Here is a 124,121-nt window from a genome sequence, read left to right on the forward strand (position 1 = left end):
ATTCAACCAACCCTCAACAGAATGACTAGGAGTAAGAGCTCTCAACAAAGAAAAGAAACAGAGACAATGTCCTCTGCCACAGAACTAATGGATATTAGCAAGATGTCAGAGATAGAATTCAGAACAGCAATCATAATCAAGCTAGGCTTGAAAAAACATTAATGACAGTACTGAATCTCTAAGGGCATAAATTAGATCTAATCCGACCATATTAAAAAACACTGTGAATGAGACGCAGTCTAAAATAGATACTCTAACATCCATGGTAAAGGAGGCAGAAAAGAGAATTAGTGATCTAGAAGATAAGCTGATTGATAGGAAGGAAGTCAAGGAAAACAGACATAGACTACTAGTAGCACATGAGAAAAGGATTGGAGAGATTAATGATACCATGAAACATTCCAATGTCAGAATTATTGGGATCCCTGAGGAGCTAGAGAGAGTAAGAATGTATATTTCAGCAAAACATAGCCCAGAACTTTCCTAATCTGGAGAATGAGTATTTGAGTCCATGAGGCAGTGAGGACAACTCCCATATTAATAAAAATACATCAACACCCAAGCATATAACAATAAAATTTGCAAATTTTATAGACAAAGGAGGTATCCTGAGAATTGCCAAGGAGAGGAAGTTCCTTAAGGAAGTTCCTTACATATGGAAGGAGGAATATCAGAATAACATCAGACTTGTCCACAGAAACCTGCCAAACCAGAAAGGGCTGTCAAGACATATTCAGGGTGTTAAATGAAAAGAACATGCAGCCAAGAATACTTTATCCAACAAGGCTTTCATTCAGAATGGATAGAGAGATAAAGAGCTTTCAGAATGGGCAGAAACTGAAAGAATATGCAATCACTAAGCCAGCCCTGCAAGAAATATTAAGGGGAATTCTGCAAGTGAAGAGAGAACCCAAGAGTCACATAGATCAGAAAGGAACAAAGAAAATCTACAGAAGCAAGGACTTTATAGGCAACACAATGGCACTAAATTCATTTCTTTCAATAGTTACTCTGAATGTAAATCAGCTGAGTGCTCCCATGAAAAGACACAGGGTTTCAGACTGGATAAAAAAAACAGGAACCATCCATATGCTATCTACAAGAGACTCATTTTGAATCTAAAGACACCCCCAGATTGAAAATGAGAGGATGGAGAACAATTTTCCATACTAATGGACCTCAAAAGAAAGCTGGGGTTGCAATCCTCATATCAGACAAATTAGATTTCAAACCAAAGAGCTGTAGAGGGACACTATATCATATTTAAAGAATCTATCCAACAAAAAGATCTAACAATTGTATGTATCTATGCCCCTACCCAGAAGCAGCCAATTATATAAACCAATTAATAAAGAAACATATTAAAAATAAAGAAACATATTAATAATAGTGCATTAATAGTAGGAGACCTCAACACTCCACTTGCATTGGACAGGTCATCTAAGCAGAAGATCAACAAAGGAACAAGAGCTTTGAAGGACACATTAGACCAGACAGACTTTGAAGATATATACAGAATATTACATCCTAAAACAACAGAATATTCATTCTTCTTAAGTGCACACAGAACTTTCTCCAGAATACACCACATACTGGGTCACAAATCAGGTCTCAACCAATACTAAAAGACTGAGATTGTTCCCTATTTTCAGATCACAATGCTATGAAACTGGAACCCAACCTCAAGAAGAAATTTGGTAGGAACTCAAACACATGGAAGTTAAAGAGCACCCTGCTAAAGAATGATTGGGTCAACCAGGAACTTAAGAATTTAAACAATTCATTGAAATTAATGAGAACAAAAACACATCAGTCCAAAACCTATGGGATACTATAAAGGCAGTCCTAAGAGGGAAATAGATAGCCATCCACACCGCTCTCAAAAAATTAGAAAAATTCCAAATGCACAAGCTAACTTTACACCTAAATGACCTGGAGAAAGAACAGCAAATAAAATCTAAATCAAGTGGGAGAAAAGAAATAATAAGATTAGAGCAGAAATTAATGAAATAGAGACCAGAAAAACAGTAGAACAGACTGATAAAACTAGAATCTGGTTCTTTCAAAGAATTAATAAGATCAATGTTTTTCTGTCCAAACTTATCCAAAAGAAAAGGGAAAGGACTCAAATTAATAAAATCATGAATGAAAGGGGAAAGATCACAACAAGCACCAAGGAAATAGAAACAATTATCAGAAATTATTACCAGTAACTTTATGCCAACAAATAAAGAAATCTAGAAGAAATGGATGCATTCCTGGAAACTTATAAACCACCAAGACTGAAACAGGAATAAATAGACAATCTGAAGACCCATAAGCAGTAAGGAAATTGAAGCAGTGATCAAAAACCTCCCAAAAACACACGAGTCCAGAGCCAGGAGAATTCTACCAAACATTTAAAGAAGAAATAATACCTATTATACTGAAGCCATTTCCAAAAAAATAGAAATAGAAGGAAAACTTCCCAACCCATTCTATGAAGCCAGGATTACCTTGATCCCAAAATGAGACAAAGACTCTATAAAAAGGAGAATTACAGACCAATATCCCTTATGAGCATAGAAGCCAAAATACTCACCAAGGTACTAGCAAATGGGATCCAACAGTACATTAGGATTATCCACCATGGCCAGGTGGGATTTATTCCTGGGATACAGGGTGGTTCAACATTCAGAAATCTATCAATGAAAGAGAGCACATTAATTTAAAAAAAAAAAGATCCATACAATCTTCTCAATTGATTCAGAAAGAGCATTTGACAAAATACATCATTTCCTAATTCAAACTCTTCAAAGTATAGGGATAGAGGAAACATACCTCAATATCATAAAAGCCATTTATGAAAAGTCCAAGGTGAATATCATTCTCAATGGGGAAAAACTAAGAGCTTTTCCCCTAAGGTCAGGAACACAACAGGGATGCCCACTCTCACCATTATTTTCCACCCAGTGCTAGAACTTCTAGCCTCAACATCAGAAAACAAAAAGAAACAAAGGCATTCAAATTGGCAAAGGAGAAGTCAAACTCTCTCTCCACAGGTTAATTGATACTTTGTGTGGAAACCCCAAAAGACTCCACCTCCAAATTGGGAAAATTCATCAAGCAATTCAGCAACGTGGCAGGATACAAAATCAATGCACAGTGATCAGTTGGATTTCTATACACCAACAAGCTAACTGAAGAAAGAGAAATTAATGACTCAATTCCATTTACAATAGCACCAAAAACCACAACCTAACCAAATAGGTAATAAACTAGGAATAAACCTAACCAAAGAGGTAAAGGAACTGTACTCTAGAAACTATACAACCTTTATGAAAGAAATTGAAGAAAACACAAAGAGATGGGAAAACATTCCATGCTCATGGGCTGGAAGAATAAACATTGCTAAAATGTCTGTGCTGCCCAGAGCAATCTACACATTCAATGAGATCCTTGTCAAAATACCATGGACATTTTTCACAAACTGGAACCACAAAAGGCCCTGAGTCACGAGGGGAATGTTGAACAAGAAAACCAAAGCTGGGGACATCATGATGCCTGACTTCAAGCTTTATTACAAAGCTACACTCATCAAGACAACATAGTATTGGCATAAAAACAGACATATTAATCAATGGAAGAGAATAGAGAGCCCAGAAATGGACCCTCAGCTCTATGGTCAAGTAATCTTTGACAAAGCAGGAAAGATATCCAACAAAAACAATACAGTCTCTTCAGTAAATGGTGCTGGAAAAATTGGCAACCCACATGCAGAAAAATGAAACTGGACCATTCTCTTACACCATACACCAATATAAACTCAAAATGCATGAAAGACCTCAACTTGAGACAGGAATCCATCAAAATCCTAGAGGAGAACATAAGCAGTAACGTCTTCAACATCTGCCACAGCAACTTCTTTCAAGACGTATCTCCAAAGGTAAGGGAAATACAAGCAAAAATGAACTTTGGGGACTTCATCAAGATCAAAAGCTTCTGCACAGCAAAGGAAACAGTCAACAAAACAAAGAGGCAACCTACAGAATGGAGAAGAGATTTACAAATGATGTATCAGATAAAGGGCTGGTATCCAAGACCTATAAAGAACTTCTCAAACTCAACACCCAAAAAACAAAAAATCAAGTAAAAAAGAGGGCAGAAGACATGAACAGACATTTTCCAAAGAAAACATACAAATGGCTAACAGACACATGAGAAAATGTTCAACATCACTAGCCATCAGGGAAACTCAACTCAAACCCCCAATGAGATACCATGTTACACCAGTTAGAATGGCCAAAAGTAACAAGACAGAAAGCAACAAATTCTAGCAAAATTTGTTCGCTAAAGGGGAACTCTTTTACACTGTTGGTAGGGATGCAAGCTGGTGCAGCCACTCTAGAGAACAATGTGGAGGTTCCTCAAAAAGTTGAAAATAGAGCTACCCTATGACCCAGCAATTGCCCTACTGGGTATTTATCCCAAAAGTGTAGTGAAAAGAAAGGGCACATGCACCCTACAACTCATCGCAGCAATGCCCAAAATAGCCACACTGTAGAAGAAATGATTTATCCTACAACAAATGAAGAGATAAAGAAGATGTGGTCCATTCATACAATGAAAAACTATTCACCCGTCAGAAAGGATGAATACCCACCATTTGAATCAACATGGATGGAACTGGAAGGGATTATGCTGAGTGAAGTAAGTGAAGCAGAGAAAGAAAATTATCATACGGTTTTGCACATATGGAGCATAACAAATATCAGGGAGGACCACAGGGAAAACTGAATTGGAAGAAATCAGAGAGGGAGACAAACCATGAGACACTCTGGACTCCAGGAAACAAACCGAGGGTTACGGGGGCGGGGGGATGGGTAGCCGGACGATGGGTATCAAAGACGGCTTGTGATGTGGTGACCCCTGGGTCTTATACACAACTGATGAATCCCTGAACACTGCATCAGAAACTAATGATGTACTATACGCTGGCTAACTGAACGTAGTAAAAAAAATAATAAAAACAACCCAAAGATATTGGGATATTACCAAGTGGACTAAAAATTACCCGAACATTGTATAATGAAAAAACTTTCCTATGAATTTTTAACTATTTCTCTATATAAACTTGATGATAGTAATATGCTAACTTAGAGTGGCTCATTTCGCTCTCCTTCCTTACCCCCTTGGAAGTTGTTAAAAATACATTTAAAAAAATAAAATATGACCCAAGTTAAAAAAAAAAAAAAAAAAAAAAAAAGGAAGCTGAACCCGGAGCCCAGCCTTACCCTGTGAGGCCCCCACCGGCCTGCAGTGGGTCCTGTGTCTGAGCCCATTGGGGCAGGGGTGAGGCAGGTGCTCACTGGGGTCGGTGGGGGGTGGGGGCAGGCAGCCTTCTCTGGCAGGACCTCTGGGAACCAGGCAGTGGGAGGCCGAGGAGCAGAGCTCAAGTAGGCAGGGCTCTAAGCTGGGACTGCGTCTAGATCACCTTCCCGTGATGAGACCAGACAGGCGTGAGGCCCTTTGTCTGCGGTGATGCCCGTGGGAGGAATCCTAGGTTGCTTCAGGTGCAGTCAGTTACCCACATTGGGGATTAGTGTCCAGAGGAGAGTTGTCCCAGGTCCACCCCAAAGCTTCTGGAAGCAGAGTCGTCCCCCCATCCAGGAAATGTCCTTCTGCACCCACGCCCTGAAGACCCCGTGTGACAGCTGAGGACACAAGAGGGAACGTGTGTGCTTGGCCTCAGGGGCATGCATTTCCTACGAGGCCCCAGAATGCCCCCCAGTGTTGGTCCTGCAGGTGATGTCCATGTTCATGATGCCCACGGGGACTGGGACACATGCTCCGTGAAGACATGAGCTTCAGCACCCTGCACACAGCAGGCACTCAATAAAGGTGCATGGCCTGAAAGAAGCCAGGAGCACCTGCTTGGGGAATCATGGAGACTGGATGTCCCAGGCCCACAGGGTGTGTTCAGACCCACAGAGAGAATTGTTACAACAGCAGAGTGTGACCTCTGCTTTAGGATACTAAATTTCAAGGTCAAAATTCAGCAACACCCCACACAGCTGTAAGGGGTTGATTTTCCCCAGGTCAGGGTGGGGGCCCTGCTCTGTGGCTCAGATCCTAGGAAGCAGGTCCCCCGAGATCTGTCCACCCTGCAGAGTGGGGACCGGGACCTGCCTCCCCTCTTCACTTGATCCACAGGCAAGGAGCCCAGGAAGAGAAAGGGGGGACAAGCTGTGGGATCCTTACCGTGGTGGGGTGGGCCAAGGCCAGCTCTCATGGAGTCTAGAGAATCAGGGGCAGATTTTGACCCCAGGATAGCATCTCAGGGAGGGAGGAGTCCTTCTACCCCCGTGTCAGAAGGGCTTGGGGGTCTGGGCACAAATGACAGCATCCGGTGGCTCTGAGTGTCATGGAAAGGAGAACCGTAGGCCCAATCCAGGACAGAGCTGCTATCCTAAATGGTGATGGTGGCAAGGGCAGGGCTCTGCTCCCACACCAACCCCAGGAGAGACGCCTCCTCCCTGGTCCAGATGTTCTCAGCATGCTGTGTCTGACGCCAGGGCAGTGGGGAGCCTTCGGGCTCTACGGACTCCCCACCATGGCTGCAAGCTGAGGACACATGTCCCTCAGTCATTCCATAGTTGCTCCAGTGCCTGCAGGAAGTAGTACATTTCTTTTCTTTCTTTTTTTTTTTATTTTTTAACATATAGTGTATTATTTGCTTCAGGGGTACAGGTCTGTGAATCCTCAGTCTTACACAATTCACAGCACTCACCATAGCACACACCCTCCCCAATGTCCATCACCCAGGCACCCTATCCCTCCCCCTCCACACCCCAGCCACCCTCAGTTTGCTTCCTGAGATTACGAGTCCCTTATGGTTTGTCTCCCTTTCTGGATTTGTCTTGTTTCATTTTTCTCTCCCTTCCCCCGTGATCCTCTGTCTTGTTTCTCAAATTCTTCATATCAGGGAGATCATATGATAATTGTCTTTCTCTGATTGACTTATTTCATTTAGCATAATACCCTCTAGTTCCACCCATGTCATTAAATGGCAAGATCTCAGTGGTTTGATGGCTGCATGGTATGTATGTATGTGCGTGTGTGCACATACATCACATCTTCTTTATCCATTCATCTGTTGATGGTTCTTTCTGTAGTTTGGCTATTGTGGACATTGCCGATATAAACATTGGGGTGCACGTGCCCCTTTGGTTCACTACATTTGTATCTTTAAGGTAAATACCCAGTAGTGCGATTGCTGGGTCATAGGGTAGCTCTATTTTCAGTTTTTTGAGGAACCTCCATGCTGTTTTCCAGAGTGGCTGCACCAGCTTGCGGTCCCACCAACGGTGCAGGAGGGTCCCCCTTTCTCCGAATGCTATTCAACATCAGTCGTTTTGTGACTTGTTAATTTTGGTCATTCTGATTGGCGTGAAGTGGTATCTCATTGTGGTTTTGATTTGGATTTCCCTGATACCGAGTGATGTGGAAAACTCATGAACGTGGAATGTTTTTCCATTTCTTCCTGTCTTCCTCAATGTCTTTCATGGGTGTTCTATAGTTTTCTGAGTACAGATTCTTTGCCTCTTTGGTCAGGTTTATTCCTAGGTTTCTTATGGTTTGGGGGTACAATTGTAAATGGGACTGACTCCTTACTTTCTCTTTCTTCTGTCTTATTATTGGTGCATGGAAATGCAGCTGATTTCTGTGCATTGAGTTTATATCCTGACACTTTACTGAATTCCTGTATGAGTTCTAGCAGTTTTGGGGTTTTCCACATGTTTTCATGTGTCTGTTGGCCATCTGGATGTCTTCTTTGCAGAAATGTCTCTTCATATCCTCTGCCCATTTCTTGATTGGATTATTTGTTCTGTGGGTATTGAGTTTGATAACTTCTTTATAGATTTTGGATACTAGCCCTTTAGCTGACATGTCATTTGCAAATATCTTCTCCCATTCTGTCGGCTGTCTTTTGGTTTTGCTGACTATTTCCTTGTCTGTCCAAAAGCCTTTAATCCTGATGAAGTCCCAATAGTTCATTTTTGCCCTTGCCTCCCTTGCTTTTGGCGATGTTTCTGAGAAGCAGTTGCTGTGGCTGAGGGCAAAGAGGTTGCTGCCTGTGTTCTCCTCAAGAATTTTGATGGATTCCTATCTCACATTCAGGTCTTTCATCCATTTTGAGTCTATTTTTGTGTGTGGTGTAAGGAAATGGTCCAGTTTCATTCTGCATGTGGCTGTCCAATTTTCCCTAGACCATTTGTTGAAGAGACTGTCTTTCTTCCACTGGACATTCTTTCTTTCTTTGTCGAAAGAGAGTTGACCATGAAGTTCAGGAACATTTCTGGGTTCCCTCTTCCATTTTATTGATCTATGTGTCTGTTTTGGTGCCAGCACAATACTGTCTTGATGACAGCTTTGTAATAGAGCTTGAAGTCTGGAATTGTGATGCTCTGATTTCTTGTTCAACATTCCTCTGGCAGTTCAGGGTTTTTCTGGGTCCACATAAATTTTAGGATTATTTGTCCCATTTCTTTGAGAAAGTTGATGGTATTTTGATAGGGATGACATTAAATGTGTAGATTGCTTTAGGTAGTTAGATATTTTCACAATATATGTTCTTCCAATTCATGAGCATGGAATGTCTTTCCATTTCTTTCTGTCTTCCTCAATGTCTATCATGAGTGATCTATAGTTTGCCGAGTACAGATTCTTTGCCTCTTTGGTTAGGTTTATATAGGTACCTTATGGTTTTTTGATACAATTGTAAATAGGACTGACTCCTTAATTTCCCTTTCTTCTATCTTATTATTTGTGTGTAGAAATGCAGCTGATTTCTGTGCATTGAGTTTATATCCTGACACTTGACTGAATTCCTATATGAGTTCTAGTAGTTTTGGGGTTTTCCACATAAAGTATCATTTCCACATAAAGTATCCTTTGGGTTTTCGACATCTGCAAAAAGTGAGAGTTTGACTTCTTTGCTGATTCGGATCCCTTTTATTTCTTTTTGCTGTCTGATCACTGACACAAGGACTTCTACTATGTTGAACGGCAGTGTTGATAGTGGATATCCCTGTCGTGTTCCTGCCCTTAGGGGGAAAGCCCTGTTTTTTTTCCATTGAGAATCATATCCACTGAGGGGTTTTTGGAGATGGTTTTGATAATACTGAGGTATGTACCCTCTGTCCCTACACTGTGAAGAGTTTGATCGGGAAGGGATGCTGTACTTTGTCGAGTGCTTTTTCGGCATCTACTGAGAGGATCTAGGGGTGAATTTCTGGTTCCTCACCCGTCCCTTCCCATCGGACGACCACCCGAGACCACTGATGCCCTGGGGGTCATGGTATTGCTCTCTGGTGGGGGAAGAATCCAGTGTCCATTCCAGGGAGGACGTTCTGATTCACACTGATGTGTCCCTACTGGGTTTCAGACTCTGGTGTGGAAATTCTCCCTCAGGGGCTGCCTATCCCCAAGGTCACTCCTGCTTCTCTGATAGAAAATGAGGGAAGGGGGTATGGGGCTGCTTCTAGGAATCTGGAAAGGAAAGGAAGCACGTTCCTGATGCACGACATCTCTCCCCTAAGGGCATTCTGGAGTCTCCTGGAGCACGGGTGAGCTCACCAGCCCCACACAGGCCAAGGGACTCACGCAGCGACTCCGCAGCAGCTCCCCATCTCCAAAGTGCTGAGAGCTTGGGACTCAGGGCTGACCAGCCCTGTGCCAGGGACACGCAGGGAAGGCGTGCGAAAAACAGAGTCAGCCTCGCCATGTCTGGTCCGAGAGTCTGCGCCTCTCCGGACGCGGACGAGTCCCTGCATCTCCAGGAGGGTGTCCAGCTGGAAGCCCAAGGTCAGGACAGAAGCCACACTGACCAGCACGTGTCCTCCGGCTCAAGGTCATCAGCTCTCTGTCAACCAGGGAGTTGTGTCCAGGCAGGTTGGAAGTTTCCAGAAGAGCCCGAGTGTGGGAAAAACAATCCCACCTTGAGCTGGACTGGAGGTCTGTCCTCTGTGTGACTCAGCCAGTGCAGGCAGCGGCTGTGGTCTGCAAAGGCCCACCGTGGATCTCAGAGCCTGCAAGATGCAACCACAGGCTTATTTCCTCTGCCTGCGGGTGTGAGAAAGTAGGAGGCCGCTGGGGGCTCCCACCTGAGCTCCCTCCCAAGCTGGGGTTTGCACAAGCAAACAGTTCTTACACTGACAGGGCTCGCTCAGGTCTGTAATGACGGGGACAGGGGCACAGGCTTGGTCCCCATCACCCTGAAGGGACCAGGGATGAGCTGCCCAGATCTGGACTCTATCTGAGGAGTCTCTGCCCACAAGGCTCAGGGACGGCCCAGGGAAGGGCTCTCCCATCACAGGGTGGGAGCGGCGGAACAGGCAGTGCCGAGGGCTCTCTGGGCTGAGGGGCGCAGAGCAGTTCTGGGGAGCCCAGACTGGATGCGGTGATCGCTGGAGGCCACACACTGGGATGGGACAGCGGCGGTGACACGGGCTTTCTCAGAGTTCCTTGTTGGGAGTCAAGACCCTGCCTCTTGCTCTGCTGGGTGACCTCTGGAGGGAGGACCACACACTTAGGACTCGGGTCTCACATCCATAAAATGGGTTCAACAGCCAACAGGCTGACCACCTAGAGTGCGGGGCCCTGGGCCAGTCCTGGGGATCCAGCCGGAGGATATGAGAGTCTGAGCAGCAGAGGGGGAGCCCAGTGAACAGTGAAAGAGGCACCAGCCGGGGGTTAGTGATGGAACTGCTCCCCGAGGGTCCACAGGAGGCCACGGTTCTCAGACTTTATAGGAACCCATACAAGAGAAGGCCAGACCTGACCCTCCATATTGCCATGGGTCTGGGCCGCTGAGCCTGTGGCCAGAGGTGTGTGTCCCTCTCCATCCCTGCCTGTGTGTGAGCCCGGCCGAGGCCTGGCAGAGCCTCACAGGGAAGGGGAGCTGTGGGGCCGCTCCTGTGGGGGTGGGCTTGGTCCTATGTGGGGCGCAGGGCCCGCCCTAGGCTGCAGACAGAGCCCTGAGGACCAGCAGTGGGGACATGCCTTGTGTGCCCTGGGGTTTGGGGGTGACACTTCCCAGGAGGCTTTGTTCTCGGGCTCCTAGCTTCTCACTGTGACACCTGACAGTGAGGTTCCCAGAACATCAGACAGGAGATGTGACTCGTGAGATGGTGTAAAGACAGAGGACAGGCCCAAAGCAGGAGAGGCCCCGTGTCCTTGGCTCTAGGAGGGGACTCTGTGCCTGGCCACAGCTGACACTGGCAGCAGAGAGCTCCAGGCTGAGTAGGAGCCCAGGGACAGAGGTCAGGGGTCCTAGGGGTGCAGGCTGGGGACGGGAGACCACCAGGCTGGTTGTGAGCACAGGAACGGGGTCTCTCCGGCACCGAGCCTCCTAGAGGGAAACTGTTCCCACACTTACTCTGCAGTTATCTCCTGAGGCCCCCCTGCAGGTGCTGAGCTAACAGGAGTGATGAGAGTGGGTTACTCTAGGCTGGACTGTGAGGTCCCAGAACTGACAGTCAGCCCCGCCCCTGGGGTGCGGAGAGCCTAAGGGCTCTTGTGAGTGAAGAAGCTTTCTTCCTCCTCTTACATCTGTATTCTGGATGTTTCCTTGAAGCAGAATCGGTCTATACTGAGCCACCAGGGAGGCGGCCGGCCATGGGCGCCTGCTCAGAAGACCCCCACCTGTGCGGGGCCTCCTGGCTCCTGCGATTCACCAGCCTCCTCCTCAGTGAGTGGCCCGGGCCCCCCGGGAGGGAGGCCACCGGGCGGGCAGGGAGGCAGGAGCTCCCGGGCTGGCTGGGGTCTGTGCTGAAGAACCAGACGGAGCAGCTCCGTGAGGACGGAGCACACGCGGTGCGCTGGGTCAGAGCCCCGGGGTGGACAGAGGGAACAAAGGGAGCTTTGGGCTGAGGCCAGGCTGGGAACCCCGACCCGGCTGCCTGGCAGCATGAAGGGAACCCCCTCCCCCAGCGCAGAGCTTTGAGGCCCAGAGACACCGGAGCCTCGTGGGGGAGAGGATGGAGGAGACACAGGAGCGGCTCTGGGGGACCCGGGGTGGGGACGGACATCCCCTCCTGCCGTGCACAGGGGACCAGCAGCCTCTGCCAGCTGCTGTGTGCGGGAGGCGCCAACCCAGAGCCCCTGTCTGAGCTGGAGGGGCGGCGCTAGTCTGGCTCCTTGGGCAAGATGAGGCCCCGAATCCAGTGACATTCTGTTTGCAAGGGAAGGACAGGAGCCCCCAGCATTGAAGGGTCCGCGCCCACCTGCCGTGTGTAGGGGTGAGCCCGGAACAGGAGACTGCTGACCTGGGCTCCGAGTCGGGGTGTCCTGGGGGTCAGGACAGAAGCAGAAGCAGTCCCAAAAGGGAACTGAATGACTGTTATAAGGAGAGCCCGATTTTCCAGTTCTTACTTCATCTGAGACTATCTGCTTCTGTGTAGTAAATTAAGAAAGAACCAAGGAGAAAATATTAAGTTCTTGATGTTCTGAATTCTGCAGACCCCATGGAAAGCTGTTACTGTCTGTAGTGTTTGCTGTGAACACACCAGCCTGTCCGTGCCTGCAGGATTCTAGGGAATTTCTGGGATCCCAGGACGTTTGCAAACAGGGAGATAAATCATTAGCAAATGAGTTTTGTAAGGCTTGGAGACTATTTCAACAGGGTAACTTTCTATCAACCATTGTGGGCTTTCCACTCTTTTCAATGTTATTTAAATGGAGACACACGGGACATTACATAGTTTCCTCCGTTAACGTCTAGGCTGGAAGATTAGATAAGAGAGAAAGGAACTACGGGAGAACTGGAGGGAGGAAAGAGAAAGACAAAATGTTCTGTTGATGGTTGAAAGTCAAATTTCATCTAATTTAAATAAACTCGGACTCTCTAGCTCACAGCCCCTTCTGCCCCTCCTTGGGGTCAGCACCTTCTGCAGATCTGAGCACTGTCGGGTCTTCCTCCTGTCCTGAGTGGGCTTCCAGCTTCTGGGCCGCTCCTCCCCCGCAGCCTGGGGGCTGAGCCTCCTCTGTCCCGGGTTCCCCCCTTTCCAGCAGGGGCCGGTTAACCCTCAGGTAGCCCCACATCCCCGCCCTGCCAAAGCCCACTGAGTACTTGAGTCCCCTCTCCCGGGACAATAGCTGGGGGGTGAGACCCCAGATCTGCTCAGACCCCACTGACCAGACAGCAGTGCTGGGAGGAGGGAGCCCTGCGCAGGGCAGGGGAGAGCAGGACCGCCGGGGGAGGGTGCATGGCAGGTTTCTACAGGGGAGCCACTGAGTTAGGAAAGAGCGGAGCCAACTCTAGGTCTGTCTCTGCCCTGGGTGACTCAGGACAAGTTCTCCCCAAGGAAGCCCCTCCTCTGTGAAAGGTCCCCTCAAAGCCCCTCCGGTGTGACATCCTGGGATTGGGGTCTCCCCCTGGACAGGACTGACCTGTAGCTTCTCTGAGGCCTCTGCTCTGTGTCTTCCTCCTGACCTGTCCTCCTCCTGTGTCCTGCCGGGGACGGACAGTCGGGGAGCCTGCTTGACCCCTTCAGAACCCAGAGCCCAGGACCACCTGTGGTCACTTCCTTCGGCCTCCAAGGAGGCGGGGATGCATCTTGAGGCTTCCTGTAGTCCTCGGGCCTCCGCTGCCTCTGTCTCTGCTGCTGAGTGGGGTCTGCCGTGCTCCAGCCCTGGTGTGGACCACAGTGTGCGGACCCCAGTGTGCATGGCCCGCTCCGGACAGCGAGCTGCCGCCGGATGGGGGAGAGGCTCGGAGTAGCTGCTCAGGAACAGCCTGGCTAGAGCTGCAGGTGCTGCCCGTGGTCAGCAGAAACACCAGTGTCCGTGTTTTTGTCCCCTAGGGTAGACCACTCTGACACACACAGGGGCACTGAGAGCAACAATGTGAGCTCAGAATTCCCGGGGAACAGCAAAAAGGCAGGTGCCGCCCTGGGGACGGCTCTGCTGTCCCTCGGGGAGCCCCTGTTGGAACAAGGGGTTGGCGTCCTGTGTGCACCACACTCTGCGTATTTGCACACAAGATGGGCCATGGCCGTGGACTGGGTGGGGACGCGGGTGTGACGGACACTGTCGTTCTGTGCATTTATTCATGAGGAACCGCCAGGCTCATTCACAGGAGGAATGTTCCTTAGATATAATGTGACATAATGTTCTCATCAGTCTGGCGAAGGGCAGAAAGCTTGATCACCGTGTGCCGGTGGGAACCTCAGCATTATTGGGGGGAGAGCAGCGGGGGTCACTCTCAGGAGGCGATGAGCAGGGTCTGTCAGAGGCTGAGATGGAGCTACTTTGGTCTAAAACCCACTAGTGGGTTATCCCAGTGTCTGCACGCCCAAGGGGAATGTCTACACCACCAAGTGTGATGTACGCACACCCACGTGTGGCGCATATGCAGCTGCCTGTGGTGTGTACACTCATGTGTGGTGGATACGCGGTCACATGCAACCTGTACACACACAAGTGTGGCATGTATAGCCCAGCGTGTGCTGTAGACACACCTGTGTGTGACGCATATGCCCCATGTGTGACACATACGTCCCCATGTATAACATGTGTGCTCTGTGTGTGCAACATGCATGCTCCCATGTGTGGCTTGTATGTCCCCATGTATAACACATAGGCCCCATGATGATGCACATGTACCTGTGTGACTCATGGGCACGGAACAGGACAGATATGCCCCTGCGTGTGACTCCGTACGTCCCTGTGTGCAGAGCCTCCAATCCCAGGCTTCTCATGGGACCTGATGGCAGGAACCCAGAGCCACCTGACCGCCCATCACACGTGGAGGGAACTAGAGCCCCACGTGCAGCCGGACAGCTGTTCATGAGACGTCCCCATGTGCAGACGCAGGCTAGAGGCTACGCTAGAATCCCTTCTGGTCCTGAGCCGTGCAGAGAAGGGGGGAGCAGAGCGGTGCAGGTGGTGTGGGGTCGTGCAAGTGGAGACACACGTAGGCACCTGTCAGTGCAGAGACCCCCGAAGGAGGGACACACGGGAACCTGGAACAGCAGCAGCTTGTGGGAAGGGCAACACGGCAGTGGGGCTCAGAGGTCGGGGAGAAGCTGCATTTCCATGTCTAGTGCCCACCTTTACTGGAATGTGGAATCTGCTTAATATTTAAGACAAAAGCTGCTGAGTGTGGCAGAAATGCAACCTTCTCACCTTGGAAAGGGCATGACACTCCGCACCCGCCTGCGTCAGGGGGTGTCCTGGGATCCCGAGATGCTCAGAATCAGACGAAGCAGTAAACGTAGGGAAACGGCCTCACGTTCATGGGGAGCCTGTGGTCTCCGGTGAGCGAGCGGCAGGTGGCCCAGGTACCTGTAAACTCCCCACAGCCCTAACACACTGGTGAGATGACAAGGAAGCAGTCACTGTGGGGCTTTCTCATGTGTCGTCACATTTAATCCTTGCAGGAGCCCCGGGGACACACTCACATCCCGTCCTGGTGGTTCCCATGTGGGAGCTCCAGGCTTAGACACCTTAGGAAATAGCCTGCGTCCGCTCACCCAGTGAAGGGAAGATCTAGAATGTGACCCCAGGTGTGTCTCACCCCAGAGCTCACACCCTGTGACCTGCTGTCCAGGAGCCCAGGCAAGGCCCCAGGAGCCCTCACTGGGGCTACGTGGGGTGAGGGCTGCATTCCTGGGCTCCTGCCTCAGGTTCCTGGGCTGCCGAAACAGGACAGTGTAAACCCTTAAACAACACAATCCTTTTCTCTCCTGGTTCTGGAGGCTGAGAGCCCAAAATCAAGGTTTTGACCAATTCGCTTTCTGAAGAGAGGGCTGGAGCACTGGGCTGTGGGACGCGTGGCACTTGTGTCCTGACGTGCTAGCGGGACTGGAGGGGTGCAGTGTGGCTGCGCCCGACTCAGTGGAGCCTGTGGGAGCCATGTCAGGACCTCACCCCTCCCTGGCTGTTGGCCAGAGGCTGCCCTCCGTCCCTCCTCATGGGGGTCTCTCCACGGGGCTGCCCACAACACAGCGGCAGATGTTATCACATCAAGCGGGACACAGGGTAAAAACAAGATGGGGTCACACTCCTGTCGGACCCGCTGTTCCTGAGAGCCGTCCACCACGTTAGCGACACTCTGCTCCTTAGAGGGGAGCCCTGGGGGCGGACCCCCACCAAGGGCAGAGCTCACATGGCCTGTGGGCACGAGGGGTCTCTGCAGCCCCGTGAGAACCTGCCTCCTGCAGAAATGCACTCGCTGTGGCCCCAAACGGTGCTCGTGCTTCGGACCTGAGATCTCCTGACATTCGTCGTCTCGCTGTCAGGGGTCAGGACACTGCAGGAGAGCAAATTCCCGAGACCTGCTCAAGGGGACGCTCCCCTGGGACCGGGAGGGATTCCAGCCTCGCCTCAAATTCATGGCATCTCCTGCCTTCCCAGTAAAGGGGGCACACGGGATGGATTTCAGGAAGATGGGCTCTAGGGTTTCCTCCTTTTTTCCCAATGAAAACTCCTGACAGTTTCTGTATCTTATGCCTTAGGTGTCTGCAGCGCTGTGACCCGGAGTCCTGGAGCCCCTGAGTCTGCAGTGGAGGATTCTGGAATCCTTGTTACTCTGAAGGGGATTCAAGGAGCTTCTGTGTTGTTTCGCATGAACAGAAATCCAGAAATACCTCCAGGAGCCAAGCTGGAGAGTATTACTTGGGGCATTATAAATCAAAAAATGTACACACCCGTACTCCAAGTCAGTCCCGGGTTAGATGGTCCACGATGGGTCAACTTCCAGGACAAGTTCAAGAAGAGGGTCCATGTGGTCAACACAACGACCCTGAGGATTGACAACCTGACCCTTGAGGACAGTGGGCTGTACCGGGCTCAAGAGTCCTATATGAGAGGAAGACAGTATGACCAGGATTTCCACCTGACGGTCTACGGTACGTGGCGGCCCCTCCCCCAGCCCCACAGCTGACCCCCTTCCTCTGTCCCCGGGAGTGTCCGAGCGCCCCACTTGCAGGATTCCTTCCAGACCGCAGCCTTCGGACTCGATCTTCTCCCCAGAAATCCGATGCTGTGAGGTCAGCACAAGTGCAGGCAGAGCTGAGACTCACACCAGGGACGAGTCACGTCTGTGCTTCAGGAGGGAACACGGAATGGGGAGAAAAGGGGATTTAGCCGGAACACTCGTTGTCCCCGTAGGACTCAGGGTCCTTGGTGAGACTCTTATTATCTAGTGTTCCTGTAACAGGTGACAGCACCTCAGTGGCTGACCACACCACCCCCTGGGGTCCTCCTGGGCTGTAGGGCCGGAGTCAGACCCCAGAGCCTCTGCCATGAGGTCCGGTGTCGGCGGGGCTGTGCTCCTCTCTGCAGGCTCCGGGGAGAATCCACTTCTGTTCTTCTCCCTCCTTCTAGGGGCACCGACATTCCCTGGCTTCTGGCCCCTTCTTCCCCCTTCCCAGGTGGCACTGGTGGGGTGAGTCCCTCTGGCACCGTGTCCCTCCCACCTCCTCTCCTGCCTCCTCCGACTTGTGAGGACCCTGTGATCACGTGGGACTTCTCTGGGGAATCCAGACCATCTCTAGTCCAGGGCCCGCTGGTTCTCAACCTCAGTTCCCTTTTGCCCTGGAACCTAAGACACCTGCTGGCTCTGAGGGTCAGCACATGGCCAGAGTTGGGGGACACTCGTCACCTAGCAGGATCCGGAATCGCATGTGTGGTTCGCCTCACACCAGTCCCTCGTCCTCAGCCCCAGCCCGAGTCACTCACAGACTCCACGGTCCAGCTCTGAACCTTGACAGATGGGGAAGTTCACAGGGTAACTCCTCCTCAGACCCTCAGGGAGCAGCTCTCTCTCCCTGCACCCTCCACCTGCCCCCAAGCAGGAAGACGTCCTGCCCCAGAGAGAGAGTGAGTGGCCTTTGCAGCCTCACGACCAGAGATTTCCAACTGACTATCAGTCTGTCCCTTGTCTTCCCATGTGGGCCCCAAGCTCAGGGTATAATCCAACCACAACTCAGGGAGGCCATTCCTAGTGACCTCCACTGCGGTCAGTCCTGGGGGAGCCTGGGGCTGCTCTCTGGGCTCCCAGAGCTGGCCAGTGGCCGTCGGCACCACGGGCTGTGCCGTCCCGGAAACCATCCAAGCAGGAACAGTAGGGCTGGGTCTTGGAACTGAAAATCTTTCTGTCCCTGATTTCTTCTTCTAAGGGACACCCCATCTTCCTCAAGTTATGGGGTTTGGGTAGGTGGGGTCCACATTATATCTCAGGGAGATGTGTAAGGCAGGCTCAGTCTGGCGGAGTCACATAGAGCTGAACGCACTGGCTCCTTCTGTTCTAGCTCCTGCTGTGTATTTGGGTCACTTCTCGGTGATCTGTCAAATGCAATCCCTGTCCTCAGTGGGAGGAAGCCAGAGCGCCAAGGAGAACCCACAGGAGGAAGCAGGAGCTGTGATGTTCTACACTCACCTCAGACTGTCCTCTTGTCCCTCCCAACCCAGAGCCTGTGCCCCGTCCCCAGATCCAGGCCATGGATCTGTCCCTCACACCAGGCTGGTGCAACCTCACCTTGGAGTGTGACCTCCCGAGAACCAGGGAGGACCTGATGGTGTCCTGGGAGAGCGAGTGTCTCCCCAGGGAGCTGGAGCAGAGACCGGCCCCAGGACCAGCCCCCAACCCCTGGACCCTGGCTGTGACCCTGCCCCTGAGCCGGCCCAGCCCCAGCCTCACCTGTGTGGTCAGCAACCAGGCGGACAAGAAAGCTGCCTCCCAGGACCTTGGGGACGTCTGTGGCCACGGTGAGTGCACCTGCCAGAGGGGAGGGACTCTCCTGGAACTCAGAGAGCCCTGGGCGAGGGTTCTCGGCTTCTGCCCCCATGTTTATGTCACCCCCGGCCACCTGGTCACCCCATCCAGGACTCTGGCAGGCACACCCAACCTGCGTTTGCCCTTCGGTGTTGCTCCCGTGCTGCTCTCCAGCCCTCACCCCTGCTGGTCTGGGCAGCACGCAGCAGGTACCTCTCCCCGCCCTCGTCCATCATCCCAAGTGTGTCCACGGTGGTTTTCAGGAAAAGCGAGTTGGGGGTGTCCGTGGTCTGTGCCATCGGAGGGGTCTGGCCGGTGACTCCCTGTATGATTCCGGGCTCGTGCTCCTCTGCCCGATTCTGGTCTCAGGGACACATGTCACCCACCTGCTGGCTTGCATTCCCGATGTGTCCCGCTCTCTTCGGCTGCCAGCCTCCGCTCAGGCCCTTCCCTCTGCCCTCAGCCCTTCCAAGTCAGGAGTCCCCCACTCCCCACTTACTCCCATCCAGGGACCCCCTCCCTGCAGCTGGCTCTGGGGGCCTGTGACCGGGGCAGTCCCAGAGGGCCGCGTGCTGAGGGCAGTCCCAGCATGAACAGAGTTTGCACAGGGCTCCGCAGCCTCGATGGCTCAGGGCCCTGCAGGAGCTGCTGCTGTCCTGCCCTCACACCTCGTCTCCTCTAAGGAGTGGTCAGTGGCCCCACCCTGGGAGCTGATGCGCTGGCCCAGGATTAGTGTCCTGTGCAGCCTGAACCCCTGGAGGGCAGTGGCCATGTCTGCTGCTCCTTGGAATGCCTGTCCCGGCCTCGGCCTCAGGCCCTTTGCTCACAGTCAGCATGTCCCTGAGTGAGTAAATGACCTGGTTCCCTGTGATTCCCCTCACCCCTACAACTACTCCTCTACCAGCCCCTGGGTGACCTGCTACTTCAGTATCCATGATCCCAGAGGAAGCTCATGGCTCAGGGACACACTGGTCCCTCTGGAAACAGGCTCCTGCCTCCCTCTCATCCTCCCACCTGGCTCCCCTTACATGGTCCCTCTCTGGCCTGCCCCAGTGGGTGCCAGCAGAGCTTAAGGCTGGGGAGTCGTCACAGCCATTCCTGGTCATGGCTCTGCACCCTGGTTGCCTCACCCACCCTGAATATTGGGAAATCTCCTACTCTTCCCTCAAGACCAGGCTTGCCCATCACCTCCCCCAGGAGGCCCTCCCTGATGACCTGGGTACAAGCTGTAACTCTATTGCCCTGGGATGGCTTTGGCTGGCTGCCTCTGGCATGTGTCAGCCCTCCCCCCGCTGAGGGACTCTTCAAGGGCGGGCACCATGTCCTGCTGCTCTCAGCACCGCAGCCCCAAGCAGGAGCTCAGGAACGGACTGAGTGAGAGCCTCTGCCATGCTCCTCCCTCTCAAGCTTTTGATCAGGTCCCTTCAGAGTCTCCATGTGCCTGGCAATGGGCGCCCTCAGTTCCCTGTCGCCTTAACCTTCTTCACACTTTGTGCGACAAAAACAGAACCACATGGACAGACCAGTGCTGCCCACTTGCCCGGTATCCTGGTGTCTGTTGTGGTTCTGCTGCTGATCCTCGGAGCTGAACTCAACCTTTGGAAGAGACGTGGAATGAAGAACGTGAAGCCTGGGACAGGCAGGTTGCACTTCTCTTTCCCATGCCCAGACACCTCCCTCCCCTGCATGAACTGGGTTCCCTTTCTCCTACAGTTTTCTGCTCAGGGAACGTCCCTGCAGGAGGCTGTCAGGTGTGGCCACGGCCATGGGGTGATGGAAGGGGAGGGAGGGGACAGGCTTCCAGGCTGAGACTCAAGCTCCATCTGTGTGTGACTCAGGGTCAGGATCGCAGGAAGAGCATGGGAACATGATCGTTGCATCCACTCTGCAGAGCTGATCCAGCAGGAGTCTGGAGACCACAGGGACAAGGTGAGGCCGGGGAGGAGGCATCTGGGTTGTCCCAAGTTCCTCTGTGCCTGGGTGTGTGTCTGTAGATCCCAGTCATCTGCTGGCTTTTGTCTCCATGTATCTGTAACCTTTTCCAGACAACATAGTATTAACTTAAGAACATTCTCCTGGGGTCCACGCAGTGCTGGGCATTGGGGGAGGTCATGTCAGCAGCCCTGGGTGTGTGGGGGTCCCTCTGCGTCCCTCAGCTGTTCCAGGAACCCTCCGTGTGCATTCCAGGGTAGGGGAGAAGCACATCTAGAAGAGGAGAAATCTCTCACTGCTGTCTACGGTGAGGTCCGCAGCCCTGGCCAGGCCATGACCATGATTTAACGGGAAGAAGCAGGAGCATCCCGCCGCGGGGACACCTGTCTTGTGAGCATGACACCTGCAGCTCTGGTCCTGCCTCTTCCCCCCTCCGACGGCTCTGAGCAGGAACTTGATGGGTCCAGCAGTTCTTTCTGTGCTAAATCCGTGTGCACAAGCTCCCCGTGAGACACACACAGTGGTAGATCAGGGGAAACTGAATAAATAAATTGGTCCAAACCTGTTCCAGGAATACTCAGCCTCTGTTACGTGACAAAACTTTACAGCCCCCACTGTCCCCTCATCTGTACGACATCAAACTGGCTTTCAGACCCTCAGCCTCTGGGGCAAACCGTGGAGAATCCCAACATCCCCCTGGGCCCGTCATGAGCACCCCCAGCCGTCAGTCCTGCACTGAGAGCTCTTTACAGACAACGTGAATTCGTAGTTGTCCCTGCTTGCTGAGGGCGGGCTCTGTGACCCGCACTGTTCGGACATTCTGCTCGCTGCTAACTCACTGGGTCCTGCTGGACTCTCTGTGGAGTGGGGATCCTTGTGCCCACTTTACAGATCAGTAGAAGGAGCCAGAAAGGCTGACTCTCCAGGCCGCACAGCTTGGAGCACCGGAGTCAGGACTCAGCCCAGGGAAGGGAGCCCCAGGCCCGTCTCTCCGGGGCTCGGCTGGCTGTCCCACGTCCTGGCCAGCCTCCTTCTGTCCTGTCCTGCTGGACAATGGTCCGGCCTCCTATTGCTCAGCACAGACAGAAGTTTCTAGTTCCTGACAGTGAGCTTTAACTGACTGCACACAGTGACAGCCACGTTCCCTCTCTGCTGTCCCCACACAGGACGCTGAGATCCTTGGGGCTCAGTGAGGACTTTCCCTGGACTTCAGGCCCTTCTCTGGGGACGTGTCGTCTCCTGCAGGCCTCTCTCTGGCTCGTCCCCTGACCCTGCCGGCTCCTCCCCTGCAGTCCTCACCCGGTCCCCGTGCTGCCCCTGCTCCACACCTGAGCCTGCACCTTGGCCTCACCTCACGGGGACCCCTGGACTTCCAGGAGGTGACCCCCATGTGACACCATTGATGCTCCTTTCCTACTCCAACCCCCCCATCTCGGGTCCCCTGACGGCCACTCCCCTGGACCCGGGCCCACCTGCCAGACTCTCCGCCGTCCCTCCAGGGCTGCTCTTCGCTCACAGGGCGGTGCTTCCCAGGGTTTGGGCAGGACCCTTCCCATCCCCCGTGTCCTCCTGTCTCTGGGGCCCCGGCTCCTGGGGTTCAGGGGCCAGTCACACTGCTGATGCCCAGGGAAGCCTCCCCACCCACGCCCTCTGCTGAGCCCCATTGCTGCCCGCCAGACCCATGGGCTACAACCGTGCCCCTATGTCTTCCTCTGGCCTCTCCTCGCAGGGTCACGTCCCCCACGTCCCTTTCTGTAATACCGGGGACCTGGTGAGAAAGAGCAGGAGCTCCTCTCCCGCAGGACGGAAATCAGAAGCTGTGATCACGTGTGTAATCAGACAATGAATGTGCAGGAGTGGGGGGGGGGGCGTGGGAGCTGCTCACCCGATCCCAGGGAAATACTGTAAGTTCTCCCCTTGGTAAGGGACACGTTTTCTCTCCTCCCATGCTCTACCGTCATTCCCCCAGGTGACAGCGCCGCCTGCTATTAGACCAAATTAGTAATTTGAGCAGGAAAACTGGGTCTCAAATGTCCCTTGCTCTCCGTCTCGCAGCTGACCCAGAGCTCCACGGGAAGCAGGTAGGTCCCCTCAGATCAGAGGAAAGGAGAGACAGTTCTCATCCCAAAACCTCAGTGTCTGCACAGGAGCGCGCGCACACACACACACACACACACGTGCGCACACACACACACGCGTGTGCGCGCACACACACACACACACACGCACACACACACACACCAGCCTCCAGCCGTGCAGCTGTCGGGTCAGAACTAGGGCTGTCCCACACACACGCAGATCCCAGTAGAAAGGAGGAGTCGGTGTCCGAGAACACTGTCCCATCGGGGTAGCTGCCAGAGCACGGCTGTGTCCCTGAGTCGTGTGGTCCGTTTCTGAGCTCAGCTCTGCTCCCTTCGGGGTCCCTACAGCTCACTTGCTGGTGGGCGGGGGGCAGGGAGAAACCACGTCCCGGGCACTGGGAAGCAGGAACTCCGGCAGGTGGTGACGCTGTCATTAGCCACACCGCACACGGTGGGTGACAGACGTTTGACGTGATTCCTATCCTCAGTGCAGCCCGGACAGTGCGGGGGTGAGGACTGGAGGTGAGGGCACGAGGCCACGGTACCCCCCAGAGCCACGCGGGGCTCCCTGCCCCCCGTCCCACCCTCTCACCCATGCCGTGGGCCTGAACTAAATCCGCGTTAGTCCCCCTCCTGCCCCTGGCATTCCCCCTGGGCCCCTGAGCTTTGGGCATGAGGAGCCGTGTGCATGGACAGATGGGCACCTGCTGCGGCCCTTCTGGGGAACCTCTCGCTTCCCTGTCACCAGGTCCCCGCAGAGGAAGGAGGACAAGGAGCGGCTGTTCCTGTGCCCCTTCTCCAGCTGCCCCTGCTGGCCTGAGGCTTCCTGGTACCTCGAGGCTCGGCCAGGCCTGGCTCTGCCCACAGCCTGCTTGGAGCTGGACCAGAGCGGTCTGAGACGACCAGCCCTGGAGGACGTCAAAGACATTCGGGTCTAGACGATGTACAGAAAATTGTTTAAACCCACGCTGATCTTGCCTGGATACTTAAAGGACTTTTCCTTTTCCTTTTTAAATCTGAGCAAAGAGATTTTAAAAACCCAGGTCAGGTGTGGCTCGGGGTACATTGCTGGGGGGCTGCAGGTGCGACCCCAAGATGAAAAGGATGTGCAACCAGTAGCCGTGAGAAGCTAGGGGTGCTTCTCTGGGTGTCCAACAATGAGGGTCTTATTTTCAGAGGCTCAGTGTGTCCCTTGGAGCCCAATTCGAGGCTTGAACTCACGACCTGAGATCAGGACCTGACCTGACATCAAGAGTCAGACACTCAACCGACTGAGACACCCAGGGGCCCGACTGTCCTTTTCTTGAGTGGTGGAGGATTGCACTGGTTCTGTGTGTCTGGGGTTGTTGGGGGCCCCATGCCCGGTGTGGGGCTTGAACACATGACCCTGGGATTGAGACTCACATGGTCCATGGACTAAGGCAGCCAGGCACCCCCACTAGTTACTTCCAATTTTATCCAGATGTGGGGGTTTATCGTGAGACTCTGGGCCTTATCAACACCACCTGGGGATGGAGCTGATTTGTCTCTGTGTCGCCACCCCACCCCCCCGTCTGGCCAGTCCTGCCTCACCCTCTGTGGGTGCTGGTCCCCTGTCAGTGACATCATAGCCTGCATTACGGCGCTCGGGTCCACGGCGCACGGGTGTCATTCAGCACATAGCCTGGGACTCGGGTGGTGGATTAAGTCCCAGGGCAGGTGTCAACGTCTCTGCAGCTGTCCCTCAGCTCTGTCCTCCGCGGTGCCGTTCGGAGGCGGACTTAGGACTTGTGATGGGGATCCTTTTCTTGCTCTTTCCTTTCTGAGATTTCCCCGAATCTTTCGGCTACGTGGGGCCCTAGCTAGAAACCCGGGGCTCTCCGGATGTGATAGCTACACGACTTCCCACCGACCCCTCCTCCCCCGTCCTCCCCGCGTGCTGGGAGAGACCGGACCAGACTCCCCCGAGTGAGAGGAGAGACAGGAAACAGGAAGACACGAGGATTCTTCTCGCGCGCTGCTGGCCACGGGGCTCCGTTCTTACGTCCCACTTCTCTCCGGGGCCGCAGACGCTCTGCAGGCGTCGCTCAGGCTTCGTGGGACGCTGAACTCGGAGGCTAGCCGCGGGGCCAGGCAGGCGGTAAGGAGCAGGATTTGCTCCCCACACTCTCTGGCTCACCGGGACCCTCTTTCTTGGTTCTCTCTGAGGTTATGCTCCGTGCTCTGGCCACGTAGGTTGGGGACTTGGCCCATCAAGGGGTCAAACCAGAAAGAAAAAGAAGAAAGGAAAAGCCCCTGAAACTCACGTCCATCCTGGGTCTCACTGGTTTTGACTTCCTCCTTCCCCAATCCGAAGGCCGGGCACTTTTCAGAGCCCTCACATACTTCCTTTTTGTTTTGCCCAAGGTTTTGGGTTGTAATCATTGGGAGAAATGGGCTGTACTAAGTCATGTAGTTGACTTGCCCCAAACCTTAAATTTATATTCTGAGAATCACAAAATTCATTTGTTTCAGAAACCTGGGGGAAAAAAAAAAAAAACAGAAAAGCTTAGCGAAGTTTTTAGAGAAATTATCTAAAATTGCACTATCTAGTAATAAGCCGTTTTAACTTTTTCCTCTAGTTTTTTTCTCCGTGTATTTTAACACGATGAACACCATAATGGAGATGATCTTCTTTTTTTTTTTTTAAGATTTTTATTTATTTATTTGAGAGACAGTGAGAGAGCACGAGCGGGGAGAAGGTCAGAGGGAGAAGCCGACTCCCCGTGGAGCTGGGAGCCTGATGCGGGACTCGATCCCAGGACTGCGGGAACGTGACCTGAGCCAAAGGCGGTTGCTTAACCAACTGAGCCACCCAGGTTCCCTGGAGATGATCTTTTCTTGTACCTGGTATTTCTGTTGAACTGTATCTGCATCACAGTATGTCTACACTGAGCACCTTCATAAAACCTGCATCTCTCTCACGTGCACCCGTCACACACTGAATCATACCCTTGGTATCAGACATACAGTTTACATCACGTGACCATCTTTGTGTACACCTTTTGTCTGACAACATTTTACAAACTCTTGACGTCACAATTCCTATCAGTGGAAATTAGTGTCTCCTTATCTGTTTGAAATAATAGTTAATTAGTTTTGGAACTGTGAACCAAGGTGCTTGTATATAATTATCTTCTTATAACTATTTTAGAAATGATACCATATTTGATGGAGGACCTAGTGGATTTGGTTGTGTTGAACATTAGAGTTCATACTCGGAAAACCTGATTAAAGAGAATGTTGTCAGTTTTCAATCCTTGGAGGAATGAATGAGTAGGTTAGTAAATTTGGATTTTTATCCTTGAAGACAAAATGGAATGGTGATGAAAAATGATGTTCATATATGGCCGGCATGGTTTGTATCTGCTCAAGTGTGTGTTTACAAAGAAATAAGGTCAGTGTAAAATAGGAATGACTGAGAAAATAAATAAACAAACCTGTACTACATCCTGACTAGTGTTCGATGGGTGTCTTCCCTCCCTGTTGGTCTTATATCCTGTAGTCTTGGCAAACCCACTTAAGAGCCCCAGGAATTTTCTGTAAATTCCCCAGGATATTCTATGCAGACAAACCTATAAAGAGGGTCCATGATGATCTTTGAGTAGAGCAGACTGCCCTCCACAGTGTGGGTGGGCCTCACTCCATCAGTTGAAGGCCTCAGCAAGAGCAAAGACTGACCTCCCGTGAGCAAGGAAGAATTCGACAGCATACGGCCATCGGACTGGGAACTGGGGTATTGTCTCGTCCTTGTGTCTCCTCTGACGACCTTGGACTTGAACCCCAGCAGCAGATCTTCCCTGCATCTCAGCCTGGCTCACCCTCCCCGCAGACCTGACTCACCAGCCTCTATAACAGTGTGAGCCTTTCCTTACAGCGCATCTCTCTGGATCTATAAGCGTCCTATACTGCTGGTTCCTGCAGAATCCTGACTACTACCCACAGCACGTCTCTTCCTATCTCCTTCCTGCTAACCCAGCTCCCTCAGCACAGACTAGGAACACTGATTCCAGAGTGACCTGGGCCTTCAGTCCTGCGTCCAGTCTCCTGTCTGAGCAGCACCCATCTGAGTGCTCCCTGACCTTCCTCTGCCTGCTCCTATTCCTACCCCATCCCAGCACACACACTGAATGGCCCCACAGAAACCACACCACCTGCTGTCCACACCGGGCTTCAGTTTCCCCATCGGCTGATTTTCCTGAGATCGTCTCTCTCACCCTCACTTCTTCCTACCCCTTCTCCCACGGTCAGTGACTGTCCCAGTGAGTGTCACATTTCCCTTCTTGTCATAGGGTCCACACAGCCTGAGGAGACTCCCAGGGCATCTTCTGTCCCAGGGGGACCTCAGCAGGTGCATGGACACCACACCCAGACCTGGATGCAGAGGGAGGACAGGCGTGGGGAGGAGCCGAGCTGTGATGCCTGGACAGGCCTGTCCTTCCAGATCCTCTGAGCTTCTCGGGACAGAATAAGGTAACGCAGGATATCAGCGCTGCTCATCAGAACAGATTTTCTGTGTAGAAGTTTTTTAGTAAAATGTTGTGTCCAACAGTAAAGGGCCAGCCGGGAAGGAGAGAAATGTTGACAGACACTGACACGCACGTGCCCAGTGGCCGTGGTCCAGCTACGGCATGACTCTTCATTGGCCGCACAGCCAGAGGTTGGAGGAAGGCTTGAGGACACAGAGGTGACGAGTCCCTGAGAAGGCACTGGACACGTGGTCTCCGAGTGGTTCAGTCCTGCCCGTCCATGTTAGAGGGTTGTGGGAGGGGAAACTGTATATCCCCATGATGCAGAAGATATAATCTGGGTGGATGGGACTTGAGATGTCCATAAATCTCTCAGTGCATCTTGTTCCTTCTACTGCGTCCCCATCCAGGTGGAGCGGAGAGGGACCCAGATGTTTCTGGCCACTCCCTGTCATCTCACTCCCTTCCAAACCTCCACAATCATGGGCATTAGTGGGATAGACCAGATCTTGGGTCCTGTTCGACTCTCCTCCAGGGGAGACTCTCCAAGACTCTAGAGCTCCTGCTTTCCTGATTTCTTTGGCAAAAGTGACCAGATAGAGTCTGTGTGAGGAACAGTCTCTCCGCTCCCTCTTCCCTTTCTCAGCTGCTCCCTGTGCAGCTCACAAATGCAGCTCAAGCTCATGGGGGTCCTTCGTTTCCGTGTAATTTCTCCCTCACGAGCCTGCAGGCAGCCTGAGGGCAGAAGCTTCCCCTTGTTCTCTGTCCCATCACCTGTGACGTGGACAGAGCTGCTTCCTGGCACCTGTTCAATACTTGGTGGTGGGAGATGAGGAACATCTGCTCAGAAATCATTTGTCCCTCGTCTGGGCTGCTAGGGAAGCCACCCAAGCCCCCACATCAACCAGGTGAAGTTGAATGTCATTGTCCCTGCAGATGACCTACCCTGAGATGCCCACATGGTTCTGCCAAGACAAGCTCCAGGGTCTCCTATGTTTGGACCCACTCACTGTGCCTCCAGCCACGGACCTCAGCTGTCCTGGGATCATAGCTGCTGGGATCATGTCTCAGTCCATCTGCCCTCATGCTGACCTCCCATGGGGATTCCATCACCATGATATGACCAATGAGAAGGAAGTAGCAGACATACTACATGTCCTGGTATGCAGAAGAGGTTCAGAAAATTGATTATAAATCCCATGATAATCAAGGTCTGGACATTACAGTAAAGGTTCTAGAGGTTCATTGCTTTGGGGAAGCATCAGCATGTAACTTCAAAATTATCTCATGTCTAGTGAGTAGATGTGACCTGGGTCTGGATAGTCTTGGGCTCCTTGTGGGGCAGCCGGTTCCCCTCCCAGACCCTGATGCTCCAGGTCAACCACTTCTGGGAGGGGGCCAGATCAGAGGGGCAGCTTCGGGGTGGGCTTTGCTGGGGGCTCAGGAGGCAGGAGTGAAGGAGGGAGGTGGGCAGCAGGGGGCTATCTAGTATCCACATCTTAATTTCTCCAGACTCTTGAGGGTTGAGGGGGAGAAAGGGGTACTAGGTCCTGTCTGGGATGCCCTCACATCCCCAGGACGGGCAAACCACCCTCAAACCTCTCTTAGGGACAGCAGGCTTTCTCCTGCTTGGGAGCCGAGGCTGAGATCACCGGCAGATCAGAGTCTCACTTTCCAGAGTCCTGCTTTGTCGGGAGAGCTCTGTCTACAATCTCAGGCCCTGGTGTGCACCCCGCCCCACTCCCCAGTGTGCTTGTGTCCTGGCTAAGGAGAGTGTGTGTGTGAGTGAGGGGCCAGGACAGCCTCCCAAGGCCCCTGCACTGACCAGCTGGGCTGTGACACTGTCTGCGGGAGTTTGGGGACAGGGTAAGGGAACCTTCCCTTCCTATCTGGGGGTGACCTTTCCTATAGCTCTTTCCAGGCTCTTGTGGTGGGAGGGGGTCTCCTGCAGGACGCCTCATGTGAACCAGGCCCTGACTTGGGGTCCACAGCTCTTCACAGTGCAGACAGGGGCTGAACTCTGCAGTCAGAATCACTGGGTCACTCATTCTGCTTCTGCCTCACATTGATGGGCAGATTCCGGGTGTGGCCACAGAGAGCTCGCTCACTCCCCTGTGCTCCCACCGCCCCCACGCCCCGGCTCTCCACACAGACGCGGACACTGAGGGAACCTTTATAACAGCTCAGGTCCCCTTTGTGCATCAGTGAGAGAAATCACACCACCACGGTCGCTACCCAAGCCAAGGTCGCTACCCAAGCCAAGGGCGCGAGCACAGGGCGCGCAGAGACGGGACGGATCAGGTGCAGGAGCCCGAGAGATGGTCGTCCTCGCAGGTCAACGCACAAATGCAAATCGAACATTCTGGCTACCCTGTTTGCCTGTCAAATGAACGCATTTGTGTCTGTGGTGTTGAGTCCAGAGTGCAGTGACAGGGCAAGAACAGGCTCTCTCCTGTCTTATGGGCCAATGTCCCCTACCTAAGTGTTCAGCCCTGGGGCAGCCTTAGGAAAGACCTGACCCCAGCCCTGAGCTCTCCAGGTGTCTGCGGGGGAAGCTGTGCGAGCAGCGCCCCCTGGTGGAAGGGGCCGCAGCGACAGCCGCCTGCACCCAGGGCTCCCAGCCTCCCCTTCCTGGACCACGGGGAGCAGGTCTGTCCTGGACACGTGAAGAGAAGACAACGCAGCCCTGCCCCAGCCCAGGCCAGCTCTGCTCCGGCCAGAGCCAGGTCTGAAAAAGACTGTTCAGAAGCCAAGTTCTGTCCCAGTGCCTCCCCTGTCCCCTGGTTCTCTCAGCTGTCCAGCACGGGGTGGGTTATGGGGCCGACTCTGAGGCCCCTCTGGCTCAGGCATCCTGGGATTCTCGGTCAGGATGGACCCGATTGGCCCTGTTACCTTCTGACCTCCATCTCCTACCCGTCTTGCCTGGGCTCATAGATGCTCCAGCCACTCTGACTTCCTGCTCCTGGAACAGAGCAGGCAGGTCCCACCTAAGGACCACTCCATGGGCTGTCACCTGCGCCATGAAAGTGATTCCCCAGATGTCCACAGTCACTCCTCACCTCCTTCCAGTCTTTTCTCAGAAGTCTCCTTCTTGGGGAACCTGTTCTGACCTCCTGGTGTAACCTGGAAACCACACTGCCGGGTGCTGAGCCTCCCGCTCTTCCATGCAGAGCCCTGCTCGCCATATGGACTGTGGTTCCCGCGCATGGCTTTCCCCATGGAGGAGGGGAGGAAGGCAGGGGGGAAGGCAGAGGGATCGCTGGGTGCACTCGTACATGTGTGTGCGTGTGCGTGTGCGTGTGTGTGTGTGTGTGTGTGCGTGTGTGTGAGCACCTGGAGTGGGGTGGCGCACAGTAGGAGCTCTTGCACTGTTTGTGGAAGGATCGAGTGAACCATCGGGGCGGGTCTGGGTCGGGAGCTGACAGGTCCCCCCTAAACAGCTCACACTCGGTACCTGGATGGGGTCATGCTACTGTGACCATACAGGGGTTGAGGGAAAGGAGCTCGTGGCCCAGGAGCTCCCCCATGGGGACAGCAAGAAGGGGCAGACGGCTCATGGGGAGAACTTGTCAAAGCTCAGCCACTGTCACTCAGCATGTGCACACACAGGCCCCCGATTGACCCTCATCAGTGATTCTGGTGGATCCAGGGACGTCAGCTGTGAGAGACACTCCTCAACACGGGGTGGGGGGCCGAGGTCAGATGAATATGGAAACGCGACAACCACATCCCTCCTGTGATGTTCACCACCCCGACTCCAGGGCAACATCAGTTATATCCTTTCGTTGAGATTCACAACATGTATGACCAGGGGTTCAGGTTCCTCTTCCTTTTTTGGAGCAAAGTTCCTTTGGAGCTCCTGCTCCGTCAGCATGAGCCATCACCTACTCTGGGAAATGTCCACTAGAAGAGGAAGCTGAACCCCTAACCCAGCACCCACCCTTTGAGGTCCCCGCCAGCAGCAGCGGGTCCTGGGTCTGGGCCTGCTGGGGCAGGGGTGAGGCAGGTGCTCACTGGGGTAGCCAGTGTGGGTGGGAGCAGCAGCCTTTTCTAGAAGGACCTCTGGAAAGCAGGCGGTGGGAGACCAAGGAGCAGAGCTCAAGCAGGCAGGGCTCTGAGCCGGGACTGGATCTAGATCACCTTCCCGGGATGAGACCAGACAGGCCTGAGGCCCTTTGTCTGCGGTGATGCCCGTGGGAGGAATCCTAGGTTGCTTCGGGTGTGGTCAGTTACCCACATCGGGGCTTAGTGTCCAGAGGAGAGTTGTCCCAGGTCCACCCCAAAGCTTCTGGAAGCAGAATTGCCCCCCCATCCAGCAAACGTCCTTCTGCACCCACGCCCTGAAGGGCCCGTGGGACGCCTGAGGACACAAGAGGGAACGTGTGTCCTTGGTCTCAGGGGCCTGGATTTCCTACGGAGACCCCAGAATGCCCCCCAGCAGGACTGGGACGCACAGTCAGGGAGGAGGAGGTGTTGGTCCTGCGCGTGCTGTCCACGTTCATGATGCCCACAGGACAGAGACACGTGCTCCGTGAAGTCATGAGCCTCTGCACACAGCAGGTGCTCAATAAATGTGCATGGCCTGAAAGATGCCGGGAGCACCTGCTTGGGGAATCATGGAGACTGGATGTCCCAGGCCCACAGGGTGTGTTCAGACCCACAGAGAGAATTGTTTCAACAGCAGAGTGTGACCTCTGCTTTAGGATACTAAATTTCAAGGTCCAAATTCAGCGACACCCCACACAGCTGTCAGGGGTCGATTTTCCCCAGGTCAGGGTGGGGGCCCTGCTCTGTGGCTCAGATCCTGGGAAGCAGGTCCCCCGAGATCTGTCCACCCTGCAGAGTGGGGACCGGGACCTGCCTCCCCTCTTCACTTGATCCACAGGCAAAGAGCCCAGGAAGAGAAAGGGGGGATGAGCTGTGGGATCATTACCGTGCTGGGGTGAGCCGAGGCCAGCTCTCATGGGGTCTGGAAATCAGGGGCAGATTCTGACCCCAGGACAGCATCTCAGGGAGGGAGGAGTCCTTCTACCCCCATGTCAGAAGGGCTTGGAGGGTTGGGCACAAATGACAGCATCCGGTGGCTCTGAGTGTCATGGAAAGGAGAACCCTAGGCCCAAGCCAGGACAGAGCCTGCTGGCCTGAATGGTGATGGTGGCAAGGGCAGGGCTCTGCTCCCACACCAACCCCAGGTGGGACGCCTCCTCCCTGGTCCAGATGTTCTCAGCATGCTGTGTCTGATGCCTGGCAGTGGGGAGCCTTCGGGTTCTACGGACTCCCCACCATGGCTGCAAGCTGGGAACACATGTCCCTCAGTCATCTCATATTTGTTGCAGCACCTGCGGGAAGTAGTACTTTTCTTTTAAAAAAGATACAGATATAGATATAGATATAGATATAGATATAGATATATAATGTATTATTTGCTTCAGGGGTACAGGTCTGTGAATCCTCAGTCTTACACAATTCACAGCACTCACCATAGCACACACCCTCCCCAATGTCCATCACCCAGGCACCCTATCCCTCCCCCTCCACGCCCCAGCCACCCTCAGTTTGCTTACTGAGATTACGAGTCCCTTATGGTTTATCTCCCTTTCTGGTTTTGTCTTGTTTCATTTTTCTCTCCCTTCCCCCGTGATCCTCTGTCTTATTTCTCAAATTCTTCATATCAGGGAGATCATATGATAATTGTCTTTCTCTGATTAACTTATTTCATTTAGCATAATACCCTCTAGTTCTACCCATGTCATTAAATGGCAAGATTTCGGTGTTTTGATGGCTGCATGGTATTCTGTTGTATATAAACACCAAATGTTCTGTATCCATTCATCTGTTGATGGACATCTAGGCTCTTTCCATAGTTCGGCTGTTGTGGACGTTGCTGCTATAAACATTCGGGTGCACGTGCCCCTTCAGATAACTACATTTGTATCTTTAGGGTAAATACCCAGTAGTGCGATAGCTGGGTCTTAGAGTAGCTTTATTTTCAACTTTTTGAGGAACCTCCATGCTGTTTTCCAGAGTGGTTGCACCAGCTTGCATTTTCACCGACTGTGTAGGAGGGTTCCCCTTTCTCTGCATCCTCGCCAACATCTGTCATTTCCTGACTTGTTAATTTTAGCCATTTCGGCTGGTGTGGTGGTATCTCATTGTGGTTTTGATTTGTATTTCCCTGATGTTGAGTGATGTGGAGCACGTTTTCATGCGTCTGTTGGCCATCTGGATGTCTGCTTTGCAGAAATGTCTGTTCATGTCTTCTGCCCATTTCTTGATTGGATTATTTGTTCTATAGACGTTGAGTTTAATAACTTCTTTATAGATTTTGGATACTAGCCCTTTAGCTGACATGTCATTTGCAAATATCTTCTCCCATTCTGTCAGTTGTCTTTGGGTTTGGCTGTTTCCTTGGCTGTCCAAAATCTTTTGATCCTGATGAAGTCCCAATAGTTCATTTTTGCCCTTGCCTCCCTTGCTTTTGGCGATGTTTCTGGGAAGCAGTTGTTGTGGCTGAGGGCAAAGAGGTTGCTGCCTGTATTCTCCTTAAGGATTTTGATGGATTCCTGTTTCACATTGAGGTCTTTCATCCATTTGAAGTCTATTTTTGTGTGTGGTGTAAGCAGTGGTCCAGTTTCGTTTTAATGCATGTGGCTCTCCAATTTTCTCAAAACCATTTGTTGAAGAGACTGTCTTTTTTCCACTGGACATTCTTTCCTTCTTTGTTGAAGGAGAGTTGACCGTGGAGTTCAGGAACATTTCTGGGCTCTCTATTCCATTTCATTGATCTGTTTATCTGTTTTGGTGCCAGTACCATACTGTCTTGATGATGACAGCTTTATAATAGAGCTTGAAGTCTGGAATTGTGATGCCCTGATTTCTTGTTCAACATTCCTCTGGCTATTCAGGGTTTTTCCTGGGTTCACATAAATTTTAGGATTATATGTTCCATTTCTTTGAAAAAACTTGATGGTATTTTGATAAGGATGGCATTAAAATGTAGATCGCTTTAGGTAGCTAAATGTTTTCATAATATTTGTTCTTCCAATCCATGAGCATGGAATGTTTTTCCATTTCTTTCTGTCTTCCTCAATGTATTTCATGAGTGATCTATAGTTTTCTGAGTACAGATTCTTTGCCTCTTTGGCTAGGCTTATTCCTAAGTATCTTATGGTTCTTGGGTGCAATTGTAAATGGGATCAACTCCTTAATTTCTCTTTCTTTTGTCTTATTATTGGCGTATGGAAATGCAGCTGATTTCTGTGCATTGTGTTTATATCCTGACATTTTATTGGATTCCCTGTATGAGTTCTAGCAATTTGGGGGTAAAGTCCTTTGGGTTTTCCACATAAAGCATCATATCATCTACAAAAGTGAAATTTTGACTTCTTCTTTGCTGATTCGGATGCCTTTTATTTCTTTTTGTTGTCTGATTGCTGAGGCTAGGACTTCTACTATGTTGAATGGCAGTGGTGATAACGGACATCCCTGTCATGTTCCTGCCTCAGGGGGGAAGTTCTCAGATTTTCCTCATTGAGAATGGTATTTGCTGTGGGTTTTTCATAGATGGCTTTGATGATATTAAGGTATGTACCCTCTATCCCTAAACTGTGAAGAGTTTGATCAGGAAGGGATGCTGTACTTTGTCAAGTGCTTTTTCGGCATCTACTGAGAGGATTTAGTAGTGAATTTCTTTTTCCTCACCCACCCCTTCCCATCCGACAGCCACTCAAGATCACTGATGCCCTGGGGTTCATGGCTTTGTTCTCTGGTCGGGGAAGAATCCAGTGTCCATGTCGAGAAGGACGATCTGATTCACACTAATGTGTCTTCACTGGGGGTGGGCTCCAGGCTCCTGTGTGGAAATGCAGGCAGGCACTAGCTGAGACAGGGAGTTTCCCCCTCAGGGGCTGCCTATCCCCAAGGTCATTCCTGCATCTCTGAAAGGAAATGAGAGGAAGGGAGAGGCACGGGGGTGCTCCTGGGAACCTGGAAAGGAAAGCAAGCCCATTCTTGATGCTCGACATCTCGCACCCAAGGGCATTCTGGAGCACACCAGAGTCTCCTGGAGCATGGGTGAGCTCACCAGCCCTGCACGGACCCAGGGACTCACCCAGTGACTCCTGTAGCAGCTCCCCACCCCCACTGTGTTGAGAGCTTGGGACTCAGGGTGGTCCAGCCCTGTGTCCAGGGACATGCAGGGAAGGTGTGGGGAAGAGAGATTCAGCCTCACTATGTCTGGTCCGAGAGTCCGTGCCTCTCCGGGCCACAGACAGAGTCCCTGCATCTCCAGGAGGGTGCCCAGCCCGAAGCCTAAGCTGAGTATAGGAGCCATGCTGCCCAGCATGTGTCCTCCAGCTCAAGGTCATCAGCTCTATGTCCATGAAGGTGTTGTGTCCAGGCGGGATGGAAGTTTCCAGAAGAGCTCGAGTGTGGGAAAAGCAATCCCACCCTGAGCTGGACTGGAGGTCTGTCCTCTGTGTGACTCAGCCAGTGCAGGCGGAGGCTGTGGTCTGCAAAGGCTCACCGTGGACCTCAAAGCTTGCAAGAGACAACCACAGGCTTATTTCCTCTGCCTGCGGGTGTGAGAAAGTAGGAGGCCGCTGGGGGCTCCATCCTGAGCTCCCTCCCAAGCTGGGGTTTGCACAAGCAAACAGTTCTTACACTGACAGGGCTCACTCAGGGCTGTAATGACGGGGACAGGGGCACAGGCTTGGTCCCCATCACCCTGAAGGGACCAGGGATGAGCTGCCCAGATCTGGACTCTATCTGAGGAGCCTCTGCCCACAAGGCTCAGGGACAGCCCAGGGAAGGGCTCTCCCATCACAGGGTGGGAGCGGGGGAACAGGCAGTGCCGAGGGCTCTCTGGGCTGAGGGGCACAGAGCAGTTCCGGGGGAGCCCAGACTGGATGCGGTGATCACTGGAGGCCACACACTGGGATAGGAGAGCAGCGGTGACACGGGCTTTCTCAGAGTTCACTGTTGGGAGTCAAGATCCTGCCTCTTGCTCTGCTGGGTCACCTCTGGCGGGGGGACCAAACCCTTAGGACTCGGGTCTCACATCCATAAAATGGGTTCAACAGCCAACAGGCTGACCACCTAGAGTGCGGGGCCCTGGGCCAGTCCTGGGGATTCAGCCTGAGGATCTGAGGGTCTGGGCAGCTAAGGGAGAACCCATTGGGCAGGGAAAGGGGCACCGGCCAGGGGTTAGTGATGGAGCTGCGCCCCTGGGGTCCACGGGAGGCCACAGTTCTCAGAGGTTATAGGAACTCATGGAAGAAGAGGCCAGACCTGACCCTCCATACATGCCCATGGCCCTGGGTTGCTGAGCTTGAGGCCACAAGGCGTGTGTCCCTCTGCAGTCCTGCCTGTGTGTCAGCATGGGCCCAGACCTAGCAAAGCCTCACAGGGAAGGGGGGCTGTGGGGCTGCTCCTGTGGATGTGGGCTTGGTCCTGGGGGATGGGCAGGGTCATCCCTAGGCTCCATCTGGAGCCCTGGGGACCAGGAGTGGGGACATGCCTGTGTGCCCTGGGGTGTGTGGGGATGACTCTTCCCAGGAGTGCTTTGTTCTCGGGCTCCTAGCTTCTCACTGTGACACCCAACAGTGAGGTTCCTAGAACATCAGAAAGGAGATGTGACTCGTGAGATGGTGTAAAGACAGAGGACAGGCCCAAAGCAGGAGAGGCCCCGTGTCCTTGGCTCTAGGAGGGGACTCTGTGCCTGGCCACGCTGACACTGGTGAGCAGGGAGCTCCAGGCTGAGTGGGAGCTCAGGGACAGAGGTCAGGGGTCCTAGGGGTGCAGGTTGGGGACGGGAGACCACCAGGCTGGTTGTGAGCACAGGGACAGGGTCTCTCCGGCACCGGGCCTCTGAGAGGGGGGCTGTTCCCACCTTTATTCTACAGTTATCTCCTAAGGACACCCTGCGGGTGCTTAGCTAACATGAGAGATGGGAATGGGTTACTCTAGGCTGGTCAGTGAGGTCCCAGAACTGACAGTCAGCCCCGCCCCTGGGGTGCGGAGAAGCCTAAGGGCTCTTGTGAGTGAAGAAGCTTTCCTCCTCCTCTGACGTCTATATTCTGGATGTTTCCTTGAAGCAGAATCAGTCCACGCTGAGCCAGCAGGGAGGCAGCTGGCCATGCGCACCTGCTCAGAAGACCCCCACCTGTGCGGGGCCTCCTGGCTCCTGCGATTCACCAGCCTCCTCCTCAGTGAGTGGCCCGGGCCCCCCGGGAGGGAGGCCGCCGGGCGGGCAGGGAGGCAGGAGCTCCCGGGCTGGCTGGGGTCTGTGCTGAAGAACCAGACGGAGCAGCTCCGTGAGGACGGAGCACACGCGGTGCACTGGGTCAGAGCCCCGGGGTGGACAGAGGGAACAAAGGGAGCTTTGGGCTGAGGCCAGGCTGGGAACCCCGACCCAGCTGCCTGGAAGGGAATCTGCTCTCACTGCAGACCCTGGAGCCTCCTGCAGTGAGGGATGGAGGAGACACGGGAGGGGCTGCGGCTGCGAGGGACCCGGGGTGGGGACGGACATCCCCCCCTGCCGTGCACAGGGGACCGGCAGCCTCTGCCAGCTGCTGTGTGCGGGAGGCGCCAACCCAGAGCCCCTGTCTGAGCTGGAGGGGCGGCGCTAGTCTGGCTCCTTGGGCAAGATGAGGCCCCGAATCCAGTGACATTCTGTTTGCAAGGGAAGGACAGGAGCCCCCAGCATTGAAGGGTCCGCACCCACCTGCCGTGTGTAGGGGTGAGCCCGGAACAGGAGACTGCTGACCTGGGCTCCAGTCGGGGTGTCCTGGGGGTCAGGACAGAAGCAGAAGCAGTCCCAAAAGGGAACTGAATGACTGTTATAAGGAGAGCCCGATTTTCCAGTTCTTACTTCATCTGAGACCATCTGCTTCTGTGTAGTAAATTAAGTAAGAACCAAGGAGAAAATACTAAGTTCTTGATGTTCTGAATTCTGCAGACCCCATGGAAAGCTGTTATTGTCTGTAATGTTTGCTGTGAACACACCAGCCTGTCCGTGCCTGCAGGATTCTAAGGAATTTCTGGGATCCCAGGACGTTTGCAAACAGGGAGATAAATCATTAGCAAATGAGTTTTGTAAGGCTTGGAGACTATTTCAACAGGGTAACTTTCTATCAACAATTGTGGGCTTTCCACTCTTTTCAATGTTATTTAAATGGAGACACACAGGAAATTACATCGTTTCCTCCATTAACGGCTAGGCTGGAAGATTAGATAAGAGAGAAAGGAACTACGGGAGGACTGGAGGGAAGAAAGAGAAAGACAAAATGTTCTGTTGATGGTTGAAAGTCAAATTTCCTCTAATTTAAATAAACTCGGACTCTCTAGCTCACAGCCACCCGCCCCTGACCTTCTGCCCCTCCTTGGGGTCAGCACCTTCTGCAGATCTGAGCACTGTCGGGTCTTCCTCCTGTCCTGAGTGGGCTTCCAGCTTCTGGGCCGCTCCTCCCCTGCAGCCTGAGGGCTGAGCCTCCTCTGTCCCGGGTTCCCCCCTTTCCAGCAGGGGCCGGTTAACCCTCAGGCAGCCCCACGTCCCTTCCCTGCCAAAGCCCACTGAGTGCTTGAGTCCCCTCTCCCGGGACAATAGCTGGGAGGTGAGACCCCAGATCTGCTCAGACCCCACTGACCAGACAGCAGTGCTGGGAGGGAGCCCTGCGCAGGGCAGGGGAGAGCAGGACCGCCGGGGGAGGGTGCATGGCAGGTTTCTACACGGGAGCCACTGAGCTAGGGAAGAGCGGAGCCAACTCTAGGTCTGGCTCTGCCCTGAATGACTCAGGACAAGTTCTCCCCAAGGAAGCCCCTCCTCTGTGAAAGGTCCCCTCAAAGCCCCTCCGGCTGTGACATCCTGGGTTTGGGGTCTCCCCCTGGACAGGACTGACCTGTAGCTTCTCTGAGGCCTCTGCTCTGTGTCTTCCTCCTGACCTGTCCTCCTCCTGTGTCCTGCCGGGGACGGACAGTCGGGGAGCCTGCTTGACCCCTTCAGAACCCAGAGCCCAGGACCACCTGTGGTCACCTCCTCCGGCCTCCAAGGAGGAATGGGCAGATGCATCTTGAGGCTTCCTGCAGTCCTCGGGCCTCCGCTGCCTCTGTCTCTGTCTCTGTCTCTGTCTCTGCTGCTGAGTGGGGTCTGCCACGCTCCAGCCCCGGTGTGTGGACCCCGGTGTGTGGACCCTGGTGTGCCCAGCCCGCTCAGGACAGCGAGCTGTCGCAGGGCGGGGAGGAGGTACGGAGCAGCCGCTCAGGAACAGCCTGGCTAGAGCCACAGGTGCTGCCCGTGGTCGGCAGAAACACTAGCGTCCGTGTCCATGTCCCCTGGGGCAGACCACTCTGACACACACGGGGGAACTGAGAGCGACAGTGTGGGCTCAGAATTCCTGGGAGGCAGCCCACGGGCAGGTGCTGTCCTGGGGGCAGATCTGCTGTCCCTCGGGGAGCCCCAGGCACCATCCCCTGTTGGAACAAGGGCGGCTTCTCTGACTCGGGGTTGGCGTCCTGTGTGCACCACACTCTGCATATCTGCACATGAGATGGGCCGTGGCCGTGGACTGGGTGGGGACGCGGGTGTGACGGGACACTGTCATTCTGTGCATTAATTCATGAGGAACCGCCAGGCTCATTCACAGGAGGAATGTTCCTTAGATATAATGGGACATAATGTTCTCATCAGTCTGGCGAAGGGCAAAAAGCTTGATCACCGTGTGCCGGTGGGAACCTCAGCATTATTGCGGGGAGAGCTGCCGGGATCGCTCTCAGGAGGCGATGAGCAGGGTCTGTCCGAGGCTGAGATGGAGCTGCCTTTGGTCTAAGACCCACTAGTGGGTTATCCCAGTGTCTGCACACCCACAGGGACTGTCTACACAACCAAGTGTGATGTTCGCACACCCACGTGTGGCGCATATGCAGCTGCCTGTGGTGTGTACACTCATGTGTGGTGGATACGCAGTCATGTGCGACCTGTACACACACAAGTGTGGCATGTATAGCCCAGCGTGTGCTGTAGACACACCTGTGTGTGACGCGTGCACACCTGAGAGCGAGGTGTGTGCCCCCGCATGTGAGGTGCATGTGCCCACATGTTGTGTGCTCCATAGCGTGTTGTACATACACCTGTGCGTGACTTGTGTGCCCCGTGTAGCATGTATGCTCTCTGCTGTGGCACATATGTCCCCGTGTATAACACGTATGCCCCATGATGATGCACATGTACCTGTGTGACTTATGGGCATGGAACAGGACAGATACACCCCTGCGTGTGACTCCGTACGTCCCTGTGTGCAGAGCCTCCAATCCCAGGCTGCTCATGGGACCTGATGGCAGGAACCAGAGCCACCTGACCGCCCATCACACGTGGAGGGAACTAGAGCCCCACGTGCGGCCGGACAGCTGTTCATGAGACGTCCCCGTGTGCAGACACAGGCTAGAGGCTATGCTAGAATCCCTTCTGGTCCCAAACCGTGCAGAGAAGGGGGGAGCAGAGCAGCGCAGGTGGTGTGGGGTCGTGCAGGTGGAGACACACAGGGAGACAGGGGTCTGTGCAGAGACCCCCGAAGGAGGGACACACGGGAACCTGGAACAGAAACAGCCTGTGGAAAGGGTAACATGGCAGTGGGGCTCAGAGGTCGGGGAGAAGCTGCATTTCCATGTCTAGTGCCCACCTTTACTGGAATGTGGAATCTGCTTAATATTTAAGACAAAAGTGCTGAATGTGGCTGAAATGCAACCTTCTCACCTTGGAAAGGGCATGACACTCCACACCTGCCTGCGTCAGGGGGTTGTCCTGGGATTCCGAGATGCTCAGAATCAGACGAAGCAGTAAACGTAGGGAAACGGCCTCACGTTCATGGGGAGCCTGTGGTCTCCGGTGAGCGAGCGGCAGGTGGCCCAGGTACCTGTAAACTCCCCACAGCCCTAACACACTGGTGAGACGACAAGGAAGCAGTCACTGTGGGGCTTTCTCATGTGTCGTCACATTTAATCCTTGCAGGAGCCCCGGGGACACACTCACATCCCGTCCTGGTGGTTCCCATGTGGGAGCTCCAGGCTTAGACACTTTAGGAAATAGCCCGGGTCCGCTCACCCAGTGAAGGGAAGATCTAGAATGTGACCCCAGGTGTGTCTCACCCCAGAGCTCACACCCTGTGACCTGCTGTCCAGGAGCCCAGGCAACCCCAGGAGCCCTCACTGGGCCACATGGGGTGAGGGCTGCATTCCTGGGCTCCTGCCTCAGGTTCCTGGGCTGCCGAAACAGGACAGTGTAAACCCTTAAACAACACAATCTTTTTATCTCCTGGTTCTGGAGGCTGAGAGCCCAAAATCAAGGTTTTGGCCAATTCGCTTTCTGAAGAGAGGACTGGAGCACTGGGCTGTGGGACGCGTGGCACTTGTGTCCCGACGTGCTAGCGGGACTGGAGGGGTGCAGTGTGGCTGCGCCCGACTCAGTGGAGCCTGTGGGAGCCATGTCAGGACCTCACCCCTCCCTGGCTGTTGGCCAGAGGCTGCCCTCCGTCCCTCCCCATGGGGGTCTCTCCACGGGGCTGCCCACAACACAGCGACAGATGTTATCACAGCGAGCGGGACACAGGGTGAAAACAAGATGGGGTCACACTCCTGTCAGACCCGCTGTCCCTGAGGGCCGTCCACGATGTTAGCAAAACTCTGCTCCTTAGAGGGGAGCCCTGGGGGCGGACCCCCACCAAGGACAGAGCTCACACGGCCTGTGGCCACGAGGGGTCTCTGCAGCCCCGTGAGAAACTGCCTCCGGCAGAAATGCACTCGCTGTGGCCCCAAAAGGTGCTCGTGCTTCGGACCTGAGATCTCCTGACATTTGTCCTATCGCTGTCAGGGGTCAGGACACTGCAGGTGAGCAAGTTCCCATGACCTGTTCACGGGGACACTCCCCTGGGACCGGGAGGGATTCCAGCCTCGCCTCAAATTCATGGCATCTCCTGTCTTCCCAGTAAAGGGGGCACACGGGATGGATTTCAGGAAGATGGCTTCTAGGGTTTTGGCCTTTTTTCCCAATGAAAACTACTGACAGTTTTTGTATCCTATGCCCTAGGTGTCTGCAGTGCTGTGACCCAGAGTCCTGGAGCCCGTGGGTCTGCCGTGGACGATTCTGGAAACCCTGTTCCTCTGAAGGGGACTCTGGGAGCTTCTGTGCTGTTTCACATGATCAAAAATCCAGATTTACCTCCAGGAGCCAAGCTGGAGAGTATTACTTGGGGCATTATAAATCAAAAAGTGTACACACCCATACTCCAAGTCAGTCCCGGGGGAGATGGTCCACGATGGGTCAACTTCCAGGACAAGTACGAGAAGAGGGTCCATGTGGTCAACACAACGACCCTGAGGATTGACAACCTGACCCTTGAGGACAGTGGGCTGTACCGGGCTCAAGAGTCCTATATGAGAGGAAGACAGTATGACCAGGATTTCCACCTGACGGTCTACGGTACGTGGCGGCCCCTCCCCCAGCCCCACAGCTGACCCCCTTCCTCTGTCCCCGGGAGTGTCCGAGCGCCCCGCTTGCAGGATTCCTTCCAGACCGCAGCCTTCGGACTCGATCTTCTCCCCAGAAATCCGATGCTGTGAGGTCAGCACAAGTGCAGGCAGAGCTGAGACTCACACCAGGGACAAGCCACGTCTGTGCTTCAGGACGGAACACAGAATGGGGAGAAACGGGGATTTTGCCGGAACACTCATTGTCCCCGTAGGACTCAGGGTCCTTGGTGGGACTCTTACTGTCTTGTGCTGCTGTAACAGGTGACAGCACATCGGTGGCTGACCACACCACCCCCTGGGGTCCTCCTGGGCTGTAGGGCGGGAGTCAGACCCCAGAGCCTCTGCCATGAGGTCCAGGTGTCAGCAGGGCTGTGCTCCTCTCTGCAGGATCCGGGGAGAATCCACTTCTGCTCCTGTCCCCCCTTCTAGGGGCATCCCTCGATCGAGGCCAATTCCTCCCCCTTCCCAGGTGGCACTGGTGGGGTGAGTCCCTGACACCGTGTCCCTCCCACCTCCTCTCCTGCCTCCTCCGACTTGTGAGGACCCTGTGATCACGTGGGACTTCTCTGGGGAATCCAGACCATCTCTAGTCCAGGGTCCGCTGGTTCTCAACCTCAGTTCCCATTTGCCCTGGAACCTAAGACACCTGTGGGCTCTGAGGGTCAGAACATGGCCAGAGTTGGGGGACAATCGTCACCTAGCAGGATCCGGAATCCCATGTGTGGTTCTCCCCACCACAGCCGCTCGTCCTTCTCAGCCCCAGCCCGAGTCAGCTCATTCACAGACTCCACGGTCCAGCTCTGAACCTTGATAGATGGAGGAGAATTCACAGGGTAACTCCTCCTCAGACCCTCAGGGAGCAGCTCTCTCTCCCTGCACCCTCCACCTGCCCCCAAACAGGGAGTCGTCCTGCCCCAGAGAGACAATGGCCTTTGCAGCCTCACGACCAGAGATTTCCAACTGACTATCAGTCTGTCCCTTGTCTTCCCATGTGGGCCCCAAGCTCAGGGTATAATCGAACCACAACTCAGGGAGGCCATTCCTAGTGACCTCCACTGTGGTCAGTCCTCAAATTATGGGGTTTGGGTAGGTGGGGTCCACATTATATCTCGGGGAGATGTGTAAGGCAGGCTCAGTCTGGCGGAGTCACAAAGAGCTGAACGCACTGGCTCCTTCCGTTCTAGCTCCTGCTGTGTATTTGGGTCACTTCTCGGTGATCTGTCAAATGCAATCCCTGTCCTCAGTGGGAGGAAGCCAGAGCGCCAAGGAGAATCCGCAGGAGGAAGCAGGAGCTGTGATGTTCTACACTCACCTCAGACTGTCCTCTTGTCCCTCCCGCCCCAGAGCCTGTGCCCCGTCCCCAGATCCAGGCCATGGATCTGTCCCTCACACCAGGCTGGTGCAACCTCACCTTGGAGTGTGACCTCCCGAGAACCAGGGAGGACCTGATGGTGTCCTGGGAGAGCGAGTGTCTCCCCAGGGAGCTGGAGCAGAGACCGGCCCCAGGACCAGCCCCCAACCCCTGGACCCTGGCTGTGACCCTGCCCCTGAGCCGGCCCAGCCCCAGCCTCACCTGTGTGGTCAGCAACCAGGTGGACCAGAAAAATGTCACCCTGGACCTTGGGGACGTCTGTGGCCGTGGTGAGTGCACCTGCCAGAGGGGAGGGACTCTCCTGGAACTCAGAGAGCCCTGGGCGAGGGTTCTCGGCTTCTGCCCCCATGTTTATGTCACCCCCGGCCACCTGGTCACCCCATCCAGGACTCTGGCAGGCACACCCAACCTGCGTTTGCCCTTCGGTGTTGCTCCCGTGCTGCTCTCCAGCCCTCACCCCTGCTGGTCTGGGCAGCACGCAGCAGGTACCTCTCCCCGCCCTCGTCCATCATCCCAAGTGTGTCCACGGTGGTTTTCAGGAAAAGCGAGTTGGGGGTGTCCGTGGTCTGTGCCATCGGAGGGGTCTGGCCGGTGACTCCCTGTATGATTCCGGGCTCGTGCTCCTCTGCCCGATTCTGGTCTCAGGGACACATGTCACCCACCTGCTGGCTTGCATTCCCGATGTGTCCCGCTCTCTTCGGCTGCCAGCCTCCGCTCAGGCCCTTCCCTCTGCCCTCAGCCCTTCCAAGTCAGGAGTCCCCCACTCCCCACTTACTCCCATCCAGGGACCCCCTCCCTGCAGCTGGCTCTGGGGGCCTGTGACCGGGGCAGTCCCAGAGGGCCGCGTGCTGAGGGCAGTCCCAGCATGAACAGACTTTGCACAGGGCTCCGCAGCCTCGATGGCTCAGGGCCCTGCAGGAGCTGCTGCTGTCCTGCCCTCACACCTCGTCTCCTCTAAGGAGTGGTCAGTGGCCCCACCCTGGGAGCTGATGCGCTGGCCCAGGATTAGTGTCCTGTGCAGGCTGAACCCCATGGCAGTGGCCATGTCTGCTGCTCCTTGGAATGCCTGTCCCGGCCTCGGCCTCAGGCCCTTTGCTCACAGTCAGCGTGTCCCTGAGTGAATGAATGACTTGGTTCCCCCTGTGCCCCATCGCTCCTCCACCCCTTCCCCCCTTGTGCTGCTGGGGGACCTGCTGCCTCAATATCCTTGATCCCAGAGGAAGCTCATGGCTCAGGGACCCACAGGACCCTCTGGAAACAGGCTCCTGCCTCCCTCTCATCCTCCCACCAGGCTCCACCAACCTGGTCCCTCTCTGGCCTGCCCCAGTGGGTGCCAGCAGCTCCAAGGACTGGAGAGCTGTCACAGCCATTCATGGTCATGAGTCTCCATCCTGGGATGCCTCACCCTGAATATCGGGCAATCTCCTACTCCTCCCTCAAGACCAGGCTTGCCCATCACCTCCTCCAGGAGGCCCTCCCTGATGACCTTGGGACAGGCTGTAGCTCTAGTGCCCTGAGATGGCTCTGGCTGGCATCCCCTGGCGTGTGTCAGCCCTCCCCCTGCTGAGGGGCTCCTCAAGGGCAGGCACCATGTCCTGCTGCTCTCAGCACCGCGGCCCCAAGCAGGAGCTCAGGAACAGGCTGAGTGAGAGCCTCTGCCATGCTCCTCCCTCTCGAGCTTCTGACCAGGTCCCTTCAGAGTCTCCATGTGCCTGGCAGTGGGCGTCCTCAGTTCCCTGTCGCCTTAATCTTCTTCACTCTCTCTCTGCGATGGAAACAGATCCACAAGGACAGACCGGTGCTGCCCACTTGCCTGGTATCCTGGCGTCTGTTATGGTCGGGCTGCTGATCCTCGGAGCTGGAGCTGGGCTGTACCTTTGGAAGAGACGTGGGATGAAGAAGCACGTGGAGCCTGGGACAGGCAGGTTGCACTTCTCCTTCCCATGTCCAGACACCACCACCCCACCACCACTCCCCCGTTGAACTCTGGGCTCCTTTTCTCCTGCATTTTGCTGCTCAGGGAATGTCCCTGCAGGAGGCTGGCAGGTGTGGCTATGGCCCTGGGGGTCATGGAGGGGGAAGGTACAGGCTTCCAGGCTGAGACTCAAGCTCCATCTGTGTGTGACTCAGAGGCAGGATCGAAGGAGGAGCCCAGGGACCCGGATGGTGGCATCCACTATGCAGAGCTGAGCCAGCAGGGGTCCAGAGGCCACAGGGACAAGGTGAGGCCGGGGAGGAGGCAGCCTGGATTGTCCCAAGTCCCTCTATGCCTGGGTGTGTGCCTGTCGATCCCAGTCACGTGCAGGCTTTTGTCTCCATGTATCCGTAACCCTTTCCAGACAACACAGTATTAACTAAGAAAATTCTCCTGGGGTCCATACAGGGCAGAGTGCTGGGGGAGGTCGTGTCAGCAGCAATGTGTCTGTGTGGGTCCCTCTGGGGCATCAGCGGTCCTCAGGTGTCCCTGGAACCCTCTGTCTGCACTGCAGGGTAGGGGAGAACCACATCTAGAAGAGGAGAAATCTCTCACTACTGTCTACAGTGAGGTCCGCAGGCCAGGCCACGCCATGACCGCGTTTTAATGGGAAGAAGCAGGAGAATCCCACCCCGGGGACACCTGTGTCGTGAGCATGACGCCCGCAGCTCTGTGCCTGCCTCTTCCACCTGTGACGGCTCTGAGGAGGACTAGATGGGTCCAGCAGTTCTTTCTGTGCTAAATCCTCCCCGTGAGACACACACAGTGGTAGATCAGGAGAAACTAAGTAAATAAATTGGTCCAAACCTGTTACAGGAATGCTCAGCCTTTGCTACATGACAACCCAAGATGGCCCCACCTTCCCCTTTATCTGTACGACATCAAACTGGCTTCCAGACCCTCAGCCTCTGGGACAAACCATGGAAAATCAAACCAACCCCCTGGGCCCGTCGTGAGCACCCCAGCCGTCAGTCCTGCACTGAGAACTCTTTACAGACAACGTGAATTCATAGTTGTCCCTGCTTGCTGAGGGCGGGCTCTGTGACCCGCACTGTTTGGACATTCTGCTCGCTGCTAACTCATTGAGTCCTCATGGACTCTCTGTGCGGTGGGGATCCTTGTGTCCACTTTACAGATCAGTAGAAGGAGCCAGAAAGGCTGACTCTCCAGGCCGCACGGTTGGGAGCGACAGAGTCAGGACTCAGCCCAGGGAACGGAGCTCCAGGCCCGTCTCTCCGGGACTCGGCTGGCTGTCCCACGTCCTGGCCAGCCTCCTTCTGTCCTGTCCTGCTGGACAACGGTCCGGCTCCTACTGCTCAGCACAGGCAGAAGTTTCTAGTTCCTGACAGTGAGCTTTAACTGACTGCACACAGTGACAGTCACGTCCCCCTCTCTGCTGTCCCCACACAGGATGCTGAGCTCCTCGGGGCTCAGTGAGGACTTTCCCTGCAATTCAGGGCACTTCTCTGGGGACGTGTCGTCTCCTGCAGGCCTCTCTCTGGCTCGTCCCCCTGACCCTGCCGGCTCCTCCCCTGCAGTCCTCACCCGGTCCCCGTGCTGCCCCTGCTCCACACCTGAGCCCACACCTTGGTCTCACCTCAAGGGGACCCTTAGAGCACCAGGAGGTGACCCCCATGTGACACCTTTGATGCCCCTTTCCTGATCTAACCCCCTCTCCTCGTGTTCCCTGAAGGTCACTCCCCTGGACCCGGGCCCTCCTGCCGTCCTGCCAGACTCTCCGCCTTCCCCCCCAAAGACTCTTCGCTCATAGGGCGGTGCTTCCCAGGGTTTGGGCAGGACCCTTCCCATCCCCCGTGTCCTCCTCTCTCTGGGGCCCCGGCTCCTGGGGTTCAGGGACCAGTCACACTGCTGATGCCCAGGGAAGCCTCCCCACCCACGCCCTCTGCTGAGCCCCATTGCTGCCCGCCAGACCCATGGGCTACAACCGTGCCCCTATGTCTTCCTCTGGCCTCTCCTCGCAGGGTCACGTCCCCCACGTCCCTTTCTGTAATACCGGGGACCTGGTGAGAAAGAGCAGGAGCTCCTCTCCCGCAGGACGGAAATCAGAAGCTGTGATCACGTGTGTAATCAGACAATGAATGTGCAGGAGTGGGGGGGGGGGGCGTGGGAGCTGCTCACCCGATCCCAGGGAAATACTGTAAGTTCTCCCCTTGGTAAGGGACATTTTCTCTCCTTCTATGCCTTACCACCATTCCCACCGTGACAAAGAGACCTGCTGTTGGCCCGAATTAGTAATTCAAATAAGACAAAGTGTGTCTCAAATGCCCCTTCCTCTTCATCTCGCAGCTGAGCCTGGAGATCCACTGGAAGCAGGTAGATCCCCTCAGATCAGAGGAAATCAGAGATGCTTCTCATCCCCAAACCTCAGTGTCCATACAGGAGGGTGCTTGCGCGCGTGCGCGCGCACACACACACACACACACACCAGCCTCCAGCCGTGCAGCTGTCTGGTCAGAACTAGGGCTGTCCCGCAAACACGTAGATCCCAGTAGAAAGGAGGACTCGAGGTGTCCGAGAACACTGTCCCATCGGGGTAGCTGGCAGAGCACGGCTGTGTCCCTGAGTCGTGTGGTCCGTTTCTGAGCTCAGCTCTGTTCCCTTCCGGGTCCCTACAACTCACTTGCTGGTGGGCGGGGAGCAGGGAGAAACCACGTCCCGGGCACTGGGAAGCAGGAACTCCGGCAGGTGGTGACGCTGTCATTAGCCACACCGCACACGGTGGGTGACACGTTTGACGTGATTCCTATCCTCAGTGCAGCCCGGACAGTGCGGGGGTGAGGACTGGAGGTGAGGGCACGAGGCCACGGTACCCCCCAGAGCCACGCGGGGCTCCCTGCCCCCCCACCCTGTCCCACCCTCTCACCCACGCCGTGGGCCTGGACTGGATGACTGTCCGCGTCTGCAGACCACTCGGGAGCCTGAGTGCACTCCGGGACCCAGAGCACCAACTTCCAAATCCATGTTAGCACCCCCTCCTGCCCCTGGCAGCACCCCCTGAGCCCCTGAGCTTTAAGCCTGAGGAGCCGTGTGCATGGACAGATGTGCACCTGCTACGGGCCTTCAGAGGAAACCCTTACGTCCCTGTCACCAGGTCCCCGCAGAGGAAGGAGAAGGACAAGGAGCAGCTTTTCTCCTGCCCCTTCTCTGGAGGAACTTGCTGGCCTGAGGCTTCCTGGCACCTCAAGGCTCAGCCAGGTCTGGCTCTGCCCACAGCCTGCTTGGAGCTGGACCTGAGCGGTTTGGGGAAACCAGCCCAGGAGGACACCAAAGACATTCGGTTCTAGATGACATATAGAAAATTTTTTAAACCCAAGCTGATCCATTCTGGATATTTAAAGGACTTTTCCTTTTCCTTTTAAATCTAAGCAAAGAGGCTTAAATACCCATGTCAGGTGTGGCTCGGGGTACATTGCTGGGGGGGCTGCAGATGCGACCCCGAGATGAAAAGGATGTGCAACCAGTAGCCGTGAGAAGCTAGGGGTGCTTCTCTGGGTGTCCGACAACGAGGGTCTTGTTTTCAGAGGCTCAGTGTGTCCTTTGGAGCCCAATTCGAGGCTTGAACTCACAACCTGAGATCAGGACCTGACCTGACATCAAGAGTCAGACACTCAACCGACTGAGCCACCCAGGGGCCCGACTGTCCTTTTCTTGAGTTGTGGAGGTCAGATTGCACCAATTCTGTGTTTCAGGTTGTTGTGGGCCCCATGCCCAGTGTGGGGCTTGAACTCATGACCCTGGGATTGAGACTCACATGGCCCATGGACTGAGACAGCCAGGGACCCTTCTAGTTACTTTGGACTTTATCCAGATGTGGGGGTTTATCGTGAGACTCTGGGCCTTATCAACACCACCTGGGGATGGAGCTGATTTGTCTCTGTGTCGCCACCCCACCCCCCCGTCTGGCCAGTCCTGCCTCACCCTCTGTGGGTGCTGGTCCCCTGTCAGTGACATCATAGCCTGCATTACGGCGCTCGGGTCCACGGCGCACGGGTGTCATTCAGCACATAGCCTGGGACTCGGGTGGTGGATTAAGTCCCAGGGCAGGTGTCAACGTCTCTGCAGCTGTCCCTCAGCTCTGTCCTCCGCGGTGCCGTTCGGAGGCGGACTTAGGACTTGTGATGGGGATCCTTTTCTTGCTCTTTCCTTTCTGAGATTTCCCCGAATCTTTCGGCTACGTGGGGCCCTAGCTAGAAACCCGGGGCTCTCCGGATGTGATAGCTACACGACTTCCCACCGACCCCTCCTCCCCCGTCCTCCCCGCGTGCTGGGAGAGACCGGACCAGACTCCCCCGAGTGAGAGGAGAGACAGGAAACAGGAAGACACGAGGATTCTTCTCGCGCGCTGCTGGCCACGGGGCTCCGTTCTTACGTCCCACTTCTCTCCGGGGCCGCAGACGCTCTGCAGGCGTCGCTCAGGCTTCGTGGGACGCTGAACTCGGAGGCTAGCCGCGGGGCCAGGCAGGCGGTAAGGAGCAGGATTTGCTCCCCACACTCTCTGGCTCACCGGGACCCTCTTTCTTGGTTCTCTCTGAGGTTATGCTCCGTGCTCTGGCCACGTAGGTTGGGGACTTGGCCCATCAAGGGGTCAAACCAGAAAGAAAAAGAAGAAAGGAAAAGCCCCTGAAACTCACGTCCATCCTGGGTCTCACTGGTTTTGACTTCCTCCTTCCCCAATCCGAAGGCCGGGCACTTTTCAGAGCCCTCACGTACTTGCTTTTGTTTTGCCCAAGGTTTGGGGTTGTAATCATTGGGAGAAATGGGCTGTACTAAGTCATGTAGTTGACTTGCCCCAAACCTTAAATTTATATTCTGAGAATCACAAAATTCATTTGTTTCAGAAACCTGGGGGAAAAAAAAAAAAAAAAAAAAAAAACAGAAAAGCTTAGCGAAGTTTTTAGAGAAATTATCTAAAATTGCACTATCTAGTAATAAGCCGTTTTAACTTTTTCCTCTAGTTTTTTTCTCCGTGTATTTTAACACGATGAACACCATAATGGAGATGATCTTCTTTTTTTTTTTTAAGATTTTTATTTATTTATTTGAGAGACAGTGAGAGAGCACGAGCGGGGAGAAGGTCAGAGGGAGAAGCCGACTCCCCGTGGAGCTGGGAGCCTGATGCGGGACTCGATCCCAGGACTGCGGGAACGTGACCTGAGCCAAAGGCGGTTGCTTAACCAACTGAGCCACCCAGGTTCCCTGGAGATGATCTTTTCTTGTACCTGGTATTTCTGTTGAACTGTATCTGCATCACAGTATGTCTACACTGAGCACCTTCATAAAACCTGCATCTCTCTCACGTGCACCCGTCACACACTGAATCATACCCTTGGTATCAGACATACAGTTTACATCACGTGACCATCTTTGTGTACACCTTTTGTCTGACAACATTTTACAAACTCTTGACGTCACAATTCCTATCAGTGGAAATTAGTGTCTCCTTATCTGTTTGAAATAATAGTTAATTAGTTTTGGAACTGTGAACCAAGGTGCTTGTATATAATTATCTTCTTATAACTATTTTAGAAATGATACCATATTTGATGGAGGACCTAGTGGGTTTGGTTGTGTTGAACATTAGAGTTCATACTCGGAAAACCTGATTAAAGAGAATGTTGTCAGTTTTCAATCCTTGGAGGAATGAATGAGTAGGTTAGTAAATTTGGATTTTTATCCTTGAAGACAAAATGGAATGGTGATGAAAAATGATGTTCATATATGGCCGGCATGGTTTGTATCTGCTCAAGTGTGTGTTTACAAAGAAATAAGGTCAGTGTAAAATAGGAATGACTGAGAAAATAAATAAACAAACCTGTACTACATCCTGACTAGTGTTCGATGGGTGTCTTCCCTCCCTGTTGGTCTTATATCCTGTAGTCTTGGCAAACCCACTTAAGAGCCCCAGGAATTTTCTGTAAATTCCCCAGGATATTCTATGCAGACAAACCTATAAAGAGGGTCCATGATGATCTTTGAGTAGAGCAGACTGCCCTCCACAGTGTGGGTGGGCCTCACTCCATCAGTTGAAGGCCTCAGCAAGAGCAAAGACTGACCTCCCGTGAGCAAGGAAGAATTCGACAGCATACGGCCATCGGACTGGGAACTGGGGTATTGTCTCGTCCTTGTGTCTCCTCTGACGACCTTGGACTTGAACCCCAGCAGCAGATCTTCCCTGCATCTCAGCCTGGCTCACCCTCCCCGCAGACCTGACTCACCAGCCTCTATAACAGTGTGAGCCTTTCCTTACAGCGCATCTCTCTGGATCTATAAGCGTCCTATACTGCTGGTTCCTGCAGAATCCTGACTACTACCCACAGCACGTCTCTTCCTATCTCCTTCCTGCTAACCCAGCTCCCTCAGCACAGACTAGGAACACTGATTCCAGAGTGACCTGGGCCTTCAGTCCTGCGTCCAGTCTCCTGTCTGAGCAGCACCCATCTGAGTGCTCCCTGACCTTCCTCTGCCTGCTCCTATTCCTACCCCATCCCAGCACACACACTGAATGGCCCCACAGAAACCACACCACCTGCTGTCCACACCGGGCTTCAGTTTCCCCATCGGCTGATTTTCCTGAGATCGTCTCTCTCACCCTCACTTCTTCCTACCCCTTCTCCCACTGTCAGTGACTGTCCCAGTGAGTGTCACATTTCCCTTCTTGTCATAGGGTCCACACAGCCTGAGGAGACTCCCAGGGCATCTTCTGTCCCAGGGGGACCTCAGCAGGTGCATGGACACCACACCCAGACCTGGATGCAGAGGGAGGACAGGCGTGGGGAGGAGCCGAGCTGTGATGCCTGGACAGGCCTGTCCTTCCAGATCCTCTGAGCTTCTCGGGACAGAATAAGGTAACGCAGGATATCAGCGCTGCTCATCAGAACAGATTTTCTGTGTAGAAGTTTTTTAGTAAAATGTTGTGTCCAACAGTAAAGGGCCAGCCGGGAAGGAGAGAAATGTTGACAGACACTGACACGCACGTGCCCAGTGGCCGTGGTCCAGCTACGGCATGACTCTTCATTGGCCGCACAGCCAGAGGTTGGAGGAAGGCTTGAGGACACAGAGGTGACGAGTCCCTGAGAAGGCACTGGACACGTGGTCTCCGAGTGGTTCAGTCCTGCCCGTCCATGTTAGAGGGTTGTGGGAGGGGAAACTGTATATCCCCATGATGCAGAAGATATAATCTGGGTGGATGGGACTTGAGATGTCCATAAATCTCTCAGTGCATCTTGTTCCTTCTACTGCGTCCCCATCCAGGTGGAGCGGAGAGGGACCCAGATGTTTCTGGCCACTCCCTGTCATCTCACTCCCTTCCAAACCTCCACAATCATGGGCATTAGTGGGATAGACCAGATCTTGGGTCCTGTTCGACTCTCCTCCAGGGGAGACTCTCCAAGACTCTAGAGCTCCTGCTTTCCTGATTTCTTTGGCAAAAGTGACCAGATAGAGTCTGTGTGAGGAACAGTCTCTCCGCTCCCTCTTCCCTTTCTCAGCTGCTCCCTGTGCAGCTCACAAATGCAGCTCAAGCTCATGGGGGTCCTTCGTTTCCGTGTAATTTCTCCCTCACGAGCCTGCAGGCAGCCTGAGGGCAGAAGCTTCCCCTTGTTCTCTGTCCCATCACCTGTGACGTGGACAGAGCTGCTTCCTGGCACCTGTTCAATACTTGGTGGTGGGAGATGAGGAACATCTGCTCAGAAATCATTTGTCCCTCGTCTGGGCTGCTAGGGAAGCCACCCAAGCCCCCACATCAACCAGGTGAAGTTGAATGTCATTGTCCCTGCAGATGACCTACCCTGAGATGCCCACATGGTTCTGCCAAGACAAGCTCCAGGGTCTCCTATGTTTGGACCCACTCACTGTGCCTCCAGCCACGGACCTCAGCTGTCCTGGGATCATAGCTGCTGGGATCATGTCTCAGTCCATCTGCCCTCATGCTGACCTCCCATGGGGATTCCATCACCATGATATGACCAATGAGAAGGAAGTAGCAGACATACTACATGTCCTGGTATGCAGAAGAGGTTCAGAAAATTGATTATAAATCCCATGATAATCAAGGTCTGGACATTACAGTAAAGGTTCTAGAGGTTCATTGCTTTGGGGAAGCATCAGCATGTAACTTCAAAATTATCTCATGTCTAGTGAGTAGATGTGACCTGGGTCTGGATAGTCTTGGGCTCCTTGTGGGGCAGCCGGTTCCCCTCCCAGACCCTGATGCTCCAGGTCAACCACTTCTGGGAGGGGGCCAGATCAGAGGGGCAGCTTCGGGGTGGGCTTTGCTGGGGGCTCAGGAGGCAGGAGTGAAGGAGGGAGGTGGGCAGCAGGGGGCTATCTAGTATCCACATCTTAATTTCTCCAGACTCTTGAGGGTTGAGGGGGAGAAAGGGGTACTAGGTCCTGTCTGGGATGCCCTCACATCCCCAGGACGGGCAAACCACCCTCAAACCTCTCTTAGGGACAGCAGGCTTTCTCCTGCTTGGGAGCCGAGGCTGAGATCACCGGCAGATCAGAGTCTCACTTTCCAGAGTCCTGCTTTGTCGGGAGAGCTCTGTCTACAATCTCAGGCCCTGGTGTGCACCCCGCCCCACTCCCCAGTGTGCTTGTGTCCCGGCTAAGGAGAGTGTGTGTGTGAGTGAGGGGCCAGGACAGCCTCCCAAGGCCTCTGCACTGACCAGCTGGGCTGTGACACTGTCTGCGGGGGCTTGGGGACAGGGTAAGGGAACCTTCCCTTCCTATCTGGGGGTGACCTTTCCTATAGCTCTTTCCAGGCTCTTGTGGTGGGAGGGGGTCTCCTGCAGGACGCCTCATGTGAACCAGGCCCTAACTTGGGGTCTACAGCTCTTCACAGTGCAGACAGGGGCTGAGCTCTGCAGTCAGAATCACTGGGTCACTCATTCTGCTTCTGCCTCACATTGATGGGCAGATTCCGGGTGTGGCCACAGAGAGCTCGCTCACTCCCCTGTGCTCCCACCGCCCCCACGCCCCGGCTCTCCACACAGACGCGGACACTGAGGGAACCTTTATAAAAGCTCAGGTCCCCTTTGTGCATCAATGAGAGAAATCACACCACCACGGTCGCTACCCAAGCCAAGGTCGCTACCCAAGCCAAGGGCGCGAGCACAGGGCGCGCAGAGACGGGACGGATCAGGTGCAGGAGCCCGAGAGATGGTCGTCCTCGCAGGTCAACGCACAAATGCAAATCGAACATTCTGGCCACCCTGTTTGCCTGTCAAATGAACGCATTTGTGTCTGTGGTGTTGAGTCCAGAGTGCAGTGACAGGGCAAGAACAGGCTCTCTCCTGTCTTATGGGCCAATGTCCCCTACCTAAGTGTTCAGCCCTGGGGCAGCCTTAGGAATGACCTGACCCCAGCCCTGAGCTCTCCAGGTGTCTGCGGGGGAAGCTGTGCGAGCGGCGCCCCCTGGTGGAAGGGGCCGCAGCGACAGCCGCCTGCACCCAGGGCTCCCAGCCTCCCCTTCCTGGGCCACGGGGAGCAGGTCTGTCCTGGACACGTGAAGAGAAGACAACGCAGCCCTGCCCCAGCCCAGGCCAGCTCTGCTCCGGCCAGAGCCAGGTCTGAAAAAGACTGTTCAGAAGCCAAGTTCTGTCCCAGTGCCTCCCCTGTCCCCTGGTTCTCTCAGCTGTCCAGCACGGGGTGGGTTATGGGGCCGACTCTGAGGCCCCTCTGGCTCAGGCATCCTGGGATTCTCGGTCAGGATGGACCCGATGGGGCCCTGTTACCTTCTGACCTCCATCTCCTACCCGTCTTGCCTGGGCTCATAGATGCTCCAGCCACTCTGACTTCCTGCTCCTGGAACAGAGCAGGCAGGTCCCACCTAAGGACCACTCCATGGGCTGTCACCTGCGCCACGAAAGTGATTCCCCAGATGTCCACAGTCACTCCTCACCTCCTTCCAGTCTTTTCTCAGAAGTCTCCTTCTTGGGGAACCTGTTCTGACCTCCTGGTGTAACCTGGAAACCACACTGCCGGGTGCTGAGCCCCCCACCCTGCTTTTCCATGCAGAGCCCTGCTCGCCATATGGACTGTGGTTCCCGCACATGGCTTTCCCCATGGAGGAACGGGAGGAAGGCAGGGGGGAAGGCAGAGGGTTCGCTGGGTGCACTCGTACGTACATACGTGTGTGTGTGTGAGAGAGAGAGAGAGAGAGCACCTGGAGAGGAGCTGGTGCACAGTAGGAGCTCATGAACTGTTGGCAGAAAGATGAGTCCACCATTGAGGAAGGTCTGGGTCGTGGGCTGACGTGTCCCCCCTAAACAGCTCACGCTCAGTGTATGGATAGGGTCATGCTACTGTAACCATACAGGGGTTCAGGGAAAGGAGCTTGTGGCCCAGGAGCTGCCCTGTGGGGACAGCAAGAAGGGACAAAGGACACGTGAGGAGAACTCAGCACAGCTCTGCCGCTGTCACTCAGTGTGTCCACACTCGGGCCCCCGATTGACCCTCATTAGTGATTCTCGTGGGATCCAGGGACATGAGCTGTGAGAGACGCTCCTCAACACGGGATGGGGGGCCGAGGTCAGATGAATATGGAAACGCGACAACCACATCCCTCCTGAGATGTTCACCGCCCCGACTCCAGGGCAACGTCAGTTTTATCCTTTACTCTGAGATTCACAACATGTATGATCACGGGGTTCAGGTTCCTTCTTCCTTTTTTGGAGCAAAGTTCCTTTGGAGCTCCTGCTCTGTCATCACGAGCCATCACCTACTCTGGGAAATGTCCACTAGAAGAGGAAGCTGAACCCTGAGCCCAGCACCCACCCTTTGAGGCCCCCACAAGCAGCAGCAGGTCCTGGGTCTGGGCCTGCTGGGGCAGGGGTGAGGCAGGTGCTCACTAGGGTCGGTGGGGGGTGGGAGCAGCAGCCTTCTCTGGCAGGACCTCTGGAACCAGGCGGTGGGAGATCGGGGAGCAGAGCTCAAGCAGGCAGGGCTCTGAGCCGGGACTGGGTCTAGATCACCTTCCCGGGATGAGACCAGACAGGCCTGAGGCCCTTTGTCTGCGGTGATGCCCGTGGGAGGAATCTTAGGTTGCTTCGGGTGCGGTCAGTTACCCACATCGGGGCTTAGTGTCCAGAGGAGAGTTGTCCCAGGTCCACCCCAAAGCTTCTGGAAGCAGAGTCGTCCCCCCATCCAGCAAACATCCTTCTGCACCCACGCCCTGAAGGGCCCGTGTGACAGCTGAGGACACAAGAGGGAACGTGTGTCCTTGGTCTCAGGGGCCTGGATTTCCTACGGAGACCCCAGAATGTCCCCCAGCGGGACTGGGACGCACAGTCAGGGAGGAGGAGGTGTTGGTCCTGCACGTGCTGTCCACGTTCATGATGCCACGGGTCTGGGACACGGACCTGCCCACGGTCCTGGCATCTCAGGGCTGAGCCCTCTGGCCGTCACCCCGGGCAGCGTGGCCTGGCTCTGCCTCCCACATGTGGGCTGTCCTGGCTTCTCCCCTCTCCCCTCTGGGATTGTTCTCAGTGAGTAGCAGACCAGATCTGTCTGCTGCGGGATCCTGCGGTCACCGGGTCTGCAGGCGCCTGTCCTCAGAGGCCCTCAGTTAGGGCTTGGCCATGTGACCCGCCCTCCCCCAACTCACAGGGACCCCCTGGCCTGAATCAGAGAGCTGGAGGGGCCGTGAGGGACTGGGGTCTCTCTCTCCACCTGTTTGCTCCCCTCCCCCATGCCGAGGTCCCCCTCTTCACTAACCTCCCTGGAAGCCCATGAGGGGAGACCTGGACACAACAAGGATCCCCAGGCTACCCCCTCCCGATCTGTCCTTCCACCAGGCCGTCACTGCTATAAAGTCTCCTGCACGAGGAGCCCGTTTTCTCAACGCAGATGAACTTCAAGGCCACTCCAGACCAGCTGCTGGGCCCCCTTGGAACTCGCTCCTGCAGACTCAGGACAGGACCCCCGAGCACAGGGAGCGGTATCCTCTGGTTACGGCTGCAGGCCCTCTGTCAGGAGCAGAGACCCGGCCACAGGGCCAAGGTGCCTGTCTGCCCCTGCCTGCGGCTCCTCCTGGACCTGCTGGCCGCGTGCACCCAGCCGCCCCCTGACGGGGCATCCTGCTTCCCTCCTCCCAGGCCCCTTCCTGCCCTGTTTCCCTGTCCCTGGGCTGCTCCAGCTCCCGGGATGACAGACAATGCTCAGGAGCCTCTTCGGGGTGTGGGGGGGTAATCCTCCCCCTGCCCTGCCCTGCCCTGCCCTGGAAGGGTCTGTGCTTCTGCCTCCGGATAGCCTGTGCGTGCCCCTAGAACAGCGACTCAGCTTCCCCATGTGTTGCATACAGTAGGCGCTCATGACCTGTGTGTGCAGGTGAGCTGAGGTGGGAGGGCTCCTCTGCAGGAGTCTCTAGCGGCAATTCGAACCTTGGCCGCCAGGTGGCGTGGGTGCCTGCGCTCAGGGCAGGCTTGGGGCGCACAGGGGCTGCCCATGGGGGGGCTGCGGAGCCTCTCCCTTTGCTCCCAGACCCACCACAGGGCCAGGTCGGGGTAGGGGCGCCAGAAAAACGCAGGGGCTGGCAGGTCGACAGGGGCCCTCATACAGACATGAAGCTGTGACCAGGAATCAGGGATTAGGAGCCCAAACTGGGAGATCCTCTGGTTGGGGGGAGTGGGGAGAAAGGAGACAACACGGTGGAGACATCTGAGAGGAAGGATGGGGTGCCAGGGACCCTGAGGGCACTTCCTGTCTGATCCCCACCTGGAGCGCTCACAGCAGAGGCTCCTGTCTGTCTTCCCCCTCCCAGTTGTGTGACCCTGGGCAAGTCACCCGTCCTCTCTGTGCCTCTGATTTCTGCTGAGCGCAGTGAGGGTGCTGATGGGACTGACCTCTTCAAGCTGTTCACAGGATTAAATGAAAAACCACATGAACTGGTGATTAGCATTATGTACTCAGCAAGTAATATCTAATTTAAAAGGTTGTCTAAGAGTCTGGCTAACTCAGTCAGAAGAGCACGCAATTCTAAATCTGGGGGTGGCGAGTTCGAGCCCCACATTGGGCTTAGAGTCTAATTCAAGAAAATCAGTCTGAAGTTTGTTAGCTTAAATATTGAAAATTAATGACACAGAGGAAATAAATTGTTCTATGTTCTCTCGGGCAGAGAGCTCCTAATGATGAAGTTCATGTTGTACAAATATGATTGAAAATTGATGCAAATGTTTCCAGAATGAGAGTCTCCCTCCCACCTATGTGTCCCACAGCCCCTCTGCTCCAGGGCAGCCAGTCCTACCTTCTGTGTTTCTCCAAGTTACACTGTATCTATAACCTATAACCGTTACCTTGTTGAAATGGCTACATTGTATCTATGCTGTATCTACATTATCCAACTCGGATCCATCAGTACTTTATGTCCCACCAAGTAACATCAGTGCGAACATGTATCCTGATCTCAGAGATGTCCACAGTGAGGACTCCTGAGCCCAAGTATCCTTGATGAGCAGGAGCCATCAGTCCCCTGCCGTGAGCCCCCCTGGCACTGCTTGTCCACGATGTGTCATTAGTGCTTTGAGTCCTTACCCCCACTTTTAAGGGAATGGCCTCACGTTCACAGGCTTTCTTTCTGTTTTGTTTGGCAAATGTGAGCCATCAGTCCCTCCCGTGAGCCTCCTTCCCAGTCATGCCTGCGACTCTCTCCTGGTCTCACTTTATTGACTCTGTGGCCTTTGTCCCCTCCCCTTCCTGCTCCTGGTTTAAAGCCTAAGTCAGTCTTTACTTGTCCCTCAGATTCCCAGACTGTTCCCTTGACCACTACCTAGTTAAGAGTGCCAGTCCCCGGAAGTGTCCTGTCCCCTCCTTCCCCTGCTGGAAGTTGACCCCCCCCCCAAAGGCAGGGCTTCTGTCTCCCTCACCGGTGACCCCCATGGGGCCTCAGTCCATAGCAGGGAGTAGGGACTGAGCTGCAAGGGACCTTGGGGGCTCCTGGCTGGCCTGGTTAGGGTCCTGACACCTCCATTTGGGGCCACAGACCTTCTGGAGAATCTGAGGAGAGCTCGAGAGCCCCTTCCTAGAGAAACACTCACATTTGCCAAACCAAACAGGAAGAAAGCCTGTGAACGTGAGGCCATTCCCTTAGAAGTGGACTCAAAGTACTAATGACACATCGCGGACAAGCAGTGCCGGGGGCAGACGGTCAAGGTCACCATCCACAGTGTCAGGTGATCTCTCCCTGGGACAGGTGCTGGCTTCCTCTGAGGAGACCCCTGCAGATGCTCCCACTGGCTGTTTCCTGTCAGTTTCTTGATTTTGTTCTGGAAGCTGGGATATCGTCGGGGTGCAGCGGTGGGGCACCGAGCAGTATCTTCTCCATGACCGGGGGAAATTGCACCTGACACAACCCTGCTGGGACGCGGTCGGACCTCTTGTCTGGGTGTCGAGCTGGGGGCTCCGAGTTCGGCTAGATGGGGCCTCCAACCTTCTCCGGGTTTTGCAGTTTCTCCAGGTTGGTGACACTTCACAGGTCAGGAGGGCCAAGCCCCTTCCTTAGGCATGAGGCCAGCAGACAGCCGCCCTGCAGAGATGCCAGGAAAATGCAGAGCACCGTGATGCCCCTACAACAACATTTCCAATTCTGTAAGCATCACCTGGAAGGCTCACCTTCCAGAAATTAAGAACACCAGAGGCACAGATGGAGATGGACTCTGGGGTGGAGGCGGGGGGGTGTCCCCAGATGGCCAAGGCAAGAGCTGACCCACAGCTTGAGTCCTTTCTGGGGAGCCCAGGGAATAGGATTCTGTGTTTATTTGAGGCAAGAGTGCCACACATACAAGGACTCCTCATTGCCATGCTGTGGAACCCATCCTATGTCATGAACTGCTGGAGGCAACCCAGAAGGACTGGCCATGGTTTCTTTTGACTGTGGGGTCAGTAGGGCCCATGGTCTCCTCCTGCCCATTGGTTCTCAGTGTTCTTCTGCTCTGGGGTTTGGGACAGTCCCCATTCTCCATAAAGTTCCAGCTTCTTCCCGAGAGCGTTTCCTCCTGTCCAGGCTGTCCCTGTCCTGTGGGGTGCAGACTGGGGTGATTGGACTGGCCAGGGAAGTGGTCTGCATGAGAGATGCCAGAGTCTGGAGAAGGATTGACTCAGGAGCTGGGCAGCCATTGGAGGCTCCCGAGAGCTGTGTGGTCAGAGTTCTGATGCCAGGCTATGGAACCTCGTCTCCTGGAAGCTGCCATGCTGGCCTCCTCCTGTGGGGCTGCACACTCTCCGCCTCACCTCCGCGGAAACTCTCCCCACCATTCCCTGCAGAGCAAGGCACTCCGCACAACCAGGGCTTCCCTTCCAATCTTTCTCCTGCACAGCAGAGCATCATGGAAACCACATGGACCACTAGTGAGCTGGGGACTGTGGATGCTTGAAACGGAGACGCTCTCCTACCAGATGGACATCCTTCCGGCAAATCCTGACCCCGGATCCCTTCCCTAAACTCTGATGGCTTGTGAGCCACACAAGGCCCTGATGGGGAACTGACAAGGAAACAATCAAGGAAAAGGGACATATTGAAGAACCATCCATGCAGAGTAGACTGAGAGCTAATGTCCACAGTGCAGCTAGAGCTCTTCCAAACATGAGCAGAAGACCATCAGCCCAATGGAAAAGTCTAGAGAAACTAGGAAAAGTCAGAGAAGAGACACAAATGATCACTTAACAAATCAGAGAATTTTTAAATTTGCTAATATTTAAGATATGTAAATGAAACACTGAGTTAATGTCACATAGACTGGTCATCACGGAAATGCAAAGCAAAGCAACTAAACTCCACTGCATACCTGTTAGAATGACTGAAATCTGGACCCCTGACAGCCCCGGATGCTGGTGAGGACGAGCAGCAGCAGGAGCTCTCCATCACGGCTGCTGGGAATGCGAGATGCTGCAGTCACATTGGAAGACAGTTTTGTGGTGTCCTAGAAAGTAAACATACTTCTGCATATGATCCAGCAGTCGTGCTCCTTGCTAATTACTCAAGGGCTGAAAACTTAGTTCATACTAGAACCTACATGCCGATGCTTTTAGCAACTTGGACCGTAATTGCCAAAATCTGGAAACAGCTACGATTTTTTTAATTTAAAAAATATTAATAATCCTGGGGGTTGATTGGGTTTCAGAGATGGGCCCTCTCATACGCTGCTGGTGAGCTTCAGTTCACACAATTTAGGGAAAATGTGACAGCACCTGTGAAAATATATAGGGACATATCCTGTGCCCCAGAAATTTATCCTTCTGGATAACTCAGAGTAGCAAACAGTCATATATACACAAATAAGTTCCATCCAGCCGTTTTTGAGGTAACAAACAGTCCAAGTGACCACTGATGATCTCGTGCACCAGACACTGATCAAAGGAAACCTGCAGACCTGTGCACTCCCCGAGCTCAGTTTTGCAAAAATATTAGACAGACAGATGTGTGCACAGGAATGATCTAGACTCAACTACATATGACTCAGGGATTTTTGCAGAGTCGATCAGGGTGACCCTTCCTCACTGTCTACAACGTATGCTTCTACATTATACACATCTTGCACGGTGCTCAGATCCTCCCTTTAAAAAGCAGACTTTATTTTCAAAGAGTACTTTTAGCTTCTCAGGAGCACCAGGCAGAAGGGACAGGGATTTCCTATAAGCCCTGTGCCAGCACGCATGCACAGACTCCCCATTATGAACATCCACCCGCAGACTGGGACATTTGTCACAGTGAAGTCACCTCCCTCCACGTCATCATCACCCAGAGCCCGGAGTTTACCTCAGGGATCACTCTTGGTGTTGTTGAGTTTATGAGTTTGGACAAAGGTACAAAGACATGCGTCTGCCATTATAGAATCCTGCAGAATGTGTTCTTTGGCCTAATATCAAATGATCCACCTCTTCATGACTCTCCCCCCCACACACCCCTTGCAAACACAGAGGCTTTTACTGTCTCCATCATTTTGTCCTTCAGAGACAGTCAAGTAGTTGGAATCATACAGTGTATGCACTTTTCAGATTGGCTCCATTCATGGGCTAATATGCACTTGCATTACCTGCAGCTCTTTCCCTGGTTTGATAGCTCACTTCCGTTTCATGCTGAGTGATAGTCCATCGATGGACCCACTGATTTCTTTCTTCATCTAGTACAAGACATCTTAGCTGTTTCCAGATTTTGGCAATTACGGTCCAAGTTGCTAAAAACATCAGCATGTAGGTTCTAGTATGAACTAAGTTTTCAGCCCTTGGGTAATTAGCAAGGAGCACGACTGCTGGATCATATGCAGAAGTATGTTTACTTTCTAGGACACCACAAAACTGTCTTCCAATGTGACTGCAGCATCTCGCATTTCCAGCAGCTGTGACGGAGAGCTCCTGCTGCTGCTCGTCCTCACCAGCACCCAGTGCTGTCAGGGGTCCAGATTTCAGTCATTCTAACAGGTATGCAGTGGAGTTTAGTTGCTTTGCTTTGCATTTCCCTGATGACATATGGTGGGGAGATCTTTCCAGATGCTTAGCTCCCATCTGTCTGTTTTGGGGAAGGAGTTTGTGAGTGCCTTTGGCCTAGTATATAATTGGGTTGTTTTCTTATTGAGTCTTCAGAGTTCTTTATATATGTTAGATAAGAGTTTTTTATCAGACTTGTCTTCTGCAGACATTTTCCCCCAGTCTGTGGTCTGTCTTTTCCTTCTTATGACATTGTCTTTTGCAGAACAGGTGTTTCATTTTACTAAGTCCAACTCACCTCATCTTTCTTCCATCAACTGTGACTTTGGTATTTTTTCTGAACATCATCACCAACCCAAGGAAACCTAGATTTCTCCTGTGTTATCTTGTGGGAGTTGCATAATTCTCCATTTCATGCGGGGGTCATTAATCCACTCAGTTAATTTTTGTGAAAGGTGTAATGTCTGTGTCTCGGTTCCTTCTCTTGTCTTTCTTTCATCCTTCCTTCCTTTCTTCCTTCTTTTCTCTCTCTCTCTTTCTTTCTTTCTTTTCTTTTCTTTTCTTTCTCTTGTGGAAGTCTGGTTGTTCCAACGCCATTTGTTAGAGAGATGGTCTTTCTTCCATGGTGTTGTCTTTGCTCCTTTACTAAGGTCAGTTGACTTCTCTATGTGGCCCCGTGCCTGGGCTCCCATTCTGGTCCATTGCTCCACTTGACTCTTCTCTTGCTGATAGTGTGCTGTCATGATTACTGATGGTTTATAGTAGGTTTTGAAGTTCAGTGCTGTCAGTCGTCCACGTTTGTTTTTCTGCAGTGCAGTGTTGGCTACTCTGAGCCTTTTTCTCCCCATACATACGTTGGAATCTCTTCATCCACATCCACAAAGTAACTTGCAGGGATTCAGATTGCAATTGCACTGAATCTATGGATCAACTGGGGAACAACTGATATCTGGACAATAGTGAGTCTTATTATCCATGAACATGGACTATCTCTCAGTGTATTTAGTTCTCTGGTTTTATCTACCAGAGTCTTGTCATTTTGCTCATAAAGATCTTGTGCAAATTTTGTTAGATTTAGATTTACATAGTTTATTTTTGGAGTGTCAGTGTAAACAGTCCTGTTTTCATTTTGAAATTCTTTGGAATTTCTTGGAAATTTTGAAATTTCTTTGTAATATAAGTGAGGTATATAAGTGAGGTATATAAGTGAGCAGGTGACTTCGGTACAGTGACCTCATGGGTCCTGCAACTGTGCAACCATCACTCGTCAGATCTAAGGCTTGTTCTCCTCCTCCTGTTCTTCCTCTTCCTCCTCCTCTACCTTTTCTTCTTCTTCTTGTTCCTCTTTTTTTGTTGATTCTTTTGGATTTTCTAACCATATCACCTGTGCCCAAACATAATTTTTAATTCTTCCTCCTCAGTGCATATTCCTATTTAATTTCCTTGTCTTGCTGTCTTAGCTGGGACTTCCAGTCCAACCCTAAAAGTGGTGGTAGGGGTCCTCCTGCCTCATTCCTTGCCTTAGAAGGAGTGCTTCCTATATCTCACCATTAAGTATGCTGGGAGCTGTGGTGTTTTTGGAGATGATCATTATCAAGTTGATAAACTATTCCTAGTTTACTACGAGCTTATTATCCTGAGTGGGCCTTGGGGCTCGCCACTTTTGGAGTCTAAGAAAACAATGCAGAATATGTACTCGGTAAAGGAACACCACTTAGGCAAGTAAGACACATGGGCACAGGTGGACCCAGTGTCCCCTGCTCTCTGGGACACAGAGTAAACACCAGAATCTAGTCTACCTACACAAATATCATATATAACTTCCAAGCTTCCAAGAACAATTTAGAACAAACTAGTTTAAAGCAAAAGGATTCATATCTCTTTTCTACACATATGGGAGTCAGAGCAGCTCTGGGGAAGACCATCTCTCACAACCAGACAAAGGTATAGCTTCCTAAAGGATAAGCCACAGAGTTCTGGGAGGAAAAATGGCTGCTCAGCTGAAATGAATGCTTGACTTGTCCAAGAACACTGACTAGTTGTCTGGACCCCAGGGTGAGCTACTGCTGAGCCCCGGGCACCACTATGAGGTCAGATGGTTGTGTTCTCCTTCTTCAGCAGGCCGTCACCATTGTTAATATAGTTAATGGCTGTCACTAATTCCTGGAGATGCGGATGCTCTGGTTCCCTGTCAGCCCCACCCCCTCCCAGTAGCCCCCCCCCCCGAGACCCAGTCCTCAGCAGCAGGCACATCTCCAGCCTCAGGGAAAACTTCTTTTACGAGCTCAAGTATGTGTTGCCTACACCCCCCTCTGCACCATGGCTCCCACTCTTCCCTGCTTCTGGAACACATGTCCCCTTCCCTCCATTTTGAAATTAGGGGACAGTTAGGTAACACACCTGCAGTACAGGGGGTGTCATTCTTCCTAAAACACAACCTAAGACGTTTTGTGTCTTTTTTCCATTTTCAGTGTGTTACTGTTGTAGGAAAAGCACAAGTAAAACGATGCGCAAGAGTCATCTCCTGTCCCGCCCTCTCTGTCATCCAGACCCCTCTGCAAAACCATCACGTCCAGTTCTCAACTATTGATTTTGTCATTCACCTCTGTGCTTCCAGAAAATGTTCTTTTTTAAAAATAATGTTCTTATGTTGCTGTTCTTGGGTCAGTTTCAGGCATCATGTACTTTCTAGTACGAAAGATGAGGATTTTCCTCTCTTCCGTGGCTTTCCCTCAACTTACTCCTTCCCACTAACACACATGACATGTTTTTGGTTAAACCAATTGTATTTGTGATCTATATTTCTGTAAATAGCTCAACTATTTAGCATTTGTTATGAGCTAGTCACCTTCCTTATATGTGAACATGAAACTATTAATTAATCCAATAGATACTATAGTTATAATATAGTATAGTTTAGTTAGAGTATATTACAGTATTGGATTTATAGGTGATGACAACAAAGTGCCTCTTGCTAGGGTTTGTGAGATCGTGCAACCAATAAAGGGCAGAGCTGGGATCTGAGGCCAGACAACAGGTCTGCTTCTGGAATCCGAGCTTTGACCGCCGGACGATCCCACCTCCATAGCCTGTTCATGGAATGCTGACTATTGTGCTCAGTGCTGGGGCACGCGAATGCACAAAATTAATCCCCAGCCTCCGAGAACTTGTATTTTGGGGGACACTGGAAATAAACAAGTGGCCGAGTAGACATGAGGTCAGGGGTGCCCAGTGGGAGGAACACAAGAAGCAGAGTCAGACCGGGGAGCTGCTGTTCAAATGAGTCTCCCTGGGGAGGTGACAGAGGCTGAGCAGGGGTGAGTGGGAACCTCGGACAGAGGTGGGTGGAAGGACATTGCAGGCAGAGGTGAGGTGAGCCAAGGTCCGGAGCCCAGAACCTGCCCACAGTGCTGGAGGAGCAGCCAGTGGCTGGGGGCTGCAGGGGAGGAAGGGGAGCAGCAGGGAGGGGCCAGGGGAGGCAGCCTGAGCCCCTGGGAGCGCTGGGATCTTTCTAGGTGGGATGGGGGCTCAGCAGAGTATGTTGAGTGGTTGCAGAGGCTGGGTGTGAGGCTGACAGAGAGGCCCCAGTGACCATACATGGAGAGCACAGTACAGGGCCACATGGTGAGGGGGGAGCCTGGGAGAGGACCCGGCGGAGGGGCTGCTGGTGACTTAGCATCAGTTCAGAAGCGGGAGATCTGGCGCCAACGCCCCAGGCTTCCAATGCAGCTCTGCCCCCTCCTGGCTTCGCGGCCCTGGACAGTTTAGCAAGAGGAGCCCCAGGTTCTTCATGGGTAGAATGGAGACAGGGGTGGACATGGGGGATTCGTGAAATACTTGGGAAGCAACAGGCCTTCCTGATGGGTCGGATGTGGGGATGTGAGGAGGGGAGGTCTGAGGTGGCCCCAGGACCTGGGCTTGGGCACCGTGGATTGTGGTGGTGCCTCCAAGGGCATTCTGGAGCATACCAGAGTCTCCTGGAGCATGGGTGAGCTCACCAGCCTTGCACAGGCCCAAAGACTTGCCCAGTGACTCCTGCAGCAGCTCCCCGTCCCCACTGTGCTGAGAGCTCGGGGCTCAGGGCCATCCAGTCCTGTGTCCAGGGAAGGTATGGGGAAGAGAGACTCAGCCTCACTGTGACTGGTCCAAGAGCCCCCGCCTCCCCCGGCTGCAGATGGAGTCCCTGCATCTCCAGGAGGGTGTCCAGCCTGAAGCCCAAGGTCAGCACAGAAACAACGCTGCCCAGCATGTGTCCTCGGGCTCAAGGTCATGAGCTCCCTGCCCACCAGGGAGCTGTGTCCAGGCAGGATGGAAGTTTCCGGAAGAGCCTGAATGTGGGAGAAGCCACTCCCATCCTAAGCTGGGCTGGAGGTTCTGACCTGGGAGTGATGTAGCTAGTGCAGGGGAGCGGATGTGGCCAGCAAATGCCTGCTGTGGACCTCAGAGGCTGCAGAGACACAACCACAGGCTTATGTCCTCTGCTTGTGGGTGTGAGAGAGAAGAGAGCCTCGCTTCCCTCCCCCTCAGTGTGGCTTCTCAAGGTCCGGGAGGGACTCGAATCTAGAAAGACCAGTGGCCTAGGAGGCCTGAGACCTGGGCCTGGCTCTGCCCCTTCCTGGCGTCCAGACCAGGGGCTCATCAAATCACCTATGGGTCCTGACTGCCCATCTGTGACATGGACGGTAACCCTGAGCCCCACTGCCCCTCACAGGGAATGAGCTTAGGAACCACAGAGGCCTGGACACATGGAAGCCTGGTGACCTGAGCTGTTCTGCTGCACAGGATGGCGGGAGGGGACAGAGATCAGTGTCTGCAGGTATAGAAAGTCGCGGGGCTACCCCAGCATAGAGTGTTCCAGGCTGACCCTCCGGGGTCCCGGCCTGCAGCTACTGGGGTCTCCCTCCTAGGCCCTACACCCAACCCCAAGCTGGGGTTTGCACAAGCAAACAGTTCTCACCCTGAAAGGGCTCACTCAGGGCTGTAACGATGGGGACAGGGGCACAGTCGATTTGGTCCCCATCTCCCTGTGATGGGACGAGCTGCCCAGATCTGGACTCAGTCCAAGGACTTTCCGCCCATAAGGCTCAGGGACGGTCCCGGGAAGGGCTCTCCCATCACAGGGTGGGAGCGGGGGAACAGGCAGTGCCGAGGGCTCTCTGGGCTGAGGGGCACAGAGCAGTTCCGGGGGAGCCCAGACTGGATGCGGTGATCACTGGAGGCCACACACTGGGATAGGATAGCGGCGGTGACACGGGCTTTCTCAGAGTTCCTTGTTGGGAGTCAAGACCTTGACTCTTGCTCTGCTGGGTGACCTCTGGCAGGAGGACCAAACTCTTAGGACTCGGGTCTCACAACCATATAATGGGTTTAAGAGGCTGAGGATCTGAGGGTCTGAGAAGGTGAGGGGGAGTCAGAGAATGGGGGGAGGGGCACCGGCCAGGGGTTAGTGATGGAGCTGCTCCCCTGGGGTCCACGGGAGGCCAGGGTTCTCAGAGGATATAGGAAACCCTCTGGGAAGAGGAGGCCGGGCCTGAGTCGAGGCCACTGAGCCTGTGGCCAGAGGCACGTGTCCCTCTCCAGCCCTGCCTGTGCGTGAGCAGGCACCTGGGGCTGGCAGAGCCTCACAGGGAAGGGGGGCTGTGGGGCCGTTCTGTGGGGGGTGGGCTTGGTCCTGTGGTGGGGGGCAGGGCTGGTCCTAGGCTGCAGAAAGAGCCCTGGGGACCAGCAGTGGGGACGTGCCCGTGTGTGCATTGGGGTGTGGGGGTCACAGTTCCCAGGAGTGCTTTGTTCTCGGGCTCCTAGCTTCTCACTGTGACACCTGACAGTGAGGTTCCCAGAACATCAGACAGGAGATGTGACTCGTGAGATGGTGTAAAGACAGTGGACAGGCCCAAAGCAGGAGAGGCCCCGTGTCCTTGGCTCTAGGAGGGGACTCTGTGCCTGGCCATTGGCTGACACTGGCGAGCAGGGTGGCCCGGGCTGAATGGGAGCCCAGGGACACAGATCAGGGGTCCTGGGGGTGCAGGCTGGGGACGGGGGACCACCAGGCTGGTTGTGAGCACAGGGACGGGGTCTCTTCAGCACCGGGACTCCGAGAGGAGGCCGTCTCTACATTTATTCTGCTATTGCCTCCTTTTTTTTTTTTTTTTTTTCTTTAACATATAATGTATTATTTGTTTCAGGGGTACAGGTCTGTGAATCATCAGTCTTACACATTCGCAGCACCCTCCACAGCCCACACCCTCCCCCGTGTCCATGACCAGCCACCCCATCCCTCCCCCTCCCCCTCTCCAGCAACCCTCACTTTGTTCCTGAGATTAAAAGAGTCCCATGGTCTGTCTCCCTCCCTGGCCCCATCTTATTTCATTTTTTTCCCTTCCTTCCCCCTACAACCCCCTGCCCTTCCTCTTAAATTCCTCATATCACAGAGATCCTATGATAATTGTCTTTCTCTGTGCAGTTGTGCCTGAGGCCCCCCTGCAGGTGCTGAGCTAACCTTGAGAGATCAGAGTGGGTTACTCTAGGCTGGACCGTGAGGTCCCAGAATGAGCAGTCGGCCCCACCCCTGGGGTGTGGAAGACCCTAAGGGCTCTTCTCAGTGATGCTTTTCCTCTTTTCTAGATTCTGCGCTCTGGTATTTCCTCTGCAACCTCACAGGCCCAGGCAGAGTCAGCAGGGAGGCGGCCGGCCATGGGCGCCTGCTCAGAAGACCCCCACCTGTGCGGGGCCTCCTGGCTCCTGCGATTCACCAGCCTCCTCCTCAGTGAGTGGCCCGGGCCCCCTGGGAGGGAGGCCACTGGGCGGGCAGGGAGGCAGGAGCTCCCGGGCTGGCTGGGGTCTGTGCTGAAGAACCAGACGGAGCAGCTCCGTGAGGACGGAGCACACGCGGTGCGCTGGGTCAGAGCCCCAGGGTGGACAGAGGGAGCAAAGGGAGCTTTGGGCTGAGGCCAGGCTGGGAACCCCGACCCGGCTGCCTGGAAGGAATCCGTTCCCCCTCCCAGGGGGGTGAGGCCGGGAGAGCCTGGAGCCTCCTGTGGAGAGGGATGGAGGAGACACAGGAGTGGCTCTGGGGGACCCGGGGTGCGGATGGGCACCCTGCCTGCCATGCTCGGGGACCGTAGCCTCAGCAGCTGCCGTGTGCAGGAGGCGCCAACCCAGAGCCCCTGTCTGAGCTGGAGGGGCCGCGCTAGTCTGGCTCCTTGGGCAAGATGAGGCCCCGAATCCAGTGACATTCTGTTTGCAAGGGAAGGACAGGAGCCCCCAGAATTCAAGGGTCTGCGCCCACCTGCCGTGTGTAGGGGTGAGCCCGGAACGGGAGACTGCTGACTGGGCTCTCAGTGGGGGTGACCTGGGGGTAAGGGAGGGAAGCAGACATGGCTCCAAAAAGGGAACTGAAAGACTGTTTTACGGAGAGCCCGGTTTTCTGGTTCTTACCTCATCTAAGACCATCTGCTTCTGCGTAACATTTTAAATAAGAACAAAGGAGAAAATACTGTGCTCTTGGGATTTTTGAATTCTGCAGACACCTGGAACGCTTTTATTGTCTGTAATGTTTGCTGTGAACACATCAGCCCCTCCGTGCCTGTAGGATTCTAGGAAATTTTTGGATATCAGAGCATTTGTAAATAGAGAGATAAATCATTAGAAAAAGAGCTTTGCAAGACCCTTTTAGTAGGGTAACTTCCCGTCAGCAACTGGTGGGCTTTCTCTTTTCACTTTCATTGAACTGGGGAAATATGAGATATTACCTTGAACGTCCTCCATAAACATCTGGATTGTAAAATGAAAAATGATAGAAAAAAGGAGGAAGGAATGAAGAAAGAAGGGGAAAGGAGGGAAGGAAAAGAGGCAGAAATGGACAAAATGTTACATTGATGGTTGAAAGTCAAGTTGCACGGAGCACTGGGTGTGGTGCAAAAATAATGAATACTGTTACGCTGAAAATAAATTTTAAAAAATTTTTTAAAAATAGGAAAAAAAAATGAAAGTTAAGTTTCATCTTATTTAAATAAACTCCGACTCTCTTGCTCACAGCCACCCCGTCCCTGACCTTCAGTCCCTCTTTGGGGTCAGCACGGTTTGCAGATCTGAGCACTGTCGCGCTTTCCTCCTGTCCTGCGTCCTGCGTGGGCTTCCAGCTTCCTCAAGCTGATGTTCACCGTCCAGCCTCTGGGCCGCTCCTCCCCTGCAGCCTGGGGGCTGAGCCTCCTCTCTCCCAGGTTCCCCCCTTTCCAGCAGGTGCAGGTTAACCCTCAGGTAGCCCCAGTCCCTTCCCTGCTAAAGCCCGCCAAGTACTTGAGTCTCCTCTCCCGGGGCAATATTTGGGGATGAGACTTCAGATCTGCTCGGAGGCCCACTGACCAGACAGCAGTGCTGGGAGGGAGGAACCCTGGGCAGGGCAGAGGAAGCTGGGGGAGGGCAGGAAGAGGGCCCGGGGAGGGCTGTAGGGCAGTTTCCTACAGGGGAGGCACTGGTCTGACAAAGTGGGAAGTCCCCAGGACTGATTCTGCAGTGGGTGAATCCAGAACAGTTTTCTCCTGAGGGAACCCCACCTCTCCGAAAGGTTCCCTCAATTTCCCTCCAGCTGTGACATCCTGGGATTGCGGGTCTCCCCCTGGACAGGACTGTCCTGTGGTTTCTCCGAGGCCTCTCCTCCATGTCTCCCTCCTGTCTGTCCTCATCGTGTGTCCTGACCGGGACGGACAGCCGGGGAGTCTGCTTGGGCCCCATCAGAACCCAGAGCCCAGGACCACCCGTGGTCACCTCCTCCGCCCTCCACGGGGGGAGGGATGCATCTTCGAGGCTCCCTGCAGTCCTCGGGCCTCCGCTGTCTCTGTCTCTGCTCCTGAGCAGGTGTGCACCCCGGTGTGCACGGCCCACTCCGAACAGTGAGCTGCCTCGGCCGAGGTTGTGGGGGTGGGGGGATGGAGCAGCCGCTCAGGAACAGCCTGACCGGAGCCATGCAGCAGCTGCCCATGGTCCGTAGAAACGCCGACCTCCATGAACCTGTCCCCTGGGGCAGACCACTCTGACACACACAGGGGCACTGAGAGCGACAGTGTGGGCTCAGAATTCCTGGGGAGCAGCAAACAGGCAGGTGCAGACCTGGGGGAAGATCTGCTGTCCCTCAGGGAGCCCCAGGCACCGTCCCCTTTTGGAACAAGGGCGGCTTCTCAGACTCGGGGCGGGCGTCCTGTGTGCACCACACTCTGCGTATTTGTACACGAGATGGGCCGTGGCCGTGGACTGGGTGGGGACGCGGGTGTGACCGGACACTGTCGTTCTGTGCATTAATTCTTGAGGAGCCGCCAGGCTCATTCACAGGAGAAATGTTCCTTAGATATAATGGGACATAATGTTCTCATCAGTCTGGCGAAGGGCAGAAAGCTTGATCACCGTGTGCCGGTGGGAACCTCAGCATTATTGGGGGGAGAGCGGTTGGGGTCACTCTCAGGAGGCGATGAGCAGGGTCTGTCCGAGGCTGAGATGGAGCTGCCTTTGGTCTAAGACCCACTAGTGGGTTATCCCAGTGTCTGCACACCCACAGGGACTGTCTACACCACCAAGTGTGATGTTCGCACACCCACGTGTGGCACATATGCAGCTGCCTGTGGTGTGTACACTCGTGTGCTGGATACGCGGTCATGTGCGACCTGTACACACACAAGTGTGGCATGTGTAGCCCAGCGAGTGCTGTAGACACACCTGTGTGTGATGCGTGCACACCTGAGAGCGATGTGTGTGTCCCCGTATGTGAGGTGCATGTGCCCACATGTTGTGTGCTCCATAACATGTTGTACATGCACCTGTGCGTGACACATATGCCCCGTGTATGACACATAGTCCCCGTGTATAACATGTGTGCTCTGTGGGTGACGTGTGTGTCTGTGTGTGCAACATGCATGATTCATGTGTGACACATGTGCCCCGTGTATAACACGTATGCCCCATGATGATGCACATGTACCTGTGTGACTTATGGGCATGGAACAGGACAGATATGCCCCTGCGTGTGACTCCGTACGTCCCTGTGTGCAGAGCCTCCAATCCCAGGCTGCTCATGGGACCTGATGGCAGGAACCAGAGCCACCTGACCTCCCGTCACACGTGGAGGGAACTAGAGCCCCACGTGCAGCCGGACAGCTGTTCATGAGACGTCCCCGTGTGCAGACGCAGGCTAGAGACTATGCTAGAATCCCTTCTGGTCCCAAGCCGTGCAGAGAAGGGGGGAGCAGAGCAGCGCAGGCGGTGTGGGGTCGTGCAGGTGGAGACATACATAGGCACCTGTCAGTGCAGAGACCCCCAAAGGAGGGACACACAGGAACCTGGAACAGCAGCAGCCTGTGGGAAGGGCAACACGGCAGTGGGGCTCAGAGGTCGGGGAGAAGCTGCATTTCCATGTCTAGTGCCCACCTTTACTAGAATGTGGAATCTGCTTAAAATCTAAGACAAAAGCTGCTGAGTGTGGCTGAAATGCAACTTTCTCACCTTGGAAAGGGCACGACACTCCACACCTGCCTGCGTCAGGGGGTATCCTGGGATCCCGAGATGCTCAGAATCAGACGAAGCAGTAAACGTAGGGAAACGGCCTCACGTTCATGGGGAGCCTGTGGTCTCCGGTGAGCGAGCGGCAGGTGGCCCAGGTACCTGTAAACTCCCCACAGCCCTAACACACTGGTGAGACGACAAGGAAGCAGTCACTGTGGGGCTTTCTCATGTGTCGTCACATTTAATCCTTGCAGGAGCCCCGGGGACACACTCACATCCCGTCCTGGTGGTTCCCATGTGGGAGCTCCAGGCTTAGACACTTTAGGAAATAGCCCGGGCCCGCTCACCCAGTGAAGGGAAGATCTAGAATGTGACCCCAGGTGTGTCTCACCCCAGAGCTCACACCCTGTGACCTGCTGTCCAGGAGCCCAGGCAAGGCCCCAGGAGCCCTCACTGGGGCTACGTGGGGTGGGGGCTGCATTCCTGGGCTCCTGCCTCAGTTTCCTGGGCTGCCGAAACAGGACAGTGTAAACCCTTAAACAACACAATCTTTTTGTCTCCTGGTTCTGGAGGCTGAGCCTAAAATCAAGGTTTTGGCCAATTCGCTTTCTGAAGAGATGGCTGGAGCACTGGGCTGTGGGACGCGTGGCACTTGTGTCCCGACGTGCTAGTGGGACTGGAGGGGTGCAGTATGGCTGCGCCCGACTCAGTGGAGCCTGTGGGAGCCGTGTCAGGACCCCACCCCTCCCTGGCTGTTGGCCAGAGCCTGCCCTCCGTCCCTCCCCATGGGGGTCTCTCCACGGGGCTGCCCACAAGATGGCAGTGGGCTTCGTCACAATGAGCAGGACACAGGGTGAAAACAAGATGGGGTCACACTCCTCTCGGACCCGCTGTCCCTGAGGGCCATCCACGATGTTAGCGACACTCTGCTCCTTAGAGGGGAGTCCTGGGGCAGACCCCCTCCAAGGGCAGAGCTCACACAGCCTGTGGGCACGAGGGGTATCTGCAGCCCCGTGAGAACCTGCCTCCTGCACAAATGCACTCGCTGTGGCGCCAAAAGGTGCTCGTGCTTCAGATTCGAGATCTCCTGACATTCGTCCTCTCGCTGTCAGGGGTCAGGACACTGCAGGAGAGCAAGTTCCCGTGACCTGTTCACGGGGACACTCCCCTGGGACCAGGAGGGATTCCAGCCTCGCCTCAAATTCATGGCATCTCCTGTCTTCCCAGTAAAGGGGGCACACGGGATGGAATTCAGGAAGATGGGCTCTAGGGTTTCCTCCTTTATTCCTAATGAAAACCACCATTGTTTTCTGTGTCCTATGGCCTAGGTGTCTGCAGCGCTGTGACCCAGAGTCCTGGAGCCCGTGGGTCTGCCGTGGAGGATTCTGGAAACCCTGTTCCTCTGAAGGGGACTCTGGGAGCTTCTGTGTTGTTTCACATGATCAAAAATCCGTATTTACCTCCAGGAGCCAAGCTGGAGAGTATTACTTGGGGCATTATAAATCAAAAAATGTACACACCCGTACTCCAAGTCAGTCCCGGGTTAGATGGTCCACGATGGCTCAACTGCCAGGAGAAGTTCAAGAAGAGGGTCCATGTGGTCAACACAACGACCCTGAGGATTGACAACCTGACCCTTGAGGACAGTGGGCTGTACCGGGCTCAAGAGTCCTATTCGAGAGGAAGACAGTATGACCAGGATTTCCACCTGACGGTCTACGGTACGTGGCGGCCCCTCCCCCAGCCCCACAGCTGACCCCCTTCCTCTGTCCCCGGGAGCGTCCGAGCGCCCCGCTTGCAGGATTCCTTCCAGACCGCAGCCTTCGGACTCGATCTTCTCCCCAGAAATTCGATGCTGTGAGGTCAGCACAAGTGCAGGCAGAGCTGAGACTCACACCAGGGACGAGTCACGTCTGTGCTTCAGGAGGGAACACGGAATGGGGAGAAACGGGGATTTAGCCGGAACACTCGTTGTCCCCGTAGGACTCAGGGTCCTTGGTGAGACTCTTATTATCTAGTGTTCCTGTAACAGGTGACAGCACCTCAGTGGCTGACCACACCACCCCCTGGGGTCCTCCTGGGCTGTAGGGCAGGAGTCAGACCCCAGAGCCTCTGCCATGAGGTCCAGGTGTCAGCGGTGCTGTGCTCCTCTCTGGAGGGTCCGGGGAGAATCCGCTTCTGCTCCTGTCCCCCCTCTAGTGGCTATCACATCTCCTGGACCATGGCCCATTCCTCTCCCTTCCCAGGTGGCACTGGTGGGGTGAGTCCCTGGCACCGGGTCCCTCCCACCTCCTCTCCTGCCTCCTCCGACTTGTGAGGACCCTGTGATCACACGGGGCTTGTCTGGGGAATCCAGACCATCTCTAGTTTAGGATCACCTGGTTTTCAGCCTCAGTTCCCCTTTGCCCTGGAACCTAAGACAGCTGCAGGCTCTGAAGGTCAGCACATGGCCATGGTTAGGGGACACTCGTCACCTAGCGGGATCCGGAATCCCACGTGTGGTTCGCCCCGTCCCCTCGTCCTTCTCAGTCCAGCCGAGTCAGCTCACTCACGGACTGCACGGTCCCCCTCTGAACCCCCACGGATGGAGAATTCACAGGGTAGCCCTTCCTCAGACCCTCAGGGAGCAGATGTCTCTGTGTGCACCCCTCCCCCCTGCACAGGGAGACGTCCTGCCCCAGAGAGAGGGGACTTTGCAGATTCAGGTCCTGGAGATTTCCAGGTAGACTCTCAGACTGTCCCTTGTCTTCCTGCTAGACCCCAAGTTCAGTGCATATTACAAAAATTGGGGTGGCCTTTCCTAGGAACCACCACCATGTCCCCCACTGTGGTCTTTCCTCGATGAGCCTGGGACCAATCTCTGGGCTCCCAGAGCTGGCCGGTGGCCGTCCGCACCACGGGCTGTGTGATCCCGAGAATTATCTGAGCAGGAGTAGAGCCGGGGCCTGGACCAGGACAAATCCTTGTGTCTTACACTTAACCATCCTGTAGGGGACGCATCACTTTCTTGGAGTTCATGGCTTTCAGGCAGATGACTCCAGCATTTAATTTCTCAAGGGAGATTTGTAAGACGTGCTCAGTCTAGTGAAATCGCATAGAGCTGAACTCAGTGGCTCCCTTCCTTACTGGCACCTGCTGTTTATTTGGGTCAATTCTCTTGTTATCTGTAAAATGCAATCAGTGTCCTTAGGGGGAGGAAGCCAGAGCGTCAGGGAGAATCCGCAGGAGGAAGCAGGAGCCGTGATGTTCTACACTCACCTGAGACTGTCCTCTTGTCCCTCCCAACCCAGAGCCTGTTCCCCGTCCCCAGATCCGGGCCACGGTTGTGTCCCCCATACGAGGCTGGTGCAACCTCACCATGGAGTGTAACACCACAGAAACCAGGGAGGACCTGACCGTGTCCTGGGAGAGTGAGGGTCTCCCCAGGGACCTGGAGCAGAGACCGGCCCCAGGACCAGCCCCCAACCCCTGGACACTGGTTGTGAACCTGCCCCTGAGCCAGCCCAGCCCCAGCCTCACTTGTGTGGTCAGCAACCAGGGGGACAAGAAAACTGTCACCCTGGATCTTGGGGACCTCTGTGATCATGGTGAGTGCACCTGCCAGAGGGGAGGGACATTCTTGGGGTCAGGGAAACCTGGGTCAGGGTTCTCAGCTTTTTCCCCCCACATTTATATCACCCCAGCTACCTGGCCACCCCATCCAGGGCTCTGGCAGGAATATCCAACCTGCGTCTGCCCTTTGGTGTCTCTCCCATGCTGCTCTCCAGCCCTCACCCCTGCTGGTCCAGGCGGCAGCCAGCAGGTACCTCTCCCCGCCCTCATCCATCACCATGAGTGTGTCCACGGTGGCTTTCAGGAAAAGCGAGTTGGGGATATCGGTGGTCTGTGCCATCTGAGGGGTCTGAGCGAGTGATTCCTGCAGGATTCAGGGTTCAGGGCTCCTCTGCCCATTTCTGGTCTCACGGACACATGTCACCCACCTGCTGGCTTGCATTCCCAATGTGTCCCGCTCTCCTCCACTGCCAGCCTCCGCTCAGGCCCCTCCCTCTGCCCTCAGCCCTTCCAAGTCAGGAGTCCCCCACTCCCCACTTACTCCCATCCAGGGACCCCCTCCCTGAAGCTGACTCTGGGGGCCTGTGACCCGGGCAGTCCCACAGGGCCACGTGCTGGGGGCAGTCCCAGCATGAACAGAGTTTGCACAGGGCTCTGCAGCCTTGATGGCTCAGGGCCCTGCAGGAGCTGCTGCTGTCCTGCCCTCACACCTCGTCTCCTCTAAGGAGTGGTCAGTGTCTCCACCCTGGGAGCTGATGCTCTGGCCCAGGATTAGTGTCCTGTGCAGGCTGAACCCCTGGAGGGCAGGGGCCATGTCTGCTGCTCCTTGGAATGCTTGTCCTAGGCTTAGCCTTGGGCCATTTGCTCACAGTCACTGTATCCCTAAATGAATGAATGACCTGGTTCCCTGTGATTCCCCTCACCCCTTCACCCACTCCTCCACCAGCTGATGGGAGACCTACTGCCTCCATATCCATGATCCCAGAGGAAGCTCATGGCTCACCGACCCGCTGGGCCCTCTGGAAACAGGCTCCTGCCTCCCTCTCATCCTCCCACCTGGCTCCCCCTACCTTGTCCCTCTCTGGCCTGCCCCAGTGGGTTCCAGCAGCTCCCAAGTTTGGGGAGCTGTCACAGCCATTCCTGGTCATGGCTCTGCACCCTGGCATGCCTCACCCTGAATATCAGGCAATCTCCTACTCCTCCCTCAATACCAGGTTTATCCATCACCTCCTCCAGGAGGCCTTCCCTGATGACCTGGGTATAGGCTGTAGCTCTAGTGCCCTGGGATGGCTCTGGCTGGCTGCTTCTGGCATGTGTCAGCCCTCCCCCTGCTGAGGGGCTCCTCAAGGGCGGGCACCATGTCCTGCTCTTCTCAGCACCCGGGCCCCAAGCAGGAGCTCAGGAACGGGCTGAGTGAGAGCCTCTGCCATGCTCCTCCCTGTTGAGCTTCTGACCAGGTCCCTTCAGAGTTTCCATGTGCCTGGCAATGGGCATCCTCAGTTCTCTGTCGCCTTAACCTTCTTCACTCTCTGTGTGATGGAAACATATCCACAAGGACAGACCAGTGCTGCCCACTTGCGAAACATCCTGGTGTCTGTTGTGGTCGTGCTGCTGATCCTTGGAGCTGGGCTGTACCTTTGGAAGAAACGTGGGAATAAGAAGACCAAAGAGCCTGGGACAGGCAGGTAGCCCTTCTTCTTGTGGCCAAGACTTCCCTCCCCTACTATACCTTGAATTCTCTTTCCTCCTGCATTTTGCTGCTCAGGGATTGTCCCTGCAGGAGGCTGGCAGGTGTGGCCATGGTCATGGGGGTCATGGAGGGGGAGGGGACAGGTTCCAGGCTGAGACTCAACGTCCATCTGTGTGTGACTCAGGGGCAGGATCACAGGAGGAGTCCAGGGACCCGGATGGTGGCATCCACTATGCAGAGCTAAGCCATCAGGAGTCTGGAGACCACAGGGACAAGGTGAAGCTGGGAGAAGAGGCAGCCTGGGTTGTCCCAAGTCCCTCTATGCCTGGGTGTGTGCCTTCGATCCCAGTCATCTGCTGGCTTTTGTCTCCGTGTATCTGTAACCCTTTCCAGACAATACAGTATTAACTTAAGAACTTTCTCCTGGGGTCCATGCAGTGCTGGGTGCTGGGGAGGGGTCATGTCAGTAGCCCTGGATCTCCGTGGGTCCCTCTGCATCCCTCAGCTGTTCCAGGAACCCTCCGTCTGCATTGCAGGGTAGGGGAGAACCACATCTAGAAGAGGAGAACTCTCTCACTACTGTCTACAGTGAGGTCCGCAGGCCAGGCCAGGACATGACCATGATTTAATGGGAAGAAGCAGGAGAATCCCACCCTGGGGACCCCTGTCTCGTGAGTATGACGCCCGCAGCTCTGGCCCTGCCTCTTCCACCTCCGATGGCTCTGAGCAGGGACTAGATGGATCCAGCAATTCTTTCTGTGCTAAATCCTTGTGCACAAGCTCCCTGTGAGACACACACACTGGTTAACGCAGGGGAAACTGAGTAAAATTGGTCCAAACCTGTTCCAGGACCACTCAGCCTCTGCTACATGGCAACCCTAGTCGGCCCCCCTGTCCCTCTCATCTATACGACATCAAACTGGCTTTCAGACCCTCAGCCTCTGAGACAAATCATGGAGAATTCACAGCATCCCACCTGGACCCGTCTTGAGCACCCCAGCCGTCAGTCCTGCATGGAGAGCTCTTTACAGACAACATGAATTTGTAATTGTCCGCGCTTGTTGGAGACTGGCTCTGTGACACAATGTGCACATTTTGTTTGTAGGGAATATGGAAGAAGTTCTCTTGAGTCCTAGAAAAAGAAAAATACTGTAAGGTCCCCTCTTGATAAAGGACACACTTTCTCTCCTTCTATGCTCCACCATCATTCCCCCATGTGACAAAACTGCCTGCTGTTGGCCCAAATTAGTAATTCAAGCAGTGAAAAGTGGGTGTCAAATGCTCCATCCTCTCCATCTCACAGCTGAGCCGGGAAATCCAGTGGAAGCAGGTAGATCCCCTCAGATCAGAGGAAAGTAGAGAAACTTCTCATCCTAAAACCTCAGTGTCTGCACAGGAGTGCGCGCGCGTGCGCACACACACACACACACACACCAGCCTCCAGCCATGCAGCTGTCTGGTCAGAACTAGGGCTGTCCCACAAACACGCAGATCACAGTAGAAAGGAGGACTCGAAGTATCAGAGAACACTGTCCCATCAGGGTAGCTGCCAGAGCACGGCTGTGTCCCTGAGTCGTGTGGTCCGTTTCTGAGCTCAGCTCTGTTCCCTTCCAGGTCCCTACAACTCACTTGCTGGTGGGCGGGGAGCAGGGAGAAACCACGTCCCGGGCGCTGGGAAGCAGGAACTCCGGCAGGTGGTGACGCTGTTATTAGCCACACCGCACACGGTGGGTGACAGACGTTTGACGTGATTCCTATCCTCAGTGCAGCCCGGACAGTGCGGGGGTGAGGACTGGAGGTGAGTGAATGAGGCCACGGTACCCCCCAGAACCACGCGGGGCTCCCTGCCCCCCCGTCCCACCCTCTCACCCATGCCGTGGGCCTGGACTGGATGACTGTCCGCGTCTGCAGACCTCTCGGGAGCCTGAGTGCGCTCCCGGGACCCGGAGCACCGACCTCTAAATCTGTGTTCAAATCCCGACGAGTGTCATGACAGTCCCTGCCCTCCCTGTGACCTTGGAGCCTGCAGTCGTCGTGAGCTCACCTACTGTTCTTAGGAATTTCCTGTAGAAACTCTGGGATTTTCTGTCAGACACACATATAAACAGTGTCCATAATAAACACTAGTTTTCTCTTTCCCTTTCCAATCTGTATGTTATTTTATTTCCTTTTCTTGTCTTATCACACTGGTCAGACTTCCAGGGGATACTGCACAGCGGTGCTGAGAACAGTCAGCCGTGCTTCCTTCCCAGTATTCAGGGAAAAGCTAGTTTTCCACCACTAAGGATGCTATTAAGTGTAGGGTTTTTTGTAAATACGTTTTATTAGATTCATCAGTTTTATTTTCTCTGCTCTTGTCTTTCTTATTTTCTTTTTTCAAATTACTCTGGGTTTATTTTGCTCTTGTATTTCTAGATATAAAAGGTAAATGCTTTAACTATTAATTTGAGCATTTCTTCTTCTGTAATATCTGCCTCTCATAATATCTATTTCCCTATAGGCACTGGGTTAGCTTCTGGTCACACACTTTGATATCTTGTATTTTTCATTTCCATTCACTTCAAATATTTAAAATTTTTTCTCAAGACTTCCTCTTTGACCTATGGGTTATACAGAAATCTTTCTTAATTTCTAAGTGGAAATTTTTCTGTAGTTTGGGATATTAAATTCAATTCTAATTCTATTGTGATCAAAGAAATACGTTATTTCAAATCCTTAAACGCCGTCAGGTTAGTGTTATGACGCAGGACAGGATGTTGTATGGGGAGGCTCCTGAGTGCACTTGAAAGGAATGTGAGGTCTGCTGCTGGGGTTGAACGTTCTCTAAATGTCAGTGAGGTCGCGTGGGCTCAGGGTCGTGTTCGCTGGCTGTCTTCTTGCTGATTGTCCATGCGGAGAGCGGGTGCTCGGCTCTCTGACCGTGACAGTGGACTCACGTGCTTCTCCTTTCAGTTCTGTCAGCTCCTGCGTCGTGGGTCCAGTGCTCTGCTGTTAGGAGCTCACGCACCTGGGGTTCTCCTCACTTCCTGCGGAGTTGGCCTTCCGTCATTCTGCACCACTCTTCACCCGGGAAACAATCCTTGCTCTGACGTCTACTCTCTCTGACGTTTACCTGCCCATCAAAGTGTCTTTGGATTCATGTTCGTGTGTTGTCATCATTCATCTCATGTGTCAAAGTGGCTGGGCCCCAGTGCCAAGACTTGTGGTCAAGTATTATTCCAGAGTTTTCTAGGAGGAGATTTGGGATGAGATACACTTAAATGGATGAACTTTGAGTAGAGCAGACTGCCCTCCACATTGTGAGTGAGCCTCACCCCATCAGTTGAAACCTGAGTGAGAGCAAAGACTGACCTCCCCTGAGCAAGGGAGAATTCGACAGCACACGGCCATCAGACTGGAACTGGGGTGTTGTCTCGTCCTTGTGTCTCCTCCTGACGACCTTGGACTTGAACCCCAGCAGCAGATCTTCCCTGCATCTCAGCCTGGCTCACCCTCCCTGCAGACCTGACTCACCAGCCTCTATAATAGTGTGAGCCATTCCTTACAGTGCATCTCTCTGGATCTATAAGCGTCCTATACTGCTGGTTCCTGCAGAATCCTGACTACTACCCATAGCACTTCTCTTCCTATCCCCTTCCTGCTAACCCAGCTCCATCAGCACAGACTGGGATAGAGTTCCAGAGTGACCTGAGCCCTTAGGTCCTGCGTCCAGTCTCCTGTCTGAGCAGCACCCATCTGAGTGCTCCCTGACCTTCCTCTGCCTGCTCCTGTTCCTACCCCATCCCAGCACCCACACTGAATGGCCCCACAGAAACCACATCACCTACTGTCCACACCGAGCTTTGGTTTCCCCATTGGCTGATTTTCCTGAGATCGTCTCTCTCACCCTCACTTCTTCTTACCCCTTCTCCCACTGTCAGTGACTGGACCGGGGTGTGCCTGCTTCCCATGTTGTCACAGGGACACATCCAGCATGAGGAGACTCATAGGGAGCCTTCTGTCCCTAGAAGACCTCAGCAGGTGCATGAACACCACACCCAGACCTGGATGCAGAGGTGTGAGGGAGGAGCCGAGCAGTGATGCCTGGACAGGTCTGTCCTTCCAGCTCCTCTGAGCTTCTCGGGACAAGAAGAAGGTCACACAGGATATCAGCGCTGCTAATCAGAACAGATTTTCCTTGTAGAAGTTTTTTAGTAAAATGTCGTTTCCAACAGTAAATTGCCAGTCAGGAAGGAGAGAAATGTTGACAGACAGTGGTCCAGCTATGGCATGACTCTTCATTTGCTGCACAGTCAGAGGCAGGAGAGGAAGCATTGAGTACACTGGAGGTGACAAGTCCCAGAGAAGGCACTGGACACATGGTCTCCGAGTGGTCCAGCCCTGACTGTCCATGTTAGAGGGTTGCAGGAAGGGAAACTGAATGGCTCCATGATGCAGAAGACAAAATCCGGTGGATGGGACCTGAGATGTCCATAAATCTCTCAGTGGATCTCATTCCTTCTACTGCCCCATCCAGGTGGAGTGGAGAGGGACCCAGGTGTCTCTGGCCCCTCTACTCCCTCGGCCATCTCACCCCTTCCAAACCTCCACAATCATGGGTATTAGTGGGAAAGACCAGACTCTGGGTCCTGGTCAACTCTCCTCCTGGGGCAACTCTCCAACACTGTAGAGTTCCCGCTTTCCTGATTTGTTTGGCAAAAGGGAGCAGATGGAGTCTGCGTGAGGAACAGCCTCTCCTCTCCTCTCCCTCTTCCCTTTCTCAACTGCTCCCTGTGCTGCTCACAAATGCTGCTCGTGCTCATGGGGGTCCTTCATTTCCGTGTAATTTCTCCCTCACGAGCCTGCAGGCAGCCTGAGGGCATAGCATCTCCTTGTTCTCTGTCCCATCACCTGTGACGTGGACAGAGCTGTTTCCTGGTTCCTGTTCAATACTTGTTGGTGGGTATAAGGGCATACTTAATCAGAGGGAGCCATTTTGTTGTTTATGCAGTAAACTTAGATTGACCCTGCCCCCCCGCAAAGGAACTTACTTGCAAAGCCCAGATACAAGGGTGGGTCAGGCCAGGTGGAGACATCCAATCAGTGGGGCGCCCATACCATCTCCCTAGTTACTGGCCCCAGGTAGCAAAGCCCAGATACAAGGGTGGGTAGAGACATCCAATCAGTGGGGCACACATATATCTACTAGGGTGAATTGTAATTCAATTGACCGCCCATGTGTGACCTAACATAACTGTGCAGTTTTCTCTGTGTATTGCAATCTCATTGGCCACCGGTGTATAGCCCGGCTAAACTACCTCTATAAAAGTTAGTCTGTGAGGCTGGGAGGGGTCACCTCTTTGCAAGAGATGCCCCTGACTGGTCAGTTTGATTCTCGATGTTTGGCGTGAAATAAAGCTTTGCTTGACCTTTGCTTTGTATCAGTCTCGCTCCTTTGATTATGGACCCTAAGAGTGGGAGATGAGAAACATTTGCTCTGAAATCATTGGTCCTTCATCTGGGCTGCTAGGGGAGCCCACACAAACCCCCATGTCAGGTCACATGGAGTTGAGTGTCATTGTCCCTGCAGATGACTTACCCTGAGCTGCCCACGTGGTTCTGCCAAGACAAGCTCCAGGGTCTCCTATGACTGGACCCTCTCAGGGTGCATCCAGCCACGGGAACTCAGCTGTGCTGGGTCATAGCTGCGAGGATCATGTCTCACTCCGTCTGCCCTCATGCTGACCTCCATGGGGACTCCATCACCTTGATGTGACCAAGTGAGAAGGAAGTAGCAGGTATACTAGATGTCCCAACACAAAAAAAAAAGGTACCAGAAATGGATTACAAATCCCAAAAAAAATCAAGTGTCATGACAACATGATAAAGTTTCTCGTTGTCCAGTCATTTTGAGAAACATCAGCATACTCCTTCAGTTATTTAAGTTTTTGTTTATCTAAAGTTCTAGGTTTAGATATTTATTCTCTGTATCATTGTTTGTTTTCCACATTTTATACACTAAATATGGATTCTTCTCATCAGAGAAAACTCTTATTATTCAAATCTGCATGCCTGTCGTTCATCAGGCAATTTGAGTCCAGTGGTGTGTCCAAGGATTCAAAGAAATGAGGGACCCTGGGGGACGCAAGTTGACCTGGTCACAATGCCTAGGTGGGGGATAGATCAGAGTGGAAGCTCCAGGGTGGGCGTTGCCGGGGTTCAGGTGGCAGGTGTGAGGGAGGGTGGTGGGCAGCAGAACTATGTGGACAGCAGGGGTTTTTCTGGTATCTACACTCTGATTTCTCCAGAGTCTTGAGGGTTGAGGGAGGGAATGGGGGAACCAGGGCCTGTCTGGGATGCCCTCACATTCCCGAGGATGGGGAAACCACCCTCAAACCTCTCTTAGGGACGACAGGTCTTTGCCCTGCTCTGGGGGCCGAGGCTGAGATCACCAGTAGCTCAGAGTCTCACTTTCCAGATCCTGCTTTGTCGGCGGAGCTCTGACTACAGTCTCAGGCCCTTGTGTGCACCCCTCCCACCCCACAGGCTGCTTGAGTCCCAGCTCCCAGCTGAGGAGGGCGTGTATTGTGAGTGAGGGGCCAGGACAATGTCTCTGCATTAGTGACACCGTTTGCAGGCAGGGGTGAGGGGCAGTGTAAGGGGACAGTCCCTTTCTATTTGTTGGTGACCTTTCCGTGTGGTTAGAACCATTTTTAGTCTCCTATGGGGGTATGCTACAGGCAGCCTCTTGTGAAACAGGCTCTGACTTGGTGGCCTGGACCCGCTCATGTTCTGCTCATGTCACGGTGCAGAGAAGGGCTGGGGCTCTGCAGTCAGACCCAGTGGGTCACTCATTCTGCTTCTGCCCCATATTGGTGGGAAGATTCTTATTGTGTTCCCAGAGAGTTAGCTTACTCTCCTGGGCCCCCAACCCCCTTCCCTCCACACAAACATGGACACTGAGGGAACTTTTCTTTATAAAAGCTCAGGTCACTCTCGCCTATTAGTGAGAGAAGTCGCACCACCACGGTCATTACCCAAGCCAAGGGCGGGAGCACAGGGCGCGCAGAAAGAGACGGATCAGGTGCAGGAGCCCGAGAGATGGTCGTTCCTGCAGCTCAACGCATGAATGCAAATTGAGAATTCTGGCCACCCCGTTTGCCTGTCAAATGAACACATTTGTGTCTGCGGTTTTGAGAGTCCCGAGTGCAGTGACAGGGCGGGGACAGGCTCTCTCCTGTCTCCCTAGCAGCTGTATAAGAAGAAAAAGCTCCTGGTGGTCCCTGTGATGTATCAGAGACCCTGAGCCATTTCATACGCTAACGCCTAGGGTCCCGCTGTATCTGTATTTCTTTCCTCTTCTACCCACAAATGCTGGGATTTCCTGATTCGGGTCCTGGGGCATGCCGGGTGGGTAAGCAGGCAGGAAGCTCTGCGGGGGTTCTTCTTGGAGACGCAGGTGGTCCAGGCTTCCCCTCTATGTCCCCGGAGCTCTGCCACTGTTGAGCCTGCACAATGTCTCTCCCCAAGCTCAGAGAGCCATGAGCGTGGCAGCGGGAGGATAGTCCTGGAAGCCACCTGTGCCCCCAGCAGACCCATGTGTGTTCTCTGGGCTGCCCAGCAACCACGCTGGCCGGACATGCCCCAGAGAAGGGGGGCAGGTGTCCCTGCCTCAGGCACAGGGACGTCACCTTACCTGCTGCCAGAGCCAGGCTGCCCAGAGTCCCCCATGCTGGGAGAGGACAGGGGTTTAGCTGGGCCTGGTGGTTCTCCCAGGGATGTCCTTTCTGTCCTTCAACACTGACAAATAAGACTCTTTCCTGGGAACACGACTTGGAGTCAGGCAGATTTGGGCAGGAATGGCTTCATGACGAACTCGTTTTTATAAACAATCGAAATTATCTGATCCAAGTTCACTTCTACTTCTTTTTCAAAAGGATGATTTTTAAAACAGTCAAAGGATATTGTATCACACTGCCATATATAAGTGTAGGTCTCTGCAAGTCCGTGAGGGACACTGTCGTGGACGGATGTCTGCACGTGTCCTCGAGGCAGGACACAGGACCGTGGGCAGAAGCCACCAGAGTGCAGAGCTCCTCCCAGACTCTCATAGGATTGGATTCAGTCCTCTTCCTGTGTGTTTTGTGTCTTCCAGAAGGGCACTGGGAGCGTGACCACCAGGAACCTGGAGCCTATAAGGACTGTGGCACCGTCTTTCTAGTGGTTTTTCCCAGGCTTCCCGGAATCAGAACTCCATCTCCTTGTTCCTAGTAAAGAGTCTGTCCTGCAGTCTGGAAGAAACCCCTCCGCAAATTGGTTCAATATGAGTGAGAAAGACAGACAGACAGGAGTGGGGCGGCTCGCAGACCCTCAGGTGCACAGGTCACCAGTCCTGCTGGGTGAGCTCCTGCCTCCGTCTTCACTGCACAGTTGGTCTCTGGAAATTCCCTCAGTCCCAGCTTTTCCAGAGGCCTGGCCACTTGCCGTCTCTTTGATCATGTGGTTCCTGTTCACACCCCAGCATCGCTGTGGGGATCCCGCTGTCCCCCACTTCAAGGTGATTTGTCTGAAAGATAAACCCCTGAGTCCGGGGGGGCCGAGCACGCACAGGATCTCGCCTCTGCCGTCTTTCCCCTCCGCCTCCCAAAAGCCCAAGTTCCCAAAAGATGAAATTAGAATCAGGAAATGACCATAAATACAAAGGAACTGAAACAAAATTTAACTTTGGTGAACCTTATACAGATACACCGAACCCTCAGGTGAGAGGGCGATTCTCTGGGAAGCTCATCTGCCGCGAGGACCCCAGAGGGGAAAGAGCGTCGGAGCGGGTAAGCCTCTGCTTGGGAGCAACTCGCTGCCGTGTGTCTTCCTCAGCCCCAGACCCCCCCACACCGCGGCTGACCCTGGATGGGGGGTCATTCCCCACACCAGGCACCTTTGTGGTTCTTGCATCCCTACTCGGTGTCCTAGAGTCTCAAGCAGTCCTGACGCCGTGTCCCTGCAGCTCAGGCCAGACCCCACGGGGTAGGGTTCGAGGTCTCTGCACCGGCACTGGCACTGGGACGCCAGGCAAGCTGTGGTCTGTGCCTCTGTGCACCTGCCGTGACTGGCAGGTTCCCATGAGCTGCTTGTCTGGTTGGTTATTTGCTGGAGCAGCTCACGCGACAACGGGGACTCAGTCCCTTCCAGCCTAGAGCTTGGTTTGCAGAACGAGCCGGTGACAGAGGGGCCGAGAATGAGGCATGTGGGGAGGGGTGCGGAGCTGCCTTCCCTCTAGGTGAGCCCTTCCCCCACAGCGCCTGTGTGTTCTCCCACCCAGAAGCCCTTTGAGCCCCGATCTTTTGGGGTTTTCTGGAGACATCGTTACATGGGTACCGCTGATTAAATCCTTGACCACTGGGGACTGGGGAACTCGTGCTCCAGCCCTTCTCCCTCCCCAATGGTCAGTGAGTGGGTCCCTAAGTTCCCACCTGCTAACAGGGTTCACACCTCAGCAGCCGGCCCTTGACCTTGGCAGTTTTCCCAAAGTTATGTCGTTACCACAACTTCAGGGGCGGCTGTAGGGGCTTGTCGTGAACAACCCGACACCCAATCCACCTTCACGGCTCTGGCCCGATTGCAGGAACTGGGAGCCATCCTGAATATAACAAGACATGCCCCTGGGTTCCCATATAGGACCTGACCAGATTCCGGGGTCTGCGTGCCTGGGATAGTGCAGGAAGACTGACACCTGCTTCTGTTATGAGTCACAAGAGAGGATTACATTATTGTCCAAATAATGACATTGTCTAGGACCCACTCTGAATTTTTTAGTATAATTATAATTAGTTATTTTCCTCCTCTGGCTCTGTGGCCGCACACTCAGCAGGTGTCCCCAGCGGCTCCTTCTCCGTCTCTCTTTCTGACCCTCCTCCTCTGCTGGTCAGTGCCAGGCCCTCGGCTCTCCCCTGGCCATATTTCCTCCCTCGTGACTTTAGAGACCCCCAGGGCTCTCAGCAGCCCGGCCATGCTGAGGCAGCAGCTCCAGCCCTGACGGGACCCCCACCCCGACTGCCTGATGAACTTCTGCTCTCAAAGCCAAGTGACCATGCGGAGCGCTGAGTGCCCGGCTCCTGCCTCCCCGCCCCCACACCAGCTCCTCCCTGGGCTTTCTCGATACCTGCAGCTCAGGAACGTCACAGCGTCCTACAGCTGCTTCAGCCGAACTCCTGGAAGTCACCTTGCATTCTCTTTGCCTCCCCTCTGGGGTCCGAGCACCAGTGAGCCCTGGTTCCCAGGTCCCTCCCCTTCTCTCCCATGGCAGGCCTCTCTCCCTGCACCTGCGCCAGGACCTCCTCCGGGAGCTCCCTCATCCTGGTCTGGTCCGTGTTATTTCACCGCATTTAGAAAGTTCTTCAAGTGCTTTGTACATAGTGTTTCCCTATAATTTTCAGTGTTGTTCTTATCCGTGTTTATGCCTTGATCCTCAGTCCTAATGACAATTACGTAGAACTGCAACCTTTGTTCAGACCTCGGTATTCTGCTTCTGGTTGGGGTTGATGTTTCTACATCAACTTTTGATGCTGCTGATTGACCTCCTTCGTCATTGTCATCGTGCACAGAAGTCAGGACGACGTCTGCTGGCTGCCAGCGTCCGGCTTGGCTGCCACAGGCTGAAGCAGGTGGGGTCTTGCTCTGGAACAGGAAGTCAGGCGACAGCAGAGGCTGGGGTCAGGCTGTCTGCTCAGCGGGGTGCCGGGCTCCCGGGCTGCCCCATCTTTCTGCTCCACCGTCCTGGGCGCTGGGTCTTGTCCTCCTGCTTCGTCCTCATGGTCCCGGACGGCTGTCTGCAGACACCAGCCCACACAGAAGATGGCCAACGAGAGAAGGACGAAGGCCAAAGTTGTTTTGTCATAAGACTCTGACTTTCCAGGACTGAAGACCCTTCCTTCCATCCAGCACAATTCCCCTACCTCAATGGTCAGTCCTGGGTCAGTCCTGGGGAAGACTGGACCCCAGCTCTGAGCTCTCTGCGGTCCGAGCAGGGGAGGCCAGGACAGACAGGGCCGTGGGGCTGAGTGTGCAGGGAGCTGCGTGCCAAGCTGGCCAGGGGCTGTCCGTGTCAGGGCAACCTGGGCTCTTGCCTCCCCTCTCGTCTGTGGGGGGCCTGTCCCCCAGAGAGAAATATTCTTCTCCAGGAAGCATGCATTTGGGCCGCTAACCCTGGGACCCTGCAGTGTTTTGGTTTGGATTTTCTGGTTTGCTTTCTGACGTTTCTCCAGCTCCATATCGGTTGTTCGGTCCGTAGGAACTTACTCCTCTCTGTGTGGTCTGCTTAGCGTGTTCTATGTGAACCTGGATTGGGTTTGTTGTGAGCGTTGTGACAGCTGCCCTCATGTTGTCGACGTGTCCCTTGTTGATGGATTCCAGTCTCTTGCTGTTCCCCTTCCTGCCCTGTTTCCTGTCCCTGGGCTGCTCCAGCTCCCGGGATGACAGTGCTCAGGAGCCTCTGGGTGGAGGATCCTCCCCCTCCCCCGCAAGGGTCTGTGTTTCTGCCTCCCCATAGCCTGTGCGCCCCCTAGGACAGCGACTCAACTTCCCCACGTGCTGCATAGAGTAGGCGCTCATGACCTGTGTGTGCAGGTGAGCTGAGGTGGGAGGGCTCCTCTGCGGGAGTCTCTAGCGGCAATTCGGACCTCGGCCGCCAGGTGGCGCGGGTGCCTGAGCTCAAGGCCTGGAGGGGGGATGCTCAGGCAGGCTTGGGGGGCACAGGGGCTGCCCATGGTGGGTGCCGCGGAGCCTCTCCCTTTGCTCCCAGACCCACTACAGGGCTAGGTCGGGGTGGGGGCGCCAGTAAAACGCAGGGGCTGGCAGGTCGACAGGGGGCCCTGGTACAGACACGAAGGTGCGGCCAGGAATCGGGGATTAGGAGCCCAAACTGGAAGGCAGGAGCCCAGGGGAGTGATCTGGGGTGAGGTCCTGATGTAGGAGCGTGCAGATTCTGGGTCAATGTTCTTTGGGGCCGGGATTGGGGTGGGTTACCTTTGGGAATGGGAAGCCTGCGAGATCCTGAATGTGAGATCTAAGCTCTAGATCCGGGTGTCTGGGGTGAAACAGCCTCAGGAGGAGAGAGGGCCCCTGTCGCCCCCCAACATGAGATAGACCCCAAGACGTGAAATCAAATATCCAAGAGGGGAGGTGGGATAGGGTCCTAAAGCGGCAGGCCTTTTGGGGAACGCACCTGGCCGTGAGAAAATGTTTGGATCCCTGGACATGAAGCCTGCCTGGAAAGACTGAGAAAAGTTCGCAGCAAACTCCACTCCCCAGTGAGGTGTCTGTCACCCTGTCGTGCCCTGCCTCCTCCCCTCTCTGGACTGGCTTTCTTTCCTGGGGAGTGGACGGTCACCCCGTCAGGCAGGTGGAGACACTCTGACAGGAAGGGTGGTGTGCCAGGGACCCTGAGGGCACTTCCCGCCTGGTCGCCACGTGGAGCGCTCACAGCAGAGGCTCCTGTCTGACTTCCCCCCTCCAGGCTGTGTGACCCTGGGCAAGTCACCAAGCCTCTCTGTACCTCTGATTTCCACTGAACCCAGTGAGGGTGCTGATGGGACTGACTTCATCAAGCTGTTCACAGATTTAAGTGAAAAACCAGATGAATCGGTGATTAGCATTATGTAATCAACTAGTAATACCTCATTTAAAAGGTAGTCTGGGGGCCTGGCAGGCTCAGTCAGAAGAGTGGGCAATTCTAGATCTGGGGGTGGTGAGTTCGAGCCCCACATTGCACTTAGAGTCTACTTCAAGAAAAAGCAGGCTGAAGTTTGTTAGCTCAAATATTGAAAATTAACAACACAGAAGAAATAAATTGTTCTGTGTTCTCTTGGACAGAGAGCGCCTGATGACGAAGCTCATGTTGTACAGGTATGATTGAAAATTGGAGCACATGTTTCCAGAATGAACATCTCCCTCCCAGCTGTGTGTCCCACAGGGCTCTGCTCCCGGGGAGCCCGACCTATGTTATGTGTTTCTCAGAGTTACACTGTGTCTATAGCTGCGACATTGTTGAAACGGCTACATTGTATCTATGCTGTCTGTGACATTGTTGAAATGGCTACATTGTATCTATGCTGTGTCTACACTATCCAAAGCGGATCCATCACCACGGAGTACCATCAGTGCGAACATGTATCCTGATCTCAGAAATGTCCGCAGTGAGGAAACCCAAGCCCAAGGTCTTGACGAGCAGGAGCCATCAGTCCTCTGCAAGGAAAGTCACATTCAATTCTCTCTCTCTTTTTTTTAAGATTTTATTTATTTATTTGACAGAGATCACAAGTAGGCAGGGAGGCAGGCGGAGAGAGAGGAGGAAGCAGGCTCCCCGCTGAGCTGAGAGCCGGATGCGGGACTCGATCCCAGGACCCTGAGATCATGACCTGAGCTAAAGGAAGAGGCTTCAACCCACTGAGCCACCCAGGCGCCCTGTCACATTCAATTCTGAACAATTTCTTAGGGCATTTACTTCTTTGTTTCTAAAAATGTGCTTTTCAAAAAATAATGGTCTTACATTACTATTCGCAGACCATTCAGGCACCATGTGCATCTGGTATGAAAATTGAGGCTTTTCCTCTCTTCCGTGGCTCTCCCTCCCCTTCCTTCCTCCAACTAACATACACATGGCATACTTTTTGTTAAAGCGAGAGTATTTGGCATTTATTATAAGCTACTCACTTTTCTAAGATAAAGATAAAACTACTTTAGTAGTGAAGATAGAAGTGAAGATAAAACTACTAATTCAACCAATTAATACTAAATATATCTAATTTTTATAGAACAAAGTGCCTCTTGCTAGGGTTTGTGAGATCGTGCAGCCAATAAAGGGCAGAGCTGGGATCTGAGGCCAGACAACAGGTCTGCTTCTGGAATCCGAGCTTTGACCGCCGGACGATCCCACCTCCATAGCCTGTTCATGGAATGCTGACTATTGTGCTCAGTGCTGGGGCACATGAGTGTACAAAATTAATCCCCAGCCTCCAAGAACTTGTATTTTGGGGGACACTGGAAGTAAACAAGTGGCCGAGTAGACATGAGGTCAGCGGTGCCCAGTAGGAGGAACACAAGAAGCAGAGTCAGGCCAGGGAGCTGCTGTTCAAATGAATCTCCCTCGGGAGGTGACAGAGGCTGTGCAGGGGTGAGTGGGAACCTCGGAGGTGGGTCAAAGGACACTGCAGGCAGAGGTGAGGTGCGCCAAGTCTCCAAGCCCAGAGCCTGCCCACAGTGCTGGAGGAGCAGCCAGTGGCTGGGGGCTGCAGGGGAGGGAGGGGGCAGCAGGGAGGGAGTGGGGGAGGCGGCCTGAGCCCCTGGGAGCGCTGGGATCTTTCTAGGTGGGATGGGGGCTCAGCAGAGTGGGCAGGGCATGAGCCTGACAGAGAGGCCCCTGTGGCCTTGGGTGGAGGATACGGTGCAGGGCCACATGGTGAGTGTGGAGCCTGGGAGAGGACCCGGCGGAGGGGCTGCTGGTGACTTAGCATCAGTTCAGAAGCGGGAGATCTGGCACCAAAGCCCCAGACTACCAATGCAGCTCTGCCCCCTCCTGGCTTCCCGGCCCTGGACAGTTTATCAAGAGGAGCCCCAGGTTCTTCATGGGTAGAATCAAGACAGGGGTGGGACATGGGAGATTCATGAACTACTTGGGAGCCGACAGGCCTTCCTGATGGCTCGGATGTGGGGATGCAGGAGGAAAGGTCTGAGGTGTCCCCAGGACCTGGGCTTGGGCACCGTGGATTGTGGTGGTGCCTCCAAGGGCATTCTGGAGCACAACCGGGGTCTCTTGGAGCACGGGTGAGCTCACTGGCCCCGCACAGGCCCAGGGACTCGCCCAGTGACTCCTGCAGCAGCTCCCCGTCCCCACTGTGCTGAGAGCTCGGGGGTCGGGGCCATCCAGTCCTGTGTTCAAGGACATGCATGGAAGGTGTGGGGAAGAGAGTCTCAGCCTCACTGTGACTGGTCCGAGAGCCCCCGCCTCCCCCGGCCACAGACGGAGTCCCTGCATCTCCAGGAGGGTGTCCAGCCCTAAGCCCAAGGTCAGCACAGAAGCCATGCGGCCCAGCACGTGTTCTCGGGCTCAAGGTTGAGCTCTCTGCCCACCAGGGAGCTGCGTCCAGGCAGGATGGAAGGTTCCAGAAGAGCCTGAGTCTGGGAGTAGGCACTGCCACCTTGAGCTCTCGGGGTCTACCCAGCAAGCCCCCTTTGTGGGGGGAGACCCTGTGAATGGTCGGGGGGATCCTTGGGCTCCGGGGTGGACAGTGGACCCCAGACAGGGCAACCTTTATTTCAGATGAATAAACTGGCCTTTTACTTTGTGTATCATTCCTGACAACACTGCGGCAGCACGAGCATCACCACGTCTGCACGTTAGTAAAGATTATCGCAATTCCCGGCATGGAACAGAGTCCTGAGCACAAGAAAGGACTTTGAGAGTCTCCGCTTGGGGCTGCAGAGCCCTGCGGGGACTTGGGCGACATCCCTGAACTCAGAGTGAGAAGGCGAGGCCACAGAGGACCCACAGGTTACACCAGGCAGGAGGGAGGTGATTACAGGGCTGTGGGAATGGGGGCGGGAAGGGGGCAAGGCAGAGGAGGAGAGCCACCGGCACTAACAGAGGGTCGATCTGAAGGCACGGGATGGTGATCGCCGGGTTACACATGACGGCTCCAACCCTAACCCAAGGTCACACCACTCATCCCGACACCCCTTCCCTCCAGCAACCCTAAGTTTGTTTCCTGATATTAAGGGTCTTACGGCTTGTCTCCCTTTCTGGTTTTGTCTTGTTTCATTTTTCCCTCTCTTCCCCTATGATCCTCTGGGTTATTTCTCAAATTCCACGTATCAGTGAGATCATATAATTGTCTTTCTCTGATTGACGTATTTCACTCAGCATAATACCCTCTAGTTCCATCCACATTGTTGCAAATGGCAAGATTTCATTTCTTTTGATGGCTGCATAGTATTCCATTGTATACATACACCACATCTTCTTGATCCATTCATCTGTTGATGGACATCTGGGGTCTTTCCACACTTTGGCTTGTGGACATTGCTGCTGTTAACATTCGGGTGCATGTGACCCTTTGGATCACTATGTTTCTATCTTGAAGGTAAATACTCAGTAGTACAATTGCTGGGTCATAGGGTAGCTCTATTTTCAACATTTTGAGGAACCTCCATGCTGTTTTCCAGAGTGGCTGCACTTTCCACCAACAGTGTAGGAGGGTTCTCCTTTCTCCGCATCCTCGCCAACATCTGTCATTTCCTGACATGTTAATTTTAGCCGTTCTGATTGGTGTGAGGTGGTATCTCACTGATGTTTTGATTTGTATTTTCCTGATGCTGAGTGATCTTGAATACTTTTTCATGTGTCTGTAGGCAATTAGGATGTCTTCTTTGCAGAAATGTCTGTTCATGTCTTCTAGGGCCACAGTCCTTGAAGGCAGCACAGATACAGGTCAGGTTCAAGTGCTTGCGCTCACCGTCTTCTTGTGTCTGAGAGCAGACGCCTGAATCTGAGCTGTACAATGTGTCTGCCTGTGTTTCCGCTGGACAGCAAGATGCTGACAAGGATGTGTGTTTGGGCCCAACTCCTACTGGGCTGTGCCTGGTCCTCAAGGTCTGGGGCACCAGCCAGGACAGGATAAACCATGCCCTTACCTGGTGACAGTGTACCTGGCTGCTAAAGGCCCCAGGAGAACCCACAGAGAGCAGCTCCCTGCCTTCCCCAGAAGCTGGATGGGACCCTCGGGAGAAGTGTCTATTCCAGAGCAGGTGTTGAGTGGGTCAGTTGCCTGGGAAAGCACCGCGGGCTCAGGGACGGCAGCATATGGTCGCCGGGGCTGCCCGAGGAACATGTGTACTCAGTAAACACTTCTGAAGGGGCGGCACAGATGGCTGCCACACCCAGTTTAGTGGGAAGCTGCTGGTCTTATCCGGCACGTATGTGAACCCCCACTGTCCTCAACGGGAAGGTTGCGACAGAGGGAGGCAACAACATCTCCTCTCAGCCACCCACCCTGCGCCTGCACCAGCCTGACACCGGGACCACCTGCCTCCGCTGAGCACAGGACCCCAGACCCATCAGCAGGGGGAGGGCAGGACCCAGTGTGGGTGGGACAGGAGAGGCTGCTGGGGCCCTGTGAGCTGCCTCTGGAGGGGTCAGCAGACAGGTGTGGGGTTAGTGATGGAGCTGCTCCCCTGGGGTCCACGGGAGGCTACGGTTCTAGACGTTATGGGAACCCATCTGGGAAGAGGGCGCCTGGCCTGACCCTCCACATGCAGCCAAGACTCCGAAGCTGCTGAGCCTGCGGCCAGAGGCGCGTGTCCCTCTCCAGCCCTGCCTGTGTGGGAGCCCGGCCCAGGCCTGGCAGAGCCTCACAGGGAAGGGGGGCTGTGGGGTTGCTCCTGTGGGTGTGGGATTGGTCCTGTGGGGGGCAGGGCCCGCCCTAGGCTACAGACAGAGCCCTGGGGACCAGAGTGGGGACATGCCGTGCGTGCACTGGGATGTGGGGGTAACTCTTCCCAGGAGGCTTTGTTCTCGGGCTCCTAGCTTCTCACTGCGACACCTGACAGTGAGGTTCCTAGAACATCAGACAGGAGATGTGACTCGTGAGATGGTGTAAAGACAGAGGACAGGCCCAAAGCAGGAGAGGCCCCGTGTCCTTGGCTCTAGGAGGGGACTCTGTGCCCGGCCATCAGCTGGTGCTGGCGAGCTGGGCAGCCCAGGCTGAGTGGGAGCCCAGGGACAGAGGTCAGTGGTCCTAGGGGTGCAGGCTGGGGACGGGAGACCACCAGGCCGGTTGTGAGCACAGGGACGGGGTCTCTCCGGCACTGGGCCTCCTAGAGGGGGGCTGTTCCCACATTTATCTACAGTTATCCCCTGAGGCCCCTGCGGGTGCTGAGCTAACATGAGTGATGGGAATGGTTTAGTCAAGACACGCCAGCTGTGCCCCAGGAACTAACAGTCAGCTCCGCCCTGGTGTGGGGAAGGGCTTGGAGCTCTTCTCAGCTAAGCTGTTCCTCATAGGCCCAGGCAGAGTCAGCAGGGAAGCGGCCAGCCATGGGCGCCTGCTCAGAAGACCCCCACCTGTACGAGGCCTCTGGGCTCCTGCGATTCACCAGCCTCCTCCTCAGTGAGTGGCCTGGGCCCCCCGGGAGGGAGGCCACCGGGCGGGCAGGGAGGCAGGAGCTCCCGGGCTGGCTGGGGTCTGTGCTGAAGAACCAGACGGAGCAGCTCCGTGAGGACGGAGCACACGCGGTGCGCTGGGTCAGAGCCCGGGGGTGGACAGAGGGAACAAAGGGAGCTTTGGGCTGAGGCCAGGCTGGGAACCCCGACCCGGCCGCCTGGAAGGAATCCGTTCCCCCTCCCAGGGGGTGAGGCCGGGAGAGCCTGGAGCCTCCTGTGGAGAGGGATGGAGGAGACACAGGAGCGGCTGCCGGGAACCTGGGGTGGGGACGGACATCCCCCGCCCCTGCCGTGCAGAGGGGACCGGCAGCCTCTGCAGCTGCCGTGTGCAGGAGGGGCCAACCCAGAGCCCCTGTCTGAGCTGGAGGGGCCGCGCTAGTCTGGCTCCTTGGGCAAGATGAGGCCCCGAATCCAGTGACATTCTGTTTGCAAGGGAAGGAAAGGTGACCCCAGCATTGAAGGGTCTGCGCCCACCTGCCGTGTGTAGGGGTGAGCCCGGAACGGGAGACTGCTGACCTCTGATCTGGGTGGGGGTACCTGGGGGGCAGCAGAGGGGGCCCCAAAAGAGAACTGAAAGACTGTATTAACAAAAGCCCCATTTTCTGGTTCTAACTTCATCGGAGTCCATGTGCTTCTGTGGAACAAATGAAATAAGAACAGAGGAGAAACCAGACCTCCAGAACCGTGAATCCCGGGGACGCTTGGGAGGCTGCTGTGGTCTGTACTGTTTGCTGCGACGCACCAGCCCCTCGGCTCCTGCAGCGATTCTAGGGAAATTCCGGAAACATGGGACAGTTGGAAACAGGAGGGTCACTCATTAGAAAATGACCTTTGCCAGTCATTGAGACCCTTTTTTGAACAAAATCACTTCCTGTTGGTAAATGCAGGCTTTCTCTTCTTTTCAGTCGGTTTAACTGGAGATACAAGGGGAAGTTACAGGATTTGCCTCCATAAAGATCAGGGTGAGAAGATTTTGTAAGAATGAAAGGAAGGATAAGAGGGAAAGGGACAACATTTTAGGTTAATGGTTGAAAGTCAGATTTCGTCTTATTTATATAAATTCAGACTCTTGCTCACAGCCATCCGCCCCTGACCTTCTGCCCCTCCTTGGGGTCAGCACCTTCTGCAGATCTGAGCACTGTCGGGTCTTCCTCCTGTCCTGAGTGGGCTTCCAGCTTCTGGGCCGCTCCTCCCCCGCAGCCTGGGGGCTGAGCCTCCTCTGTCCCGGGTTCCCCCCTTTCCAGCAGGGGCCGGTTAACCCTCAGGTAGCCCCACGTCCCCGCCCTGCCAAAGCCCGCCGAGTACTTGAGTCCCCTCTCCCGGGACAGTAGCTGGAGGTGAGACCCCAGATCTGCTCAGACCTGGTGACCAGACAGCAGAGCTGGGAGGGAGGAACGTAGGGCCGTGCAGGGGGAGGGCAGGAAAGAGCAGGGACGGGAGGGTGCAGGTCATCGGCCTGCAGGGGAAGCGCTGGGCTGGGAGAGATGGAAGCCACCTCAAGGTCTGGTTCTGCCCTGGGTAACCTAGACCAGTCCACCCACCCAAGGGAGCCCCTCCTCTGTGAAAGGTCCCCTCAAGACCCTCCAGCTGGGACATCCTGGGATTGGGGGTCTCTCCCGGATGGGACTGTCCTATAGCTTCTCTGAGGCCTCTGCTCCGTGTCTCCCTCCTGTTCTGTCCTCGTCCTGCATCCTGACGGGGACGGACAGCTGGGGGGTCTGCTTGGGGCCCCTTCAGCACCCAGACCCCAGGACTACCAGTGGTCACTTCCTCTGCCCTCCGAGGAGGAAAGGATGCATTTTCGAGGCTCCCTGCAGTCCTCGGACCGTCTGCTGTCTCTGTCTCTGCTCCTGAGCAGGGTCTGCCGAGCTCCCGCCCCGGTGTGTGGACCCCAGTGTGCAGGGCCCGCTCAGGACAGCGAGATGCCGCGGGGACGGGGCGGGGGGGGGAGTGTACCGTTGAGCAGCTCCTCAGGAACAGCCTGGCCGGAGCCGCATGGCTGCTGCCCATGGTCAGCAGAAACGCCAGCATCCATGTCCCTGTACCCTGGGACAGACCCCTCTGACACACACAGGGGTCACTAAGAGCAACAGTGTGGGAACAACCCTGCGGGCAGGTTCTACCCTGGGGACAGATCTGCTGTCCCTCAGGGAGCCCCAGGCACTGTCCCCCTGTTGGAACAAGGGCGGCTTCTCTGACTCAGGGTTGGCGTCCTGTGTGCACCACACTCTGCGTATTTGCACACGAGATGGGCCCTGACCCAGGACTGGGTGGGGACGCGGGTGTGACGGACACTGTTGTTCCTCATGAGGAAATCCCGTCCCAGGAAGAGTCAGAGTCCAGCCCCATCCAGGCCCCCAGGAAGCCCGATGGAACGACACAGATGTCCTGTGTGTGCGCGGGTTCGTCGTGTTTGTGGCCGACAGAGAGAGGACGCACGTCCTTCACGGTGCTGACTTTCAGGAGGACGCGCCCCCTGAATTTCTGCTTGACTCAGCCCAGAATCCATAGGATAGCGTTGAATGAGCCCAGAATACTGTCCAGTCATGAGACGACCCGCTGGGGAGAGGGGACAGGCACACACCGAGCGCAGGCGCGATAGATTGTTGTCACCTGCGCGCGGGAGGAGTTCCCGTCCTTCCTCCGTCTCCACCACTCTGCCCAGCAGCTCGGGGCACTCAGCCACCTGGGGACAGGGACGGGACAGGGACGGGACAGGGGCCTCGGAAGCCAGCTGCTGTGGACACAGCCAGGAGTGTCCTCTCGGTCAGGAAGGCCCCAGCCGGACTTCGCCTCCCCGTGGCCGCCTATGGGATCGCGCCCTGGGTGTCTGTGTCCCAGGGCCCATCCCTGATCCCAGGAGGAGCCCCCGAGAGGGGCAGCTGGGGGAGAGACATGGGCTCCATCCTGAGCCTGGGAAGGTCGTGCTGATCCCAGAGCGCTTGTCAAGAACCACCGTGGTGGTGAGAGCAGCTCACACGGATGGGAACGCCTTCCTCTCCTGACCTCCTAGCGCCCATTCTGGGGGCAGCACGGCTAGTACGTCCCCATCCCAGAGGAAAGGCCGAAAGCACGCGGGCCTCGTGGGCTGCTCCCATCCACTTGCTCACGGGGACAGAGGACCTGTCTCAGGCCTCCCAGACCCTCCCCTCCAGGCCACCAACCGCCCTGCTGCACCAGACCTCCCCGGGTTGAGACCCAAGCACGGTCCCTGTGTGTCAGACTCAGAGCGGAATACTGAAGAAAGAAGGTTCCAGAAGGAAAGAAGAGAGGATTAGGAGCACACTCTGATGGGGGGGGCTGATCTTTTTATGTGAGGGATAATCCGGGAAGCTTACAGGATCCACACGCATAACTGCGTGAGGACAATAGCAGGGACATTAGTCCAAGACAATCCTGAGATGCAAACCCAAAGCTATTCATATTATTTTTCTAGAAAACAGGCTGATCTTATCAATATAGAACTAGCTCTGAGGTGCTAAAAAGAGAAACACAGGCACGGGCCGAGGACAGGAGAAGACCGCTCACAGCGGCCAGAGGACATCAGCAGCTGTGGGACGTGGTGACCGGGTTCGTGTACAGAGAAATTCTCATTAGAATATGAGGTCACAGCACTTTCTCTTACCAATTTAGCAAAGATCAGAAAGTTCGGGGGGCACATGGGTTGTTCAGTGGGTTGGAGCCTCTGCCTTCGGCTTGGGTGGTGATTTTGGGGTCCTGGGATCGAGCCCCACATCAGGCTCTCTGCTCGGCAGGGAACTTGCTTCCTCCTCTCTCTCTGCCTGCTTGTGATCTCTGTCTGTCAAATAAATGAATAAAATCTTTTTAAAAAAAGAAAAGAAAGAAAGAAAGTTCGGTCACCGCGTGTTGGTGGGATACCGGAGCATTACTGGGGGGACAGCTGCTGGGGTCGCTCTCAGGGGGGCAATGAGCAGGGTGTGTCAGAGGCTGAGACGGAGCTGCCTTTGGCCGATTAGACATTCCATGGGTTATCTCAGTGTCTACACACCCGCCTGTGAAGCACATACGTGCATGTTAGGCAGGCACACACTCACATGTGACACGTATGTCCTGGGTATGAGTCCACGCACCCAGAGAGGCGGATATGCCCCCCCAGCTGACGTCCCTCAGTCCCTGTGTGCAGAGAATCCATCCCAAGCTGCTGGTGTTTGCAGGGACAACATCAGTAGAACTGTCCCACGAGGAGGGAGCAAGAGCCCCGTTTGGGCCGTGGCAGCTGTTAAATGACGCACTTCCACGAGGGTAGACCCTGCAGACCGGTGGCCAGAGGCTGCCCTCTGTCCCTCCCCATGAGGGTCTCTACTCGGGCGCTGCCCACAACACAGCAGCAGACTTCGTCACAGCGAGCAGGAGACAGGGTCACAGCACGACGCGGTCACACTCCTGTCAGACCTGCTGTCCCTGAGGGCCGTCCATCATGTTAACAGTGCTCTGCTCCTTAGAGGGGTGTCCCCAGGAGCGACCCCCTTCCAGGGGCAGAGCTCACACGGCCTGTGGGCACGAGGGGTCTCTGCAGCCCCGTGAGAACCTGCCTCCTGCACAAATGCTCTCGGTGCTGCCCCCGAAAGGTACTCGTGCTTCAGATCCGAGATCTCCTGACATTCGTCCTCTCGCTGTCAGGGGTCAGGACACTGCAGGAGAGCAAGTTCCCGTGACCTGCTCAAGGGGACGTTCCCCTGAGACCAGGAGGGATTCCAGCCTCGCCTCGAACTCATGGCATCTCCTGCCTTCCCAGACTCAAGGGCGCACATGGGATGGATTTCAGGAAGTTGGGTTCTAGGGTTTCCTCCTTTATTTCTAATGAAAACCACCCATGTTTTCTGTGTCCTATGCCCTAGGTGTCTGCAGCGCTGTGACCCAGAGTCCTGGAGCCCCTGAGTCTGCAGTGGATGATTCTGGAAACCCTGTTCCTCTGAAGGGGATTCAAGGAGCTTCTGTGCTGTTTCTAGTGATCAGAAATCCAGAATTACTTCCAGAAGTCGAGCTGGAGAGTATTACTTGGGGCATTATAAATCAAAAACTGTACACACCCGTACTCCAAGTCAGTCCCAGGGGAGATGTTCCACGATGGGTCAACTTCCAGGACAAGTTTGAAAAGAGGGTCCATGTGGTCAACACAACGACCCTGAGGATTGACAACCTGACCCTTGAGGACAGTGGGCTGTACCGGGTTCAACAGTCCTATACAAGAGGAAGACAGTATCACCAGGATTTCCACCTGACGGTCTACGGTACGTGGCGGCCCCTCCCCCAGCCCCACAGCTGACCCCCTACCTCTGTCCCCGGGAGTGTCCGAGCGCCCCGCTTGCAGGATTCCTTCCAGACCGCAGCCTTCGGACTCGATCTTCTCCCCAGAAATCCGATGCTGTGAGGTCAGCACAAGTGCAGGCAGAGCTGAGACTCACACCAGGGACGAGTCACGTCTGTGCTTCAGGAGGGAACACGGAATGGGGAGAAACGGGGATTTTGCCGGAACACTTGTTGTCCCCGTAGGACTCAGGGTCCTTAGTGAGATTCTTACTGTCTTGTGCTGCTGTAACAGGTGACAGCTCGTCAGTGGCTGACCACACCACCCCCTGGGGTCCTCCTGGGCTGTAGGGCAGGAGTCAGACCCCAGAGCCTCTACCATGAGGTCCAGGAGTCCGCAGGGCTGTGCTCCTCTCTGGAGGCTCCGGGGTAGGGGCACCAGTATCCCCTGGCTTCTGGACCCTTCCTCCCCCATCACAGGTGGCACTGGTGGGGTGAGTCCCTGGCACCGGGTCCCTCCCACCTTCTCTGCTGCCTCCTCCGACTTGTGAGGACCCTGTGATCACACGGGGCTTGTGTAGGGAATCCAGACCATCTCTAGTTTACAGTCAGCTTGTTTTCAACCTCAGTTCCCCTTTGCCATGGAACCTAAGACATCTCCAGGCTCTAAGGGTCAGCACGTGGTCATGGTTGGGGGACACTCGTCACCTAGCGGGATCCGGAATCCTGCGTGTGGTTCTCCCCCCCGCCCCCGTCCCCTCGTCCTTCTCAGTCCAGCCGAGTCAGCTCACTCACGGACTGCACGGTCCCCCTCTGAACCCCCACGGATGGAGAATTCACAGGGTAGCCCTTCCTCAGACCCTCAGGGAGCAGCTGTCTCTGTGTGCACCCCTCCCCCCTGCACAGGGAGACGTCCTGCCCCAGAGAGAGTGGCCTTCGAAGCCTCAGGACCCGGAGATTCCGAAGACTGACTCTCAGTCTGTCCCACGTTTTCCGGGGAGGACCCCAAGCTTAGTGCTCACTAGGAATGGCCTAGTGACTCCCACCGCGGTCTCTCCTGGTGGAGACTGAGTCTGATCTCTGGGCTTCCAGAGTTGGCCAGTGGCAGTCTATACCATGGATTGTGTGGTCCCAGGAACCCTCTGAGCAGAAAAATCAAGACCAGGACACAGAGAAGGGCAAATCCTGTTCCTGACTTCTCCTTGTTCAGGGGGACACCCCACTCTCTCAGAATTCATGGATTATTGGGGGAACCTCCAGCAACTATTTTCTCACGAGAGATTAGTAAGACGTGCTCCGTCTAGTGAAATCGCATAGAGCTGAGCTCAGTGGCTCCTTCCTTTTCAGCCCCTCTGTATATTTGGGTCAATTCTCTGTGATCTGTAATGTGCAATCCCTGTCCTTAGGGGGAGGAAGCCAGAGCTTCAGGGAGAATCCGCAGGAAAAAGCAGGAGCTGTGATGTTCTCCACTCACGTAGGGTTCTGTCCTCTCATCCCTCCCTCCCCAGAGGCTGTGCCCCGTCCCCAGATCCGGGCCACAGTTCTGTCCCTCACACCAGGCTGGTGCAACATCACCATGGAGTGTAACACCACAGAAACCAGGAAGAACCTGACGGTGACCTGGGAGAATGAGAGCCTCCCCAGGGAGCTGGAGCAGAGACCGGCCCCAGGACCAGCCCCCAACCCCTGGACCCTGGCTGTGACCCTGCCCCTGAGCCGGCCCAGCCCCAGCCTCACCTGTGTGGTCAGCAACCAGGCGGACAAGAAAGCTGCCTCCCAGGACCTTGGGGACGTCTGTGGCCGCGGTGAGTGCACCTGCCAGAGGGGAGGGACTCTCCCGCAGCTCAGGGTGAAGGTTCGCGGCTTCTGTCCCCCATGTTTATGTCACCCCCTGCTGCTTGGTCACCCTGTCCAGGACTCTGGCAGGAACATCCAACCTGCATCTGCCCTTCGGTGTCATTCCCATGCTGCTCATCTGAGGGGTCTGCAGGATTCAGGGCTCCGGGCTCCTCTGCCCGATTCTGGTCTCACAGACACACGTCACACCCACCTGCTCACCTGCGTTCCCGATGTGTCCCGCTCTCCTCGGCTGCCAGCCTCCGCTCAGGCCCCTCCCTCTGCCCTCAGCCCTTCCAAGTCAGGAGTCCCCCACTCCCCACTTACTCCCATCCAGAGACCCCCTCCCTGCAGCTGGCTCTGGGGGCCTGTGAACAGAGTTTGCACAGGGCCCTGCAGGAACTGCTGCTGTCCTGCCATCACACCTCGTATCCTCTAAGGAGTGGTCAGTGGCCCCACCCTGGGAGCTGATGCTCTGGCCCAGGATTAGTGTCCTGTGCGGGCTGAACCCCTGGAGGGCAGTGGCCATGTCTGCTGCTCCTTGGAATGCCTGTCCCGGCCTCGGCCTCAGGCCCTTTGCTCACAGTCAGCGTGTCCCTGAGTGAATGAATGAATGAATGACATGGTTCCCCGTGAGCCCCTCTCCCTCCATCCCCTCCTCCACCAGCTGCTGGGGGACCTTCTGCCTCAGTATCCCTCATCCCAGAGGAAGCTCATGGCTCAGGGACCCACAGGGCCCTCTGGAAACAGGCTCCTGCCTCCCTCTCATCCTCCCACCAGGCTGCCCCTACACGGTCCCTCCCTGGCCTGCCCCAGGGGGTGCCGGCAGCTCCCAGGGCTAGTGACTTGTCACAGCCATTCCTGGTCATGGCTCTCCGTCCTGGGATGCATCACCCACCCTGAATACTGGGAAAATTCCTACTCCTCCCTTGCCCATCACCTCCCCCAGGAGGCCCTCCCTGATGACCTGGGTACAAGCTGTAACTCTAGTGCCCTGGGATGGCTCTGGCTGGCTGCCTCTGGCATGTGTCAGCCCTCCCCCCACTGAGGGGCTCCTCAAGGGCAGGCACCATGTCCTGCTGCTCTCAGCACCGCGGCCCCAAGCAGGAGCTCAGGAACGGGCTGAGTGAGAGCCTCTGCCATGCTCCTCCCTCTCGAGCTTCTGACCAGGTCCCTTCAGAGTCTCCATGTGCCTGGCAATGGGCGTCCTCAGTTCCCTGTCGCCTTAACCTTCTTCACTCTCTCTGTGCGATGGAAACATATCCACAAGGACAGACCAGTGCTGCCCACTTGCCTGGTATCTTGGCATCTGTGTGGTCCTGCTGCTGATCCTCGGAGCTGGAGCTGGGCTGTACCTTTGGAAGAGACGTGGAATGAAGAACGTGGAGCCTGGGAGAGGCAGGTTGCACTTCTCCTTCCCATGTCCAGACACCTCCATCCCTCGTTGAACTCTGGGCTCCTTTTCAACAACATTTTGCTGCTCGGGGATTGTCCCTGCAGGAGGCTGGCAGGTGTGGCTATGGCCATGGAGGTCATGGGAGGGGGGGAGGGTATAGGCTTCCAGGCTGAGACTCAAGCTCCATCTGTGTGGGACTCAGGGGCAGGATCTCAGGAGGAGCCCAGGGACCCGGATGGTGGCATCCACTATGCAGAGCTGAGCCAGCAGGAGTCTGGAGACCACAGGGACAAGGTGAGGCCAGGAGAGGAGGCATCTGGGTTCTCCCAAGTCCCTCTGTGCCTGGGTGTGTGCCTTCAATCCCAGTCATCTGCTGGCTTTTGTCTCCATGTATCTGTAACCCTTTCCAGACAATACAGTATTAACTTAAGAACATTCTTCTGGGGTCCATGCAGTGCTGGGCACTTGGGGTGGTCATGTCAGCAGCCCTGGGTCTGTGGGGGTCCCTCTGGGTCCTCTGTGTCCCTCAACTGTTCCAGGAACCCTCCGTATGCATTCCAGGGTAGGGGAGAACCACATCTAGAAGAGGAGAACTCTCTCACTGCTGTCTACAGTGAGGTCCACAGGCCAGGCCAGACCATGACCACGTTTTAACAGGAAGAAGCAGGAGACTCCCGCCCCGGGGACACCTGTCTTGTGAGCATGACACCTGCAGATCCGGTCCTGCCTCTTTCCCCCTCCGACGGCTCTGAGCAGAGACTGGATAAATCCAGCACTTATTTCTGTGCTAAATCCTTGTGCACAAGCTCCCCGTGAGACACACACTGGTAGATCAGGGAAACTGAGTAAATAAATTGGTCCAAACCTGTTCAGGACAACTCAGCCTCTGCTATGTGACAACCTTAAACAGCCTCTGCTGTCCCCTCATCTGTTCAACATGAAACTGCCTTTCAGTCCCTCAGCCTCTGAGAGAAACCGTGGAGAATCCCAACATCCCCCTGGGCCCGTCGTGAGCACCGCAGCCGTCAGTCCTGCACTGAGAGCTCTTTACAGACAACATGAATTCATAGTTGTCCCTGCTTGCTGAGGGCGGGCTCTGTGACCCGCACTGTTTGGACATTCTGCTCGCTGCTAACTCATTGAGTCCTCGTGGACTCTCTGTGCAGTGGGGATCCTTGTGTCCACTTTACAGATCAGTAGAAGGAGCCAGAAAGGCTGACTCTCCAGGCCGCACGGTTGGGAGCGACAGAGTCAGGACTCAGCCCAGGGAACGGAGCTCCAGGCCCGTCTCTCCGGGACTCGGCTGGCTGTCCCACGTCCTGGCCAGCCTCCTTCTGTCCTGTCCTGCTGGACAATGGTCCGGCCTCCTACTGCTCAGCACAGACAGAAGTTTCTAGTTCCTGACAATGAGCTTTAACTGACGCACAGAGTGACAGCCACGTCCCCTCTCTGCTGTCCCCACACAGGACGCTGAGCTCCTCGGGGCTCAGTGAGGACTTTTCCTGCAAATCAGGGCCCTTCTCTGGGGACGTGTCGTCTCCTGCAGGCCTCTCTCTGGCTCGTCCCCCTGACCCTGCCGGCTCCTCCCCTGCAGTCCTCACCCGGTCCCTGTGCTGTCCCTGCTCCACACCTGAGCCTGCACCTTGGCCTCACCTCACAGGGACCCTTAGAACACCAGGAGGTGACCCCCATGTGACACCGTTGGTGCCCCTTTCCTGATCCAACCCCCTCTCCTCGAGTTCCCTGACAGCCACTCCCCTGGACCCGGGCCCACCTGCCGTCCTGCCAGACTCTCCGCCGTCCCCCCAGGGCTGCTCTTCGCTCACAGGGCGGTGCTTCCCAGGGTTTGGGCAGGACCCTTCCCATCCCCCGTGTCCTCCTCTCTCTGGGGCCCCAGCTCCTGGGGTTCAGGGGCCAGTCACACTGCTGATGCCCAGGGAAGCCTCCCCACCCACGCCCTCTGCTGAGCCCCATCGCTGACCCCCAGCCCCACCGGCCACACCCCTGCCCCTGTGTCCTCTGCCCTCTCCTCGCAGGGTCACGTCCCCCACTTCCCTTTCTGTAATACCGGGGACCTGGTGAGAAAGAGCAGGAGCTCCTCTCCCACAGGAGGGAAAGCAGAAGCTGTGATCACGTGTGTAATCGGGCAATGAAAGTGCATGTTTGTGTTGGGGGGGAGCGTGGGAGCTGCTCACCTGAGCCCAGGGAAATACTGTAAGGTTCCTTCTTATTCTTGGTAAGAGACACTTTCTCTCCTTCCATGCTCTACCACTGTTCCCCCAGGTGACAAAGAAGCCTGCTGTTGGCCAGAATCGGTAACTCAAATAAGACAAAGTGTGTCTCAAATGTCCCTTCCTCTCCATCTCGCAGCTGAGCCTGGAGATCCACTGGAAACAGGTAGATCCCCTCAGATCAGAGGAAAGAAGAGACACTTCTCATCCTGAAAACCTCAGTGTCTGCACAGAAGCGCGCACACACACACACACACACACACACACGCACACACACCATTCAGCCATTCAGCTGTGTGATTCAGAACTAGGTTTATCCTACAAATGCACACATTACCTTTTTTTAAAACTTTTTTATTATGTTAGTTGCCATCATTAATTTTTGATGTAGTGTTCCATGATTCATTGTTTGTGTATAACACCCAGTGCTCCATGCAATCCGTGCCCTCCTTAATACCCACCACTGGGCTCACCCACCCCCTGCCCCCCTCCCCTTTAAAAACCTCAGTTTCCTTCCCGGAGTCCATAGTCTCTCATGATTCATCTCCCCCTCCAATTTCCTCCCCTTCATTTTTCCTTTCCTTTTCCCAATGTCCTCCGTGTTACTCCTTACGCTCCAGAAGCAAGTGAAACCATATGATAGTTGACTCTCTCTGCTTGACTTATTTCAGTCAGCAAAATCTTCTCCAGCCCCATCCATGTTGATATAAAAGTTGGGTTATTCGTCCTTTCTGATGGTTGAGTAATACTCCACAGTAAATACGGACCAATCTTCTTTATCCATGCGTCTGTTGAAAGGCATCTCAGCTCTTTCCACAGTTTGGCAACTGTGGCCATTGCTGCTATGAACATTGGGGTACAGATGGCCCTTCTTTTCACTACACCTGTATCTTTGGGGTAAATACCCAGGAGTGCAATTGCTGGATCCTAGGGTAGCTCTATTTTTAACATTTTGAGGAGAGACTTCACTATTTTCCAAAGTAGCTGCACCAACTTGCATTCCCACCAACAGTGTAAGAGGATTCCCCATTCTCCATCACCTCTCCAACATTTGTTGTTTCCTGCTTTTTCAATTTTTGTCATTCTAACTGGTGGAAGGTGATATCTCAATGGGGTTTTGATTTGAATTTCCCTGAGGGCTACTGATGTTGACCATTTTCTCATGTGTCTGTTAGCCATTTGCATGTCTTCTTTGGAGAAGTGTCTGTTTATGTCTTCTGCCCATTTTTTGACTTGATTATTTGGGTTTTTTGGGTGCTGAGTTTGAGGAATTCTTTATAGATCTTGGATACCATTCCTTTATCTGTAATGTCATTTGCAGGTATCTTCTCCCATTCCATGGGTTGCTTCTTTGTTTTATTGACTGTTTCCTCTGTGCAGAAGTTCTTTATCTTGATGAAGTCCCAAAGTTCATTTTTGCCTTTGTTTCCCTTGTCTTTGGAGATGTGTCTTAAAAGAAATTGCTGTGGCTAATGTCAAAGAGGCTACTGTCTATGATCTCCTCTAGGATTCTGATGGATTCCTGTCTCACGTTGAGGTTTTTCATCCATTTAGAGTTACCTTTGTGTATGGTGCAACAGAATGGTCGAGTTTCATTCCTCTCTATATAGCTGTCCAATTTTCCCAGCACCATTTATTAAAGAGACTGTCTTTTTTCCATTGGATATTTTTTCTTGCTTTGTCTAAGATTAGTTGACCATAGAATAGAGAATCCATATCTGGGCTCTCTATTCTGTGCTTTTGATCTATGTGTCTGTGTTTGTGCCCGTACCATGCTGTCTTGGTGATCACAGGTTTGTAATGTAGCTTGAAATCAGGCAATGCAATACCTCCAGCTTTGTTTTTCTTTTTCAACATTTCCTTGGCTATTCAGGGTCTTTTCTGATTCCATACAAATTTTAGGATTGTTTGTTCCAGCACTTTGGAAAATGCCATAGGTATTTTGATTGGGATGGTGTTGAAAGTTTAGATTGCTCTGGGGAGCACAGACATTTTAACAATGTTTGTTCTTCTGATCTATGACCATGGTGTGTTTTTCCATCTTTTTGCATCTTCTTCAATTTCTTACCTAAATGTTTTGTAGTTTCTAGAGTATAGACCCTTTACCTCTTTCATTAGGTTTATTCCAAGGTATCTTATGGTTTTTGGTGCTACTGTAAATGCAATTGATTCCCTAATTTGTCTTTCTAGAGTTACATTGTTAGTGCATAAGAAAACAACTGATTTCATTGCATTGATTAGAGCAGAGATCAATGGAGATGGACTAGATGACTCTCCATGTCTGCAGACCACTCAGAAGCCTCAGTGCGCTCCCCATGACCCAGAGCATGGACTTCTCAATCTGTGTTAGATCCTGATGAATGTCATGATGGGTCCCTGCCCTCCCTGTGGCCTTGTATCCTGCAATCTTGGTGAACTCACCTATTAGTCTTGGGAATTTTCTATAGAAACTCTGGGATTTTCTGTCAGACACACATATAAACAATGTCCATAATAAACACAGGTTTGCTCTTCCCCAATTCTGATCTATATATTATTTTATTTCCTTTTCCTGTCTTATCACACTGATGAGAATTCCAGGAGAATGATGCATAGCGGTTCTGAGAACAAAAAGCCTTGCCTCCTTCCCAGTATTCAGGGAAGACCTTTCCATTTCCACCACTAAGGATGGTATTAACTGCAGGGATTTTTCTAAATATGCTTTTTACATCCATCAGGTTCATTATCTCTGCTCTTATCTTTCTTATTCCTTTTTCCACTTGCTCTGGGTTTATTTTGTTCTTACTTTTCTAGATTCACAAGATAAATACTTATATTATTAACTTGAGCATTTCTTCTTCTGTAATATCTGCCCATCATTATACGTATACTTCCCTATAGACACTGGGTTAGCATCTTTTCACACACTTTGATATCTTGTATTTTTCATTTCCATTTATTTCAAATACTTAAAATTTCCCTCAAGAATTCCTCTTTCACTCACAGGTTATTAGGGAGTAGATGTTTAATTTCTGCATGTTTGCAAATTTTCCCGTTATTTTTCTGTTTACAAATTCGACCCCAGGGGCACCTGGGTGGCTCAGTGTGTTAAACATTTGCCTTTGGCTCAGGTTGTGAGCCCAGAGTCTTGTGACTGAGCCTTGGGTCACGCTGCCTGCCCAGCAGGGAGTTGGCTTCTCCTTCTCCGGTGCTCAAGCTCCCTTTCTCTAATAGTAAGTAAAATCTTTTTAAAAATTCCACTCTAATTCTATTTTGGTCAAAGAAATACATTATTTCAAATCTTTAAACACTGTCAGGTTACTGTTATGACCCAGGACAGGACGTTGTCTGGGGAGGCTCCCCAGTGCACTTGAAAGGAATGTGAGGTCTGCTGCTGGGGTTGAACGTTCTCTAAATGTCAGTGAGGTCGCGTGGGCTCAGGGTCGTGTTCGCTGGCTGTCTTCTTGCTGATTGTCCATGCGGAGAGCGGGTGCTCAGCTCTCTGACTGTGACAGTGGACTCACATGCTTCTCCTTTCAGTTCTGTCAGCTCCTGCGTCGTGGGTCCAGTGCTCTGCTGTTAGGAGCTCACGCACCTGGGGTTCTCCTCACTTCCTGCGGAGTTAGCCTTCCGTCATTCTGCACCACTCTTCACTCGGGAAACAATCCTTGCTCTGACGTCTACTCTCTCTGACGTTTACCTGCTCATGGAGGTGTCTTTGGATTCATGTTCATGTGTTGTCATCATTCATCTCATGTGTCAAAGTGGTTGGTCCCCAGTGTCAAGACTTGTGGTCAAGTATGATTCTGGACTTTTCTAGGAGGCGATTTGGGATGAGATACACTTAAATGGATGAACTTTGAGTAGAGCAGACTGCCCTCCACACTGTGGGTGGGCCTCACCCATCAGTTGAAACCTGAGTGAGAGCAAAGACTGACCTCCCTGAGCAAGGAAGAATTCGACCGCACACGGCTGTCAGACTGGAACTGGGGTATTGTCTCGTCCTTGTGTCTCCTCTGACGACCTTGGACTTGAACCCCAGCAGCAGATCTTCCCTGCATCTCAGCCTGGCTCACCCTCCCCGTAGACCTGACTCACCAGCCTCTATAATAGTGTGAGCCTTTCCTTACAGCGCATCTCTCTGGATCTATAAGCGTCCTATACTGCTGGTTCCTGCAGAATCCTGACTACTACCCACAGCACGTCTCTTCCTATCCCCTTCCTGCTAACCCAGCTCCCTCAGCACAGACTGGGATAGAGTTCCAGAGTGACCTGGGCCTTCAGTCCTGCATCCAGTCTCCTGTCTGAGCAGCACCCATCTGAGTGCTCCTTGACCTTCCTCTGCCTGTTCCTGTTCCTACCCCATCCCAGCACACACACTGAATGGCCCCACAGAAACTGCATTATCCTGCTCTCCACACCAGGCTCTGGTTTTCCCATTGGCTGATTTTCCTGAGATCCTTTCTCTCACCCTCACTTCTTCTAACTTTTTTCCACACTCTCAGTGACTGTCCCAGTGAGTGTCACATTTCCCTTCTCATCAGAGGGACACACCCAGCCTGAGGTGACCCCCAAGGAGCCTTCTGGCCCTAGAGGACCTCAGCAGGTGCATGGACACCACACCCAGACCTGGATGCAGAGGGAGGACAGGCGTGGGGAGGAGCCGAGCTGTGATGCCTGGACAGGCCTGTCCTTCCAGCTCCTCTGAGCTTCTCGTGACAGAAGAAGGTAATGCAGGATATCAGCGCTGCTCATCAGAACAGATTTTCCTTGTAGAAGTGTTTTTTTTAGTAAAATGCTATTTATAACAATAAAGGGCCAGCCAGGAAGGAGAGAAATGTTGACAGACACTGAAACGCATGTACTCAGTGGCCGTGGTCCAGCTACTACATGACTCTTCATTGGCCGCACAGCCAGAGGCAGGGGAGAAAGGTTTGAGGACACTGGAGGTGACAAGTCCCAGAGAAGGCACTGGACACAAGTGAGTGGTTCAAGTCCTGACCGTCCATGTTAGAGGGTTGCAGGAAGGGAAACTGAATGGCTCCATGATGCAAAAGACAAAATCCGGTGGATGGGACCTGAGATGTCCATAAATCTCTCAGTCGATCTCATTCCTTCTACTGCGTCCCCATCCAGGTGGAGCAGAGAGGGACCCAGGTGTCTCTGGCTCCTCTACTCCCTGTCATCTCACCCCCTTCCAAACCTCCACAATCATGGGCATTAGTGGGATAGACCAGATCCTGGGTCCTGGTCGACTCTCCTCCAGGGGAGACTCTCCAAGACTGTAGTGTTTCTGCTTTCCTGATTTCTTTTGCCAAAGGGAGCAGATAGAATCTGTGTGAGGAACGGTCTCTCCTCTCCCTCTTCCCTTTCTCAGCTGCTCCCTGTGCTGCTCACAAATGCTGCTCAAGCTCATGGGGGTCCTTTGTTTCCATGTAGTTTCTCCCTCACGAGCCTGCAGGCAGCCTGAGGGCAGAAGCTTCCCCTTGTTCTCTGTCCCATCACTTGTGACGTGGACAGAGCTGCTTCCTGGTACCTGTTCAATACTTGTTGGTGGGAGATGAGAAACATTTGCTCAGAAATCATTGTCCCTCATCCAGATTGCTAGGGGAGCCCACCTAAGCCTCCACATCAGATCTCGTAAAGTTGAATGTCATTGTCCCTAAAAAAGACCTATTCAGAGCTGCCCACATGGTTCTGCCAAGACAAGCTCCAGGGTCTCCTATGTTTGGAACCTCTCAGTGCGCATCCAGCACTGGGACTTCAGTTGTTCTGGGATCATAGCTTCTAGGACCACATCTTACTCCATCTGCCCTCATGCTGACCTCCATGGGGATTCTGTCATCTTGATGTGACCAGTGAGAAGGAAGTGGCAGATACACTCAATGTTCCCACATACAGAGAAACACCAGAAATGGACTATACATCCCAAGAAAAGCAAGGGTCTTGACATCATAGTATAGTTTCTAGGGGTCCAATCACTTGGGGAAACACCACATACCTTTTTAAATTTAAAAACAAATTTGTCTCCCCCGTATGCCCTGTCGTGAGTAAAGAGACACCATACTTCATAAGCATGTTTGTGTATCTGGAGCCAAACCTACCACAACTGGTGTGCTCTATCACCATATTTACCAGTAAACCACTCAACAAGGGGTTGGAAGAACAGAAGATTCCTAGCTGGTGCCAGCTACAACGTAAGTAGCTCTGCTCTTGATTCTCATGGTCCTGGAGCCCCACAGGTGTTTGAAGGGGTAACTGAGCTATTTAACTGCTCACTGGGGCCTGATAGAGCCTCTGACATTGAGCAGAACCCCATCTTCTTTGGAAAGTTACTGTTATTTCATAAGGTTTTAGACTTGACATTGGGCTCTAGAGGGCACTTAGTAGCTGAGCAAGGGACACACCAAATGACCATATTCCCCTGCCGACTGTCCTCAGCCATGCTTTTTCTGACCCATGAAACCACACCATTAGTCATGTCTTCTTCCCTTCCATTATCACATGGAAGTTATATACAAGCATAGGTTCCAGCAGGACCTGGGGACACACTTACCATCCCGGTGCACCTGCTCTTGCTACCAAGACCACTTCTAAAACTGGTGGGGACAGGCCGAGTGGACAAATGGAGATCCACACCGCATATGTCTACGCATGGTTATATGCTAAATAAAACATGTCCAACTCTCCTACCCTGAAATCTCCTGTAGCATACAGGAATGAACGTGTACATTCCAAAAAGTCACTCATGAAGAGGTAAGCTGGACATTGGTGTTAATCCGATGGAGCCACAAGTCGTTACAAAATCAGAAACTTTCCTGGGGGGCAAGGAGGCCTGTATCCAACCTAGGCTGAGGGGGACTTCCCCCCTGCCCCACCCGAAGCACAGAGTCTCCTGAAGCCTGTGTGCTGCTGCTGGGGGACCCCCCCGCAACCAGGCTGGCTCTGGCACCTCTGCTGGAGGACACCAGATCCTGGGAGCAGCAGGCATTTGCAGAAGCACAGAGCCAACACCCGAAGGCAGGCCACAGTGTGGTTTGGAGGCAGACAAGGGACAGGAAGAGAAGGTCTGCAAGGTCCACTGTCAGAGACCATGTCTGGGTTTAAAGCTGCCGATGCTTCTTTCTCCATGAAGTCAATGCTTGGCGGGATTCCCACGGCTGTTTGGTATGGCGAGACCTGCATGTGAGGCTTCTGAGCACACATCAGCCACCAGGAGGGAGGGGCCTCCGCAGTGGTGCTGGGATTGGAGAGATGTATTTACAAGAGCGTGACAGAAAGTTGCAGACCATTGTGGGAGTCTTCAAGGAATTCTTACAGGGAGGCCGAGACGTCACCAGATGGGCCTCCAAAGTACTGTTCTTGGTGCAGCAGGAGGAGGAAGCAGAGCTGGTGGCAAGTCACCAGCAACTGGGGTGGGTAAGGGACATCCGTCAGGCTCAAGGATCGGGCGGAACGCAGGGACGCTGAGCCTCTTGGGCTAGAATTGTGCAAAGCAGCCTTCCAGGTGGGGGACAAAGAATATCCCAGCCACGGGAGGGGCTCAGCCCAGCTGTGTAGGGAACACTGTCAGATGCAAGGGCCACTAGTTAACCCTCGTGCACATGGGATGGGCCAAGGAGCGTCACCGTTACAAGCACCTGGCAGTCCTGGAATTTGTGGTGCAGATTCAGGCATATTAAAGGGCTGCCCGGATCCTGGCAGGCAGGAAATCCTACTGGTTTGTTTCAAGTTCAGGCAAGAAAGGAGGTTATTAGCACCAGCACCAGAAGCAAAACCCATCCTGGGAGTCCAGGAATTAAAGGCAGGTCATGAGGGGCTGTCAGAGTAATGGCTAGATTTAGACGGAGAGGTAAAAAACCCAGTAGATGAACTTTTCTGCTCCCCTGGAAAGGGGGATGAGACCTAGGACAGGGTGCTCTCTTCCAGTGGTTAGGGAGTGAGAACAGGGCTGTCCCTGCCCCGCAGCAGGCAGACCACGTGAGCAGACCAGCTCTAATGCCCTAATGCGGCCAGATTTGATCCAAGAACAGCAGCACACAACCCCTCTCGTACCCCCAGTACATCTGGCTGGGACAAGGGGACCCTGCCTAGCTCGGCGGGACAGGTAAAGCTGTGTTTGGTGAACTGGTACCCCTGAGAAGAGGGCTAGAGCCACAAGGGACCACAAAGTTACAGGGACAGAATTGTTGCAAGTGTCCCAGAGGAGAGTTCCACCCCCATATTAGAAAAAGGACAGAGCATGAGATCCCACAGGACAGGGCAGCCCTGAATCCCAGCAGTTATGGCTTGTCTTCTCCTTTCCCACCTTGGGAGACAGAATGTGCAGGGAGCTACAAGGACTCCTCCAAGAAGATGTGATGAGACACAGAAAATTTTGTTCCCAAGATTCCAAGGTTGAGGACCAGACCAGTCCGAAGAGGATGTGGGACAAGCATTTGGAGTGGAGAGGCTGGACTGCCCTTAGAGGGAGGTCACTTGTAAGACAGGCTGTCTTGTAGAAAGTGCACAGTGAGGGGTGCCGACCAGGTGGTCAGGCCTCACGGACAGCCCCCTTAGGGAAGCCTCTAGATGCTGGAGAGAGTAACCAGCTGGCCAGGCAATTCACTCAAGGAGAGCATTTCGGCGGGATGCCACCAGGCCAGATCTGAAACCGTTGGGGTTCCTAACGGATAAGGCAGGGAGGGAACCAGGAGGAGGAAGACTTCAAACGTTATTGAAGCCTGAGGTCAGCTTGAACTGATGGTGCTCCTCCCCTGAGCCGCTCCTCCCCCAAGGACACGAACCCAGACAGAGCCCCTCACTGTGAACCCTACATGGGAATTGAGCCAGCAGATTCCCAGAACATTCTGAACAACCACTTCTCTGTCTCTCCCCTCACGCAGCCCTCGGGACTGACAAGCATCCTCCTTGGGCTTCTCTTCTTAGTTTGGATTGTACTCTGTTTGCAAGAAACTCATTTTCTCCCATGTCACTGGAGCCATCTGCATCGGGTCGCTCAATGTTTCACACGTCTCTGGCTCAGGATACTCTCCACAAGCCCAGTCTCATGCGGACAGTTGGGATGGGAGAGAAGGGAAGTCTTTCCCCTGGACAAATACCTTTTCCTCAAAGACCACAAGTTGTAAGGAGATGCTCGAGTTCATGATCTGCTCTCTATTCTTTCCATCTCTAACCATATATTTGGTGTAATAAAGTCAGTTACGAAACTGACATTTCCCAGACCTTTGTAAGAAAAGGAGCGCTATTGAAATACAGGTAAGAATTCGCCAGGTGGAATTTGAGTAAAGCCCTCTCACCCTTCCCCTCTTTTCTTCCTTGTTGTATCAGGACCTGGTACATAATGGCTAGAGTCACAGCAGCCATTTTGTGACCTTGAGGATGGAAACCACACAGTAACCCACAGAAATACAGAGGAAGCCTGGAACCTCAATGCTTCGTACAGTTACCATCTCTGCCCCGAACTGCCTGCCTTCAGGTTTTTTTCTGAACACAAGAGAAAAACAAGTCCATAGTTTGTTTAGGTCACCATGATTAGCTCTCTGTCACACACAGCCAGTGCACAGGAGCCTCCGTTATTCGTGATTTCATGTTCTGCGGTCAACCGCAGTCAGGAAGTAGATGAGCCTCCTTCTGATGCATGCTCAGAAGGCCAGCAGTAGCCTAACACGCTGTCACAGAGTGTCACAGAGCCGGCAGCACTCCCCTCTTCCTCTCATCACATGGGCATTCTATCATCTCACGTCCGCATGTGACGGAGGAGGGTGGGTGCGGGACAGGAAGAGATTTTGAGAAAGAGACCACATTCACATAGCTTTTACACAGCACCTTGTTATGATTGTTCCATTTTTATTAGTTACTGTTGTTAATCTCTGACTGTGCCTAATTTGTAAATTAATCATTATCACAGTCTATGTATATAGGAAAACACATAGTATATATAGGGTTCTCTCTGTGTTTCTGACATCACTGAGGGTCTAGGAACAGGTCTCCTGGGGAGACATTGGCTGTAACACAGCTTTAAAATAAAGGAATAATATAAGCATTCTAAACATCCCTCACTTCCCCTTCCTTGAGGTTTTCCAGATCCGACCCCAGTCTCAGTAGGCGAGACCCTGATACTCAACCTCTTTCTCAAAGCAAAACTTGAGCAGGGCTCTGCTTGAACACATCCTCCCACGCTGCCAGAGAACCAGCATGTAATTCAAATATTCTAAATTCCTATAAAAGAAGACATGGAGTCAACCAGAGTCAAGAACTACAAGCTGTGTATAAACCCCCAGATTATGTAAACAGAAAGAGCTAATGTGCTCCATTCTCACCGAACTAGGAACGGAAACTGCCATCTGCTCCCGGCGCTGACTGGAGACAAGGTCAGTTTCAACTCCTCCTTGTCATTTACAGGAAAGTGCTAATAAAATTGAAAACAGGATGTTTACCTTCAGAATGACTGGGAGGTAGAGAAGCAAAGAAAGTCTATGCGAGTAGTGGTCCATCAATTATAGGGCCGGATGCAAAAAAATAAGTTAAAAGATTTTAAGCAGGCAATCTCACAACAAAGTATTTATTAATTTGTGAATGACACATTTTAAAGCAGATGCCAAAAATTAAATCCTATCAAAACACAAGCTATCCATGTCTTTGAAACAAACCATATGTTAATATCTTGCCACGGATGGTGACTTTATACATCAGCTCGTCCCTCGAGGCTCCAAACGCATTTAGAGTGAGAGCGCTCACAGCCGCAGAGGCCAAGCCAGAGTTCCTACGGTCTTCTTGACTCTTTTGCAAGTCTGAACATCTGAATTTAAAAATTCAGGGTAGGGACCTCCAGAAGCTAGGGAAATTTCGACGGTTTACATTACTCCTCTGTTTCAAAGCCACATTACAGCAAACATCCGTGTCTGTTAGAAACACATTCAGAAGCTAGTCCGAGAGATCTCATCCTAGTGACCTAAACATGCAAGAATCTGTGGCCAGCTTCTGGTCTGATTTAATCGAGTGATCTGGGCAGCCTCATAGCATGCAGACAAGTCTGCCAGGCCTGGGACAAGAGCCATCTCCCTTATTTCGTTGTGCTTCTGTGACCATATATGGGTTCAGGGAAAGGAGCCTGTGGCCGAGGAGCTGCCCTGTGGGGAGCGAGAGGACAGATGCTGAGGACTGTCCAGCCCAGACCTCCCAGGGAGACCAGGGATAAAGGAAGCCCAGCAGGAGGGACAGACTGGTCAGTTGGGTGGAGGTCCCCAGGAAGCTGGGCTGGCCGGAGCCCTGCAGGGGTGCTGGGCTCAGACGGTGCAGGAGCCTTCTCTGCACCCATGGGCCTCCCCAGGTTCTGAGGAGATGGTGTTGGAATGACTAATAGGGGGGCAGGGGGGGTTAAGAGCAAGGGGAGGTCTCCAGGAAGCCAGACCCCCAGACCCCAGGAGGACAACATTCATGACCCAGCAAGGAGGGTGGTTTTCACCAGCCTCTCCAGGCTCACAGTCTCTGAGGGTCCTGATCCCTCCTGGGAGACCAGCCTGGGCTTCTCAGGTCAGCAGCCTTGTGGGTCTGAGTCGCACGGGTGGTGCTGGCCCCGGAGTGACTCAGCCAGTGCAGGGGGCGGCTGTGGTCGGCAAAAGGCCGCTGTGGACCTCAGAGGCTGCAGAGATGCCACCACAGGCTTATGTCCTCTGCCTGCGGGTGTGAGACAGGAGAGAGGCTGCCCTGGGTCAGGCCTGGCCTCCCTCCCCCTCCGTGTGGCTTCTCAAGGTCTGCCACGAACTTGATTCTGGACACACCAGTGGCCAAGGAGGTCTGAGACCTGGGCCTGGCTCCGTCCCCTCCCGGCGTCCAGACCAGGGGCTCATCAGATCACCTGCGGGTCCTGACTTGGCTCATCTGTGACATGGACGGTAACCCTGCGCCCCGCTGCCCCTCGCAGGGAACGAGCCTGTGAACTGGAGAATACTGGATCAGGGGTGGGGGCTGGTGACAACTGAGCCCCCGGTCGCCTTGGCAGCCCAGACGCCCCGGCAGGCATCTGTGATGGGACAGCGGCAGGGACCGATGGAGCCATGGCGCGTTTGTCCCTAGGTCAGACTTCTCCCGTCCTTCACTGCTCGGAACTCAGCCCGGGCGAGTGTGCGTGTCTTTGCCTCGTCAGGGCCCTCAGCCTGCCGGAGTGGAGGCAGTTCTCGACTGTGTCACACAGAGATGTGCAGCTGTTTTCCCTGGAAACCCACAAAGTACGTTACGGATTTTTTCCAAAGTTCCCTGTAAGGAGGAGACGTGAGGAGCTGCGCAGAAGTGCCACGTAGAGGCCCGCCCTGCCCGTCCCGGGACCGGGCACGAGCTCAGCACTCTCCGCAAGCCCGGTGGCCACCCGCGGAGGGCGAGGACGGCAGCCGCCTGGCTCCGTGCCTGGCCTCCCGCCCGGCTGCCTCCCGAGCCCCGGGCCCACGGCAAGGCCGCCCCGAGCCTGGGCCCCAGGAGAGCACGACTCCGGAGAAGGGGTGTCCCAGGGTCCCCGGGCCTTTCTGCTCAGCCTCGGGCCCTGAGCTCCCAGGGGCGCTGCTGGGCCCCCCGAGCGGACGCGGAGCACGCGCGGGCTGCAGGCCAGAGGCCCCCGGAGCGGCTGCACCGTGAGTCCAGCCGCCGAAGGCCAGTCGCAGGCAGGCCCGGGCGCGCCCCGGCACAGGACGTCGCGGGGTCCCCGGGAGCGATGCCAGGCTCGGGCCTCTGTGCCGCGCCGCCCGCTCCTGCTGCTCGGAGCCCTGCCCCGCGCGACGGTGGAGCCGCGTCCGTCGGTCCCCTCGTGTCCCACCCGCCGCGCGTCCCTGCCGGCCCGCTCGGCTCTGGCCCGGGTGTGGGGCGCTCTCGCCGGCCCCAGCACTCCCGCAACTGCTCGCATCCGTGCTGCCCGGCGGCCTGGAGAGCCCGTCAGATCCCGCAGGCAGGGGCGCGGCCGCCAGGCCGCCCCGCGTCCCCGCCTCGGGCCGCGAAGTCTCGAGACCCAGGACGCATGCCTCGTCAGAGCGCAGGCGCACGCGCACAACCCAGGACGCGTGCCTCGTCAGAGCGCAGGCGCACGCGCACAACCCAGGACGCATGCCTCGTCAGAGCGCAGGCGCACGCGCACAACCCAGGACGCGTGCCTCGTCAGAGCGCAGGCGCACGCACGCGCACAACCCAGAACACGTATTGCGTCAGAACAGACACAGGCGCAGGCGCACAACGCAGGACGCGTATGGCGTCAGAGCAGATGCACGCGCGCAACCCAATATCCGAGCTTAGAGCACAAGCGCATGCATATAATCAAATACACGTGCTACTGGGCGCCTGGGTGGCTCCCTAGGTTAAGCCTCTGCCTTCGGCTCAGGTCATGATCTCAGGGTCCTGGGATGGAGCCCCCCATCGGGCTCTCTGCTCAGCAGGATCCTGTCCCTGCCCCCGCCTTGTGATCTCTGTCTGTCAAATAAATAAAATCTTAAAAGCAACAACACGTTGTTAATGCCCAGTGCATCGAGTCCTACACATGACACGGTGCACGTGGTCGCCCTCCGTCTCCTGCCCGCCCGGCAACAGGCCCCGGTTGGCAGTCTGGAGTCTGGGGTTACTCCTGTGCCTCCAGGTCATGCTTCTGGGGTTACTCAAGGCGCTTTCCAGCGGACACAGCTGGCCATGACTCCCTTGAACACGCCTCGGCCGCTGCCAGTGGGTGCAGCGGTCCCTGCGCTGCTGGCGTTCCCGCCTATGTGGGGATCCTTGGTTTTCCTCTTAGATTTCAACAAGAGCTCAGCAGCCCTGTGGGTCCTCAGGCTCCACCTTGGGGTGGGGGCAGGGAGCGGGCCATTATCCAGGAACCCCCCCCCCCCCGTGTCAGAATGAGGACGCTTGCCCAAGGCTCCAGCCAGCGCACCAGCGGCCCCGAGCTCTCTGTAGGGTATTTTCGGGTGTTTGTGATCACGCCTTTGTTGATGGCGCAGAAGGTAAGGCCTGGCTCTGGGACGCTCCATTCCTGGAGCTGGGCGGTGGGCTGGGAGTTAGTTCATGCTCAGACCCCCCAGCATTGCCCTTGTGTCAACCCCAAGAACCCCTCCCCGTCGTCTGTAGCCTCTCTGAGATCCGAGTCCCCCCAGTCCTGAAGGCGGCTTCAGCCTCTACTGGGCCCCAGGTGTGTGTTCCGGGTTGGTGCCCTGGAACCCGCTGCATCATGGACTTACCATGATGGGTCATTAACTGTTTCCTGGGCACTACCCCAGGGATTTTCGTGGGGAGGATCCACATGTGGGCTCTGCGGACCCAGGCAGCCCTTTCCTTCTGCTGCCGTTACCACCCTGCCTCTCTTTGATGTTGTGATTTAGACACCCACTTACTATAGTTTTAAGATTCTGGGGAACGGGAGGAGACACCTGCATTTACATGGTTCATGAACATCTTGAAGAAGTCCCAAACCTGATCTCATTGCCCACATGTGACTTAGTTTCCAACCACTCCTTTGCACTCTGTTACTCAGCAAGAAGAACCAAACCAGGAAACCAACTCGGCAAACAGCTCCGCGACCGCCCCTTGTCGCTTCACCTGTGGACGCACTGCTCCTTCCCAGGTCTGTAACACCACCCCCGCCACCTTCGCAGTTCCCCAGTAATTCCTAAGGCAGAGAGAAACTGGGCTGGGTTTGGGTCAGTGCTCAGGGACACCAGGGCTCCGGCTCAGCCTTGGCCCCCTCCTGGCCTCCCCGCTGCTCAGAGGGCTCCGTGGATTTCCAGCTTCACACTGTCACCCAGCTGTTAAGAGGTTAAGAGCCAGTGGGCAGCAGGAGCAAGGGCGTCTCGCCTCCCTTCTTCCTCCTGTCGGGATGGAAGTCCTTCTCTGACGCCCCCAGTGAGCCTCTCTTCCTCATCGCCAGCCAGAATAGGGTCCCATGCGCACCGTGGAGCCAGGGCAGCTGCTGAGCCAGGCGGGTTCTGTTGGTGAGAACAGTGGCTCCGAGGGAGGAGATGGATGGTGGGGAAGACATTCCTCCTCTCTCTTCTCCAGGGACCAAGTTTTCTGTTTCGTCTCCGCTGCCAGCCCATACTGCTCTTCTCCGTTCTACGTGCTTTCCTCTTTCTTTCCTCCGCATCACGACCTGCCTTCTTGTCGTGCCGATCGGATTCTTTTCTTTGCATTCTTAAATTCTGCCAAAGAGCCACTTTCTCCCTAGTTATTCTCTTAGCCCTCCCCCTCCCCATCACACTCCAATGTCTTTGTTCAACTTTCATCTCTGGCTTCAGTTAGTCTTTGGGGAATGGTTGTTTCTTTCTTATATTTGGAAAGCCCCCATCTGTGTGTAGGTCCCTGTTAGGTTTTTTCCTTTTCTTTTTTCTGCTTTCGTGTCTTTGGGGGACTTCTGTTCATTTTGCTTAACAAACATGTGTATCTGGATTCCTTGTGATGTTGTCTTCTGGCCATGGAGCTTTCAGCATGGGAGTTAGAGAACCAGACAGGATGGCGTGTGCTCTGTGCCCATCTCACAGCTGCCTGGAAGGGTAGGAGGGGCGCCTGAGCTGGCCAGAACCCTGTGTGCTCTAGCTGCCCAGCTCTGGGAAAGCCACAGAGAAACCGTCTCCACTGAGGAGGGTATTCCCACCCATGAGGTCCCATGAGGAAGGCCCTCTGGGCTTCTGTTCCTTCTCTCTCCTCCCCCGCTTCCCCCTATCAGCCTGGGCCAATGACGTGGCCTGACGTCCTTGTGGTTCATGGGCTTGGCCTTCCCCCTCCACCACACTTGCTCCTCTGTCTGCTGCCTTTCCTGTGTGGCTCTGCGGCTCCTAGAATGGTAGATCTCAAACTGGTGTGCTCAAGGGCTAGCGTGGGCTGGGTAGATCTCAAACTGGTGTGGTCAAGGGCTAGCGTGGGCTGGGTAGATCTCAAACTGGTGTGGTCAAGGGCTAGCGTGG

At 54.4% G+C, this 124,121-nt stretch overlaps 3 protein-coding genes across 18 annotated transcripts; all 3 read left to right on the forward strand.

The window, feature by feature from the left end:
* Positions 1–11,550: 11,550 nt before the first annotated feature.
* LOC131814852 (uncharacterized) lies at positions 11,551–84,707 on the forward strand. 3 transcript variants are annotated; one of them, XR_009347475.1, is made up of 8 exons: positions 11,551–11,731; positions 16,500–16,892; positions 17,017–17,169; positions 18,457–18,753; positions 20,268–20,399; positions 20,599–20,689; positions 79,832–79,966; positions 82,248–84,707. XR_009347475.1 is itself a non-coding variant. In XM_059146260.1 (7 exons), the coding sequence occupies exons 1-6, from the start codon at positions 11,659–11,661 to the stop codon at positions 20,655–20,657; spliced, it is 1,107 nt and encodes a 368-aa protein (XP_059002243.1). In that variant the 5' UTR covers positions 11,551–11,658; the 3' UTR covers positions 20,658–20,689; positions 79,832–81,833. The 3 variants fall into 3 exon arrangements, 2 of the variants coding, with proteins under 2 accessions (XP_059002243.1, XP_059002242.1); XM_059146260.1 differs by lacking the exon at positions 82,248–84,707 and having other exon boundaries at positions 79,832–81,833; XM_059146259.1 differs by lacking the exons at positions 79,832–79,966; positions 82,248–84,707 and adding an exon at positions 20,948–21,258.
* Positions 37,158–106,863, forward strand: LOC131814850 (SLAM family member 9-like). 7 transcript variants are annotated; one of them, XM_059146249.1, is made up of 6 exons: positions 37,158–37,468; positions 42,337–42,729; positions 44,124–44,420; positions 45,946–46,197; positions 46,282–46,373; positions 46,641–46,939. In XM_059146249.1, exons 1-6 carry the CDS (start codon positions 37,396–37,398, stop codon positions 46,731–46,733), a joined length of 1,200 nt encoding a protein of 399 aa, XP_059002232.1. In that variant the 5' UTR covers positions 37,158–37,395; the 3' UTR covers positions 46,734–46,939. The 7 variants fall into 7 exon arrangements, 6 of the variants coding, with proteins under 6 accessions (XP_059002232.1, XP_059002237.1, XP_059002233.1 ...); XM_059146254.1 differs by having other exon boundaries at positions 37,164–37,468; positions 45,932–46,076; XM_059146250.1 differs by lacking the exons at positions 46,282–46,373; positions 46,641–46,939 and adding exons at positions 106,188–106,279; positions 106,643–106,863 and having other exon boundaries at positions 37,166–37,468; positions 45,932–46,072.
* LOC131814849 (SLAM family member 9-like) lies at positions 70,185–106,118 on the forward strand. Of its 8 annotated transcripts, none has more exons than XM_059146244.1 (6): positions 87,926–88,102; positions 97,327–97,432; positions 102,345–102,737; positions 102,862–102,927; positions 104,160–104,558; positions 105,860–106,117. In XM_059146244.1, the coding sequence occupies exons 1-6, from the start codon at positions 87,941–87,943 to the stop codon at positions 105,916–105,918; spliced, it is 1,185 nt and encodes a 394-aa protein (XP_059002227.1). In that variant the 5' UTR covers positions 87,926–87,940; the 3' UTR covers positions 105,919–106,117. The 8 variants fall into 8 exon arrangements, with proteins under 8 accessions (XP_059002231.1, XP_059002227.1, XP_059002223.1 ...); XM_059146240.1 differs by having other exon boundaries at positions 105,865–106,113; XM_059146242.1 differs by having other exon boundaries at positions 104,262–104,558; positions 105,865–106,110.
* Positions 106,864–124,121: the final 17,258 nt, after the last annotated feature.

The sequence above is a fragment of the Mustela lutreola genome, chromosome 14 (genome assembly GCF_030435805.1).
Source record: "Mustela lutreola isolate mMusLut2 chromosome 14, mMusLut2.pri, whole genome shotgun sequence".
In the NCBI taxonomy this organism is placed as follows: domain Eukaryota; kingdom Metazoa; phylum Chordata; class Mammalia; order Carnivora; family Mustelidae; genus Mustela; species Mustela lutreola.

What these genes read in the sequence shown, in the direction of transcription:
- LOC131814849 (XM_059146240.1), top strand. Translation starts at nt 87,941, where the DNA reads ATGAAATTAGAATCAGGAAATGACCATAAATACAAAGGAACTGAAACA. An exon ending in ATTCACCAGCCTCCTCCTCA is followed by an intron (nt 97,433 to 102,344) that starts GTGAGTGGCCTG and finishes CCTATGCCCTAG; the next exon opens with GTGTCTGCAGCGCTGTGACC. An exon ending in TCACACCAGGGACGAGTCAC is followed by an intron (nt 102,928 to 104,159) that starts GTCTGTGCTTCA and finishes CCCTGTCCTTAG; the next exon opens with GGGGAGGAAGCCAGAGCTTC.
- LOC131814852 (XM_059146260.1), top strand. Translation starts at nt 11,659, where the DNA reads ATGGGCGCCTGCTCAGAAGACCCCCACCTGTGCGGGGCCTCCTGGCTC. An exon ending in ATTCACCAGCCTCCTCCTCA is followed by an intron (nt 11,732 to 16,499) that starts GTGAGTGGCCCG and finishes CTTATGCCTTAG; the next exon opens with GTGTCTGCAGCGCTGTGACC. An exon ending in CGTAGGACTCAGGGTCCTTG is followed by an intron (nt 17,170 to 18,456) that starts GTGAGACTCTTA and finishes CTCCCAACCCAG; the next exon opens with AGCCTGTGCCCCGTCCCCAG.
- LOC131814850 (XM_059146249.1), top strand. Translation starts at nt 37,396, where the DNA reads ATGCGCACCTGCTCAGAAGACCCCCACCTGTGCGGGGCCTCCTGGCTC. An exon ending in ATTCACCAGCCTCCTCCTCA is followed by an intron (nt 37,469 to 42,336) that starts GTGAGTGGCCCG and finishes CCTATGCCCTAG; the next exon opens with GTGTCTGCAGTGCTGTGACC. An exon ending in TTTCCACCTGACGGTCTACG is followed by an intron (nt 42,730 to 44,123) that starts GTACGTGGCGGC and finishes CTCCCGCCCCAG; the next exon opens with AGCCTGTGCCCCGTCCCCAG.